This window comes from Ornithorhynchus anatinus, chromosome X1, assembly GCF_004115215.2.
Source record: "Ornithorhynchus anatinus isolate Pmale09 chromosome X1, mOrnAna1.pri.v4, whole genome shotgun sequence".
NCBI classification, from domain to species: Eukaryota; Metazoa; Chordata; class Mammalia; order Monotremata; family Ornithorhynchidae; genus Ornithorhynchus; species Ornithorhynchus anatinus.
The window spans coordinates 11,546,740-11,688,685 of NC_041749.1; the positions used below are offsets into that span (position 1 = coordinate 11,546,740).

The 141,946-nt window shown below is 48.6% G+C and overlaps 4 protein-coding genes and 3 long non-coding RNA genes across 10 annotated transcripts; 3 read left to right on the forward strand and 4 right to left on the reverse strand.

Moving 5' to 3' along the window:
- Window positions 1–8,702: 8,702 nt before the first annotated feature.
- On the reverse strand, window positions 8,703–11,213 carry LOC114806633. The gene is made up of 2 exons (XR_005659526.1): window positions 11,119–11,213; window positions 8,703–8,934 (listed from the first exon to the last, which is right to left on the reverse strand). It is a non-coding gene; the product is annotated as an uncharacterized LOC114806633 (long non-coding RNA).
- Window positions 11,214–12,550: 1,337 nt separating this feature from the next.
- On the forward strand, window positions 12,551–26,621 carry TMEM14A (transmembrane protein 14A). 4 transcript variants are annotated; one of them, XM_029052203.1, is made up of 5 exons: window positions 12,551–12,618; window positions 18,401–18,486; window positions 23,134–23,235; window positions 25,253–25,340; window positions 26,044–26,621. In XM_029052203.1, the coding sequence occupies exons 2-5, from the start codon at window positions 18,411–18,413 to the stop codon at window positions 26,081–26,083; spliced, it is 306 nt and encodes a 101-aa protein (XP_028908036.1). In that variant the 5' UTR covers window positions 12,551–12,618; window positions 18,401–18,410; the 3' UTR covers window positions 26,084–26,621. The 4 variants fall into 4 exon arrangements, with proteins under 4 accessions (XP_028908036.1, XP_028908037.1, XP_007661762.2 ...); XM_029052204.2 differs by having other exon boundaries at window positions 12,556–12,614; XM_007663572.2 differs by lacking the exon at window positions 12,551–12,618 and adding an exon at window positions 15,686–15,780.
- Window positions 26,622–35,402: 8,781 nt separating this feature from the next.
- LOC100084721 (glutathione S-transferase-like) lies at window positions 35,403–55,354 on the reverse strand. The gene is made up of 7 exons (XM_029049767.2): window positions 55,214–55,354; window positions 48,353–48,449; window positions 47,953–48,004; window positions 44,263–44,395; window positions 39,038–39,179; window positions 37,821–37,952; window positions 35,403–35,797 (listed from the first exon to the last, which is right to left on the reverse strand). The coding sequence occupies exons 2-7, from the start codon at window positions 48,437–48,439 to the stop codon at window positions 35,627–35,629; spliced, it is 717 nt and encodes a 238-aa protein (XP_028905600.1). The 5' UTR covers window positions 48,440–48,449; window positions 55,214–55,354; the 3' UTR covers window positions 35,403–35,626.
- A 5,532-nt stretch (window positions 55,355–60,886) lies between these two features.
- On the reverse strand, window positions 60,887–80,127 carry LOC100084704 (glutathione S-transferase A2-like). The gene is made up of 7 exons (XM_001514924.5): window positions 80,041–80,127; window positions 73,523–73,682; window positions 70,943–70,994; window positions 68,943–69,075; window positions 65,530–65,671; window positions 62,282–62,413; window positions 60,887–61,199 (listed from the first exon to the last, which is right to left on the reverse strand). Exons 2-7 carry the CDS (start codon window positions 73,607–73,609, stop codon window positions 61,074–61,076), a joined length of 672 nt encoding a protein of 223 aa, XP_001514974.2. The 5' UTR covers window positions 73,610–73,682; window positions 80,041–80,127; the 3' UTR covers window positions 60,887–61,073.
- A 20,039-nt stretch (window positions 80,128–100,166) lies between these two features.
- On the forward strand, window positions 100,167–103,311 carry LOC114806457. Its single transcript, XR_003754494.2, has 2 exons — window positions 100,167–100,283; window positions 102,782–103,311. It is a non-coding gene; the product is annotated as an uncharacterized LOC114806457 (long non-coding RNA).
- FAM98A (family with sequence similarity 98 member A) lies at window positions 103,164–122,459 on the reverse strand. Its single transcript, XM_029050799.2, has 8 exons — window positions 122,323–122,459; window positions 118,770–118,918; window positions 115,405–115,539; window positions 111,563–111,747; window positions 110,434–110,514; window positions 109,302–109,418; window positions 106,153–106,320; window positions 103,164–104,954 (listed from the first exon to the last, which is right to left on the reverse strand). Exons 1-8 carry the CDS (start codon window positions 122,445–122,447, stop codon window positions 104,292–104,294), a joined length of 1,623 nt encoding a protein of 540 aa, XP_028906632.1. The 5' UTR covers window positions 122,448–122,459; the 3' UTR covers window positions 103,164–104,291.
- Window positions 122,460–132,268: 9,809 nt separating this feature from the next.
- On the forward strand, window positions 132,269–132,858 carry LOC120638075. Its single transcript, XR_005659550.1, has 2 exons — window positions 132,269–132,384; window positions 132,502–132,858. It is a non-coding gene; the product is annotated as an uncharacterized LOC120638075 (long non-coding RNA).
- Window positions 132,859–141,946: the final 9,088 nt, after the last annotated feature.

Below are 141,946 nucleotides of genomic sequence, written 5' to 3' on the forward strand. Positions count from 1 at the left end.
GCGGACATCTTGAGGTTGACCTTTGGCTTTCTTCACACCGGGCTTTAATTAATGAGAGGTGCTTTAAACAAATCCTACTTAAGGACTCTGGTAGGAGATTGCTATAGGGTAAGCATTTTTTTAATGGTGTTTGTTAAGCGCTTACTATGTGCAGAGCACCGTTCTAAGCGCTGGGGTAGACACAGGGGAATCAGGTCGTCCCACGTGGGGCTCACAGTCTTCATCCCCATTTTACAGATGAGGTAACTGAGGCACAGGGAAGCGAAGTGACTTGCCCACAGTCACACAGCTGACAAGTGGCAGAGCTGGGATTCGAACTCGTGACCTCCGACTCCAAAGCCCGTGCTCTTTCCACTGAGCCAGACGTTCTTTCCCCTGTTCTAAACGCTAGGGTAGATATGAGTTAATCGGGTCAGACACAGTCCCTGACTCACATGGAGCTCACAAGCTAAGTAGGAGGGAGAACAACGGGCATCGAATCCCCATTTTGCAGCTGAGAAAACTGAGGCACGGAGACGTTAAATGACGCGCCCGAGGTCACACGGCAGGAAGTGGCGAAGCCGGAATTAGAACCGACATCCTCTGGCTCCCAGGCCTGTGCTTTATCCATTAGGCCACGCGGCTTCCCTAGCTAAAACAACATAATCAGATCAGACGGAGTCTTCATCCCATCTCAGGTTCAGAGAAGCAGCGGGGCTCAGTGGAAAGAGCCCGGGCTCGGGAGTCAGAGGCCACGGGTTCTAGTCCCGGCTCGGCCACCTGTCAGCTGTGTGACTTTGGGCGAGTCACCTCACCTCTCGGGGCCTCAGTTGCCTCAACTGTAAAATGGGGATTAAGACCCTGGGACAACCTGATTACTCTCTATCTACCCCAGCGCTCAGAACGGTGCTTGGCACATAGTAAGCGCTTAACAAATACCAACATTATCATCATTATTATTACCCCCGAAGCTCTTAGTAAAGTGCGCTGCATATAGTTAGCACTTAATAAACACCGCTGATTGATTGATTGATGGGGTGGGAATATCTCTTCTCATACATAAAAGACTCGATTCACATTTCGAAAGTTTTGAGTTCTGATCTTGTGGGGTTTGCATATTAATTAAAAGGTTAATATCCCTTTTCTCCCTCAGAAGAATAGGGATCAGTTCATTTGAACATCTAATTATCTGTATAATCCGAAAATACTCTGCACTTAATGCACACATTTCAACAGATTTCCCCACTGGAAAATAAAAAACTGGTGTGAATTTTAACCCTCAGGATGCCAACTGGTTCCAAGCGCCATTGTAAGATCCATGATATTAGTGGACAGTCAATAAATGTTCCTTGATCAGTCGTATTCAGTGAGTGCTTACTATGTGCCGAGCACTGTAATAATAATAATAACGTTGGTATCTGTTAAGCGCTTACTGTGTGCAGAGCGCACTGTTCTAAGCGCTGGGGGAGTTACAGGGTCATCAGGTCGTCCCACGTGAGGCTCACAGTTAATCCCCATTTTCCAGACGAGGTAACTGAGGCCCGGAGAAGCGAAGCGACTTGCCCACGGTCACACAGCTGACAAGTGGCAGGGCAGGGATTCGAACCCATGACCTCTGGCTCCCAGGCCCGGGCTCTTTTCACTGAGCCACGCTGCTTCTCAAGTACTAAGGGCTCGGGAGAGTACAATACAACAGAATGAGTGGACGGGTTCCCTCCCTATAAAGAGTTTATAGTCTAGCAGCATGGTCTTATGGCAAGCGCCCGGGCCTGGGAGTCAGAGGACGTGGGTTCTAATCCCTCCTCCGTCACTTGTCTGCCGTGTGACCTCGAGTGAATCACTTCACTTCTCTGTGCCTCAGTTCCCTCGTCTGTCCGATAGGGATTAAGACTGTGAGCCCCACGTGGCACAACCTTTTCATTCATTCAGTCGTATTGATCGAGCACATACTGTGCGCAGAGCACTGTACTAAGCGCTTGGAATGTACATTTAGGCAAAAGGGACAATCCCTACCCAGCACCGGGCTCGTAGTCTAGAAGGGGGACACAGACAATGAAACAAAACAAGTAGACAGACATCAGTACCATCAAAATAAATAGAATCACAGATATAGACACATCATTAATAAATGAACAGAGTAATAAATATGTACAAATATGCACAAATGCTGTGGGGAGGGGAAGGGGATAGAGCAGAGGGAGGGAGTAGGGGGAATGGGGAGGGGAGGAGGGGCGGAGGGAGAGGGAGGCCTCAGTCTGGGAAGGCCTCCTGGAGGAGGGGAGCTCTCGGTAGTAATAGCGTTGGTATCTGTTAAGCGCTTACGATGTGCCGAGCGCCGTTCTAAGCGCTGGGGTAGATACGGGGTCATCGGGTCGTCCCACGTGAGGCTCGCAGTTAATCCCCATTTTCCAGATGAGGTAACTGAGGCACAGAGAAGTGAAGCGACTCGCCCACAGTCACCCAGCTGACGAGCGGCAGAGCCGGGAATCGAACCCATGACCCCTGACTCCGAAGCCCAGGCTCTTTCCACTGAGCCACGCCGCTTCCCAAGGGCCACGCTGCTTCCCAAGGGTAGGGCTTTAAAGAGGGGAAGAGAGGGAGTTTGGTGGAGGTGAAGAAGGAGGGCATTCCAGGTCGGTGAAAAAATGTGAAATGCTTCACGGATTTGCGTGTCATTATCTGGTTACCTTGCATCTATCCCAGCGCTGAGAACAATGCTTGGCACATAGTACGTGCTTAGCTAGTAGTATTATTATTATTGGAGGGACAGACGTTAATCTGAATAAACAATTCGGAATACATAATTTAAAGGTATGTACATAAGTGCTGTGGGGTTGGGGGTGAGGTGACTATCAAAAGTGATCTTTGTCTTCTAGACTGCGAGTCCGTGGTTGGGTAGGGCTTGTCTCTATTCGTCGCCGAACTGTACTTTCAAGCACGTTGTTCAGAGGCAAGAGCCCGGGCTTGGGAGTCAGAGGTCACGGGTTCGCATCCCGGCTCTGCCACTTGTCAGCTGGGTGACTGTGGGCGAGTCACTCCACTTCTCCGGGCCCCGGTTCCCTCATCTGTCAAATGGGGATGAAGACTGTGAGCCTCACGTGGGACAACCCGATGGCCCTGTAATAATAATGATAATGTCGGTATCTGTTAAGCGCTTACTACGTGCAGAGCACCGTTACGTTAAGTTGGTATTTGTTAAGCGCTTACTACGTGCCGAGCACTGTTCTAAGCGCTGGGGTAGACACAGGGGAATCGGGTCGTCCCACGTGGGGCTCACAGTCTTCATCCCCATTTGACAGATGAGGGAACTGAGGCACCGAGAAGTGACTTGCCCACGGTCACACAGCCGACGAGTGGCAGAGCAGGGATTCGAACCCCTGACCCGTGACTCCCAAGCCCGGGCTCTTGCCACTGAGCCACGCTGCTTCTTAATCTGCTGCTCCCTGTATCTCCCCCAGCGCTTAGAACGGTGCCCTGCACCCGGGGAGCGCTTAACGAAAGCCAACATTATCACCGTGCCCCGCACCCAAGTAAGCGCTCAGTGAATACGATCGAATGAGTGAAATGTGCAGAGATCACAGAGCCGAGTGCCTCGACCCTTGAAGCTGGTGGATTGACTGCTGGACAGATGGATCGGTCTTAGAGAGGCGACGTACGAAAGGACTAATTTCAGAGGATCAAACCCAAACCCATCCAGGGCCTCCATCCCTTCAGTGACGGGACGGAGGATGGGGACCGATGGAGTGGGAACAGCACCATCTACTGAACAGATGGCTTTCTTTTAGGCTAAAAAATAAACGAGACCTATCTCGAGATCCCAATTTGTACCCCAAAACGATGGCTTTGCAATCTTCTCTTTCGGCAGCGGCGACGTAAATCCTACCGCCCCCAGAAAGGGGGAAAAATATAGATACAGGCGCGTTGGCTCGTCAGGCAAAAATCGGTGGGAGCTAATCATTTCTATGAAGAGAAAAGTCACGACGGAATGCGTTCGTTATGGCGGCAAACAACACCTATAGCCCCTTAACCCATTAAAACGTCAGTATATCGCTGATCTCCGCAAAGAACAGCCTCCTCAGCGCTCGGAATTACGGCAAGTTACCGCCCTGAATTAAATAAAGCAGGAAGGCAGCCGGCCGTTCATTTCCGACCTGAGCCAAGCCTGACCGGATTAAATCCACGGCTGACAGGCGTTCCAAATCGATGACCCAAATCCGATACCCTTTCCGTGTACGTAAGCCAAATTCAACTTGAACCGTCGTTCACTTATCTCCGCTTTCTGGGTGAGATCTCATCACTCTCTGACTCCCGGAGAAAAAAAATCGATCGACCCCCATATCCTTAACGGCGTTAGCGGATGAAAACTTGGGATCCGGACTTCTAAGTGCGGTCTGCTCCTCACCGGCGAGAAAAGCGTCGACCCCCGAAGGGTTCCTGCGGAGGGTTTCGGAAGATTTGACGTGTCTTTCTTCGTACTGCCCGTCAGATAAGGATACGCAGAGCAGACTCTCGTCCTCCGCTTGCCAAATAACAGGGCTTTCTGTTACGCCATTTAGGAGAGGGAGAGGGACTTAATGGTTTGAGCATGGCTAGCAACCGGGGCAGACAGCTGTCCTCTGTACTAGAAGAAGATGGTCACTGACTGTGAAATTCACCTCCGAATACGTGACCGAGAAGGGCAATTTGGGACTCACGGTTCCGGGAGTATTGTGCGCGCACCAGAGCTGTGTCTTGCGCTGCTTTGTTTGTGTCTGCAGCGGCCAGGGTTGCTCTCTCCTTTGCCTTCCGCCTCTGTATCCTTTCAAAACTTGGGCTCAAAAAGCGACCCTTCTCCCTCGATCGCACTTTGCCACCTTGACCTATCCAGGGCGATTCACGGCGGTTTTCAGCCGGGAGGCGGCGCCGGCCGACGCTTTCGTTTTACCGAGTCCTCGGCAAGTTTCCGTAGCCCTCCTCTCTTTTGATTTCCCAGTTGCGGCTCACCCAGTCGCAGCTCACCGTAAAACAACTCTTTGGGTATCCCGCTCTCTTTATTTTCCTCGCCCGTCCTTCCCAGGGTAACAAACTCACCCCGCCCCCTTCTACCTCGCCTCGCTCCTCTCCTACCACGACCCACCCGGCACGCCTCACTCCTCTAATGCCAACCTCCTCGCTTCACCTCGACCTCATCTACCTCTCCCCTACGTCCTGCCTCTGTCCTGGAGCGGTCTCCCCCCCCCTCATATCCGACAATCCCCTCTCCCTTTCTTCAAGGCCTTATTTAAGGCCCATCTCCTCCGAGAGGCTTTCCCTGATTAAACCCTTATTTCTCATCTCCCACTCCCCTCTGCGTCGCCCCGACTCCTCCCTTTTATTCATCCCCCCTCCCGGCCCCAAGACACGTGTGCACGTATCTGCGATATATTTCTTTATAAGTGATAATTACGGTTTTTGTCAGGCAATTACTATGTGCCACACACCGTTCAAAGCCCTGGGGTAGATTCAGGGTAATCTGGTTGGCCCACGTGGGGTTCACAGTCTGAATCGCCATTTTCCAGATGAGGTAACCGAGGCCCAGAGAAGTGAAGTGACTTGCCCAGAGTCACAGAGCCGACGAGCGGCGGAGCGGGGATTAGAACCCACGACTCGTAAACCCGTTATATTAATGTCTGTCTCCCCCTCTAGAATGTAAGCTCGATGTGGGCAGGAAATGTGTCTGTTTATTGTTAGTAGCAATCAGGTTGGCGTTTGTTGAGCGCCTACTATGTGCCGAGCACTGTTCTAAGCGCCGGGGTAGTTACGAGGTGATCGGGTCCCATTCGGGGCTCACGGTTTTAATCCCCATTTTCCAGATGAGGTAACTGAGGCATAGAGAAGTGAAGTGACTTGCCCAAAGTCACACAGCTGACAAGTGGCGGCGCTGGGATTAGAACCCACGACCTCTGACTCCTAAGCCCGTGCTCTTTCTTGTACTCTCCCAAACAGTACAGTGCTCTGCACACAGTAAGCGCTCAATAAATAGGATGGACTGACTATGGTTGGGTTCAATCAATCATGTTCATTGAGTGCTTACTGTGTGCAGAGCACTGTATTAGACGTCTGGAAGAGTACAATACAGTCGAAAGACACATTCCCCCTGCTCCTCCCCCTCTCCCTTCCCCTCCCCTCAGCCCTGGGCTCGTCTGCTCAGTTGTATATATTTTTATTACCCTATTTATTTTGTTAATGAGATGTACATCCCCTTGGTTCTATTTACCGTTATTGTTTTATAATAGATGAACATCCCCTTGATTCTATCTATCGCTATTGTCCCCGTCCGCCCGTCTCCCCCGATTAGACCGTGAGCCCGTCACTGGGCCGGGACCGTCTCTATCTGTTGCCGACCTGTCCATTCCAAGCGCTTAGTACGGTGCTCTGCACACAGTAAGCGCTCAGTAAATACTATTGAATGAATACATGAAATCAAGAAGCTCAGCGTACTGTTCGGGATGCTTCCTAGGTAACAGATTGATTTTTTGCGTGAGTGCTTCGGTTTTCTTTAGTTTGATTATCAGCCAGTCGCACGTGGCTGATTCAACCAAGTGGCTTGCTATCATCTGCGTTTCCTTCCTGAGAGCAGCGGCGCGGCTCAGTGGAAAGAGCCCGGGCTTGGGAGCCGGAGGTCATGGGTTCGAATCTCGGCTCCGCCACTTCTCAGCTGTGTGACTTTGGGCAAGTCGCTTCTCTGGGCCTCAGTTACCTCACCTGGAAAATGGGGATGGAGACCGTGAGCCCCACGTGGGACAGCCTGATTACCTTATATCTACCCTAGTGCTTGGAACAGTGCTTGGCACATGGTAAGCACTTAAATGCCATTATTAGTGTTATTATTCCTGTTACGTGTCTGTAGCGTGCAGTCATCTGGGCACAGATTTGGAATAATAATAATAATAATAATAATAATGATGTTGGTATTTGTTAAGCGCTTACTATGTGCAGAGCACTGTTCTAAGCACTGGGGTTTACAGGGTAATCGGGTTGTCCCACATGAGACTCACAGTCTTAATAATAATAATAATAATAATAATAATGTTGGTATTTGTTAAGCGCTTACTATGTGCCAAGCACTGTTCTAAGCGCCGGGAGGGATGCGAGGTAGTCAGATTGTCCCACGTAGGGCTCGCAGTGTTCATCCCCATTTTACAGATGAGGTCACTGAGACACAGAGAAGTTAAGTGACTCGCCCGAGGTCACACAGCTGACAAGTGGCAGAGGCGGGGTTAGAACCCATGACCTCTGACTTCCAAGCCCGCCCGGGCTCCTTCCGCTAAGCCATGCTGCTTACTGAAACACAGAGGAGTGAAGTGACTTGCCCACCATCACCCAGCTGACAGAGCCGGCATTCGCACCCATGATCTCTGACTCCCAAGCCCGGGCTCTTCCCACTGAGCCACGCCGCTTCCCATGATGTTTGAAGTCGGTCCCTTTGGAAGAGTTTCCCCAAAGCGTAAAAACGCCTTCTAACCTCTGCATCGGATCTCTTGTTGCATCATCTAACGTGGCTGCCCGGAATTAAAATCGAGCTTTTTCGGGATAATGACCCCTCCCCACTTTGCTCCACTGGCGATGGGGCGTTCCCGGCTCTGACTCAGCCAGCCCTGCTGCCATGAGGTATTCGCAGAACCCGGCTGAGCTTTTCAAAACAGCCAGATTTAGGCAGAGGATCCAACAGTCGAAATGGAAGATTCGGTCGTTCGGTCATATTTATCGAGCCCTCACTGCGTGCGGAGCGCTGTACTAAGCACTCGGAGCCTACAGTTCGGCAACGGATAGAGACGATCCCCGCCCTGTGACGGGCTCACGGTCTGAACGGGGGAGACGGACGGCAGAGCGAAACAGAACAAACCGAAACAATCACGAGGGGCCCAGAAGCAGCACGGCTTGGGAGTCAGAGAACCCGAATTCTAATCCCGCCCTGCCACTTGTCTGCCGTGTGATCGTGGGAAAGTCACTTTCGTAATAATGATGATGATAATGTTGGTATCTGTTAAGCGCTTACTATGCGCAGAGCACTGTTCTAAGCGCTGCGGTAGATTTAACCTCTCTGCGCCTCGGTCACCTCATCTGTAAAATGGGGATTAAGACGGTGCACGCTGCGTGGGACGGGGACTACGTCCGGGCTTGATTAACTTGTGTGTACCCCACTTCCGTGTGCCCGTTTTTTTTTTTTTTTGAGCTAATTTCAAGTGCCGGAAAACAAATAACGTCACAGTACGCGCCCCACACCCTTACGGGGCCGGTCTGACGAGGGTAAGTAGTTTTTCTTTCCTTTTAACTGAAAGAGCAAGCGGAATTTAAAAAATGATCATTGGGCACACCCTCTCTGCACTCCAGCCCGTTGGGCTGAAAACCTTTCTGTGGCCTTTTACATCCGGAGAGTTTAAAACCTCATATCCCCATCTGTAATGGAAACCCCGACGAGCCATTATTTGCACCGTTTAAGCGACGTTGTGATTACAGTCTCACTGTGACGAACGTATCCTTGTGGTCAAAATGATGAATTTGCCATGGTATTTTTCCACGGGATAATTCCTCCTTTAACAGATATTGAAATGGAAATCTGGGTTTCCGGCTGTAATTGTATTTGGCATCTTTGCCCCGGCATGGGAAGGCTTTTTGACTCTGGAAACCTCTGCTTTTAGAACCCACCCTGGTGATATACATTTTTTTTTTTTTTAAATTAAATTCCGGGAAGAAGGATCGCGTGGATTTGAATACGTTTAATAGAACGATGACGCTCCGAGGCCTTTGCTTTCAGGACGCTCAATCGCCGTCCTCGCTCCTCTTCCGCCGAAGCTCATCTCGCACGCTTTGCTCCTCTGAAGGCTGTTCATTCGCTGGGCCTCAAATCTCATTTCTTTTCGTCCGCCGACCTCTTGCGCACGCCTTGCCTTCCGCCTGGAACGGAGCAGTAGTCTCTGTCGCAAATGGGGCTCTCTAAGAAGGAATGAGAAGGGGGCTTGATTCACATTTTACAGATCAGGAAACTGAGGCGCAGAGAGAAACAGCAAGGAGTAGCGGATGGAGCATGGGCCTGGGAAGGGGGACTGAAGGGTCGCGATGCGGTGGGTGAGGTTAATAATAATAATGATGATGACGTTGGTATTTAAGCGCTTACTATGTGCAGAGCGCTGTTCTGAGCGCCGGGGTAGATACCTTCTCTCTTTCCACCGCCCACCCCGCAGGCTCCGCTCCTCCGCCGCCCACCTCCTCACCGTCCCCCGGTCTCGCCCGTCCCGCCGTCGACCCCCGGGCCGCGTCCTCCCGCGGTCCCGGAACGCCCTCCCTCCTCACCTCCGCCAGACTGACTCTCTCCCCCTCTTCAAAGCCCTGCTGAGAGCTCACCTCCTCCGAGAGGCCTTCCCGGACTGAGCTGCCCCTTTTCCCTCTGCTCCCTCTGCTGCCCCTCTTCCCCCCCTTCACCTCCCCTCAGCTAAGCCCCCTTTTCCCTCCTTTCCCTCCGCTCCTCCCCTCTCCCTTCCCCTCCCCCTCGGCACTGTGCTCATTTGCTCATTTGTATATATATTTTACTACCCTATTTATTTTGTTAATGAGACGTTCATCCCCTTGATTCTATTTATTGCTACTGTTTTTGTCCGTCCGCCTCCCCCGATTAGACCGTGAGCCCGTCAGTGGGCAGGACCTGTCTCTATCTGTTGCTGATTTGTCCATTCCAAGCGCTTAGTACAGCGCTCAATAAATACTATTGAATGAATGAATGAATACAGGGTCATCGGGTTGCCCCACGTGAGGCTCACCGTCTTCATCCCCATTTACCAGATGAGGTAAGTGTTACCTCGGTTCCCTCATCTGGAAAATGGGGATTAACTGTGAGCCTCACGTGGGGCAACCCGATGACCCTGCATCTCCCCCAGCGCTTAGAACGGTGCTCGGCATATAGTAACCGCTTAACGGATACCATCATCATCATCGTGAGTTTAAATCCCAGCTCCGCCGTGGCTGTGTGACTCTGGGCACGTCGCTTCACTTCTCTGGGCCTCTGTTCCCTCATCCGTAAAATGGGGATGAAGACTGCGAGCCCCACGTGGGACACAGGGATCACCTTGTATCCTCCCCAGCGCTTAGAACGGTGCTTTGCGCATCATAGTAAACGCTTAGCAAATGCCAACGTTATTATTATTATTCTATTTATCTATTTTGATGGTATTGCTGCCTTAGTACCCGTTTGGTTTTGCGGTCTCCCCCTCGTTTGGTTTGGCTGTCTCGCACGGACCGCGAGCCCGTCGTTGGGCAGGGATGGTCTGTCTCCGTTGCCGAATTGTCCGTTCCAGACGCTTGGTCCAGTGTTCTGCACACAGCAAGCGCTCAAGAAATAAGATTGAATGAATGAATACGGGGTTCTCGGGTTGTCCTACGTGGGGCTCACGCTTTTAATCTCCCTTTGACAGACGAGGGAACCGAGGCACAGAGAAGTGAAGGGACTTGCCCACGGTCACACAGCAGACAAGTGGCGGAGTCGGGATTAGAACCCACGGCCTCGTGACTCCCAGGCCCGGGCTCTTTCCACTAAGGAACCGAGGATGACGGGGGAGGTCGGGGACCCGGGACACCGGGTGACGGTCTCTGCAGGCTGAGCCGTCCCTCCGGGTGGGGACAGTTGACCCCTCTTCCCCGAGGACGAGGAGGAGGAGGAGGAGGAAGAAGAGGAGGAGGAGGAGCGGGCCCGGGCCCGGAGCGCACTTGTGGACACACGTACCTATCTCTCATTAATAAGGAGCAGCGTGGCTCAGTGGCAAGAGCCCGGGCTCGGGAGTCCGAGGTCGTGGGTTCTAATCCCGGCTCTGCCGTATGTCAGCTGGGTGACTCCGGGTAAGTCACCTCGCTTCTCTGGGCCTCAGCGACCTCATCTGTCAAATGGGATGAAGACTGGGAGCCCCACGTGGGACCACCTGATGACCCCGTATCTCCCCCGGCGCTTAGAACAGTGCTCTGCACATAGTGAGCGCTTAACAGATACCAACATTATTATCGGTACAACCGGGCAGTAGAGACAATCCCTGCCCACCGTGGGCTCGCAATCTAGAAGCGGGGGAGACAGACAGACAACAAAACAAGGCGCTAGGCATCGACGACAGATTCCCTGCACTTTTATCCCACTACCTCCTTTTGTCCTGGTCTCTGACTTGGACCCTTTCACTCTCTGGATTTTTCAGGCCTATGGCTTCCATCACAGATTAGAGAACCAGTAATAACGTTGGTATTCGTTAAGCACTTGCTCTGTGCCGAGCACCGTCCTAAGCGCCGGGGTAGACACCGAGAAGCAGCGTGGCTCAGGGGAAAGAGCTCGGGCTTGGGGGTCAGAGGTCGTGAGTTCGAATCCCCGTTCTGCCACTTGTCAGCCGTGTGACTGGGGGCAAGTCCCTTCACTTCTCTGTGCCTCGGTTGCCTCGTCTGTAAAATGGGGATTGACTGCGAGCCTCACGTGGGACAACCCGACGACCCTGTATCCACCCCAGCGTTTAGAACAGGGCTCTGCACGTACTAAGCGCTTGACAAATACCAACATCATTTATTTATTTATTTATTCATTCACTGGGTAATCAGATCGTCCCACATGAGGCTCACGGTCTTCACCCCCATCTTACAGACGAGGGAACCGAGGCACCGAGAAGTGAAGTGACTTGTCCGAAGTCACGCAGCTGACAGGCGGCGGAGGCGGGATTAGAACCCGGGACCCCTGACTCCTAAGCCCGGGCTCTTTCCACTGAGCCACGCTGCTCGCCCAGTGAAGATCAACATGAAGTTCCTCACTTTCGCACCCATTCTTCCAGGTCGACTGATCGACATTTCGGAAGAGTTTCCGGCTCTGTCGGAAGACCGCACTCGGACCTGTGCAACGGCAGCCTCTTTGAGGCCTCGCGGCGATGCCCGTTTACTTGTTTTGATGCCTTTCTCCTCCTCCTCCTCCAGACCGGGAGCTCACTGTGGGCAGGGATAATGATGACGATGGCATCTGTTAAGCGCTTCCTATGTGCAGAGCCCTGTTCTAAGCGCCGGGGGGGAGATACGGGGTCATCAGGTCGTCCCACGTGGGGCTCCCAGTCTTCATCCCCATTTTCCAGATGAGGTGACTGAGGCCCAGAGAAGCAGAGTGACCTGCCCCCAGTCACCCAGCTGACAGGGGGCGGAGCCGGGATTCGAACCCGTGACCTCCGGACTCTCAAGCCCGGGCTCTTTCCACTGGGTTGCCTCTCTTGAATGCTGCATTGTCCATTCCTAAGCGCTTAGTTCAGTGCTCTGCACATTGTAAGCGCTCCATAAATACGAATGAATGAATGAATGAATGAATGAATGAATGAATGAATGAATGAATGAATGAATGAATGAATGAATGAATGAATGAATGAATGAAACCCGCCCGGGCGGGGCCGGGGCGGGGGCGGAGCCTCATTGGAGGAGGGGGGCGGGGCTTGGTTGAGGGCGGAGGCTCATTGGAGGAGAGGGCGGGGGGCGGGGCTTGGCTTGGTTGAGAGCGGAGGCTCATTGGAGGAGGAGGAGGAGGGGGCGGGGCTGGGTGGAGTCCGGCCGGGGCGTTGCGGGGGGCGCGCGTGCGGGTGTCCGTGCGCTTGCGCGGCTGCGGGGCGAAGAGGCGGAAGGCAGGTAGGGGGGCGGAGGGGGGGGGGGGAGGAGGGTCTCCCAGCCGCCGCCGCCCCCGCGCGCCCCCGCGCTGCCCCCCGCCCGGGGCTCCCCACGGGGACGCGCACGGCCGCCCGCCGCCTCCCGTCCCCCTCCCCTCTCCTCTCCCCTCTCCTCTCCTTCTCCCCTCCTCTCCTTCTCCTCTCCTCCTCCTCTTTCTCCTCCTCCTCTTCTTTTCCTCCCCTTCTCCCTCGTCCTCTCTTTTCCTTCTCCTCCTCCCCTTCCTCTGTCTTCCACCTCTTCCTCTCCTCCTCCTCCTCCTCCTCCTCCTCCTCTCCCCCCTTTCTCTTCCTCCTCCTCTCCTCCCCCTTCTCTTCTCCTCCTCCTCTTCCTCTCCACCTTCCTTTCTCATTCTCTTCCTCCTCCTCCTTCTCTTCCTCCTCCTCCTCCTTTCCCCCTCCTCCTTCTTTTCCTCTTCCTCCTCCTCTTCCTCCTCTCCTTCTTTTCCTCCTCCTTTTCCTCCTCCTCCTTCTTTTCCTCCTCCTTCTCTTCCTCTTCCTCCTCCTCCTCCTCCTCCCCACCTTCCTCTTTCTCCTCCTCTCCTCCCCCTTCTCCTCTTCTCCTCTTCCTCCTCTCCCCCCTTCCTCCTCCTCCCCCTCCTCCTCCTCCAGTAGCTGGGCCGTCCATCCCTATCCCTCCTCTCCCCTCCCCAATGGCTCAGCTCCGGGCAGCCCCCTCTCTTCCCCAGCAGAGAGGGGTAGACACAGGGGAATCAGGGGGCTCACAGTCTTCATCCCCATTTTACAGATGAGGGGACCGAGGCACCGACAAGTGAAGCGACTTGCCCAGAGCCACACAGCTGCCAAGTGGCCGAGCCGGGATTTGAACCCGTGACCTCTGACTCCAGAGCCTGTGCTCTTTCCGCTGAGCCACGCCGCTTCTCTTGTGCGCGGACGTCATTAGAGTAATAATATTGCGATATCCGTAAAGAGCTTACAGGCACCGGACGGTGCGCCAGGCCCTCCCCCAAGCGCCACGGTGGATACGAGCCAGTCGGGTCGGACGGGCCCCCCTGCTCCACGTGGGGCTCGCCGTCTCAGTCCCCCATTTTACGGGTGAGGGAACCGAGGCAGAGAGAAGCGAAGCCCCTTGCCCAAGGTGGCACGGCGGACGTGCGGCGGAGCCGGGGTCGGAACCCACGACCTCCGAGTCCCGGGCCGGCGCTTTATCTCCTGGGCCGCGCCGCTTCCCCAGTGATTTCTAAGTGCTTGGGGAAGTAAAGTGGACCGGTATTCGTTCGATCGTATTTAGCGAGCGTTTACTGTGTGCGGAGCACTGGACTCAGCGCTTGGAATGGACGATTCGTCCACGGGGACCATCCCTGCCCCAACAGCGGGCTCACGGTCTAAAAGGGGGAGAAAGCAAATCAAAACACATTCCTTGCCCACAGTGGGCTTGCAGTCTAGAGGGGGAGACAGATATTCATATAAATAAATAAATGACAGATATGGACGCAAGTGCCGGCGGGGTGGGAGGGGAGACGAATAAAGGGAGCAAGTCAGGGCGGCGCGGGAAAGGGGTGAAGAAAAGGAAGAGAGGTGAAGAGAAGGAAAAGAGGGCCCACTCAGAGAAGGCCTCCTGGAGGAGATGTGCCTTCAAAGCCTTATTGGACAGGGAGACCCTGTCTACCGTCTCATCGTACCCTCGACAACCTGATGACCCTGTATCTCCCCCAGCGCTTAGAACAGTGCTCGGCGCATAGTAAGCGCTTAACGGACACCAACATTATTATTATCATCTCTATTTTACTCTCCCAATCGCTCTGCACAGAGTGACCACTCAATAGATAGGATCGATTCTAAATACGCACCTGGTTTTTTAATACCGTTGTCCTCTGTGGGTTTAACGGCGGAGGTGCGGGCGTGGAAGGGCCCCGTCGAGTCGGGGGAAATCGGGAAGCAATTTTAAAAGCCGCAGTTGGCGAGAGAGGAAGGTTTAAGGAAGATAGGGGAGAAGAGGATCAGTTAACCCCATCACTAGGAGGAATCAGCGGGGAAGGTGGTTGTGTGCGTTTTACTCTCCGTGAAGTCGAAGCGGGCTCCCTTGCCGCGGAGTTCCGCTGATTTACCGTATCTGCGTTCGGGAACCAGTGCCCCATTTAGAACATTACCCATCAGAGAAAATCGCTCCCGTTATACAATATTCTGACTTAAAGTGCGATTTTCATGACCCACTTGGGTGTTCGGACCAAGGGCTGCCCTTGTTTCTCGAGTCTGGCCCGAACAGGTGGATGTTCGCTCTACTGGTTATCGGAGGATCTTGAGGCTTGAATTCCCGAGTGGCTAGGGGATTTTGAGGACAGACATCATGCCACCGCCCTGCCCCGTGGCTTTTGGGATTGAAGGATGCATTCCTCACAGACATTTTTGCTTTCTTTCTGAAATGAAGGAAACGGTAAGGTGAAGGATCCATCTTCCGCCGTAAAATTGCCGTTCTCTGCCCCTCCAGGGAGGTGTTCTGTCCTGGCCAGCCTTTTTTTTTTATGGTATTTGTTAATCGCTTACTACGTGAGAAGCAGCGTGGCTCAGTGGAAAGAGCACGGGCTTTGGAGTCAGAGCTCGTGAGTTCGAATCCCAGCTCTGCCACTTGTCGGCTGTGTGACCGTGGGCGAGTCACTTAACTTCTCTGAGCCTCGGTTCCCTCATCTGTAAAATGGGGATTAAGACTGTGAGCCCCATGTGGGACAACCTGATTCCCCTATGTCTACCCCAGCGCTTAGAACAGTGTTCGACACATAGTAAGCGCTTAACAAATACCAACATTATCATCATTATTATTACGTGTCGTGTCCCGAACTCAGCGCCGCGGTAGTTACGAGGCGATCAGATCGAAGACCGTCCGTCCGCCACCGAGGGGCTCACGGCGTCGATCGCCGTTTTGCAGATGAGGGAACTGAGGCCCGGAGAAGGGACTGGCCCGGGGTCTCTCAGCGGACGGGCGGCAGGGCCGGATTAGAGCCCAGCTCCTTTTCTCTCCCGGGCCCGGGCGCTATCCGTCGGGCCACGCTGCTTCTCCGTGCCTCAGTTCCCTCCTCCGTAAAAGGGGGATGGAGGCAGTGAGCCCCATGTGGGACGCGGGCTCTCTCCGACTTCTGTTAGCGTGTCGCGGAGCGGTGACCGGCCCACAGTAAGTGCTTAACAGATACCGTTTACATAATACATTTATTATTAAAAGCGACTTATTGGCCCCGGGTGGGCAGACCTTACGTGACATCACGACCTAAAATCCTAGTAAGCCGCTGCTCGTACTCCGCCGAGCTATTAGGCGATAACGGTTCTCGGTGGGGTTAGTTTGGGTCTGCAGTGGGGGCATCTGGCGAGAGACTTCTCCCATCTTGTGAACTGTAGCCCTTCGGCGTTTTTTTTCTGTTGCTCTTTGACCACGTTGAAGGTTGCTTGGTTAATATCCCGGAAGTTCGTTATCTCGTTATCTCCCTCTGCCTTTCAAGCCCCCGGTGACCGGCCGATCGCCCTGGGAGTTGGGCTGGTTGGGAGTGAGCGGTGATGATGATGTTGGTATTTGTGAAGCGCTTACTATGTGCAGAGCACTGTTCTAAGCGCTGGGATAGATACAGGGTCATCAGGTTGTCCCCCGTGAGGCTCGCAGTTAATCCCCCATTTTCCAGACGAGGGAACTGAGGCACAGAGAAGCGAAGTGACTCGCCCGCAGTCACACAGCCGACGAGTGGCAGAGCCGGGAGTCGAACCCATGACCTCTGACTCCCAAATCCGGGCTCTTTCCACTGAGCCGCACAGTCCCAGGGAAGGTGTTATGTTCACGGCAGAGGAGCTATGCCCTATTAATACCGGAGCCCGATGGCGAGGGGGTGGCGGGGGAGGGAGCTCGGCCGGGAAGATTGGACCGGGGAATGATGCCCCGAGGACTCGGCCCGCAGCTTGCTTTTTTTAAAAAAAAATGGTATTTGTTAAGCGCCTATTATGTGTCGAACACCTTTCTGAGTACCGGGATAGTTCGAGATCACAAATCGATCCGGTCGGATGCGGTCCCCGTCCCACAAGGGGCCCGGTACAAGTAGGTGGGAGGACAGGTGTTGAATCCCCGTTTCACAGATGAGCCATCTGAGGCCCCGAGAAGAGTTCGGGGGCATCTGGGAGGGTGGAGGGGGGCGGTGCTCCGGTTCCAATGTTGGAGGGTAAACGTTTCTGGATGGGGCGAACCCGGGGCAGCGTGGACAACTAGGGTCACTCAGTGGATAGAGGCTGGGTCTGCGAGTTAGAAAGACCTGGGTTTTAAGCCCAACTCTGCCACTCGTCCGCTGTGTGACCTTGGGCACCTCGCTTCACTTCTCTAGGCCTCACTAGCAGCGGCGGCTCAGTGGAAAGAGCCCGGGCTTAGGAGTCGGGGGTCGTGGGTTCGAATCCCGGCTCCGCCACCGGCCAGCTGTGTGACTTGGGACAAGTCCACTTTTCGGTGCCTTCAGTGACCTCCTCTGTAAAATGGGGATGAAGACCGTGAGCCTCGCGGGGGACAGCCCCATGAGCCTGTATCTACGAGATGTTCTTCCCCTTGACGCTGGTTAGTGCCATTGTTCTTGTCTGTCCGTCTCCCCCGATTAGACTGTAAGCCCGTCAAACGGCAGGGACTGTCTCTATCTGTTGCCGACTTGTTCATCCCAAGCGCTTAGTACAGTGCTCTGCACATAGTAAGTGCTCAATAAATACTATTGAATGAATCTACCCCGGCGCTTAGACGGTGCTCGGCACATAGTAAGAGCTTAACGAACACCGGCGTATCATCTGTAAAATGGGGATCGAGACTGTGAGCCCCACGTGGGACGGGACCTGCGACCAACCCGATCACCTTGTACCCGCCCCAGCGCTTAGAACAGGGCTTGACACAGAGTAAGCACGTAACCGATGCCAGCATTATTATTACTGAGAGGTTAAGAGATTTGCCCAAAGTCACACAGCAGGCAATTGGGGTTAGAACCCAAGTCCTCCAACTCCTAATCCCAGGCTCTTTCCCCTGGGCGATGCTTCTCCGCTACACCGTAAGCTCACTGTGGGCGAGGAATGTGTCTGTTAATATCGTACGCTCATTCATTCCATTCATCCGGTCGTATTTATTGAGCGCTTACTGTGCGCAGAGCACCGGAGTAAGCGCCTGGAGTGTACAGTTCGGCTCCCGACCGCGTACTGCGGTGTTGTGCATTCAGTAAGCTCTCAGTAAATGATAATGTTGGTATTTGTTAAGCGCTTACTATGTGCAGAGCACTGTCCTAAGCGCCGGGGTCACCAGGTTGTCCCCCGTGAGGCTCACAGTTAATCCCCATTTTCCAGATGAGGTAACTGAGGCCCAGAGAAGCGAAGTGACTCGCCCACAGTCACCCGGCTGACAGGTGGCAGAGCCGGGAGTCGAACCCATCACCTCTGACTCCGAAGCCCGGGCTCTTTACATGCGGCTAAGAGGAACGCGTCTTCTGTAAGCAACCCCGATGGCCCCTGGGTGATTCGGCAGCCGTGGGAACTACTCTCAACTGTTCTTACTGAAAGAAAAATATCCCGAACGTGAAGAAGATGGCAGGACACCTGAAGCTCTTAGCTGAAGGTTTAAGTGATGAACCGACCACTCCGTAGAAGTGATAAGAAATAGCGTTATTTTTCTGAAAACAATACCGTAGCCACTCTTTCCCCATCCTGTTTTGTAAAATTCAGAGAACTGGAAAGGCAGGCGAGGGGTGCCGTATCTGATGTTGTCTACCACTTCGCTCTCTCTCCCTTTCCAGAAGTGCAGACATGGCCATCGACTGGATTGGTTTTGGATACGCTGGGATGGTGGCTTTCGGAGGCGTCTTGGGTTACAATCGCAAAGGTAAATCATCAATCTGAAATGACAGCAGGAACAGGATTGGGAGACTTTACACGCGAAAGCCGGAAGCCTGCTGATTTTACCTGAGAGCAACTGTGCCGTCAAGTAACGGTTCCGAATTCCTCAGTTTACCGATTAGAAGCTTCGATCGTGTCTCTGTGAGAGTTGATGCCCGAACTAACCTTGGAAAATGAAAAGAGCCCTCAGCGTAAGCAAGCCGAACAGGACGGCGTTCCGGCACCGTTATGTACATTAGACAGATTACAAGGAACATCCGAGAATAGCCGATGTTGAAATTTTAATACTGCTATGTTTACTATATTGTCAGCGAGTAAAATTGACAAGAGGCCATCTGCCCAAGTCACCTGAAGTGGAAATATTTAGGGACAGAAAGTAACTTCTAGCTGGCCATCGTATTTCTGGGAAACGAAACTCTCGGTAAAGTGACTTTCTTTTCTAGAAATTTCCATCTGTGGCAATATCGTGTGTAAGGAACTGTAGTCTGAGGATGAGGAGGTTGTCTGGGGAAGTAGAAAATTTCATTGTCAGTCTGGAATAGAGTAGATCCATCTATCTGGAATGCCTGAAGACCCTAAAGGGAAGTCCCTAACACAGTATTTTCTTATTTCATAAGTGGAAATCAGTAATAATAATAATTACGCTGATGGTATTTGTTAAGTACGTGCCAGGCACTGTACTAGACGCTGGGGTGGATACAAGCTGATCAAGTTGGACACGGTCCCTGGCCCACACGGGGCTCCCAGTCTCAATCCCCATTTCACAGATGAGGTGACCGAGGCCCAGTGAAGTGTCTCGCCCAAGGCCGTGGAGCAGACAAGTGGCCGAGCCGGGATTAGAACCTATGACCTTCTGAATCCCAGGCCCAAGCTCTCTCCCCTACACCGTGCCGCCTCTCTAGTAGGATTCAAAGTAGTTCATTCATGATGTTCGACAGATAGGTCTGCTTTAAAATTCAGAGGAATCAAATTCACTTCCTGATGTTACTTATAACCCATGTTTCCCTCAGTCAGCAAAATCGCCAAGACATTTCTCTGAAGCGGAAGGAAGTGAAACTGACATGTCCCCTTAGAAGAAATAAGACGTAAAATTATGATACTGATTCTGAAAACATAAAGATGTTTTTATTGCTTCCGTGGAGTCAAGATGGTTGTGACCCTGAGGATCGGCTTCTTTTAGGTTATGGGTTCGAATGCCGGCTCCGCCACTTGTCAGCTGTGTGACTGTTGGCAGGTCACTTAACTGCTCTGGGCCTCAGTTACCTCGTCCGTAAAATGGGGATGAAGACTGTGAGCCTCACGTGGGACAACCAGCTTACCCTGTATCCACCCCAGCGCTTAGAACAGTGCTCTGCACATAGTAAGCGCTTAACAAATACCAACATTATTATTTTCGGAGAAGGGCAGTGAATGGAAGTCAGTAGAAGCTAAACTAGGTTGAACAGATATCTGGCTTAATCAGATGAGTATATTAATATCTGGCCAGTAAACCTGGGTATTAAGGTGGTTTTTTTCCTACAAAGTGTACTTTCCTGGGATTAGGTATAATCTTAATGTAACTTGTCACAGAACAGAGTTGGTAGGTTTCATAGCCAGAAGATTATTTTGACTTTATCAAAATTCTGCAGCTACATCACATCAGATCACATTAATGGAGGTTACTGGAGCGTGGTCAAAATTCAGTGAAAATGGACTCTGGTGGAGTCTTGGCCTGATGACCCCTCCATTCATTCAGTCGTATTTATTGAGCTCTTACTGTGTGCAAAGCGCTGTACTAAGCACTTGGGAGAGCACGTCGCAACAACGGACACTTTCCCCGCTCACAGCGAGCTCACAGTTTGCCGGGTGAACCTTAGATATTTGGCATATTTTTGCTATGCTCTTAGACCCTCCGACACCCTTCCCCCCAAACAGCAGACCCTCCGACAACGAAGGCCACATTTCTGTGGTCCTTCCCCCCAAACAATTAGACTTTCAGATCACCAGTGCTACATTTCCGCGGTACGTACGGGAGCACGGGCACGGTACGGGAGCCCGTCTAACCCACAGGTAGAGGATTAAAGCATTTGATAATTAAAGCATCATTAAAGCATGACAAATGGGAGCCTCTCCCCATCTGCTGAGGTGCTGTCGGGATAGGTTTTCGCTCCTACGGAACTCTTCTTTCCCCAGACGAAGATCAGTGGTGAAGATCTCAGAAAACTGTCCCTCAAAACGGTGTGAATAGCCTGTTATAGATGGCCTCCACTAGGACCTGGATTCTCATTCCGGCTCTGCTACGTGTCTGCTGCCTAACCCTGGGCCGGTCACTTGCCTTTTCTGTGCCTCAGTCCCCTCATCTGTAAAATGGGAAGCAGCGTGGCTCAGTGGAAAGAGCCCGGGCTTCGGAGTCAGAGGTGATGGGTTCGACTCCCGGCTCTGCCACTTGTCAGCTGTGTGACTGGGGTCAAGTCACTTCACTTCTCTGTGCCTCAGTTCCCTCATCTGTAAAATGGGGATTAACTGTGAGCCTCACGTGGGACAACCTGATGACCCTGGATCTACCCCAGCGCTTAGAACAGTGCTCTGCACGTAGTAAGCGCTTAAATACCAACATTATTATTGTTGTTATTATTAAAATGGGGATTAAGAATGGGAGCCCCGTGCGGTTCAGGGACTGGGTCCAACCCGATCAACTTGCTTAGAACAAGGGCCTCGTTCATTCATTCAGTCGTATTTAGTAAGCGCTTACTTTGTGCAGAGCACTGTACTAAATGCTTGGGTAAGTCCAATTCAACAATAAAGAGCGACCATCCCTGCTCACAGTCCTAGAGGAGGGGGAGGCGGACAGCAATACAAATAGACATCAGCCCATCACTGGGCAGGGACTGTGTCTGTTGCCGATTCGTCCATTCCGAGCGCTTAGTACGGTGCTCTGCACATAGAGCTCAATGAATACTATTGAATGAATGAATGAATGAATATAAATAAATAAAATGACAGATTCATACATGAGTGCTGTGCATCTGGGAGGGGGGAAGAGCAAAGGGAGCGAGTCGGGGCGACGCAAAAGGGAGTGGGAGATGAGGAAAAGTGGGGCTTAGTCTGGGGAGGCTTCTTGGAGGAGATGGGCCTTCAGGAAAGCTTTGAAGGGGCCGGCGAGGAATTGTCTGGCAGACTTGAGGAAGGAAGGCGTTCCGGGCCAGAGGTAGGACGGTGCTTGGCACATAGTAAGAGCTTAACAAATACCACAGTTATCATCACTATATGATAGAGTGGCAGGAAATGGCCAGGTGGTTCCAGAGGTCTTGAAGAATACTTTTCAGAGACGCTTCCGTTGATTTAAACTCTAGGTAGTGAACGATTTGAGAGAAGGGAGCAGCACGTACGAGTTTGGAGAGAGCTCCCGCCTGCAATTTCTAATGGTTTTCCGACCCTTGAGGCGACAGGGCTAGCGGAGAGAGCACGGGTCAGGGAGCCGGAGGCCCTGTGTTCTAATCCTGGCTCTGCCACGTGTCTGCTGGGTGATCTTAAGCAAATCACCTAACTTTGCGCCTCAGCGTCTTCATCTGCTCCCTCCACCTAGATTATGAACACCAGGTGGGGCAGGGAATGTGTCCAATCTGATTATCCCAATGCTCAGTACAGGGTTTGGCATGTATTAAGGACTTAACAAGTACAACTTTAATATTAATAATAGCTATCATTGTTGTTATCTTTATGCCTCTGGCCAGGACCAATCTGGCATCTAGTAGAAGCCTAAGCCGATCCAAGTCTTAAGGCCTGATGTCTGTGCCTGGCTACGCTGCTGCCCACGTCTACTCTTTGCCTCTCCTCGATTGCCTCTCAAGCATTTGCATTTATATCTAATCCTTGCCCAGGTGAATTCAACAGTTCAATTTATTAAGTTTGTTGAAATTTTGCCTTCTAAGAGAAGCCAACTCTTTATTTGCCATGCAGGGAGGCAGTAGGGATAACAGGTATCAATTCCTATATATATAAATGTGTGTATATATATGTATATGTATAGTATTTGTTAATCGCTTATTATATGCCAAGCCCTAGTAAGTGCTGGGGTAGATGCAAGATAATTGGGTTGGATACAGTTCCTGTCCCACATGGGACTCACAGTTTTAATTCCACTTTCCAGATGAGGTGACCAAGGCACAGAGAATTGAAGTGATTTGCCCAAGGTCACACAGCAGACAAATGGAGGAGCTGGGATTAGAACCCCGGTGCTCTGACTCCCAGGCCCAGGCTCCCATATTTGCTTTCCAGGTAGTGCCGTTCCCGAGGATGTTCGTGACGGAGGCCCAGATCCTCAGTTGGAAAGCTAAAACCTGGCACCCCGGAGGTGCTTCGTGAGATCTCCTAAACTGAGCCCCGAGTGCTAACTGGGGGGGCTCGTTTCCCCTCAATTTACTTCTCTTCGGAGAGGTTTCTAGGAATCTCAGAAAGTTGGGTTTTCAAATAGGCCTATGCTGTGCTCATTCTAAAATTTTTCCCGAAAGACCAAAGTATTCTCTCGGGTGGGTAAATTATCAACCTGTTTTCTGATACGTCTTTTAGACCTGAGTTTTATAACATACATTTGATGCCTTCGATGCTAGAATGTTCTCCTTGTTGAGCTCTGTAACCTGATTTATTGTTTCAGGTAGTATAATATCTCTGATCGCTGGACTTTTCTTTGGCTCGATGGCTACCTATGGAGCTTTCTGCGTCTCTCGTGACACCCGGGATGTAAAGATATCATTGCGTAAGTCATGTATTTTATAGACTATTTCTGAATTAGGTATATGTGTTATATGGGCGGGGGAGCGAGAAGCAAAATATAAATTATTCGCAGCTGAATCCAAGCCACTTGGCCAAACAGTTCTCGTCTACTCTCAGTGGAAAGAGTCCGGGCTTGGGAGTCAGAGGTCATGGGTTCGAATCCCCACTCCGCCACTTGTCAGCTGTGTGATTGTGGGCAAGTCACTTCACCTCTCTGGGTCTCGGTGACCTCATCTGGAAAATGAGGATGAAGACTGTGAGCCTCATGTGGGACAACCTGATTACCCTGTATCCACCCCAGCGCTTAGAACAGTGCTCTGCACATGGTAAGCGCTTAACAAATACCGACATGATTAGTACCCGGATAAACAGGATTAAAAGACAAAATATGTGCCCCCCTCCCCAGCGCTTAGAACCATGCCTGGCTAACAGTAAATGCTTAACCAATACCGTAATTTTTATTATTAGAATTAGTAAAACAAATGCAACGGTGCAGCCAGGGGCAGTTTTTTCTGTCCGACAGTGTGGAAGGGTTGGTTTTATCAGCTGGGATAAGGAAAAAAAAAAAAGCCCCCATTGTATCATCTTTGAACCCAAGAGCAGCTAAGAAAGAATTACTAAGTATGAGATTCACTAAGATGATCCTGAACCTGACTAGCTTAGTTTTCCAAGGTTTCATTTATGAGTTTTTAATAGATTGGGGCGTTCTGAGCTTTCATTCATTCTAGTAAGTGTGCTTTGATTCCGAGGGTAAATAATAAATAAGTACGGGAGAGACAGTGAGGAATTGAGAAAATAGGTTGTTTCTGGAGCAAAGGAAGATTTCGAACAAACATTCCCCAAGTACAGGTTGAGGTAGAAAGTGAACGGTGATAATTTTGTTTGAGGAACTAAACCAGTATTGAGTGTGTCTTGTTACTGTGAAAACCTGAACAGATCGGTGCTTTTTGTCTTCAGATATTTTTCATTATGAATGAAAAGACAGTCAGTGATAGTAAAATGCCACTTGTCAGCTGTGTGACTGTGGGCAAGTCACTTAACTTCTCTGGGCCTCAGTTACCTCACCTGTAAAATGGGGATTAAGACTGTGAGCCTCACGTGGGACGGACCTGATGACCCTGTATCTCCCCCAGCGCTTAGAACAGTGCTCTGCACGTTATTATTAAAATTGCCTCTGTTGTCTTTACTTTCCTACTTGTTGTGCCTTCCTTAGGGTTCTGCAGTCAATCGTTATCAAAGTAATCCAATCCCAAACTTGCAGTCATTATGGAAATAGACGTATTTGTTTTATTTTCTTTCCTAACGGCCCCTGTATTTGGGGCTGTAGAGAAGAGTGAGTACCTATTGGCTATACATAATAATAATAATTAGATGTATTTGTTAAGCGCTTCCTATGTGCAGAGCACTGTTCTGAGCGCTGGGGGAGATACAGGAGAATCACGTTGTCCCACATGGGGCTCACATTTTTTAATCCCCGTTTTTGCAGATGAGGTAACTGAGGGCTGGAGAAGTGAAGTGACTTGCCCAAGGTCACCCAGCAGACAAGCGGCGGAGCCGGGATTAGAACCCACGCCCTCTGCCTCCCAAGCCCGGGCTCCTTCCACTGAGCCACGCTGCTTCTCTAATGCATAATGTATGGTTTTTAATCAGTAATTTCCCCCAAATTATTTATCGGAGTTCATCTGCTTACTATCCAGTGACTTTTCAGCTATTACTCCCCAGATACGTTCACGTATGACCGGAACCTTTTCTCAAGAGCTAATGAGCTTCTCAGGGTAAGATTTCTACCCACAATTATACTCGGAACAGTGTTACCGACTAATTATAACGCACGAGACCTTCTCACCGCTCTAGTGAGTTTAAAGTAGCCGAACATCAGGACAGAAACAGAAGTTGACCCCGCAAGAGGTTTCGACCGGGAGGATTCGGGTGCCGACCGTTCGGTGAAAGAGACGGGACCTCTGATGGAAATCTCTTCCCCGGATTGTCTTGTTTTACAGTTACGGCTTTCGTTCTGGCCACGATAATGGGTGTGCGGTTCAAGAGATCCAAGAAACTTATGCCAGCAGGAATCGTCTCTGGGCTAAGGTAAGACCCATTTCCTCATTCTTGCCCAGTCCAGAGGGCGTCGGGGAATTCTCGTTCAAAAGGGCGCCGTATCTGCTTCATTTCCCTTGTATAATACTGCACTATGCCCTTTTTATCTGATAACGATTACTAGGTCATCAGTCTGTACCCTCCTTTCGGATTATTAAACTTCTTTTGGGCAGGGATAGCGTCTACCCCCTCTGTAGAACCCTCCCAAATGCTCAGCACAGTTCTCCGCACACAGGTGCTCCATAAATGCTATCGCACTATTCTATGTCAGCTGTGTGACTGTGGGCGAGTCACTTCACTTCTCTGGGCCTCAGTTCCCTCATCCGTAAAAATGGGGATTAACTGTGAGCCTCACGGGGGACAACCCGATGACCCTGTATCTCCCCCAGCGCTTAGAACAGTGCTCTGCACATAGCGCTTAACAAATACGAAAATTATCATTCTTATTATTCTCCTTTGACAATCCATTTCAGGGCCTTCTTACTTGATTTTGTCCTCTCCCAGGCGCGTAGTGCAGTGTTCTGCACACAGTGAGAGCCTAACGGATACGGTGGATTGAGGGATTGATAGAAAGTTAGTCCACAGTGTCTTCACTTGGAAAATAGAGTTGGCGCATTTTGACGAAAAGTGAAATTTCAAAAACCCTCTTGTTTCTCTCACATCTCTATTGTCTTGACTCTGTGTTTTGATACAGCCTCTTGATGATTTTGAGACTCGTTTTGATGCTGCTGTAAGAATCCAAAGCAACTGAGAACTGAGTTCGTATCATTCCATTGCAACAGGCAAACCCGGATTAGTACTTGAAAGATAAGTTTTACCAATAAAGGCTGCTTGTCTCTTTTTGGGTAAAAATGAACATTCACATATGTATCTAAAAAGTAACTAGAACTAGCCCAAGCATTTTTTTTTTTTTTTACAGAACTGTTTTTAAAAAAGTTTTTAATTGTCAATCACTGCTTTCATCATCAAAAGAACTAAATCATGAAATCTGTTTCACTGAAAGCTTATAAAGAAAATAATTATAAACTACAGGTTTTTCTAATCGAATACCATAAAGACTCAGGACAGCAGATAGGTTTGTAATAAAATGAAAAGTGTCAAATAATTTAAAACCCCATCTCCAATGGAACTGAACTAGTAACGGTCATTGATATTTGTTTGTAATACGTTTCAATGGAAATTATTTTTCTCTTGAAAATTTTATCCCAGTCACAGCAAAGTGCACTGTTCAAATAGAGCCATATTTGAATAAATAAAAATATACTCTTTTTACATCCGTTTCTGTACTTTTGTTGGCTTCATAGCAGATGCTTACAACTTTTATCCAGAAATTAAGGACTTTCTGATTTGGTGAAGAAGTTTAGGTAGACAGGATTAGGTATTCAAGCCAAAAGTCTCCCCATCTCTTTGGAAACCGTTTGTCAGTGAATTAAGGATTTCAAAACTGGAAGTAAATACGAAGCCAAGCGGAGACTCTCTTGGATATTCTTCCGACAGAACAGAGTCAAGCGCAAAGATCAGATCGATCCTTCCGAGTCACAGCGGAAAGCTCCGAAGAATTTCACATTTGAATGGCTTCTAGGTATTTTGAATTTTATCATTAGAATGAATATGAATTTGCCTCATGTTTTTTTACAAGAACAAGGGAAGATTCTGCTTAATTTTCCCGTCAGTTATGAAGTGCCTCCTTAGGTTGGTGGTAACGGGACATGGTTCCTAAAGAGATTCGCCAGGAGATGAGGAAAAAATGGATGACGAGGTTGGGGACGGTTTTGGCTCTGTGGGACAGCGTTTAGGGGTTAAGGTGAGGGCCTGGGGTATGACGGCCTAGCAGAAGTTCCAGTTTTTCTTTTTCAGTAGGATATGACCAATTTGGGAAAGTCTTTAAGGCCTGCCGTGGCTAGTGGAAAGAGCGCAGGCCCGGGAATCAGGAGACCTGAGTCCTAATCTTGGCTCTCGCCTGCTGAGTGACCTTGGTCAAGTCACTTCATTTTTCTGTACCTCAGTTTCCTCACGTATAAAATGAGAATGAAATATATGGGCAGGAAACAGGTCTACCAATTCTGTTATGTTATATTCTGCCAAGTGTTTAGTACAGTGCTCTGAACACAGTAGGTGCTCAACAAATATGATCGATTGATTCTTCTCCCTCCCCAGAGCTTAACAAATATTGCAAGCATTAGTATTACTGTTATCATTATTCATATTGTTATTTGGTGGGCCTCGTGTTTCTAAGGGGAGCAGAAGCCCCTCTCCGTCTTTTCTGATCCTCTCTTTTCGTCGTCACTGGGGAAAGTAAGACCGTTTCCAGTTATGAAAGCGGCGTGGCCTAGCGGAAGGAGCACGGGCCTGGGATTCAGAGGACCTGAGACCTAATCCCGGATCCGCCATGTGCCTGCAGTGTGTCCTCGGACAAGTCACAACTTCTCTGTGCCTCGGTAACCTCATGTAGGGTTATAATGGGCATTAAATCTTACTTCTTCCTACTTAGACCGTGATCCCCATAGGGGACAGAAATTGTCTCCAACCTTATTAACTTGTCTCTATCCCAGCGCTTAGAATAGTGCACGGCATAGAGTAAGTGCTTAACAGATCCTGGTATTATCATCGTCGTCGTGTCATTTCAAATTTATTTTTGCAGCCGTGCTGAAAGATGAAACAGAGGACCCAAACTCTGTTGTTTGAATGCATTTGGAGTATAATCCTCGGAGAAACAGAGTGTGGACATCGTTAGAAGTCTGAGCAGATGATGGCACCTTACACCCCTCCGCCCCCAAGAAGATACGAAGATAATGGTGAAATAATTTGCAGAACTAGCCTGGTGCCCAGGGGCAGTGTAGAGAGTATCTGCCTGTTCTAGGAAATCTTAAACACACAACCAAAGAGCTCTGCCTTCAGAGGGACGAATGCTACCCAGGAATTCTTTTACCTGTAGAGCGGTTTCCAGCCACACCCGTAAGTGAACTAAAGACCGCAAGAAACACCATGATGTAGCAGAGCAGTGACCCACCCGGCCCAGTTTTCCTTCTCTGAATGGCAAAAGGATGGACGGAGCTCGGCCCTGTAGTCAGAGGACCTGGGTTCTAATGCCGGCTCCGCCTCTGGTCTGCTGTATGACCTCGTTCAAGTCACTTCACATCTCTATGCCTCAGTTACTTCATCTGTAAAATGAGGATTAAGACTGTAAGCCTTGTGTGGGACAGGAACTGTGTCCAAAATGATTAACTTGTGTCTACCCCGATGCTTAGTACAAGGCCTGGCACAAAGTAAACGCTTAAAAAGTACCATTAAAAACAAAATCAAAGATGGGTTGTTTTTTCGCATATTATTTTAAGAGTTCCCAGGGCCCAGATTGACTGAAGGTGTAAGGCCTATTCACCTCATAGGGAGGACTTGATGTTTTCCCCTAAATTTCTTCTGTTTCCACTGTTCAGTAAAGATCAGAGAAACAGCGTGATTTAGTGGAAAGAACCCGGGCTTGGAGTCGGATGTCGTGGGTTCTAACTCTGGCTCCGCCACTTGTCAACTGTGTGACTTTGGGTAAGGCACTTCACTTCTCTGTGCCTCAGTTACCTCATCTGTAAAATGGGGATTAAAACTGGGAGCCCCATGTGGGACAACCTGATTACCTTGTATCTACCCCAGCACTTAGAACAGTGCTTGGAACAAAGTAAACACTTAAATACCATTATTATTATTATCATGTCTGCTGTGGTATACAGCCTCATTGGGGGAAAATGGTGACTAAACAGAGTCTAGGGATCCTCAGCGTGGCGCAGTGGAAAGAGCACGGCCTTTGGTGTCAGGGCTCATGAGTTCGAATCCCAGCTCTGCCACTTGTCAGCTGTGTGACTGTGGGCAAGTCACTTAACTTCTCTGTGCCTCAGTTCCCTCATCTGTAAAATGGGGATTAAGACTGTGAGCCCTACGTGGGACAACCTGATTCCCCTGTGTCTACCCCAGCGCTTAGAACAGTGCTCTGCACACAGTAAGCGCTTAACAAATACCAACATCAATGCGGTGCTGCGTGGCTCAGTGGAAAGAGCCCGGGCTTCGGAGTCAGAGGTCCTGGGTTCGACTCCCGGCTCTGCCACTTGTCAGCTGTGTGACTGTGGGCAAGTCACTTCACTTCTCTGTGCCTCAGTGACCTCATCTGTAAAATGGGGATGAACACTGTGAGCCTCACGTGGGACGACCCGATTACCCTGTATCTACCCCAGCGCTTAGAACAGTGCTCTGCACATAGTAAGCGCTTAACAAATACCAACATTATTATCTCTGCCACTTGTCGGCTGTGTGACTGTGGGCAAGTCACTTAACTTCTCGGTGCCTCAGTTCCCTCATCTGTAAAATGGGGATTAAGACTGTGAGCCCCACGTGGGACAACCTGATTCCCCTATGTCTACCCCAGTGCTTAGAACAGTGCTCGGCACATAGTAAGCGCTTAACAAATACCAACATTATTATTATCATTCCTTTGCTGCAGAGGGAAGGGGTAGAGACAGTGAGGAATAGAAGAGAATTAGGCTTTAGATTAAATAATAATGATGGTATTTCTTAAGCACTCACTATTTGCCAGATACCGTACTAAGCGCTGGGCTAGTTGCAAGGTAATTAGGATAGACACAGTCCGGGTCCCACATGGGGCTCACAATCCCCATTTTCCAGGTGAGGTGACTGAGTCCCAGAGAAGTGAAGTGACTTGCCCAAGGTCACACAGCAGACAAGTGGTAGAGCCGGAATTAGGATCCATCGCCTTCCGACTCCCAGGCCAGTGCTCTGGCCACTATGCTGTGCTGCTGGTGATGGAAGAAAGGAGGAAACTGTCGAGGGGAAGAAACTATAGAGGCCAGGAGAGATTTAAAAAAGCGTGAATTGGGGAAAAGGGACTATGAATCTGTATTTGTGAAATCTGTTCATGCTGATTGGTGATTTTTGGCAAATGAGGACTGGTCCTGTTGAGTCAAATATTCCACCAAGTAGCTACCTGTTCCCCATAGTGAGGGTTTTTTTTGTTTTTGTTGGGGTTTTTTTTTTCATTTTTTTAATGCTATTTGTTAAGTGTTTACTGTGCCCGACCCTGTACTAAGCACTGGGGTAGATACAAGTTAATCAAATTCCACATGGGACTCATAGTCTTAGTCCCCACTCTACAGATGAGGTAAGTGAGGCCCAGAGAAGTGAAATGCCTTGCCCGAGGTCACATGGCATATTAGTGGCGGAGCCAGGATTAGAACCTTGGTCCTCTGATTCCCAGGCCCGTGCTCCTTAGCGCTTAGAACAGTGCTTGGCACATAGTAAGCGCTTAACAAATACCATCATCATTATTATTATTATCTCTCAGGCCACACTGCCTCTCTAGCCACAGTGGGAACGACTGAGCCATCCTAAGCACAGAGGGCAAGTCTGACACCCAGAGAGCCGGGCCGGAGGAGACCAGGCTGGATTGGGAGCAGTGGGCCGCTGAACGAGACAGGCAAGCGGTCTTAATCCCCTAGGTGACCCAGGGAAGCTGGGGTTCACGGCCTTCGTTGCCCAGAGAATTTCTCCACCCCGGAGACAACTACCAGGGAATGCTGAGGAAGGGGTGTGTTGGAGAGCGGAGGTTCAATGGAAAGAGCTCGGGGCAGGGAACCCGGAGTCCCAGGTCCTAGTCCGGCTCTGCCGCGCGTCTGCCTCGTGACCTTAGGTAAGTCACTTCACTTGCCCGAGTCTCAGCTTCCTTATCTGTAAAGTAGGGGTAAAATACAGGTCCGTCCCAGACTTTTAGGCCGTGAGCCCCGTGTGGGGGACGGGGACTGTGTTCGACTGATTTTCTAGAATCTATTCCACAGCTTAATGCAATGTTTAGTACATAGTCAGCACTTAAATACCCAAATGATCATTATCGTTACTATGATCATTATCCGTGAACGGTCTGATTGTCTCGCATCTACCTCAGCCCATAGTAAACACCTAAAATACCATCATCATCATCATCATCCAAATGTATTTTCCGCACCGATTCTGCAGATTTTCCCGGAGAGTGTATGGCTGATGGATTCCGGGGTAAGGAGCCCAGAGTGCTTTTTTGGGCAAATCGAAAATCATCGCAAAGCAGTTATTCGGGTGACGTCCTGCTCTGTATCTTTAAAATGAAAATAGTAGTAAAATGTGCCAGAACAAATTCCTTTTTAAACCATACTTGAGAGGAAAAACAAGGCGTGGATGTTGGCAAACAAGAGCTAAAGAAGGAATTTTCCACTGCGGAGTGAAAATGAGAGACAATTTTTCCTGACTCTCTTGGAATGAATCAAATTCAACTGCTACCTAACATATTTGCTCACCACCAGGATTAATAGGAGAAATACATCCGATCCTTGGTAAATGTAACTCTTAGAATTCAATCCCAGAAGAAGTGAGTTTGGCCTTGTAGAGAGGATAAATGCCGTTGAGCCGGAAGAGTATATTCATAAATATGCAAAGTCGGTGAGGTTATTAACTGCGATTACTGTGGACTGTCAGAACACAGTGTACTTAAGGTTGCCGAGTGAATTCAGGCATGAGGACTGTTAGTGAAAGAATATGGCTCGGGATAACAACTGGGAGCAGCTATTGCTTTCTTTGGATGGCGAGACTGGATTTGAACTTGGAGAGATTCCCGGAGGACACAGCTCAAATATTAAACCTGATGTAATCAGACAAAAGGAAGGAGATTTTCTTCTGGCCGTCCTCGTGCACACCCAGTAATCCTATTGGTTTTAGGCCGTCTTCTTCCTCTCACTTGGCACTGTTGAAAATATCATTATTATTTTATGTGCCATGAATTTTGTGGTAGGAAATGAAGGCAGCATGTATCTTCTGACAAAAATAATCTCTGTTTTACGTGTTATGTGAGGGTGAGGTAGGATGGGAAAAAGGGGAAGGGAAAAAAGTTGCCAGCCCTTTGTATTTTATTTTGCAAGATATTAAATGTCTAAGGGGAGGTCATGGACTTGAGACACGACTGGTTCCAAAATACTGAAGCAACGTCGCCTACTGGAAAGAGCGCGGGCCTGGGAATCAGAGGACCTGAGTTCTAAACCGAGCTCCACCACTTGTCCGCTGCCTGACCTGGCACCAGTCTTTCTCTGTGTCTCAGTTCCCTCATCTGAAAAATGAGGATTAAGGAAAATGTGGGACATGGATTGGGTCCAACCTGGTTAGTAGATACAAGCTAATCAGTTAATAACTAATATGAGCGAATACAAGCTAATAGTTAAGCTAATACAAGCTAGTTGCAAAGTAAAGTTAGAACATAAGAGCAGCCATGAGATGTTCTTCCCCTTGACTCTATTTATTGCCCTTGTTCTCGTCTGCCCGTCTCCCCGATTAGACCGTAAGCCCGTCAAAGGGCAGGGACTGTCTCTATCTGTTGCCAATTTGTCCATTCCAAGCGCTTAGTACAGTGCTCTGTACATAGTAAGCGCTCAATAAATACTATTGAATGAATGAATGAACAAAGTGCCTGACACATAGTAAGTGCTTAACAAATATCAGGATTTTTTAAAAAAAGGTGGACTGAATGGTTTTGTGTAAGCACCGCGGGCGTGGGAATGTGTGTTAGTGCAGGTATGAAAGTGTGAAGGCAGAAATGATTAAGTGTCTATCTGCAAGCAAGAAGTGTGCTGCCCATACGTTAAAGGAGGGCAATTCTCTGGGGCGTCTAAGACGACCAGAATAATCACTTACTACAGTGCTCCGGACACAGTGGACTCTAAACTCCTCGAGGGTGGAGTTCGCATGTAATTCTACCGGCCTCTCCCAAGGACTTAGTACAGTGCTCTTCATTCATTAGACTCTAAGGTCCTTGAGGGTAGAAGTGGCATTTAGTACAGTGCTCAGTAAATACGACTGAATGAATGTTACTACCCCTGTCGTCCCCTTGCCCTGTGGTGGGCTTCCAACTCTGTTGTGTTGTACTCTCCCAAAAGCTCAGTTCAATCCTGTGCACACAGTAAGCGCTCAATAAATGCCATCGATTGATGGATTAACTGGAAGTGTTAATCGGAAGTACCGCTTTATTCATTCATTGATTCCATTGTATTCGTTCAATAGTATTCGCTGAGCGCTCACTGTGTGCAGAGCACTGTGCTAAGCGCTCGGAAGGTACGATTCGGCAAGAGATAGAGACAGTCCCTGCCCACCGACAGACAGCAGAACAAAACAGGTGGTCAGGCAATGAACATCATTTGGTGGTCCTTTTATAAAGGGGAGTGACATTTATCTCTGGTATCTTTGTATATCGGCTGCCTCTTTAGGCAACGTGATGCATTTAAAGTCTCCGTCTTTCTCAGATTGGATGGCTGCATAGCTGACTCACAACTAATTCTCTTCCCCTCTTCAAAGCCCTACTGAGAGCTCACCTCCTCCGAGAGGCCTTCCCACACTGAGCTTCCCCCTTTCCCTCTGCTCCCTCTGCTGCCCCTCTACCCCCCTCTTCACCTCCCCTCAGCTAAGCCCCCTTTTCCCCCCCTTCCCTCCGCTCCTCCCCCTCTCCCTTCCCCTCCCCTCACCACTGTGCTCGTCCGCTCAATTGTATATATTTTTTATTACCCTATTTATTTTGTAAATGAGATGTACATCCCCTTGATTCTATTTATTGCTATTGTTTTTGTCCGTCCGTCTCCCCCGATTAGCCCGTGAGCCCGTCAATGGGCAGGGACTGTCTCTATCTGAGAAGCAGCGTGGCTCAGGAGAAGCAGCGTGGCTCAGTGGAAAGAGCATGGGCTTTGGAGTCAGGGCTCATGAGTTCGAATCCCAGCTCTGCCACTTGTCGGCTGTGTGACTTTGGGCAAGTCACTTAACTTCTCTGTGCCTCAGTTCCCTCATCTGTAAAATGGGGATTAAGACTGTGAGCCCCACGTGGGACAACCTGATTCCCCTATGTCTACCCCAGCGCTTAGAACAGTGCTCGGCACATAGTAAGCGCTTAACAAATACCAACATTATTATTATTATTATCTGTTACCGATTTGTACATTCCAAGCGCTTAGTACAGTGGTCTGCACATAGTAAGCGCTCAAGAAATACTATTGACTGAATGAATGAAGATCGATTGTTGGAGGCCGCCAGGTTTCTCATAAACACTGACTGTCCCTCATTTCGCTGCCTCACCCTCTTTTTTTTTGGAGAAAATTCTGCCGGAGGAGCTGGGGATCCCTCCTAGGTTGGAGCGAGATCACCTCGACTTTTCTCCCCGGGAGGGGAAGGCCGGCCGGTCCAGCCTGGAGCCGACGGGCCCGTTGTCACGACCGAAATCCGGCCTCTCGAGACGATGCCAGCTCGTAGTCCGATGACACCTGGCCTTTCATCCGAGAACCCACGCTCTCTGAAGAAAATCGTTGCGACCCAATTTGCCCGTGAGGAGACCGAGGCTTAGCGAGGCTCCGGGGACGTCCTGAAGGCTTCCCGGCAGTGAGACGGTAAGAAATCAAATGAGCTCTCCTACCTCCTGGGCATCTGAAAGTCTTATCTCTGTCAGTCTGCCCATCCATCCGTAATAATAATAATGATGGCGTTTGTTAAGCGCTTACTATGTGCCAAGCACCGTTCTAAGCGCTGGGAGGATAGAAGGCGATCAGGTCGTCCCACGTGGGGCTCACGGTCTTCACGCCCATTTTACGGTTGAGGTAACTGAGGCGCAGAGAAGTTAAGCGCCTTGCCCGAAGTTGCACAGCTGACACGCGGCGGAGCCGGGATTTGAACCCGTGACCTCTGACTCCCCAGCCCGTGCTCTTTCCACCGAGCCTCACTGCTTCTGTCATCCACCCATCTATCCATCCTACCTCATTGTTTACTCGTCTGCCATTCTTGGCAACTGGAAAAGAAAACTGAAAGAAAAAAATAGATGCGTGCTTGTGCTCATGAGAGCAGGAACTCTGTCAGGGACAGTGGGATCCGGAGCAGGGATAGGCAGATACAGCTGAGGAATCTGTGCTAGAATAATTCCAAGAAGGACCAGGCAGAAACCCGACATCCGAGGCGGGATCAGAAATCAGAGCCTATTAATAATTTAATAGGATCCCGAAAGAGCAAGAAAAAGGAGATTTCTTTTATTTGGCTTTATTCTCTACCTCTCAGCAAATAATTAGAATGGAATTTCAGCTTTATCAAATGCAGATGGTTGCGTACATATCAATCTTCTAGACATCGTATCCTGGAAATACTACACCGGCCTACTCTGGCCTTCCTGATGATGATGCTGTGATCTAAAATTGCGATATCTATTACCGTGTCTCTTCTCGGGAGCCTACTCGCTAGTACTCAGCTAATATGGAGCCCATATTTTTAAGCAACAAGCCCTTTTCCAGTTTGAAAATGCTTTTTAAGACCTCGAGAGACTTTTCATCCAATGCTGGTTTCCTCAAGCTTCCGGGTTGCAGGAATTTCTTAATTGTTGGGATGTTGCTGATTCTGGTCTGGAATCCCTAAATGTGAAAGAGCACAACCGAAATAAATCATGGAATTAACACCTTAGCTTTCAACAAAAATTTACCTCGAAGTAGGACTCAAAAATGGTGGGTGAAGGTGGAAAAGGGGGAAAGGCTGGCGAATGTCTCTTTCACCTCTCTTATATTGTATTCCTCCAAGCACTTAGTATGGTGCTCTGAACATAGTATTCACTCAATAAATACCATTTTTAAAAAATGCTATTTGTTAAATGCTTACTATGCCAGCTGCTGTAATAATAATAATGATGATGGTATTGGTTAATCGCTTACTATGTGCAGAGCACCGTTCTCAGCTCTGGGGGAGATACAGGGTGATCAGGTCGTCCCACGTGAGGCTCCCGGTCTTCATCCCCATTTTCCAGATGAGGTCACTGAGGCACAGAGAAGTGAAGTGACTCGCCCCCAGTCACACAGCTGACAAATGGCAGAACAGGGATTCGAATCCATGACCTCTGACTCCCAAACCCAGACTCTTGCCACTGAGCCACTCTGCTTACTAAGTGCTGGGGCACTAAACAGATTGGACACATGGACTCACGGTCTTAATCCCCATTTTGCAGAGGAGGTAACTGAGGCCCAGAGAAGTTACCTGGGCCAAGGTCACACAGCGGACAAAGGGCGGAGCGGGGATTAGAACCCAGGTCCTTCCTACTCCAAGGCCTGTGTTCTATCCACTCGATTACATCTCCATTTTTTAGGCCAGTTCCTCCCTTGTGAGTATTTTGTATTAGCATTTGCAGCCAGCCAAATTTGATTTTCAAGCCTTTGGGACTGCAGTGACTTAGTAGTGGGTTACTCGCTGTTGTCTGAGGGACAGCTGAAGCAATCAGAATCCAGGCCCAAGGGATAGTGTTGGTGGGGGACGCGATAAAGGAGACGTGACATCCACTGAAACCGGGAGCGATTTTTCAGCTGGGAACACCCTTTTGAAAGGCGAGAGCCGTCATGGCCCTTAATTCGCAGTCCCGGGCGATATTTTATAGGTCGAATGCCTGGACGGGGAGGGGAGGGTGCTTCAGAGGGACCTAACATTTAGGGTGATAGAGGCACATTGCCGATATTACAATGGATTTAGCGTCATAGAATTACAGTAACTGGGGAATAACTCAACGGTGTCATTGAGGAATAGTAGTTGAGGACTAAATTCAAGAAATGAGGATGGGCGATACTAACGAGGTGCAGTGTAATGAAACTTTATCAGTACCCCACGTCATCTGTTATCCAGCTCAACTAGTGCCTTGGGTGGACCGGAGCTCCGAGAAGCACAGATGAGAGAACGCCCGCGGCTCGCGACCCCCCTTCGCAGGGAGCGAACCCGGCAGTCGTACGGCTAATCGGGAGGGGAGAATCCCGCCTCAAGTTGGACGTGTGTAAGCGCTTAGGACAGAGCTTTGCACGCTCAATAAATACGATTGAATGAATTAATGAACGTACGTGTGCTTGGACCAAAATCCTCCAACTTTCAACGTGACAGCTACCATTTGCTAAGCATTCAATAATCTGCCCCACATCACAGCTCTTGCCGCCATGACCGAAATCATCTGGACACGCCACCCCTTCCCTCTCTCGTGAGAGCGAGGGCACGAGAGAAGTACTCTCCCAAGCACTCAGCACAGTGCTTTGCGCAAGGTAAAACGATCGGTAAATACGACCGAAAGAGTGAACTGCAGCTGGACGGAGAGCGTGTGAGCCCCGAGTGGGATAATGGACTGTGTCTGACCTGATCGTCTCGTATCCGCCCCAGTGCTTAGTACAGTGCTTGGCACACAGCAGGCACTCCGCGGATATCACGATGGCTATTACTCTCTCTGGGAACTCCGTCGAAACACGGGCCCTCGGGACTCCGACCGGTCACTCGCTCCACGATTTACTCTTTCCTTTGGATCTACTACTAACCAAGTCCGCTTCCTTAATTGTTTAAACCAAACGGGATGTTAAAAATCGGAACAACTCATGGGTTTTGCGGTGCCATCACTTGATATGCTCTTCTGATAATTACCCGAAGCAGGGGGAATTCAGAAAGGATGTTAGGCTTCAATTCTTCCGTCATTAAAATGACTTCAAGGAGTTGTACGTCTGCCCAGCTGAGTTGGTTACCGACCAGAAAATCTTGCCGGTGGGTTCTTAAAGCCTGTCGGACAGAAGATGAGGAGGAAAAGGAAAACTTGATCTGTCCACCTTTTTGCTTGCCTGAATTAAGTCCCGCGGTCTTACGCTATTTTCTTTCAATCTAAGAACAAATGAAAAGTAGAACACGCCGCCGATCAAGAAAATATTTATCGGAAGAGGTAGCCTAACGGGAATTGCACTGGGCATTTTGAGGCGTGCTGCTCTCAGATCAGTCGATAGACTTTATTGAGTACCTCCCGGGTGTACTAAGTGCTCCAGAGTGTAAAAGCGCTTAGCACGGTGCCTGGCACACAGCAAGCACTTAACAAATACCACGATTATTAATCAGTAGGCATGTTGCCAATCCCCAAGGAGTTTACGGTCTAGCAGGGGGAGATTGACACAGATAAATTAGAGGTAGGAGGAAGAAAGAAAAGGGGACACGTTCACAAATTAGTGCATGAGAAATAGGGTTTGTCCAGTTTCCTAAGGATAAGGCCACAGTCGTGGGCTTTGGAAGCAGAAAGGATGGTGGTGGTGTCTACTGTGATCGGCAGAGTCGGTGGAGGAGCAGACTTGGAAGGAAAGACGAGGAGTTCAGCTCCTGACAGAAATCGCATTACGGGTAGGGAATGTGTCTGCTAATTCTGCTGTGTTGTACTCTCCCAAGCGCTTAGTACAGTGCTCTCCACATAGTAAGTGCTCAATAAGTACCATCGTTGGCTTGACGGATTGACGACTGGGGATTGGCAAAGAAATAATAGAGGGCTACTGGATTGGACCAGTTTGCTGGGGGTTTTTTTCCCCTGGAATGTTTTCTTTTGTTATTGGGTAACTTTAGTGCTGTATGGGTTGCTGAAATAGTGGCAAGAGAAGGATTTAAGCCCTCTAAAGGCTTAATTTTGAGTCCCACTTTATCTTTCAATTCTGCCTTGCCCAAGGCAAGCAGCTAAGAGGTAAAAGAAGCTTTTAGCAAGTTGGAGAAAACTTTAACCACCGGGGCCGATTGGAGGTCCAGGGCCCGATAGACGGGGGCCCCGGTACTCGCCCCGCTCGGGCATCGCCGGAGACCGGCAGTGCCGGGGAATGAAAGTCCACCGCACGAACCTTCTCGTAGGCCGGAAAGAACCTGGTGGTGGCTCTCTCAAGGATGTAGGCAAGATTCATCTCCTTCTCCGCGGGCAGCGAGAGGGGAAAGAACATAATCATGTCGCTCAGATCCCTCATCCCTTCCACGTACATGTCGATCCTGGAAAATAAAGCACCTCATGTCAGAATTCACCAAATGGAGGAAAAATTGCCCTTCTGAGCGAACAGATTGGGCTCAATAGCTCGTGTTTATCCCGCTCCAGGAAGCTAAATGTCTCTCCACCAATGCGAGAGGTTTTATCTGAAAATGTTTCATTGTAATACTAATAATGTCAATAATTGTGTTATTTGTTACATGCCTACTGCATGCTAAGCACTGGGTTAGACGCAAGATGATCCCTGACCCACGTGAGGCTCACAGTGTTGAATGGGATTGTTAATCCCCATTTTACAGATGAGGCAACTGAGGTACAGAGAAGAATAATAATAATAATGATAATGGCATTTGTTAAGCGCTTACTGTGTGCAAAGCACCCTTCTAAGCACTGGGGAGGATACAAGGTGATCAGGTTGTCCCACGTGGGGCTCACAGTCTTCATCCCCATTTTACAGATGAGGGAACTGAGGCACAGAGAGGTTAAATGACTTTCCAGAGTCGCACAGCTGACAAGTGGCCGAGCTGGGATTAGAACTTGCGACCTCTGACTCCCAAGCCCGGGCTTTGCCTGTGGTCACAGAGAAGGCAAGTGGCAGAGCCGGGATTAGAACCCAGGTCTCCTGATTTCCAGGCCCAGGCTCTTTAGCGTGGCTCAGTGGCAAGAGCCAGGGCTTGGGAATCAGAGGTCATGGGTTCGAATCCCAGCTCTGTCACTTGTCAGCTGGGTGACTGTGGGCAAGTCACTTCATTTCTCTGTGCCTCAGTGACCCCATCTGTAAAATGGGGATGAAGACCGGGAGCCTCACGTGGGACAACCTGATGACCCTGTATCTCCCCCAAGCACTTAGAACAGTGCTCTGCACCTAGTAAGTGCTTAAATACCAACGTTATTAGAGAAGCAGCGTGGCTCAGCCCGGGCTTGGCAGTCAGAGGTCATGGGTTTGAATCCTGGCTCTGCCACTTGTCAGCTGGGTGACTGTGGGCAAGCCACTTAACTTCTCTGTGCCTCAGTTCCCCCATCTGGAAAATGGGGATGAAGACTGTGAACCTCACGTGGGACAACCTGATGACCCTGTATCTCCCCCAGCGCTTAGAACAGTGCTCTGCACATAGTAAGCGCTTAAAAAATGCCAACGTAATTATTATCATCATTATTTCCACTAGGTAGAGGTGATTTCAGATGCTAAGAGAGTGAGTGAGGCAGCCGGCTCAACGTGTTTGCTAAGGGAAAGATCGCCGGATGGCGATGGTTGGAAGTTCGAAGGGGCCCGTCTATAGTAGCTCCTGTGTTGGCAAGGACCCAGAAAGGGGGTTTCATGCTGCCGGGGAGATGGGCTCAGAGGTCGGGCACCCTCAGTGTGCAGGGATTTGGGCAAACTCCTGCATGATGGCATCACATCAGGCTTCCTGCCCAGTACAATATCACATTTAGAAGTAGCTGGAAAAGGTGTCCTCTAGACTGTAAACTCATTTCTGGGCAACGGATGTGTCGGCTAATTCTGTTGTACTTTCCCAAGCGTGCAGTGCTCTGCACAGAGTGTAAGCACCCGATATATGATTGATTGCTGACTTGCTAGTCCCGACTATTTTCTTCATCCTCTTAAGGTACTCAACGCTAATTGGTGGAGCGGTGGGAGGGTTCAGGAATCTAGGTTAAGCAACAGCACGGTCTAGTGGATAGTGCCCGGACCTGGGAGCCAGAAGGGCCTGGGTTCTAATCCTAGATCTGCCAGTTGTCAGCTGTGTGACCTTGGGCAAGTCACTTATCTGTGCCTCCATTCCCTCATCTCTAAAATGGGAATTGAGACTGCGAGCGCCATGTAGGGCATGGAATATGTACAACCTGATTGCTTTTATCTACCCCAGAATTTAAAGTGCGCTCATTCCAATTACAGGGCCTCGAAAGAGTCCCGGATTGTTATTTTCCGTACAGTTCCTGGCACAGAAAGTGCACAACAAATGCCATTTAAAAAAAAAAAAGGCTTCAAGAACCCCCACTTGGGGAAAATGTCGAGAGGAAAGGGTCAAAAGATAACAAGCGATGTCATCCTGAGCTAGATCCCGGTCCATCCGACCTAGAGCCCTGCTTCCACCAGGAAGATGAAGGATGCTTGACATGACGGTCGAGAACTTCCCTTTTTTATGGAATTTGTTAAACACGTATTATATGCCAGGTACAAGTACTGGGATAGGTGCACAGGAATCAGGTTGGACACAGTCCCTGTGCCACATGGGGCTCGCAGTCTTAATCCCCGTTTTACAGACGAGGGAGCTGAGGCCCAGAGAAGTTGTGACTTGGCCAAGGTCACACAGAAGACAATTGGCAGAGGCAGGACTAGAACCCAGGTCTTTCTGACTCCAGGCTCGTGCTCTATCCTCTAGACCATGCTGGCTCTTCTTAAAGTCCTTTACTTGTAACTCCTCTAGAGTAAATGTCAGTGGAGTAGATGTCAGTCACTCCATCAGCTTAGCTACCTCTCTGAAACAAATGGAGGCAAATGATTTCTTTCTCGTTCAAAGTTAGCCTTGAACCTTACCTTCGGGTGGATGGGCAAGTCCTCTGCCTTGTTTATTTCAGCAGGCAAATATTGTCTCTCGGGTTGGCGTGCTCACAGATTTGCCTGTCAGTGACCTCCATCGTTGACTATGGCCCCAGAAATTTTTTATTTTTTTTGGCAGGAGATTGTAACCTAGCGTAAACTCCTTGAGGCCAAGGATTACGTCTACTAATTCTATGGGGCTGGCTCAACCGTTTTTTACTGTGGTCTAAGCACAGTTGGAGTTGGATAAATAATATCCATTTTGAGAGAGAGAGGCAGAGAGGGTATGGAACGGTTAAATTTGCTCTTGAGGCTTGCCATTTCTCCACTCCTTCCATCCGGGGGAGACAAACACTGAAGAGTCCCAGATCGGTAGGTCTTTGTAAAGCGGGGAAAGAAAGCTGCCATTTTCACAGGTTGTTGCAGATTGTACAGCAGACAACAGATTATAGGATATTTTTAGAATCGCCCCGGGATTTGAAAACTTGGGACTCTGTTTCGGGTGCCTAAAATCTGCAAGGACAAATTACAAACCAAGCAGGCAGCAGCTTGTAACGGTCGAGGCTTCCGAAGGCGCTCGAACACAGGGCTCAGAGTCAACAAGCGTGGTCCGTGTGTGTGCCGGGAGTCAGGGGATTCTCGTTGGGGATGGGAGGGAGGAGAGGAAAGAGGTGGGGGGATTGGGGAATGAGGGTACATATGTGTATGTGTGCACGCGTGCATATGCATGTCTGTCTAGGGAAGGTACCGACTGGGAGAAAGAAAGAGAGTCTGGTCTTTGTGAACGTGTGGCTGTGTGTTTGTGTGGACATGCGTTTGTATGATATATTAAGATGGAAATACGGTGATTTTTCCTTACAGTTTTGATGGCGTTCGAAATCTAGGCCAAATAATGAAGGGCTATCATGCTGATAGCTGATGGAAGAAAAAAATCCCCTTTTTATAGCCATTATTTAAGGGGGAAAAAAATCACCACCAGAACTTGATATTAGTTGAAAACTGGAGAAATATAGTGGAGGTCACAGCTCTTCTAACTAATTCTAAAGCAGAGTTCTACCCTCCTTAATTTCACTGTAAGTAGTATTGTATTTTTAAAAATATGGGGGGGTTCATTCATTCAATAGTATTTATTGAGCGCTTACTATGTGCAGAGCACTGTACTAAGCGCTTGGAATGAACAAGTCGGCAACAGATACAGTCCCTGCCGATTGACGGGCTTAAGGTCTAATCGGGGGAGACGGACAGACGAGAACGTTGGCGATAAATAGAGTCGAGGGGAAGAACATCTCGTAAAAACAATGGCGACTAAATAGAATCGGGGCGATGTACATCTCATTAACAAAATAAATAGGGTAATGAAAATATATACAGTCGAGCGGACGAGTACGGTGCCGAGGGGATGGGAAGGGAGAGGTGGAGGAGCAGAGGGAGATGTGGGGAAAAGAGGGTTAAGCTGTGGAGAGGTGAAGTGGGGGCGGTAGAGGGAGTAGAGGGAGAAGGGGAGCTCAGTCTGGGAAGGCCTCTCGGAGGAGGTGAGTTTTAAGTAGGGTTTTGAAGAGGGGAAGAGAACTAATTTGGCGGAGGTGAGGAGGGAGGCCGTTCCGGGACCGCGGGAGGACGTGGCCCAGGGGTCGACGGCGGGATGGGCGAGACTGAGGGACGGTGAGGAGGTGGGCGGCGGAGGAGCAGAGCGTGCGGGGTGGGCAGGAGAAAGAGAGAAGGGAGGAGAGGTAGGAAGGGGCGAGGTGATAGCCTTGAAGCCTAGAGTGAGGAGTTTTTGTTTGGAGCGGAGGTCGATAGGCAACCCCCGGAGGTGTTTAAGAAGGGGAGCGACAGGCCCAGATCGTTTCTGCAGGAAGATGAGCCGGGCAGCCGAGTGAAGAATAGACCGGAGCGGGGCGAGAGAGGAGGAAGGGAGATCGGAGAGAAGGCCGACGCAGTAGTCTAGCCGGGATGTAACGAGAGCCCGTAGCGGTAAGGTAGCCGTTCGGGTGGAGAGGAGAGGGCGGATCTTGGCGATATCGTAAAGGTGAGACCGGCAGGTCTCGGTAACGGATCGGATGTGTGGGGTGAACGAGAGAGACGAGTCAAAGATGACACCGAGATAGCGGGCCCGAGAGACGGGAAGGATGGTCGGGCCATCCGCGGTGATAGGGAAGTCCGGGAGAGGACCGGGCTCGGGAGGGAAGATGAGGAGCTCGGTCTCGCTCACGTTGAGTTTTAGGTGGCGGGCCGACATCCGGGTGGAGTCGTCCCGGAGGCGGGAGGAGACGCGAGCCCGACGGGAGGGGGAGAGGACAGGGGCGGAGATGTAGATCCGCGTGTCATCTGCGTAGAGACGGTAAGTCGAAGCCGTGAGAGCGGATGAGTTCGCCGAGGGAGTGAGTGTAAATGGAGAACGGAAGAGGGCCGAGAACTGACCCTTGAGGGACTCCGACCGTTAAAGGATGGGAGGGGGAGGAGGCGCCCGCGAAGGAGACCGAGAATGACCGGCCAGAGAGATGAGAGGAGAATAGGGTGATGGGGATGGGGCGAGATTACTGTACAGGGCTCTCTCCTTCAGGTCCTTCCCATACAGCTTATATTTTGCAGCGATGTAGCTTAGAATGGCTCTGGTCTGGACCAATTTCATCCCATCGATCTCAACCATCGGCACTTGTTGATACATCAAGGTTCCGCCTTGAAAAGGAGAGAGAAAAGTCAAACGACTCAGTCTTTTACACAAGCAGAAGTAATGGATTCGGCCGTTCGCTAAATGGAGCTGTGATGTTCTGTGCTGTTAAATAATATTACACGTCTCTGAAAGATATGCCAAAATGCCTCTCGCTATACTGCTTTTCCTCAGTAAGTTCACCTAGAAAGCCTGAGAGGCAGCGTGGCCTAGTAGGTGGAGCAAAGGCCTGGAAGTCAGAGGGCCTGGGTTTTGATCCCAGCTCTGCCACTTGTCTGCTGCGGGACCTCGGGCAAGTCACTTAATTTCTCTCTGCCTCAGTTACCTCATCTGTAAAATGGGGAAGCCCCATGTGGGGCAGGGACTGTGTCCAACCTGATTAGCTTGTATCTACCTTAATGCCTAGTACAGTTCCTGGCACAAGATAAGAGCTTAGCAAGTATCGTAAAAAAAACAAACGACGATACAAAAGAGCCTCTGAAATTGATGCTGGGTGACCTGGGAGGAGGGAGACTATTGTACTCTCCAGCTCACCTCCTCCAAGAGGCCTTCGCAGACTGACCTTCCCCTTTTCCCTCTGCTCCCTCTGCTCCCCCTCTACTCCCCCTTCACCTCCCCTCAGCTAAGCCCCCTTTTCCCCCCATTTACCTCTGCTCCTCCCCACTCCCTTCCCCTCCCCTCAGCACCGTGCTCGTCCGCTCATTTGTATATACTTTTTATTACCCTATTTATTTTGTTAATGAGGCGTACATCACCTTGATTCTATTTATTGCTATTTTTTAATGAGATGTACATCCCCTTGATTCTATTTATTGCTATTGTTTTTGCCCGTCCGTCTCCCCCGATTAGACCCTAAGCCCGTCACTGGGCGGGGACTGTCTCTGTCTGTTGCCGATTTGTACATTCCAAGCGCTTAGTACGGTGCTCTGCACATAGTAAGCGCTCAATGAATACTATTGAATGAGTGAATGAATACAGTGATCGACACACAGCAACGGCTCAAAAAATACCATCGATCGATCGACCCGGGCTCTAGTTCCAACAGGGTGTAGTCTGCCGTGTGACTTTGGCAAGTCGCTTAACATCTCTGGTCCTCCGGTTCCTCATCTTTAAAATGGGAATGACACCCGTTCTTCCCACACTTTGGATTGTGAATTGTATATGGGACAGAGGCTGTAGCTGGGTTAATTATTCTGTTTTTATCCTGGCACTTAGTACAGTGAATGGCCCAGAGAAAATACTTCATAAATACAGTATTCAATGTAAGAGGGCCATGCTCATTAAGAAGTAGTGTGGTCTAGTGGATAGAGCACAAGCCTGGGAGTCAGAAAGACCTGGGTTCTGATTCCGGCTCTGCCGCTTGTCTGCTGTGTGACCTAGGGCGCGTCACTTAATTTCTCTACGCCTCAGTCACCTCATCTGTAAAATGGGGATTGAGACTGTGAGCCCCGTGTGGGACCTGGTCCGTGTCCAACCTGATTAACTCGTAGCCACCCTGGTGCTTAGTTCAGAACCGGACACATAGTAAGTGTTTAACAAATCCCATTGAAAAAAAGATTATAAATGCTGACTCGAGAGGGTACGAGCGTGAATGCGTGTATGATTGCACGTATCTTCTGATTCCCCCGGGGGCTTTCCTTCAAACAGTCCAAGGCTTTGCACTCTTCAAATTCTTCACCTTAAAGCAAGGAAAAGTAAGAGAGAGGAACTGAAAAGGAAAGTTTTACGAAGGAGGGGAAGGCAAGGAAGGAGAGAAACCAGGGTCTTTAATGGCAAAACCAAACCATTAGCAACCTACCGTGAACCCGGCCCTTTGGTGAATCTTTCTGTCCTGGCGTATCTTCCCCACAATTGAACGGGGCCATATTTTCGCAAACTCCAAGTGGGATAGTGACAGAGTCTCCGGGAGCGGAGCAGAACGTGCGAGAAAGGAAGACAGCCAGGCGGAGGTGGATGGGACCAGGGTGGAATTGATCTGAGGGACTGTGTTGGGGGGTGACTGATAAATGTAGACAAGCCTCCTCAGAAGACTTGGTCTAGGAGATTTCTACTGCGGCTAGAACTGCCCAAAGCAGAGCTTCAAGCCATTCCCTGGAGACTTACTTGCCTCTGGAAGCTTGGGAAGCGATGTGGCCTAGTGGAGAGATCTCGAGCCTGGGAGTCGAGGGACCTGGGTTCTAATCCGAGCTCTACCGCTTGCCTGCCGTGTGACCTTGAGCAAATCACTTAACTTGTCTGTGACTCGGTTTTCACTTAACTTTTCTGCGCTTTAGTTTCTCATCCGTAAAATGGGGATTCAACCCCGGTTCTCCTGTCTACTTAGACTTTGAGCGCCACGTTGGACGGGAGCTACGTCCGACCTGATTATCTTGTCTCTACCTCAACTCTCAGGAAGTGCTTGGTGCATGGAAAGCACTCAACAAACACCAAAGTGATATTATTATTAGGTGACGGGATGAAAGCACAAAATGTTTAATGCCCCACTTAACTCAGGAGGCTTGGATTGTTTTAACTCGTCTTTTACCGTTCCTACTGTGCATTTTAGCCTCTCACCACATAAACCCTTCCTGGTGCCATGGGGCCACCGTGAAAACCGTACCCTCTTACACATTTGATCATATCCCTGACCTCCTGATGTCTTCAACTTTATTCACCTACTTTCCGGGTTCTAGCTGCAGGATTAAAAATTCTATGCCTATGCCCTATGCCCTAACTTCTGAGGACCATTTCAGTCAGTGTGCTATTTATTGAACACTTACCGTGTGCAGAGCACTATACTTAGTGCTTGGGAGAGTGCATTTGATTTAGAAAACGTGTTCACTGTTTCTCAGCTTATTGGGTTTAGTCGCTTATTCTTTCTTCTCACATTTCACCAGTGTTTTTTTTTGCCACCACCCTTGGGTGGCCATGAGAAGCTTAGCTCGCAGAGTATATCTCAAACATCTAAATCAGCATTCAGGAGTAGCCCAGGGATTGGAGAACGGAATCACTTATCTTTTCTTCGGAATGGGTTTAGGTCCTATAGTGCGTTAAAATGTTTATTATACCCTGTGTGGTCTGGGGGACCATTCGTTTCTTCCGAACACCTGAAACATCATTTCAGGGGAACATGACCTTCTTTTATTTTTAAAATCTGTGCCTTTCTCTTGCTGCAGGTCCCTCTCCAACACTGCCTCCTTGACTTTTGCCCTTAGCTGTCATTTCTCAAAGACTGTTGCCCAAAAAGTTGTTTATCCCATTCTACTCCCTGCTGCTTTTCACTTGCTTGTGAAGCGGACGCCTGCTTCTGAATGTCATTCCTCCCCTGGTTCAGTCCCCGTGTCCGTCAGTGGGGAAATCCTCCCTGAGCTAGGTCTTGGGACACTTTTCCTTCAGGGGAAGAAATCTAGTTTCCCCCTATCTTGCTCACTGCAGAGGCCCCTTAGAGCGGACCTCACTCAGACTGTCCATCTGACTGATGCTATTATCACACCTCGTTTCACAGCTGAGCTGTTTACACACTTCACACCGAGCCAGCTAATCTTTCTCTCCCCACCCAACATGACAAAGAAAGCTAGGGTCTCACCTTTCACTAAATTTTCAAACTCCTCACGGGTTTCGAACAATTTTTCTTCATACTAGAAAGGAAAACACGATGAGGGGTTAGTCATCGACCACAGGCCAGGAGGCTCAGAATCTACGGTCACGGGGTCAGAAGGGCTCGGATTCTAATTCCGTTCTGCCTCATGTCTTCTGGGTGACGGTGGGCGAGTTGCCTCTCTGGACCCCAGGTGCCTCTTCTGTAAAATGGGGATTAAGATGGGGCCCGATGTGATTAGCCTTTATCTTTACCCCATTGCTAAGAACAGTGCTTGACACACAGTAAGCGCGCTTAGTACAGTGCTCTGCACACAGTGCTCAATAAATACGATTGAATGAATGTACAAGTACCATTGCTATGATGGCTTGGGGAGATCCCCACCTACCTCCACCCCGGCAGCCGCCAGCAGCCACCGGATGGTCTCCATCCTGCCTCTCCCGTTGAAGTAGTAAAGCTTGGGTTTCGCAGCCATGGCCGTTACCCTGAAACAGTGAGAAAATTCAGAACCGGCACCCAACTCTTTCCTTGCATAAGTCTTGGACTTTCCGTTGCTTTAAATGGAAATAGGCCAGAGTTAATATTATTCTTCTTATTACTACTACTACTAACGATGATAATCATAATGGTGTTATTTAAGTGCACAGTGTGTGTCAAGCACTGTTCTAAGCACTGGGGTAGATAAAAGATAATCGGTTCAGACGCAGTCCTGGTCCTACACGCCCTCACAGTCGAAGAAGGAGGGAGAACAGATGTTGAACCTCCGTTTTACAGATGAGGAAACTGAGGCACGGAGAAGCAAAGTGACTGCCCCAGGGCACACAGCAGGCAAGTGGTAGGTTCAGGATTAATAACAATGTTGGTATTTGTTAAGCGCTTACTGTGTGCAAAGCACTGTTCTAAGCACTGGGGGGGGATACAAGGCGATCAGGTTGTCCCACGTGGGGCTCACAGTCTTCATCCCCATTTTACAGGTGAGGTCACTGAGGCGCAGAGAAGTGAAGTGACCTGCCCAAAGTCACACGGCTGACAAGCGGCAGAGCCGGGATTAGAACCCAGGTCCTCTGGCTCCCAAGCCCCTACTTGGGCCACGTTGCCTCTTAGAGTAACTCATATTTATTCAGATCGATCAAGCAGTGGTATTTATCGAACATCGACTGAATAGCGCTTCCCAGTGTACTAAGCCTTCGGAAGCGTACAAGACAGCAAGAGTTGGTGGACACGTTCCCCGCGCCCAAGGAACTCTTAGTTTCGAGGGGATCACGAACGATGTAAGCGTATAAATTTTGGATATCTAAGTGCGCGGAGCTGAGCGTGGGGTGAATAGAGGGTGCGTATCCAGGTTCGAGGGCCATGCAGGAGAGAGTGAGAGAGGAGGAAATAAAGGGGTTAGTTGGAGAGCATGTGGGAGATGAGTATAGATATAAGAGGAAAGAGGTCTGCCCAATAGGGGCTTGCAATTCACTGGCTCTAGACTGTAAGTTAGAGAAGCAGCGTGGCTCAGTGGAAAAGAGCCCGGGCTTGGGAGTCCGAGGTCATGGGTTCGAATCCCGGCTCTGCTACCTGTCAGCTGTGTGACGGTGGGCAAGTCACTTCACTGCTCTGTGCCTCAGTGACCTCATCTGGAAAACGGGGATTAACTGTGAGCCTCACGCGGGACCACCCGATTACCCTGTATCTACCCAGCGCTTAGAACAGTGCTCTGCAACATAGTAAGCGCTTAACAAATACCAACGTTATTATTATGTGCAGAGCGGTGTTGGGAGAGTAGACTATAACAGAACTGGTAGACACGTTCCTTGCCCACAGCGAACTTAGAGGCTAGAGAATGCAGCCCGGACCCAATATTAAAAATGGGGCCAGAAGCTATCAAGTCTAATAGTAAAGAGCTTTCTTTCATTACTGAGAATTCTGCACTCCCTTTTTCCAAGTGGTGGTCACCTTCTAATTCATATTATCTGCCAGTCTTTAGGCCCTGGGCACTCTAAGAATTTTTCTACTGTTGACTAGCTGACAGTCCAACTCCGGTTGGCTTAGTGGCGAGAGCCTGGGCTCGGGAGTCAGAGGTCATGGGTTCTAATCCAGCCCCCGCCACTTGTCTGCTGTGTGACTTTGGGCTAGCCGCTTAACTTCTCTGTGTCTGTTACCTCCTCTGGAAAACGGGGTTAAGTAAGCGCTTAACAAATACCATAATTATTATTATTATTATTCTTCCACAGGACACAGGATGTCTTTACCATTTATGCCTAAGATCCTCTCCGCATCTCCTACTTAGAACCATCTGTAGCTGACCGGTTAAGGGACTTCGGGAGGAGTTGCAGAGCTGTTTACCTGTTAGATTTGGAGTTCTTTAAGATCTCTCAAATCATGGTTCCCCACCACAGAATGGCAAATAAAAGACACAAGTTAGCCTTTGGTGTAAATTGGACACCTCAGGTACTGGGGAAGGGATTTGGGGATAACTTCGTAGTTACTTCAGCTATTCTCAAACCACCACAGTTTTAGAGAAATTTAGTTTTAAGTGAAAAGATAGCAAAGCCAGGAAGAGACAAGCTAAAGCCAAATTATTTCTGTGGTGAACACCGGGAGAGGGAAAGAAGAGGGAGAGATTAAGACTCCCCTGAATTTAACAGCTCAGTCTGACTTGCTGATTGTTTGACTTCCTACTATTTCCTGTGAAGAAGCACTAGTTTATTCTCTTCATCCCTTTTCTTCTTTTTCTTTCTTTCTTCCCACCACCTCTTTTTCTCCCCCTCCTTCCTAACTCCCAGTCTCTGAAGTCCAAGCCAAGTTCGCTATCAGTTCAAATATTTGGAGTGGGGAAAATTTAGTCAGTGGTGATTTTTATTTCTGGGATGTGTCTTATTTCGTATTTCAGATTATTTTCTACTGGATTCAGATCTTGAAAAGGCCTAATGATTGGAGGCAAAGCAGATAATATGGACAAATGCAGTAGACACTGAAAAGTTGAGCAGTTGAGAATCTTTCAGAATTCCTGATCTGAAAGAGGGAGAGCAAATATTTCAGGAGACAGTGGTCAGAAAAGTCAAAGCAGAGGTCAGCTAGTTGCCCCATGACAAGTGATTCTTAGCCACACTATTGGTGTCTTAGGAAGGCGCAGGAATATGGCATGCCCCTATTTGTATTTCTAGTTACTGACGAGCATCAAAATTTTAAAAAGACTCAAACAAACCCTGAAGTTCAAAACAAGGAAATGAAATAAAATTAAATATGTGATTTTGTCTTTATGAATCAAGGAAAAGGAAAAGTACAGATGATAAGGTAACAAAGAGATTTATCTAATCACTTCCCACCCATTTCCAGAAAATAAATATAGATTCACTGTGGGCAGGGAACATGTCGACTCGGTTATATTGTACTCTCCCAAGCGCTTGAAATAGTGCTCTGCACACACTAAGTGCTCAAATACAATTGATCGATTGCTACTGTATATTTAACAAATTGCCTCTAGAAAACTGTGAAAGTTGTACCACCAGAGATCACTGCTTGATACAGTGAGTAGCTACGGATTCAATCCCGATATGTATTATTGAATTCGTGGCAATCATCTTAAAATTGTTGATTCCATGATACAATTTGAAGGAAATGGAAGAATCAATAAAAGGGAATTTCTGGAGGAGCAGTCGAATCCTTATCTGCCACTTGCCTACTGTCTGGCCCTGGGCAAGCCACTTGACTTCCCTGTGCCTCAGTTTTCTCATCTGTAAAATGACGATTCCATAGCTGTTCTTTCCAACGAGACTATGGCCCATGGGGGCCAGGGATTGTGTCTGGTCTGATTGTCTTGTTTCTACCCCAGTGCTTAGTACAGTGCTTGGTACGGAGAAAGGGCTTAACAAATACAAGTATTCCTAGTACTTACTTGTACCTCTCTTTCCTTAAAGTGGTCCTAGAAGAATATAACTGATCAAAATGCAGATCTTTAATCTGAATTATTTTAATTACATTGTATTATGACTACATTTAGTAGCAATAAATCATAGGTTGGAGCGGAGGAAAAGGACTTCTTCAGTAGTTAGCCAGAGAAAGCATTTTCGTCCTGAGTGTCACCCCATCGTCTGTTTTCAAGACATATTTTAGAAGATTATCACATTAACTCTGTGTGACTCGAATGACCTTACAAAGTCTGGCAGAATTTACTATCCCAAGACACACATTTGTCTTCTTCGTACCGAGTCTCTCATGGTTGAAGACCTAGTACGTGGAGTTTTGCAAGGCAAAGGTATTGGAAATTTAATGACGATTTTGTGTGTATTTGCTGACTTTTGCAATCCCGCAGAGCAAATTTTCATATCTTTTGAAATGTGGATCTGCCAACCTTTCATTCTAACAGACTCATTCGTAAAAAGTAAGATATTGCAAAGTACAGTGTGAAATGCATTTGTTTGAAAAATAAACACTGATCGCTGTCAAGGCAAGATCATTTGAACACAAAAGGAGTAGGCTAAGGATATTCCTTGAAAGACTAAGTTTTGCTTAAATCAAATAGTCTCTCAAAGGTTTTGAAGTGGTTATCTAGACATATATCGAGGCAGTTTAGCTAAGTATTTAGAGGTTATTCTCTTCAGGAAGGAGAAGCGACATGGTCTAGAGGAAAGAGCATGGGCCTAGAAATCAGAGGACCTTGGTTCTAATCCTGTTCTACCACTTGTCTGCTGCCTGACCTCGGGTAAGTCACTCAACTTCTCTGTGCCTCAGTTCACAGATTCATTCAATTGTATTTATTGAGCACTTCCTGTGTGTAAAACACCCTACTAAGTGCTTGGGAGAGCACAATTTAACAATAAACACATTCTCCCCATCCTTCAAAGCCTTACTGAAGGCCCATCTCCTCCAAGAGGACTTCCCAGACTAAGCCCCCCTCTCCCCGCCCCACAGCACTTAGGCATATATCTGTCATTTTATTTATTTATATTGATGTCTGCTTATTTGTTTTGATGTCTGTCTCCCCCCACCCCCAGACTGTGAGTTCACTGTGGGCAGGGATCGTCTCTCTTTATTGCTGTACTGCACTTTCCCAAGCACTTAGTACAGTGCTCTGCACACAGTAAGTGCTCCTCAATAAATGTAATGGAATGAATGAATATATAATAATAATAATAATAATGTTGGTATTTGTTAAGCGCTTACTATGTGCCGAGCACTGTTCTAAGCGCTGGGGTAGACATAGGGGAATCAGGTTGTCCCACGTGGGGCTCACGGTCTTAATCCCCATTTTACAGATGAGGGAACTGAGGCCCAGAGAAGTTAAGTGACTTGCCCACAGTCACACAGCCGACAAGTGGCAGAGCTGGGATTCGAACTCATGAGCCCTGACTCCAAAGCCCATGCTCTTTCCACTGAGCCACGCTGCTTCTCCGTGAATATATAAGCTAATCAGGTTGGTCACAGTCCATGTCCCACATGGCGTTCACAATCTTAATCCCCATTTTACAGCTGAGATAATGGAAGTATGGAGAAGCAAAGTGATTTGCCCAAGGTCACAAAGCAGACAAGTGGCAGAGTCGGGATTAGAACCCAGGTCCTTTTGACTCTCGGTCCTGTGCTCTATCCGCTAGGCCGTGCCGCTTCGCTCTGTGTCTCCCTAGAGCCTCTATATTTGTGTTTTAGGTCTAGATTCCGACGATTTGGATATTTCCTGGAACTACTTGGACTTGCCTTATCAGTTAAATATTAATGGCAAGCTAGATGTTCCTTCTTATCTCCCAAGACAAAACAACATGTAATCCCATTCTCTAATAACCCTAAAGTGAGTTGAGGAGCAATAAGAGAAAAAAAATGGGAGAGACAGATACTTTTCACTCTTTCAGCTGTATTTATTGAGCTCTGACTGTGTGCAGAGCACTGCTCTAAGCACTTGGGAAAGTACAATACGACGATATACAGTGACATTCCCTTCCCACAACAAGCTTTTCTCCCCCCCCCGGAGGCACAAGCAGGTTTTTGTTTTGACCATGGGACAGAAATTCCAGCATCTCTGCTCTTTTCTGGGTTCAGAATGTATAGACTGAGATCTTTTGTGAATTTATCAATCGGTCCCAGCAGGAAGGACGAAAGGAGGCAGAGAAGCAGTATGGTCTGGGAGTCAGAGAACCTGCGTTCTAAATTTAGTTCTTCCACCTGCTTATAGTGCGACCTTGGACTAGTCACTTAACTTCTCTTTGCCTCAGTTTTCCCATCTGTCAAATGGGAATTAAATACCAGCACTTAGTCCAGTGTTCTGCCCCTAGTAAGTGCTAGGTAAATACCATAGATTGAGTGATTGTTTTCCCTACCCTTTAGATTGCCAGCTCCATGTAGGACTGCGTCTGACCTTATTACCTTGTAGCGTATAGTAAATGCTTAACAATAGCACAGTTATTATAGTTAGAGCATCAGAATGCATTAGATGATTTTCAGTATTCTGTCACATCATCCTTGTTCCCTGGCAAATCACTTATTTTCCACAACTGCCTGGGGAAAGGAAGAAAATACATGCCTAAGGAAGATGCATGGATCCATTCAAGAAAAGCTATAAGCACAAGAAAATCTCTAGCTGACATTTAGATAAAAATTACGTGGATAACCGTGGATAACTAACACGAGCTACTTCGGTCTACCATTTAGATGATAACAACATCAACAGTAATAATAATTATACTTGTTCAACTCTTTATTATTCACCAAGCACTGTGTTAAGCGAAGAGTAGATAGAAGCCAGTGCTTAGAACAGTGCTTGGCACATAGTAAGCGCTTAACAAATACCATAATAATAATTAGGTGGACCCAATTCCTCTCTCCCACTTGAGACTCACTGTCTAAGGTAGAGGAGAGGAGTCGTTTCACCCCCAATTTACAGATGAGGAAACTGAGAAGTCAAATGTCTTGGCCAAGGTCACACAGCAGGCAAATGGAAGAGTCAGGAGTAGAACCCCCGTCCTCAGATTCCCGTACCCAATCTCTTTCCACAGGGCCACCGTCCTTTCATGATACAACGTTCCTACCGTTTGACTGGCTTTCACGAAAAGACAATGCTAATCTCGTCTTTCATTCCAAACTCTTATGATTCACGCTATAGTTCTGCATCCCTATTTTCTTGTCACCTCCCCCCCACCTTTTTTTTTTTTTTTTTTTTTTACAAAGCTTGTACTACAATAATATAAACCATCCCACTCGTGTTACCTACTCTTAGTTACAAGGTAAAGCCCAGTTAATCTTAGAGAATCCATCTATAAAAATCTATATTTACCTGGTGTACTCTTGAGTTGGTGTCCTCTCTACTTCTGGAATTCGAAATATGCTTTCCAATAATAAGCTTGGAGCTATTTTCTCGGAAGATTTTAGGTGAGATATATAAGGAAGAGACCTCCCCTCTTCTGCCAAGTGAAATGAATCTGCTCTTTTTTATCTCTTGGGAAGTTTGAGCTGTAGTTCAGTACTTTTATTTACCACATTGAATTTCTTGCCAAAATGCCCACTTTAAAATTGTTTGCATTCTTTTTCTGCCAGTCCACTAATCCCTGTTAATAACGACCTTGAATCTGTCTAGGACTTTTATTTTTCCAAAGTGCTTTCACCTTTCTCATCCCATTTTTTTCTCCGAAAATCTTTTTGCGGGGGAATCACTATCCCCGTTTTACAGATGAGGAAGCTGAGGCACTGGAAAGTTTTGACACCCCCAAATCACTAAAGATTCCCAGTAGCAGAGCCAGGACTAGAATGAAGGTCTCCCCCAGCTGTGGCTTTCAGTCAGTTGTATTTTTTAAGCGCCGACTGAAGAGCTTTCTACTAAGAACTTGGGAGAGTCCTTTGGAGGTAAAGATATGATCTCTGTCTCAAAGATTACAATCTAGTGGAAAGCTCAGAGGTTAAGATAAATTACCAGCATTAAAAAAGAGAGACTTAAAAGGTGGTAATTGCTTAATAGTACGGTAGGCAAATTGACATGCTATGAGTGTTGGTGAGGGCGTAAACCCTGAGGCAGTAGTTCCGTAAATGTGGCCTGGAGTAATAATAATAATGATGATGATGATGATGGCATGTGTTAAGCGCTTACTGTGCGCAAAGCACTGTTCTAAGCGCTGGGAAGGGTACAAGGTGATCAGGTTGTCCCACGTGGGGGTCACTGTTTTAATGCCCATTTTCCAGTTGAGGTCACTGAGGCACAGAGAAGTGAAGTGACTTGCCCACAGTCACACAGCGGACAAGCGGCAGAGCCGGGATTGGAGCCCGTGACCTCTGACTCTCAAGCCCGCGCTCTTTCCACTAAGCTAAGCTGCTGTCAAGAAGCTGTGTGGCCTAGGGTAAAGAACACGCGTAGAGATGGGTAGAGGAAAAACTCCTGGAAGAGGAGAGATTTGGAGAATCGGTCAGTCCATTGTATTTATTGAGAGCTTACCGTGTGCAGAGCACTGTATTAAGCCCTTGGGAGTTTAATAATGTTGGTATTTGTTAAGCGCTTACTATGTGCAGACCACTGTTCTGAGCGCTGGGAGAGATTTGCAGGATGATCAGGTTGTCCCACGTGGGGCTCACCGTCTCACTGCCCATTTTCCAGATGAGGTAACTGAGGCACAGAGTAGCGAAGTGACTTGCCCACAGTCACACGGCTGACAGGGGGCGGACCCGGGATTAGAACCCATGACCTCTGACTCCCAAGCCCGGGCTCTTTCCACTGAGCCACGCTGCTCAGCGATACAGGGACACATTCCCTGCCCACGTTGAGCTTCCAGTCTAGAGGGAGGACCTCGAAGATGAGGAGAGGTGAAGCGGTGTGGCCCAGTGGAAAGAGCACGGGCCTGGGAGTCCGAAAACCTGGGTTCTAACCCCAGCTCCGCCGCTTGTCTGCTGTGTGACCTAGGGCAAGTCACTTAACTCCTCAATGCCTCAGTTGCCTTCTCTGATCTGGAAAATGGGGATTAAGACCGTGAGCCCCGCATGGGACCCGATGACCCCGTATCTCCCCCAGCGCTTAGGACAGTGCTCGGCACATAGTAAGCGCTTAACGAATACCAACATTATTAAAATAGGGATCATCGCTGGGAGCCCCATGTGGACCAAAGACCGTGTCCAATCTGATTATCAGCATTTACCCCAGAGTACAGCGCCTGGAACATTTTAAGTGCCTAAGAAATACCGTTTTAAAAAAAAAGTTGGGGTAGATTTTCCAGGCAGAGAGAAGGGGACATAACACTGACTTTCCTAACTTGGTCCAGAGTGGACACGAAGACCTGCACAGTGAGATTAAATTGACACCCAACTGGAGCAGAAGAGGTGGACGTTGAAGAGAAGACCCCAGGTGGACAAACGGAACCGGAAAGGACCAGTGAGGTCGCAGAGGTGGGTGGCGAATAGGTCACCGTCAAGAAGCTGTGTGGCCTAGGGTAAAGAACACGCGTCTGTGAGTCAGAGGATCTGGGTTCTAATCCCGGCTCTGCCACTTGTCTGCCGCGTGACCTCCGGCGAGTCACTTAATTTCTCTGTGCCTCGGTTGCCTCCTCTGTTAAAATGGCGATTAAATCCTACTCCCTCCTATTTAGACCGAGAGTCCCACGTAGGATACGGACTGTGTCCAACCCGATTACCTTCTATTTACCCCAGTATTTAGGGCAGTCCTTGGCACATAGTAGGTGCATAACAGATGGCCTCATTATAATTATCGTTATTATAAAGAAGGGAAAATAGTAAAGTCCGGGGCCAAGCCGTGAATGAATAAAGATCCTTCCCACGGCTGAAATCGCCGATGCAGGTATCAACGCCCCGTCCCACATGACACGCGTTTAAAAATATCCCTTCTGGAGAACGCCGCAGGGACAGTCATAAATGTGAATAAGCACAAAGTATCCGGGAAACGTTTGGGAAGGGGAAGGTAGAAGCGATTGGCCTGACTGACCCACCTTTCTTCCCCGAAAAGTCTTCCCGGAGGAGACTGGGGTTTTCATGGTGGGAAAAAATGTGTTTGGGGTGGTTAGGAAGGGAGTGACTAGGATTACTTAACCGGGTAAAGGAATGAGAGGGAGGAGTGTGTGCTTGTGTGCGGGTGCGTGCTTGTTCGCTCCCACGCACGCCAATGCTGGGAAAGAAACCAGAGCCGAGGGTTAGGTCCAGCAAAAAAAATAACCCGATCAGACCAGAGACTGTTTTAAGCGCTGAGGGAGATACAGGGTCATCAGGTTGTCCCACGTGAGGCTCACAGTTAATCCCCATTTTACAGATGAGGGAACTGAGGCACAGAGAAGTTAAGTAAATACGACTGACTGCCTGACAAGGATATGTACTTAAATGCCGTGGGGCTGAGGGGATTATCAAAGTGCTTTGGATAGATTGATGGAGCGTTCTATCTCCCAGCTTGATTTATTCCTGGAACCTTGTTGGACTGTTGACGTCGGCGTTGTCTGAGGACCGCTCCGATATTTATTCCAAGGGGTGGGACTAGCTGGGGAAAATCTGCTCGGTGAGAATGACACAGCTCTTTTTGATATTTCTGAACCGTGTTTCCAGTTGGCTTCGTCTCTCGTCAGCGGTTCAGCTTTCACTTTGGAGATAGCCCGCAGAAGTGAAAATCGCGATAAAACCTTGGATCGCTTTTAATACGGCCACTGACGTACATTCATTTTCTGGGATTCTCCGTCCATAGACGCCGGACTCTGATGGCCCTTACGATCGCCAGCGATGAACATAGTTACTCTCCCCGGGTCGCCTGTAAGAATGATTTTCTCAGTTTCAGCTTAGACAGACTAGAGTCCTGATTGTTAGTAGGATTGCTGGAAGATTCTCCAAGGACAGAGTGTATTTCCATCTAAATCAAACTGATTTTCTTACTGGGCCCCCCAAATAAAGCTAATTTAAAAAAAGAGAGTGCACGTATAATCAAACGGAAATGTTTGCCCTTGTGGAGCTTGTCTACCAACTTTGTAGTATTGAATTATCATCATGTTGGTATTTGTTATTTTCCATTTTCCAGATGAGGTAGCCGAGGCCCAGAGAAGTGAAGTGACCTGTCCGCAGTCACCCAGCTGACAAGTGGCAGAGCCGAGATTCGAACCCATGACCTCTGACTCCCAAGCCCGGGCTCTTTCCACTGAGCCTCGCTGCTTCTCAAGTACGCTGCTTATCCAGCGCAGTGCTCCGATCAGAGTAAGGGCTCAATTAATACCTTTGATGAAGTGATTAACTGTATCTACCCCAGTGCTCCGAATAGCGCTTGGCACAGAGTGAGTGCTCAGCAAACAGCACAATTATCCTTGCAATTCATTTTCATAAAAATCTGAACGCTATCCGCCCATATATGGGCTGACCATCAAGTGCTTAAAGGGTAGCGATCCAGGTGCAGGGGTGAAACAGAAGGAAGACGGAGTCGGGGAAATGAGGGCTTGTGGTGGGCAGGGAATGTGTCTGTTAAGTTGTCATATTCTTCCCCCCCGAGAGCTTAGTACAGTGGTCTGCACACAGTAAGCGCTCAGTAAATGTGATTGACTGGAAGGCCCCTTGGGAGAAACCTGATTTTATTAAGGCTTTGAAGGTGGGGACCGTGACGGTCCCAAGGGGGAGGGAGTTTAGGAGAGGGGCAGGAGGTGGGTGAGGTCGGCCGCGAGATAGACGAACGATGAGCAGGTTGGCTTTAGAGGAGCAAAGTGAGCACTGGATCGTACTAGGAAATCGGTGAGGTACGATAGGTGACGACAGAGCGATTGTGTGCTTTGAAGGGCTGGTTTCCCTGGGAGTGAGGAGGCGGCTTTTTCGAAGGGGGAAAACCAGTGGGATTTTTGACAGAGAAAGTTTCAGAAAACCGATCTACAAGACCAACCCTTTCCCATTATTTACGGCGCAATATGATGACTCTTCTAAACCCTATCCCGTGTAACTCCATTCTCCAGGAGCTCTGCCGGGTAACCTTGGCTTGGAACGACCCCACTCCATCAAGTAGTGGCCAACGTACACTGAGTTCGTGCCCTGAATCGAGGACTCGGGCTAATATGATTTGTCACCATGGCACATCCCATCGTGGTTCCGGTGGTTTTCGGTTGTGTTGCCGTTGAGGCTAATGATCCAAGGAAACATATTTGCTTTTGGAGAATGGACTTGGGAAGACCATTTTTCAGCTTTGAGGGAGTGGTGTGAGCGCGTTGAGGACCTTGGCGGGCAATCTGTCTCATGATTGGCTTTGGTTCAGAAAGGAGGGAGGGAGGAGACGGTGGTGTCAAGTGCCCGCTTACTTGTTCTGACGTGTATAGATCTATAATTCTATTTATTTATATTGCTGCCACTGATGCCCGATAACTTGTTTCGATGTCCGTCTCCCCCCTTCTAGACCGTAAGCCCGTTGTGGGCAGGGATTGCCTCTCTTTATTGCTGAATTGTACTTCCCAAGTGCTTAGTGGAGTGCTCTGCACACAGTAAGCTCTCAGTAAATACGATTGAATGGACGAATGAATCGAGAGGCAGAATCTGAGGAAAATGCTTCGGCCAATCTCTAGGATCTAGTTAGCGTGAGGATTTCTTCCTCCTTGCCCAACGCAAAACAGTAAGCACATAGAGCCAGCAATCTCCGCAAAGGGTGTATTGAAAATCATTTCCTTCTTGCTTATTCAGAGAACTGATTGTATTAGAGAGGTTACACATAATGGACTGAAACTTATCTGCTATGGAGACAAGTTAGACACAGAGGACTTAAAGTCCCAGGTAAGACAAGAAGCAAGTGCTGAGAAACATTGACATCTGTTTTTGAATTTAACCTACGTCAACTGGGCTGCCCGCTTTCAACCTTCTACGTATCGCGGCTCACCGACTCACTGAACCGACTGAGGAAGGCACTGTATATAACTCCAGAAAAAGAAAGACCCAGAAGTGATTCGAATTTTAAATTCCCCAAAGCTCACACTGAATAAATGACCATTCTACCGAAGAGGGGGGAGATGAAACGGAGAGCGTCATTCAAATTTTATTTCAATTTATTCTCCGAAATGATTTATTACTTGTCGGTGAAGTTATCTAACGGGTTCCCTTAGGTCGAGGAAAACCCTTTACACTGATGCTTTTCTGAATATTTGAATTCTCTGATGTTCCTGGGGGTTTCCGTCCATGTCGAGCCTCTCGGTGTAATTCTACCATTATTTAATTTTGAAAATTTTCTTGGCAGCCTCAAAATCTTCTTCGGTCATTGGGGGTTTCTTTTGGCTGCCAGGCTCCAGGAATTTCTTAATTGTGGGGATGTTGCTGATCCTTGCCTTAAAACCCTGCAACGAGAAACAATTTGAACCAACGGGATTAACTGAACCGGCCAACGGCTCGAGAGATACGTCAATCAGCCTCTCCAGCCAAGAGATGCCCCGAGCCAAGGTATCATCTAAAACCATCTCTATAACCTTATCGATCAACCAATGGTATTTATCGTGTGCTCCCTGTGGGCAGAGCACTGTACGAAGCAGTCGGGCGAGATCGTAAGCTCGTTATGGGCAGGGAAGGGATCTGCTAATTCTGTTGCGTTGTACTCTCCCAACTGCTTCGTACAGTGCTCTGCCCATGGTAAGCGCTCAATAAATACAATGGATTGATCGATTGATCGATACGACAGAGTTGACAGACACGTTCCCCGCCCAAAATGAGCTTCCAGACTAGAGGGGAACCACGACAGTCTGGTACTGATCCCTTTAGAGGACCAGTCCAACCTTTCTGAGGAAGAGTGGAGGGGGGGTTATGGTGTAGTGAAGATGTTTCGAGGTCGGTCACCGCTCGTGTTTCTGCTTTCTCACCCCAATCCCACCCGCCTTTCCCCGCCTGCCCCTTTGTAATGCAGTGGGCTCGTCTCCAGTCACAGTGGGCAGGAAATCCGTGGACCCTTGAAGCCCCAGCCCCCTACCAGCACCAATAACCCCTAGACCTCTGGACAGAGCTTCCCTGCCTACAGCTCCTCGGGATTCTGAGGCCAAGTTCAAGTGAGCTTAGAGAATAACAATAATAACTGTGGCATTTGTTCAGCGCTTATTATGTAACAGGCACCGTTCTAAGCGCTGGGGTTAATACAAGGTAATCGGGTTGGTCACTGTCCCGGTCCCCCTTAGGGCTCACAGTCCACATCCCCACTTTACAGATGAGGCTACTGAGGCACAGAGGAGTGAAGCGACTTGGCTAAGGTCACACAACAAACAAGTGGCAGAGCCGGGACTAGAATTCAGGTCCTTCTGAGTCCCGGGCCCGTGCCCTACACCCGGAGCCTGGGATCCCATTTTGACCGTCAAAGATCCCAGAATCTTATCTTGGGACGGGAAGCGGAATGGCCCGGCTTTATTTTTCTTTTCTGCAATTTTCCTTGTATTACCTGGAGCAGGGGGAACTTGGAGAGACCGCCGGGGTACAGCTCTTCTACATATAGAATGACTTCAAGCAGCTGGACATCCGCCCGGCTGAACGTGTTACCCACTAGGAAGTCCTGCCCGTGGTTCTTCAATATCTAGAAAACAGAAAAGAAAGCCCCTGCTGATGAATGATAATGAACAACTGTGCTATTTGCTAAGCACTTATTACGTGCCCAGCACCACTGTAAGTGCAGGGGAAGACATGTGCAATACGATACAGATAATAATGCTGGTATTTGTTAAGCGCTTACTATGTGCAGACACTGTTCTAAGCGCTGGGGGAGATACGGGGTCAGCAGGTGGTCCCACGTGAGGTTCACAGTTAATCCCCATTTTACAGATGAGGGAACTGAGGCCCAGAGAAGTGAAGTGACTCGCCCACAGTCACACAGCTGAAAAGTGGCAGAGCCGGGATTCGAACCCATGACCTCTGACTCCCAAGCCAGATGAGACCTTCTGCACACGGTAAGCACTCAATAAATACGATAATGAATTAGACCCAGTCCCGGCCCCACACGAGGCTCTCAGGGGAGGGAGAAAAGATACCGAATCCTCATTTTACGAGCAGGCACGTGGTGGGCCGGGATGAGACGTGGGGTGGGTCATGCTGCTATGGCTAGAAGGGTCGGCAGGCTCCCAATCGATCTTCTGCTACTGGACCCGTGGGTGACGTGCAAATACCCCATTCCCGGATCCAGGTTTACGTTTGAAGCTTGGCATAACGATCCTGATCCAAATGGGTCTAGCGATGGAATCGAGGTGTGCTGTTGGAAAGGCCCGTGTCCACTCAATAAACTCAATTAATACCAGTGTTTGACGGATTGATATTAGGTTGCCTGTCAGCCTGGGTGTCTCTTCAATCAATCACGGTATTCATTTAGCGCTTCCTGTCCGCAGAGCACCGCGAGAGAAGCAGCGTGGCTTAGTGGAAAGAGCGAGGATGTGGGTTCTAATCCCGGCTCCGCCACTTGTCTGCTGTGTGACTCTGGGCAAGTCACTTTACTTCTCTATGCCTCGATTACCTCGTCTGTAAAATGGGGATTAAAACGGTGAGCCCCACATAATAATAATGATGTCGGTATTTGTTAAGCGCTTACTGTGTGCGGAGCACTGTTCTAAGCGCTGGGGTAGATACAGGGTCATCAAGTTGTCCCACGTGAGGCTCACAGTTAATCCCCATTTTACAGATGAGGTCACTGAGGCCCAGAGAAGTGAAGTGACTCGCCCACAGTCACACAGCTGACGAGTGGCAGAGCCGGGAGTCGAACCGATGACCTCTGACTCCGAAGCCCAGGCTCTTTCCACTGAACCACGCTGTCTGATCACCTTGTATCCCCCAGCGCTCAGAACAGCGCTTTGCACATCATCAGTGCTTAACAAATGCCATCACGATTATTATTATTAAAGGCATAAGAGGGTACAATACAATAGAGTGGGTAGATACGTTCTCAGCCCGCAAGGAGTTTACAGTCTAGAGGGCGAGACCGGCATTAAAATGAATTATGGGTACGAGCATAAGTCCGTGGGGCTGAAGGTGGGGTGATAATCGAGTAAGGGGACAGAACCAAGTGCACAGGTGACACAGAAGGGAGGACTTAGTTGGGGAAGGCCTCTTCAGAGAGATGTGATTTTCGTAAGGATCCGAAGGCCAGGAGAGTGGTGGTCTGCCGTACGTGAAAGGGGAGAGAGCTCTAGGCCAGAGGAAGGCTACTGGCATAAGGGCTCGGTGGTGAGATACGATGATTCTGAGATTTAGTGAGTAAGCTGGCCTTGGAGGAGCCAACTGTGCCGGCTGGCTTGTAGTGATACTAATGATATTGATGGCATTTGTTAAGCGCTTATTATATGCCAAGAATTGTTCCTGAGCACTGGGATAGATACAAGGTTGTCAGGTTGTCCCCCGTGGGACTTACAGTCTTCATCCCCATTTTCCAGATGAGGTCCCCGAGGCCCAGAGAAGTGAAGTGACTCGCCCACAGTCACACAGCCGACGAGCGGCGGAGCCGGGATCCGAACCCATGATCTCTGACTCCCAAGCCCGGGCTCTTTCCACTGAGCCACACCGCTTCTCTACTCTCCCGAATACTTAATACAGTGCTCCGCGCACAGTAAGTGCTCAATAAATGTGAGTGATGGATGAATTGATCGATCTGCCTCAACGTACAGCCTCCCCAGAGACCAGAACCCCCAGGCAGGCTGTGGCGGCTGCCGCTCGACCGTCTGAGTTACGATCTTTCTGATCTTTCTTTTCAGTCTGCGAATCTTGGTCTTTTATGTCGTTTTAGCGCTTTACCGTCTAACCACCCCTTCGGTGTCCGTTGCCAATCTCCTCTCGCCACCTTCCGTTCTTAGACTGGGAACCCTTTGAGGGCCAGGGACCCTAAGCTCGCCCTGGGCAGGGAATGTGTCTGCTATAACGTACTCTCCCAAGCGCTCAACACAGTGCTCTGCACACAGTGAGAGCTCGGCAAATACGGTTGACTGATCCCCGCCCGCGGATTCTTTCCGAGGGTTTATCCGCCCAGGTAAAATGGTGAATAAATACTGCTGCCGTGACTTTTCCGGCATTCGCCCGACTGCTGTGTCATCTCGGGGTCGAGGTATTGTGGGGAAGGGTGGGGAGGCCTGTCAGGCGACTCCTCTTGTCAATCGGGGCCGGGACTGAAGCGGTCTCTCAGTTTACCACCGGCAACGCGAGTTGTCTCCAGGGGAGCTACCTAGTGGGTGTTGGCAGGGATTCTTTCCCTGTACCGGGCAACGCCTGGTTTCGGAGGAGCTCCCGGGCCTGCCCGGGGACGACCCTGTCCTCGACTCCCTTCTTTTCGCGCGACCCACGAAAAGAGGTCGGCGGTGAGACGGATGAGATCGAGGCACAGCGAGGAGATCGGCATTAGAGGAGCGAGGCGTGCGGGCCGGGTTGCGGTAGCAGGGTAAGCGAGGTGAGATAGAAGGGGCAAGGTGATTGACTGCTTTAAAGCAATGGGCGTGGTAGATTGCAATAATAATAATAATAATCACGGTACTTGTTAAGCAAAACACTGTTCTAAGCGCCGGGGGTGGATATAAAGTGATCAGGTTGTCCCACGTGGAGCTCACGGTCTTCATCCCCATTTTCCAGATGAGGTAACTGAGGCTCAGAGAAGTGAAGTGACTTGCCCAGAGCCACACAGCTGACAAGCAGCGGCACCCACCCGCCCAGCTTCCACCCTACCTTTTCAAAGGCAGGAAAGTACCGGTTTGTAGTTCGGTCCTTGATAACGGCAAGCTTTGCTTCTTTTTCCGCCGATGGAGATATCGAGTGCGTCATGATTAGCTCATTCAGGTCAGCCATCCCCTCCGTGTACATATCGATCCTGTAAACGACACATTCCAATTATCCTTTAGGCGGCTGGGCTTCTCCGACAGGCACAGCCGGGGGGGGGTTTTAAGGACGGCAGGGACGTCCGCTTCATCGTTCGCTTCGGGTCCGATTTATGAGGTGCCGGCTCAGGCGGGGTCGTCTCTTCACCTCGTGGAGCCCTCGACCAATTATTATTTTTCTAGAGCAATCCCGAGCAGCTCCGCCTTTCATCTCTCAACCAAAATAGCTGTTTTTCTCCGCAGTCCTTCCTCGAGAATAGCATTGCTTCCACCTGCTGGATGTCTCGGACGTGGAATTCGGAAGCAGCCGTGGCCTAGTGGAAGGAGCCCGGGCTTGGGAGTCAGGAATGCTGGGTTCTAATCCCCGCCCCATCACCTGTCTGCCGTGTGACCTTAGGCAAGTCGCTTAACTTTTCTGTGCCTCAGTTCTCTCCCCTGTAAAATGCTGATTAAATCCCCCTCCCTCTCCCTTATTTATGGTATTTACTGAGCGCTTACTATGTGCAGAGCACTGTACCAAGCGCTTGGAATGGACAAATCGGTAACAGATAGAGACAGTCCCTGCCCTCTGACGGGCTCACGGTCTAATCGGGGGAGACGGAGAGACAAGAACAACGGCAATAAACAGAATCGAGGGGATGAACATCTCATTAAAACAATAGCAAATAAATGGAATCAAGGCGATGTATATTTCATTAACAAATAAATAGGGTAATGAAAATATATACAGTTGAGACTTAGAGGGGACGGGGATTGTGTCCCAACCTGATTAACTGGTATCTACCCCAGCGCTTGGAACAGAGCTCGACACGTAGCGAGCCCTTAACGAATACCATAAAAAAATTACTTAAGGCTCGGTTCACGTGAATGCAAGCGGACATTCCCAAGATTTCCCTTCAGGTTTTCAAACAGTTCCAGTCTCCACATCCACCCCAAACCTAAGTCTTCCTTCAATAATAATAACCGTCGCATTTGTTCAGCACTTACGGTGTGCCGGGCACCGCAGCGAATACAAGGCAATCGGGTTGGACACGGTCCCCGTCCCACATGGGGCTCACAGGCTCAAACCCCGTTTTCCAAATGAGTAACTGAGGTACAGAGAAGGGAAGTGACTTACCCAGGGTCACTCGGCAGACAGGTGGCAGAGTGGGGATTAGAACCCACAAGCTTCCCGGTCCCATGCTCCGTGTACCACACCATGCCGCTTCTCTTCAATTACCACCACCCTCACTGTTGACCTTGACAGATCTTCTGACTAGTTCAATCGATTAGAATCCTCCTCTAAGCATCATCTTTGGAGCTCCTTGAGCGCAGAGACTGTGCGTACCTACTCTACCGTAGTCTCCCGGGTACTCAGCACAGTGCTCCGTGCTCGGGAAGGACCCAGTGAATACCGCCGATCGATTGACTGATCAGGATTTAGGCTCAGACGAGTGAGCAGGCCCAGGCTGGTGGGAATCTTTCCAGGAGAGCCCTGGCATGCAGCCCGGAAAGCGGCGGGTGGGAGAGGGGGACCGTAGAGAGGAAATCTCGTGATTCCGTCTGCTGCTCTCTTAACATCCGGCTCTGACTGCTCCTTGCTTACACTGAATCCTCAACCCGCTGGACTGTGAGCTTTTTGGAGTCAGGGAACGTAATGATCAACGGCAGCGTAGGAAACAGGGTGGCCTAGTGGAAGGATCCCAAGCCTGGGCGTCAGAGGACCTGGGTTCTAATCCCGGCTCCGCCACCTAGCAGCCGTGGGATCTTGGGCGAATCACTTCAATTCTCTGTGCTTCAGTTCCCTCATCTGTAAAATGGGTATTGAATCCTCCTCCTTTCTACTTAGACCGTGAGCCCCATGTGGGACAGGGACTGTGTCCATCCTGATCATCACCCTGGGTGTTTAGTACCGTGCCGGGCCTATAGGAAGAGCTTAACCAGTACCATCTCTCTCTCTAGACTGTAAGCTCCTTGAGGACGGGGACCGGGCCTACCGATTCTGTGCTACTGTACCCTCCTAGGTGCTTAACACAGTGCTCCGCGCACCGGAAGAGCTCAGTAAATACCGCTGATGGATCGACTCGTCAGGAGTTAGGCTCGGGTCAGCTTTGCTTACTTTAAGGGTGACCGCAAAGTTGTCCATCCTCTTGCCCAAGCCAATTCCAGTAGTGATTGATTGACAGCTCAGAGCCAGTCGTGGTCCTGATGGATTCTCCCTGGAAACGTGGCAGCCGATCTGGCCCGGCCAATGACGGTACAACCGTACGTGGGGTTTTATTTGTGATTTATGTCATTTTAGCGTTTTATTCTTTCACTGCTCCTATGAGTCTGCTACACTTCCCCCTCACCACCTTGTTTACTTAGATTACAAGCCCCTTGAAAGCCAGGGACCATGTCAGATTTTCAACTGGGTATTCTTTCTCAGAGCCTAGTAGAATGCCCTGTATCACCATCATCATCATCAGTGGTATTGATTGAATGCCTACCGTATGCAGAACACTGTACTAAGCGCTTGGAAGGATATGATACTTGACAGGAGACACGTTCTCGCCCACAGTGAGCTTACCCAGGAAGTCCTTAATAAGTATTATTACTATTACTATATGCGGTAGGTAACATAAACATAATTTTATAGTAATGAAATGGTTGAGAAAGTAGTGACAAGCCTGGGGCTTAGAACTCACGAGCAACATACCTCAGCTAATTGGTATTCAGGGATCAGGTGAGAGGTTTTTTTTCCTCTTTTAACCCATTTTTTTTTAATGGTATCCGTTAAATGCTTACTATGGGTCAGACACTCTTTTAAGCGCTGGGGTAGGTGCAAGTTAACTGCTGGGCCCAATTCCCGTCCCACACGAGTCTAAGCAGGAGAGAGAGCAGGTATTTCATCCCCATTTTACAGTCGAGGAAACTGAGGCACAGAGAAGTTAAATGACTTGCCAGAGGTCACTCAGCAAGCAACTGGCAGAGCCAGGGAGAGGACCCAGGCGCTCTGACTCCCAGGCCCGTGCTCTTTCCACTAGGCCAGGCCGCTTCCCCGGCAAATAGCAAGTGCTTAATAGGTACCGTCGCCCCCTCTCTATTTTGCCGAACCGAGATATTAGATGACTATTTTCCTGAATTGCATAATTTGCTATTTTGAGGTTTATCTCTGTTAATCATCACCGCAGACCCGAGTCCCCCTGACCAACAGTCAAAGAGACGTAGTGATTCGTAACACAGCAACAACAAAAAAACCCACCACATTTGGAAGAAATGGGAAATACCGAAAAGATACCGTACAAGGTTCTCTCCTTCAGGTCCTTCCCATACAAGTTGTATTTTGTGGAGATGTAGTTGAGAATGGCTCTGGACTGGACCAGCTTCATCCCATCAATTTCAACCATCGGTACTTGTTGGAATAGCAGAGTTCCATCTATGGAAGTAGGGGGGGAAAAAAGGATCTTAACTTCCACCCAAGCTCCTCTGTCAGGTTCAGAGGCCTGAAATGCTCCCGAGGGGTGTCAGTGCTGTTCCCGCTGCCCATTCTGAGGCGGAGGTTGGGGGGGACGAAGGAAGAACCTGCCGGTCGTCCAGAGGAGGTATGTGGACTGGTGGAAGTTCATTCATTCAATAGTATTTATTGAGAGCTTACTATGTGTAGAGCACTGTACTAAGCGCTTGGAATGGACAATTCGCAACAGAGACCATCCCTGCCCAATGACGGGCTCACGGTCTAATCGGGGGAGACGGACGGACAGAAACGAGACAACACCATCACGATAAATGGAATCAAGGGGATGGACCCCTTATTAACAAAATAAATAGGGTGGTGAAAATATATACAAACGAGCCCAGTGCTGAGGGGAGGGGAAGGGGGGTAGGGGGAGGGAGCAGAGGGCGGAGGGGGAGCAGAGAGGGAGCAGAGGGAAAAGGGGCAGCTCAGTCCGGGAAGGCCTCTCGGAGGAGGTGAGCTCTCAGTAGGGCTTTGAAGAGGGGGAGAGAGTCAGTTTGGCGGAGGTGAGGAGGGAGGGCGTTCCGGGACCGCGGGAGGACGCGGTCCGGAGGTCGACGGCGGGATTAGGTGCGAGCGGGGCACGGTGAGGAGGTGGACGGGTGACTCCCTCGGAACAGTAGGGGATTATCCCCAGCCTTGAGATGCCACGTCCTGGCTCTCCGGTGGTCATGGTCTATGGATGACTGAGGAGCAGTGCGGCCTAGTGGATAGAGCACGGGCCTGGGAGTCAAAAGGACCTGGGCCCTAATCCCGGCTCTGCCACTTGAGAAGCAGAGAGTAGCTTCTATAGAGTAGCAGCGTGGCTCAGTGGCAAGAGCCCGGGCTCGGGAGTCAGAGGTCATGGATTCGAATTCCGGCTCTGCCACATCAGCTGTGTGACTGTGGGCAAGTCACTTCACTTCTCTGTGCCTCAGTTCCCTCATCTGCAAAATGAGGATTAAGACTGTGAGCCTCACGTGGGGCAATCTGATTATCCTGTCTCTCCCCCAGCGCTTAGAACAGTGCTCTGCACCTAGTAAGCGCTTAACAAATACCAACATTATTATTGTCTGCGGTGTGACTTTGGGCAAGTCACTTCACTTCTCTGGGCCTCAGCTACCTTATCTGTAAAAGGGGAATTAAGACCGTGAACCCCATGTGGGACGGGGACTGGGTCTGACCTGATTACCTTGTATCTACCCCAGTGCTTAGACTAGTGTTTGGCACAGAGTAAGCGCTTAACAAATACCATAATTATTATTATTATTTATTATTATTACTAGACCCGCCAGGTTCTCTCAGATGTATGACCCTCTGTCATCCTTGACCCTCTCCTTTTCTTAAATCTGGAATCTTTTTCCAGCCACCCAAGGAGAACCAGGGGACGAGAGGGACCGAGTTAAATGTTCTCTCCTTCCTTATTAGCGAAGCACAGTCCTTTCTTTCCCTGAACCTTCGGGGCTGTTACAGAACGGTCCAGGGGCAGGGAAGAGCTGCAGTTGGAGGGGGGCTTCCGGAGGGTACGGGGGAAGCTCTGAAAGCTGAGAGCCCTGGGAGTATGTCTGGTTTTCCTCAACATTAAGTGGCTCTGGGTGCCACGAGAAAGAGATAAAAAACGTGTGAGGCAGCGAGTTCAGGCTGGTGGAGGGAGCGAGTTTGGATCGGTGGAAGGTGCAAGTTCGAGTTGGTGGAGGAAGCCGGAACCCACAGGTGGAGAGAGCCGGCTCATTTATCCTCTTTCACTGTTGGCCCCCCTAGCCTTTCTGTGATAGATCGCGGGCCGGACTTGTTGGGCATTCAGTCCTACCTTTCTGCATGCTTTCCAAGTCTTCGAACTTTTCGATAAATTTTTCTTCAAACTGCAAGGAGCAGAAAATGAAGGACTTTCTGGTTATTTCTGAAGTCGGAAACTGAAGTCTGCCACCCTGCAGATTTCCCAGGGCACAGTCGTCTAGAAAAATCCTTCCCAACCCACCGAGAGTTTCTGTTTTGAGTGTCTGAGGGTATTTGGGCAGGTTGCTTTTGTTTCCTCCCGTGCCCCCAGTCTTAAAAACCATTAGACACTTTTGGCCCAGCTTCCCAGCTTTGTTTACTTTTAGGGTGACCGCAAAGTTGTCCATCCTCTTGCCCAAGCCAATTCCAGGATTGACCGTGGCATCGTTGCCAAGCGGCTTAAAGGAGATCCAATTGGGTTTCAGTATTTTCCTTCCCACACGCCCCCAGGCCCGGGAGGGGTCTCATAATTGTTACCTGACAGACTAGGTGAAGAATGATCGACATATAGCTGAGAGAGAGAACTTACTGGAAAAGGAGAGTTTCTCATGGGTAACTGACTGGGAACTTGGCAAACAGAGAACGGGTTAGGCTCAGTACTATACTTAAATTGCAGGAATATAATCATCGAGGGGGTGACAGTTTCAATTTCTACATTATTTCCAGAATTATGAAGGGAGCTGAATTAGAGTTGAGCTCAAAGGGCCTACCATTGCGTCGAGGAAAAGATTCCACACGGAAACGCAATCGAAACGGAGATCTACCGGGTATCTCGGCTGAACGTGCCTACCAACTCTGTTCTAGCGTACTCTCCCAAGTGCTCAGTACAGCGCTCTCCACACGGGAAGCACTCAATAAATACGACTGATGGATTGACTGGTAGGGGCCTATGGTGACTGTAGCTCAGGGTCTGAAGAATGCCAGCCACCGTCCTCACAGAGTGAGGGCAGCTCGGGGAAGGGAGCGTTTGAGGGAGAATGATTCCCCGGGGAATCTACATCCATCTCCCGTTCGGGCTGCGAGCAACCGGGAAGGAGCCTCCTCCTAATATTGGAAAGGCCACTGTCAGTGGGATGGCAGGAGTCGTCCAATATTCTCAGACATTTAGCCACCGGGGACCACAGGCAGGTTGGACGTTCAAGTACCTAGTAGTGATAGGGTCCTAGAGCTGGGGTGCCTCGACCTTACCAAATAATAATAATTATGGTGTTTGTCGAATCCTTACTTTGTTCCAGGCTAAGCGCTGGAATAGACACAAACAAATCGGGTTGGACGCAGTCCCTGTCCCCCCTGGGGCTCACAGTCTCAATCCCCATTTTACAGATGAGGTAACTGAGGCCCAGAGAAGTGAAGCGACTTACCCAGGGTCACAGAGCAGATAAACGGCAGAGTAAGGGTTAGAACCGGTTAGAAGACCGGTGCTCCATCCATCGGGCAACGCTGTTTCCCAGTTCATTTTTATTAACGTCTGTCTCTCCTCTAGACCGTGGGCTGGTTGTGGGCAGGGAATGCGTCTACGAACTCTGTTACACTGAACTCTCCCAAGTGCTTAGGACAGTGCTCTGCATACAGTAAGCACTCAGTAAATACGACTGATTGATTGACTGATTGACTGAGTGGCCTATGGACACTCGACTATCCCCGGACACTGCACTACTGAATCCTGGCTCTGCTGCTGTCTCCATCAATCAGTGATGTTTATCGAGCACTTATTGAGCAGAGCACGGTATTAGGAGCTTGGAGAGTACAGGACAACAGAGTTGGTAAGTTAGCTCCCAGGCGTGGCTCAGGGGAAAGAGCCCGGGCTGGGGAGTCGGAGGTCATGGGTTCTAATCCCGGCTCTGCCACTTGTCAGCTGTGTGACTGTGGGCAAGTCGCTTCACTTCTCTGGGCCTCAGTGACCGCCTCTGTAAAATGGGGATGAAGACTGTGAGCCCCACGTGAGACAACCTGATTACCCCGTATCTCCCCCAGCGCTTAGAACAGTGCTCTGCACATAGTAAGGGCTTAACAGATACCAACATTATCATTATTATTGTGAGCATTTACTCCACCCGGGATTTGAACAACACATCCAACATTGCGATTCCATCCGTTTTCATCACAGGTTGGAACGCCGTCAATCTGCTCTCTTTGCTCCCTCCGTTGAGAGGCTCAATGTGCCATTCGCAAAAAAAGTTCCCTATTAATTATTCGGCAATCTAGCCAAGGAGGGTATGTGTGCTTCAGATAATTAGGTAACCAGGCACTCCTGAGAAATACAATAACTTGGCTTCCTGAAGAAAAATCTGGCAGAGAGAGCCAGTATCCTCCCTCGATGGGGGAGGGGATCATTAGGGATAAATTGCTCCGTCAAGTCCCCTGACCAAATTGTGCAAATGGAGAGTCCATCATCCAGCCCCCTGTTCCCTAATCCTTCTGAGGCAGGAGGACTCTATCAAGTGGGAACAGGGCTGAGATTCTGTGAGATCCTTCTCGACTTATGCTCCGTAGTCGCCCCCGAAAGGGAGTGGGAGATCCCTGACGATGGACCATCGGCTGCGCTGCCCGAAGAGTGGGGCCATTTCAGACAACGTGGCGGCCCCGGACAAACGGACGGAAGCCGAGCACCCACCTCCACCCCGGCAGCCGCCAGCAGCCACCGGATGGTTTCCATCCTGCCTCGCCCGTTGAAGTAGTGAAGCTTGGGTTTCGCAGCCATGACGGTGCCCTGGTCCCGTTTCCCAGCAGCCCGTCAACTGAGCACCGAGCAGGAGGACGAAAAGCCAACTTTCCTAAGCGAAGAACGAGAGGGGAAGAGTTGAGTAGGTAAGACAATCAGAAGGAAATTCGTATTTGCCCGGATAAAGAGTCCCTGGCACAGAATACAAATAAGTTTTCTCAAGGACCGAAACGGGGGAGGCCGTAAGGAAACGTGGACTTTGATGCCTTTCGTAATCCTGCGGTAAATTGGTGTTAAAGGCTGCTAACTGTGAACGGGGTAAACGTGACCAGTTGCTTTACTGAATTGATGGTTCACATTGGATTACAGGTTCTGAGGTGAAAGCGCCCGAGGCCAACTGTCAACTGGGATAAAGCAGAAAGATAAACAGGTTTTATATTGACTTATTACATTATTATCACCGCATGCTTTGCTTTCCTTGGATGCGGCCAGCGGGGACGCAGGCAATCCTGTCAGGAGTCATGTCCAAAATGTCAATTTCCATCACCCGGGACGGACACCTCCCCGGGAGAGGTAGGACGGCTGAGGAGTTTCGCAGAGCAGCCTCATAGAAGGTACAGTGCCTGGCACATAGTAGGCACTTAACAAACACCACAATTATTATTATCATTATGGAGGGAGAGGCACGAGAAGCAGCATAGTCTAGTGGACAGAGTACGGGCCTGGGAGTCAGAAGGACCAGGGTTCTAATCCCGGCTCTGCCCATTGCTTGCTGTGTGACCTGGGGCAAGTCACTTAACTTCCCCGTGCCTCAGATTCCCTGACTGGAAAATGGGGATACCTATTCTCCCTCCTACTTAGACTGTGAACCCCATGTGGGACAGGGACTGTGTATGACCTACGTAATTTGTGCCTACCCTAGTGCTTGGAACAGTGTTCGGCACATAGTAAGCGCTTCACAGATACCATTTCAAAAATAGGCACATAGAGAAAACCCTCTGGGAAAAAAAAGACTGGGAGAAAAAAAGGAAGGGGAAGGAAAAGATTGGGATGGAAAAGGAGGAAATATGGAAGGAAAAAGATTAAGGCAGAAAAAAGCCAAAGGAAAACAAAAGGGGGGAAAGAAGGAACAGAAAAGCAGAGGCAGAAATGAAAATGGGAACTCACAAAGGGGAAAAAAAGAAACCGATAAAATATACATGAATAGAACAAGGACAAGAATGAGTGACACCAGTTAAAATGGAAGGAGGAAAGGAAGAGAAAGGAGAAACATGTCAAAGGCAGGAGGAGTGGCACAAGAAATAGGAAAGAACTGAATGGTTTGAGAGACAATGTTTCCCCTGATGATTGAGAGTGGACAGTTGGGAGGGATGGGAAATTGAGTAGGAGGATGGGGAACAGTGGGTGGGAAAGAGGTCCGAGGGGTGGGTGGACACAGGAGGAAAGATGATTGGCCAATATCAAAGACGAACGCTCATATCAGGGAATTAGCAGAAAGCAGAGATGCTGAAACTGGAGATACTGGGGGATTTGGTGGGTATGTGTCCACCTTTATATGGGAATCGAGCGGTTAAAAATCCCAAGCCCTTGGCAAACTCCTCGAATATTCATTCCTTATGGGCAGGGTTGGTGTCTACCAACTCTACTGTACTGTGCTCCCTCAAGAGTTTAGTATGTTGCCCTGCACCCAGTAAGGGTTCAATAAATATCACTGATTGATCGATCGATTGATTCATGAAAGGGGCCTGCCTCTATACACTGGAGTTGAGATCACTTCTCTCCCGTCTTCATTCCTCCTATAAAGACCAACTAAACCAAATCTAAAATAACAACCAAACGGCTAAAAACTCCCTTCGCCGCTTTGCTCTCTAATGGGCTTCTTTATCTTTCTCAAGGCCAAACTTCTCATTGGCCCCTCGCTACGAGATGGCGTGCATTTCCTCCTGTGATTACGTAGAGAATGAGACCGAACCCCTTAGCTTGGGGGGGGGGGTCCTCTCCCCTGCAGAGATCCTGGCTTAAGAATAATGGTACTTAAGTTCTTACTCCGTGCCAAACGCTGTTCTAAGCACTGGGGTAGCTTCCCTTCACTGCTTAACTTGATTGTTTCCCAGTCCTCTGAAATAGAAGGGTTTTTGCTTAGTTTACAGGGTCCTCATAGGAAACAGCATAACCGAGTAGAAAGAGCAGAGGCCTGGGAGTCAGAAGGACCTGGGTTCTAATCTCCCCCCTGGCTCCGCCACTTGTCTGCTGTGTGACCTTGGGCAAGTCACTGCGCTTTTCTGTGCCTCAGTTACCTCATCTGTAAAAGGGGAATTAAGATCGTGGTCCCCACGTGGGACGTGGACTGGGTCCAAAATGATTAGCTTGTATCTGCCCCAGTGGTTAGTGCAACTGAAATACGGTTAAATGCCGCGCCTGGAGTGTGGGCACTTAATAAATAACATTTTTAAAAAAGCCCATTACAAATTCAAGTTCTCTGTGAATCAGTCGATCAATTTAGCGCTTATGTGTGCAGAGCACTGTACTAAGCCCTTGGGAGAGTACAATAAAGTAGGTAGAGAGGTTCCCTCCACCCAAGGAATTTACCTCCCACTTAACTAAAGATCTGACATCCTTCTCTGGGTGAGAGTCTGAAGGGATGAGAAGGAAATAAGGAGAATTTAATTGAAGATATAGCTGCAGGAGTTACCTGGATAACACTATAGAATAATAATAATTATGGTATTTGTTAAGCGCTTGCTATATACCAAGCACTGTTCTAAGCGCTAGGGTAGATCCAAGGTCATCAGGTTGTCCCAGCTGGGGCTCACAATCTAAACCCCCCTTTTACAGATGAGGTAACTGAGGCAGGGAGAAGTTAAGTGGCTTGCCCAAGGTCAAACAGAAGACAAGAGGCAGAGCCGGGATTAGAACCCACGTCCTCTGACTCCCAAACCCGGGCTCTTTCCACTAAGCCACGCTGCTTCTCTACATCAGATTCATCTATTTCTCCAGGAATCTGGCGTAAATAGAAACAATAGGATCTGTACATGACAGCCCTATGTACAACCACAACAACAACTGTAATAAAAATAGTACTAGAATGATAATTTTGGAATCGTTAAGCACTCACTATGTGCCAAGGACTGTGCTAAACTCGGGGGTAGATATAACAATAATAATTATGGTATTTGTTAAGCACTTACTATGTGCAGAGCGCTGTTCGAAGCGCTGGGATAGAGACAGGATAATCAGATTGCCCCACGTGGAGCTCACATTTTTTAATCCCCATGTTTGCAGATGAGGAAACTGAGGCAGAGAGAAGTTAAGTGACTTGTCCAAGGTCACACAGCAGACAAGTAGAGGAGCCGGGATTAGAACCCACGACCCCCGACTGCCAAGCCCAGGCTCTTTCCACTGAGCCACGCTGCTTCTCCAGATATGAGACCAGCAGATCGGACACAACCCCTGCCCGCCATGGGGCTGACAGACTAAAGGCCTAGGAGAAGCAGCATGAAAAGAACACTGTGCTGGGAGTCAGAGGACCCGGGTTCTAAACCCTGCTCGGCCACTTGCCTGCTGTGAGACCTTGGGCAAGTCATAACTTCTCTGTACTTTAGTTTCCTCATTTAACTGACTGTTCTCCCTCCCTCTTCGACGGTGAGCCCCACACAGGACAGGCACTGTGTCCAACAGAGAAGCAGCGTGGCTCAGTGGAAAGAGACCGGGCTTGGGAGTCAGAGGTCATGGGTTCGAATTCCGGCTCTGCCACTTGTCAGCTGTATGACTGTGGGCAAGTCACTTCACTTCTCTGGGCCTCAGTTCCCTCATCTGGAAAATGGGGATTAAGACTGTGAGCCTCACGTGGGCCAACCTGATGACCCTGTATCTATCCTAGCGCTTAGAACAGTGCTCTGCACATAGTAAGCGCTTAACAAATACCAACATTGTTATCATTATTATTATTATCCTATATCTATACCCATTCTTATCCCCCATGTTCAAATACCACAGTTATAATTATTAACAAATAGGGAGAACAAGCTAAATTAATCCCAAGAGACTGATAGTAGACAGGGAGTTCTTCCTTTTTGTACAATATTCTGTTCTAGTACAACGCATTTATTTCAGGGCCATCTCCTTAATGTGATTTTAATAGCAGTTGCATAATCTGAAAATACGTCCAGCGTGTCAAACAATTTTTGGAATCAATATCTGTTGCTTCCCGGCATTGGACAAGGTCAAAGTGTTCAGGCTTTCATAGTGCACCCAGATATCCCGCAGTAACAGGTTTATCCAGTTTGGGGAAATTTCACCAAAATCCAAAGAATGCCCTTAGGCCACCCGATTTTCCCACAGTCCCTTAGATCAAGTTCAGAGGCAGGGATGGACTCTAGCTGCAATGAAAGAGCCCGGGCTTGGGAGTCAGAGGTCATGGGTTCGAATCCCGGCTCTGCCACTTAGCTGTGTGACTGTGGGCAAGCTACTTAACTTCTCTGTGCCTCAGTTACCTCATCTGTAAAATGGGGATGAAGACGGTGAGCCTTACGTGGGACAACCCGATTACCCTGTATCTCCCCCAGCGCTTAGAACAGTGCTCTGCACATAGTAAGTGCTTAACAAATACTAATGTTATTAGTATGTCGAAAGGAGACTAAACCCTGGAAGCAGTGCTTTGACCAGTTTTCAAGCATAAACAATTGACTTTCAGGGTCAGCTCTAGCTGTGAGGTTATGAGTGTGTGGAGAAAAATACTCGATAATGATGGGAGTGGAGCTGGGAGCTGGCAACTCTTAAACAGCTGTTTAGTGGGGACAGGGAAAGGGCAGCTATTAAAAACCTCCCATACTCCACTCCTTTTTCCCTATCCTAGGGCCTGGCTTTCCTGTATCTCTCCCTTTAAGGGGTTAATGATCATTTAAGTGCTTACTATGTGCCAAGCACTGTACGAAGCCCTGGAATAGATACCACTAGGAAATCAGGTCAGGCTCACAATAGAAAGAGGGCGAACAGGTATTCCGTTCCCACTTAGCAGACGAAGAGAGTGAGGTCCTGTGATTTGTTTGAGTCCACACAGTAGGCAAGTGTCAGAGCTGGGGTTTGAATCCAGATCCTCTGATTCCAAGGCCCACGGTTTTGAGTATTTATCCCATTAACAGAGCGGCAGAAAACGAGCCCTCCCCTTTCTGGAGAGGCCACACTCTGAGAGAGGAAATGCCCATCTCTGAGGGTCAGATCTCCGTACACTCTCCCTGTTCCCGGATTCAGCATTTCCCGCTCTTTAAATAGCTCTCACTCCTTTTGCCAGTCACTGAATTACTGGGCTTCTTGTTCTCGCAAACCCCTTTCCACAAGAGAAGAGATACTTTCTCTTGCTTTCTTTTCCAGCTCCCAGAAGCCATTATTCTCCCTTCTCTGAAAAATCAGTGTTCTGCTGATTCTTTCCCGTGGGATGAGATACGCGGGGCCTACGTCTCCTTCAGAATCGAATCTTCCCAACTTGTGGCCATCGTATGCCTGCTTCTGGACTCATCAGTCCCAAGCATTTCTGCTCATTTGTAACTTAAAAGAAAAATGCACTCTGTTCCTATCCCTCGAGACTACTCTTTTCCGACTGTATCATGTGTCGGGCTCGATCCTAGTAAGAAAATGATAGCCAACAACTTGCCGACACTTAAGACAAAGAATCAGAAGTACATTCGTTCAACCAAATCCCCTGTTTTTTCACAGGAGAGGATGGAAGGAAGCAAAATCAGAAGTATGGGAAGGCAGAAAGGCCTGCTTGCCCCCGTCCTGTGGCAGATACAGGATTAGGGAGCTGCAGGAAAAGGGGATTGTGTGAATGTAAATCTCCAACTCTGCTTTAAGCCTCCATACGTAGTTGGCTTCCACTTGCCTCCGGGCTACAGTGGTACTGAATTATCTTTTCTTGAACACTAGCCCTTTCTCCCGGGAGAACCGGCCCAGTTTAAATTTTCTGTTGCTACAAATTTGTGGCCGGATTAGATATGAAGCCCATCCACCAATCTCGCTGCCCTTGTGAGATTTTGTGCTGAGAAAGCCATGCCGATGGAATGCGTGTCAGTCCTTCCTGTGTTTCACTTGATGTGGTGCCACTTTTGTGAAGTGGTGTGAAGCAAAGCTCAAGTAGCCAATAACGCTTTGGTACCCCACAAGCACCCTTCAAAATAGGGAGGGATTTCATACCTCCTGGGTTGATTTTTTTTCCAAACACAATTGGTCAGGAAACTTAAAGCGCTCTTTTCTCCCAAATATGTATCATGCTTTAATTCCCCCATTTCTAACTTTGCCGTCTATGTGCTTTTTCTTTTTCACACGAAGCCATAATCAGACCGCCCTTTGAGAGCAATCAAAGAGCCAAACAAAAAACGCCTCAAAGAACAATAGAAATGCCATCTTTCCCGTGCTCGGTTAAACCACTTTTCAAGGAGAAAATTCACTGAGGATTTAAAAGGTTTGGTACTCACCTGTTTCACCTCCTGCTTCAAGTTCAGCTCAGTTCTTTAAGGGACAGAGTGGCCTTTTAAAAGATATTTGTGAAGTATGCAGCCCCTCCCACTGAAGGGGCGTGTTCTGTGGTGCTATGGTTGGTTCTGACTTGTTCTGTGCTCTGCTCAGTTTCCACCCGGGGTCAGGAAGGCCGCCGAGGCGGAAAAAGCAAACAAAGCAAAAAGCCAAACGATTCATTTTTCCCAACTTTTTCTCAGCAAACTTGAACATTGGAGTTCCAATTTCAGGGTATGTGATACCCGGGCAAAGCAAATGGCTGTCTGTTAAGTATTAACCTGTTCCTGACGAGTCAGAGCTAGATTGAATATTTAACTGGGGGATTTGGCTCTGGATGGTCTTAGGACTTTTGACCAATCACATCAGCGGGAGGAGACTCTGTTGGGGGGGATTTTCCCCATTCCTTCAAACGTTTTCAAGCCCCCTCCGTACTGTTCTGAATCAACCGATAATGCATTCATTAACGGTCCTCGTGGGCAGGGATCACTTCGGCCAATTCTAATAGACTGAACTCTCCCAAGTGCCTGGTACGCACCCAATTAATACCATCGGACCAATCCGTCTGCTTCCGGAAGTGCACGGAGGTCAAGAATCAGGGTCATTGCGATGTGGACTCGGGAACACGAAGGAGCGCGTCCAGGGATGACGATGATAATGATGACGGATGTGGGAATGAGGACCCTCCTGTTGACAATCAACCATTGAGAAGCGCACGGTTTAGTCAGAAGGACCTGGGTTCTAATCCCCGCCCCGCCACTTGTTTGCCGAGTGACCGTGGGCAATCCGCTCCACTCTGTGCCGCGGCTCCCTCGTCCGTAAAATCGGGATCGAGACCGGGAGCCCCTTTTGGGACAGGGACTGTATCCAGCCCGATTTGCTTATACCCAACCCAGCGCTTTGTACGATGTCCGGCACGTAGTAAGCGCCGAACAAATACCACAATTAATCAGTTGAGGTAGGAGGGGGCTCACGTAGCCGGCTACTTAATCGGACCGCCTCCCGGGCCTGTCCTCCTCACAGGATGACCTAGATTGTTCTTCAGATCGAGGCCTTCACCGCTGACGGCAGAGTCCCTGCAGGCAGTGGGGATTAGAGCACGGTGTACCTTTCATTCATTCAAACAATAGTATTTATTGAGCGCTTACTATGTGCAGAGCACTGGACTCAGCGCTTGGAATGAACAAGTCGGCAACAGATACAGTCCCTGCCGATTGACGGGCTTACGGTCTAATCGGGGGAGACGGACAGACAAGTACCTCCCGCCGAACCATTGGCAAAACTCAGCGATTCAAGAGATTGACACGGCCTTACTGGGTCATTGCTTAAATCCTTACATTTGACCGTTCGGCTTAATAATAATGATATCAATTACTGGATTATCATGAATTAGCTTTGCCTAACTCTGAGGAGAATGAAGAGGGGAAATTTTTAAAAAATTCTGATGACCAGAGTTTATCAATCAATCAGTCAGTGATATTTATTGAGCGCTCTCTGTGGGCGGAGCTCTATGTTAAGCGCTTGGGAAAGTGCAGGATAACAGAGTTGGTAGACCCATTCCCTGCCCACAGTGAGCTGACAGTCTAAAGGTGGGATGAAAGTCATAGAGTATAAATAATAATAAATGACGGTGGTATTTGTTAGGCGCTTACTATGTGCAAAGCACTGTTCTAAGCGCTGGGGGGGATCCAAGGTGATCAGGCTGTCCCACGTGGGGCTGATAGTTTTAACCCCCATTTTACAGATCGGGTAACTGAGGCACAGAGAATTTAAGTGACTTGCCCAAAGTCAAACAGCTGACAAGCGGCAGAGCCGGGATTAGAACCCAAGCCCGGACTCTTTCCACCGAGCCACGCTGCTCCAACCCTCCGAATTAAGATAGGACAGTTCCCTATACCGTTCTTATATAATAGGCAAGCCTTAAAAACAGCTCAGAAATTTTCCCCACCATCATTAATGACTCCATTGTAATAAATGTGTATTTGTTAAGCGCTTACTACGCGCCGAGCACTGTTCTAGTCACTGGGGTAGATACAAGGTAATCAGGTTAGACACAGCTGCTGTCCTGGATGGGGCTCACAATCTTAATCCCCATTTTACCGATGAGATAACCGAGGCACAGGTAAGTAAAGTGACTTGCCTAAGGTCACACAGCCAAACCGTGGCAGAGCCGGGATTAGATCCCATTTTCTGTGACTCCCAGGCCTGGGCTCTTTCCACCAGACCATACTGCTTCTTAGTGTTCAAGAAGCTGACTAGGAGACCGTGGTTTAGTACTGCTCCATATTACTATGTTCAAAATAATGTGTTCCGGATGACTAAACTGAGGAACAGAGTGGCCTAACCGAAAGAACATGGGCCTGGGAGTCAGAGGAGCTGGGTTCTAACCCTGGCCCTACCACTCACCTTTGCGTCACTTAACTTGGGCTCGGTTTCCTCATCGATGATATAGGGATCCGATGCCTATTCTCCCTGCTACTTAGACTGTGATGCCATGGAGCGGCGGATACAGCAGGGGCCCGGGAGTCAGAAGGTTCTAATCCTGGCGCTGCCCCGGGTCGGCTGTGTGACCTTGGACGAGTCACTTCACTTCTCTGTACCTCAGTGACCTCAACTGCGAAATGGGGATTGAGACCGTGAGCCCCAGGTGGAACAGGGACTGCGTTCAACCCGATTTGCCAGTGCGCAGTACGGTGCCTGGAACATAGCAAGCGCTTAACAAATATCATTATCGATATTACGCGGGACAGGGACTGTGTCCGATCTGATTAACTCGCATCTACCCCGGCACCTAGAACGGTGCTTGATTTATGGTAAGCGCGTAACAAATGCCACATAATAATAATTGCACTGTTTTTAAAGAGACCTAGATGACGCAAAGATGGCACCGAGCTGATAATTAGATTTCCTGATGTCAAATTCAGTTCGGCTCCTAAAGTTAATGCCGCAAACCAGAAAAGAGCAGGAGCCGGGAGCACGGCTGAAGTCGTATCAACTCCAGAGTGGGCTCCGATTTAATCAGAACACAGGCCCGGGAGATAACGAGCGTGCCAAGGTTCTATAACCTCACTGCATTCCTGGAAAAAAACACCCAGAAGAATAGGTCTTGAGGGTCTTCTGGGTGGAGCAATTATTATCTAGGCCTTGTCCTGGAGATTTGTGCTGACACAAACATACCCTTTCCCCTGGAGCGGGTTTTTGATTTGTTGTTCCCCCCCATGTAGACTACTTACTACCTCAGCTGCTTCTCTCAAAATCTTTGAAAACAAAAATCTGAATCAGTTTTCATTGTAATATTTCAACTTGGTCATGAAACGCGAAACTGTCGATTGAACCAGAAGTTGGCGTAAAGATCAAAGGGTGGAGGTTTTTTATTCTGGCCTCTGCCAGTTATTTTTTTCCAAGGTTGCAGCGAATGGATGACTTTTCAGAATGTTTTGTAATTAGACACACGCTTAAAACCCTGGGTTCTCATCCCGGCTCCACCTTGTCCTCCGGGAACCTTGGGCAAATCATTTAACTCTTCTGTGCCTCCATTAACTCGTCTGTAAAAGGGAGATTAAAACTGTGAGCCCCATGTAGACTGTTTCCAACCTGCAGAGCTTGTATCCCAGTGCTTAGTACAGTGCCTGGCACATACCAAGCGCTTAACACATACCATCGAAACCCCCCCAAACTGAAAACAAAGCATCAAAACATTTTACCCAACTTTACTAGGATGAATTCCCACCGTGTAAACCACATCTGAATTTAGCCCATTTTTCTAATTCCTCTCTATCGGCGTTTATCGAAAAGCAAATAAGGAAGCTGAAGGAATGCACTTTATAACTCGACGAGAGTCACAGAATTATTTGATACAGCCGAGGGGTTTTGGTTAAGCAATCGGCCTCTCGTGGTCTTGAAATAGTTCTGTGACTGAACGGGGCCAAGGCAACGAGGATGGGCAGATAGTTGTGCAATCGATTAATCAAGCTCTGGTATCGTGTGCGGGACAGCTCAGCAGATAAAGTAGACAGGACCCTTGCCCTCTAAGAACTGAATTCCCACTACGGCTCCTCTCCATTCTTCAAATCCCATCCGCGTCCTGTTTCCCTGATTCATTCTTGCGTTATCGATCGCTCAGTGGTGTTTAATGAACACCCGCTGTAGACAGAACCCTGAAATAACCTTTTGTCCCATACTCATTTTCCCTCCTTTCAAGGAGTTTGGAGTCTATCGGGGGAGACGGGAAGGAGACTGTTTATGTTTTTAAAATAGTGGGAGCCGGTGGAAGTAGTGATATTTATTAAGCACTTCCTGTGGGCAAAGCCCCAAGCCTTATCAAAGTCACAGTTCCTCCAGGAGGCCTTCCCTGATTTAGCTCTTTTTGCCCCAGCTCCCTTTCCCTTCTGGATTATCTCCGCACTTTGATCAGTGACCTTTGGATAGTTGATATTTACCCCACCCTCGACCCCACAACACTTGTGCACATATCATAATAATAATAATGTTGGTATTTGCTTACTATGTGCAGAGCACTGTTCTAAGCGCTAGGGTAGACACAGGGGAATCAGGTTGGCCCACGTGGGGCTCACAGTCTTAATCCCCGTTTTGCAGATGAGGTAACTGAGGCACAGAGAAATTAAGTGACTTGCCCACAGTCACACAGCTGACAAGTGGCAGAGCCGGGATTCGAATTCATGACCTCTGACTCCAAAGCCCGGGCTGTTTCCACTGAGCCACGCTGCTTCTCTTTAAAAATGATCTATTATAAATGATTTGTTTATATTAATGTCTGTCTCCCCCTCTAGGCTGTAAACTCATCGTGCACGGGGAACATGCCTGTCACCTCTGTTGTATTATGCTCTCCCAAGCGCTTAGTACAGTTCTCTGTACTAAGTACTCAATAAATACCACTGGCGACGATGATGAGGGGTTGAATAAAATAGCGTGCCCGTTGGAAAGAACACAGGCCTGAGAGTCAGAGGACCTGGGTTCTAATTTATTCATTCAATCGCATTTACCGAGCGCTTACTGTGTGCAGAGTGCTGTACTAAGCGCTTGATATAGAAGTGGGATACGAACCCACGCCTCTATTCGAAGACCAGAAACCCCAACTAGGGGAAGTGACAACTCGAGTCTGGCGCCTCAGACCACTCGGCCATCCTGACAGCTATAATAATGAATAATTACAGTATTTGTTAAGCGCGTTCTATGTTCCAAGCACTGTTCTAAGCGCTGGGGTAGATACAAGGTAATCAGTTTGTCCCAGGTGGGGCTCACAGTCTTAATCCTCATTTTCCAGATGAGGTAACCGAGGCACAGAGAAGTTAAATGGCTTGCCCGAGGTCACACGGCAGAGCCAGGATTAGAACTCACATCCTTTGACTCCTAAGCCCGCGCTCTTTCCACTAAACCATGCTCCTTCTAATCGCAGGGCTGCCACATATTTGCTGGGAGACGTTGGGCAAGTCACAATTTCTGGGTGCCTCCGTTCCCTCATCTGCGTGGTGGGGATTCAGTAGAGAAGCAGTGTGGCTCAGTGGAAAGAGCCTGGGCTTTGGAGTCAGAGGTCATGGGTTCGACTCCCGGCTCTGCCACTTGACAGCTGTGTGACTGTGGGCAAGTCACTTAACTTCTCTGTGCCTCAGTGACCTCATCTGTGAAATGGGGATTAACTGTGAGCCTCACGTGGGACAACCTGATTACTCTGGATCTCCCCCAGCGCTTAGAACAGTGCTCTGCACATAGTAAGCGCTTAACAAATACCAACATTATTGCCTGCTTTCCCTCCTTCTTGGACTTTGAGTCCCATGTGGGACCTGATTATCTTCTATCTACCCCAGCACTTAGTAAAGAGGTTGGCATATAGTAAGTGTTTAATGGATATCCCTATTATAATTATAATTGTTATTAATGATGCCATAGGGTTGTCCTTTGGATATGAAGATGTCACTGCTCACAGAGACACCGCATCCATGAACGGGAGTGTCTTTGTGAGTGGCCCTCTTAATAATAATAATGTTAGTATTTGGTAAGTGCTTACTATGTGCAGAGCACTGTTCTAAGCGCTGGGATAGATACAGGGTCATCAGGTTGTCCCACGTGAGGCTCACAGTTAATCCCCATTTTACAGATGAGGTAACTGAGGCACAGAGAAGTGAAGTGACCTGCCCACAGTCACTCCGCTAACAAGGGGCGGAGTTGGGGTTCGAACCCATGACCTCCGACTCCCAAGCCCGGGCTCTTTCGAGTGAGCCACGCTGCTTCCGGGTTCAAGATGGGCATCTTTTCCGGCCTCTCACCATCTGGGTGAATATCGCACAGACATCGATGGCTAATGAGGGGGAAAAGCACGTCGCTCAGCTAGCCGACCACGGTCTTGAATTGTTTTTACGATAGTGGTGATGGTTTTCAGAGCCATCCCCATCTTGTCACTCGGCCGCCCCACAGATTGTGATAATGATAAAAAATAATAATAATAATAATAATTGTGGCATTTATTAAGAACTCACTCTGTACTAGGGACCGTACTAAGCACTAGGGTGGATACAAACAAATCAGGTTGGAAAGACCCCCCCCCCCCCCCCCCCCGTTCCATCTGGGACTCATTAACCAAACCCGTTTCACCGATGAGGTAACCGAGGCACAGAGAAGTTAAGTGATTTGCCCAAGGACACGTAGGTCCAAGGTCTCTGTAGCCCAGAGAGGAATGGATTTTGAAGTCTCGGTCACTAAACCGGGACAGGGAGCCGCATCGAAGCCTAGGCCCGGGGAGTCCAATCTTTGAGGACAAATCCACGAGTGACATAAACCCCCCGGGGACTCCGGGACTCACCCCAGCTGCGTGGGACTGTCTTGGGCTATTCCGAGGAGCCCTGGTGTTTGCCACTTCACTAATAAGCAGACAAGTCCCTGCATGCTTTAGGAAACAACAAATCATTTATTTATTTATAGCCTGAAACTGCAACTCTGCCCGGCTGTATTTCAAGCTATGGTATGTATTGAGCACTTAATGTGGGCAGAACACTGTACCGAGTGGTCGGGCGAGTCCGGAGTATGAGAGTTCGTAGATATTATTATTATATTTCCCTTCCCGCTAGGAGCTTGCAGTTTAGAGTGGGGACAGCGGAATTTTTAAAAAAGTAGGGATTTGTACCTACGTGCCGTGGGGTTGAGGAAAGAGGAAACGAAGGGTACAAATTCAACTGCGAGGATGACACAGGAGGGAAAAGGAGTAGGGGAAATGCGGACTAAATTAAGGAAGGTCATTTTGGAGGAGATGTGATTTTAATAAGGTTTTGAAGGTGGGGAGAGTGATTTATTGTTTGTGTATTTATTTATTTATTTTAAAATATTTTAATAGTATTTGTTAAGCACTTTCTATGTGCCAAGCACTGTACTAAGCACGGGGGTGGGTCCAAATCATATGCTGTGTGATCTTGGGCAAGTCATTTAACTTCTCTACAATTTATTAATTTGTATTCGGGTATTTTTTTTTATTTGATTTCTGATGAAAGCATTTCATTGAACTGGAAATTGGCTCTTAGTTGCTGATTTTCTTAGGTTGTTCGGGGACCGGTGAGGGATTAAAAACTTGGTTGGGTCATGATTCCTTTAAGTGATAAAGAAGTAGCATGGCCTCGTGGCTAGAGCCCGGGCCTGGGAGTCACAAGGTCATGAGTTCTAATTCCGGCTCTGCCACTCATCTGCTCTGTGACCTTGGGCAAGTCACTTAATTTCTCTGTGCCGCGGTCACCTCATCTTTCAGATGAGGATTCAGACTCCGAGACCCTATGTGGGACAGGGACCGTGTCCAACCCGATTATCTTGTATCTACCCCAGCGCTTAGAACGGTGCCTGGCACACGGTAAGAGCTTAACCAATGCCATCATTATTTATTATTATTTCTGGAGTGGATGAAGAGGTTGCCTTTTGGAGTTGAGCAAGTAGGTAGAACACGGGGTGAAAGGGAAATGAAGCGCTTGTTTACTCATGTCAGTCCCTCAAGGGCAGAGACCACATCGCTGGCAGCATGGTCAAGTGGAAAGAGCACCAGACTGGGAATCGGGACAACTGGCTTAGAGGCCTTCCCTGACTCAGTGCTCCTTTCCTCCTCCCCCACTCCCTTCTGCGTTTCCCTGACTTGTTCCCTTTATTCAGAGGTCATGGGTTCGAATCCCAGCTCTGCCACTTGTCAGCTGTGTGACTGTGGGCAAGTCACTTCACTTCTCTGGGCCTCAGCGACCTCATCTGGAAAATGGGGATGAAGACCGTGAGCCTCACGTGGGACAACCTGATGACCCTGTATCTACCCCAGCGCATAGAACAGTGCTCTGCGCATTGTAAGCGCTTAACAAATACCAACAATATTATTATTATTCGTTCCCCCTCCCAGCCCCACGGCCCTTATGTCCATATCTGTCATGTAATATTTATATTAACGCTCATCTCCCCCTCAAGACTATAAGGTCATTATGGGCAGGGAGTGTGTCTATTATATTGTCGTACTGTACTCTTCCAAGCATTTAGAACAGCGTACTGCGCACAGTAAAAGCTCGATAAATACGATTGACCGACTCCTCCCGGCTAAGCCACTTGCCTGCCGTGTGGCCTTGGGAAAGTCACTTGACTTCTCTGTATCTCAGTTTCCTCATCTGTTCTCCCTCTCCCTTAGACTGAGTTCCGTTACTTTGTTCTGATTACACTGTATCTGCCCCCGTGCTTAGCACAGGGCTAGAAAAATGCCTTTATTATCTTGTCGGCGCGTCTTCCTAAACACTGAATCTATTGTGCTTAGCACGCCGGAAGTTTTACGAAAATGTTATCGCCGCTATTCCTCGGGCTGAGTTTTGTTTCGTGAAGTCACTTTCCTTAGTAAGTTGCTTGGGGAAGCAGCATGGCTTAATGGAAGTCAATCAGTCAATCAGTCATTTATTCAGAGAGGCAGCGTGGCTCAGTGGAAAGAGCCCGGGTTAGGGAGTCAGAGGTCATGGGTTCGAATCCCGGCTCCTCCGCTTGTCAGCTGTGTGACTGTGGGCAAGTCATTTCACTTCTCTGTGCCTCAGTTCCCTCGTCTGTAAAATGGGGATGAAGACCGTGAGCCTCACGTGGGGCAACCTGATGACCCTGTAACTCCCCCAGCGCTTAGAACAGTGCTCTGCACATAGTAAGTGCTTAACAAATACCAACATGATTCATTCATTCAACAGTGCTCTGCACTAAGTGCTTGGAATGGATAAATTTGGCAACAGATAGAGACAATCCCTGTCCAGTGCCTTCTAGGTGCAGTGCTCTGTACTAAGCCCATGGGGGAGTATAATATAACAGAGTAGGTAATACTAATAATAATAATAATAATGTTGGTATTTGTTAAGCGCTTACTATGTGCAGAGCACTGTTCTAAGCGCTGGGTTAGATACAGGGTAGACATGTTCCCTGGCAACAAGAAGCTTACGGTCTAGAGGGGGAGAGAGACAGTAAAATAAATAAATGCTTATATATACATAAGTGCTGAGGGGCTGAGGGAAGGGTGAATGAAGGATGGAAATCCAAGGGTAAGAGCGATGCAGAAGGAGGTGGGAGAAGAGGTCAGTGCTTAGCACAGTGCCCGGCGCCTAATGAGTGCTTAACGTATACCGTAATACTAATGTTGGTATTTGTTAAGCGCTTACTATGTGCAGAGCACTGTTCTAAGCGCTGGGGTAGACACAGGGGAATCAGGTTGTCCCACGTGGGGCTCACCGTCTTAATCCCCATTTTACAGATGAGGTAACTGAGGCACAGAGAAGTGAAGTGACTTGCCCACAGTCGCACAGCTGACAAGTGGCAGAGCGTAAAAGAAAGAGGAAATGAAGGCTTAGTTGAGGGAGGCCTCTGGGAGGACGGAGGCTTTAAATAGAGTTTCGAAGGAGGGGAGAGTGATCGAGTGTCGGATATGAAGAGGGAGAGTGTTCCAGGCCAGCGGCGGGAAGGGGGAGAAAGGTCGGCAGTGATAGAGGCCAGATCGAGGTACGGGGAGCAGGTTGGCATTAGAGGAATGGAGTGTGCAGTCTGGGTTGTTAGAGGAAATCAGGGAGGTAAGGTACAAGGGGTACCTTATCATCAATCAATCGATCAATCGGTGGTATTTACTGAGCACTTACTCTCTGCAAATCACTGTACTAAGTGCTTGGGAGAGTACCATATAACAGAGTCGGTAGATAAGAATAGACTGCAAGCCCGTCATTGGGCAGAGATTGTCTCTATCTGTCGCCAGATTGTATATTCCAAGCTCTTAGTACAGTGCTCTGCACATAGTAAGCGCCAATAAATACTACTGAATGAATGAATAAGATCCCTGACCGCGGTGAGCTTACAGTCTAGAGGAAACAGCACGGCTCTGAGAGTCAGAGGACTTGGGTTCTAATCTCGGGTCCGCCACTCGTCCGCCGGGTGACCTTGGGCCGGTCACTTAATTTCTCTGGGCCTCAGTTTCCTCATCTGTAAAATGGGGATGCAATACCTGGTCTCCCAATACTCCCACTACTAAGTCAATACTTAGACTGTGAAAGAGGGACCGTGTCCCCCTTCATTATCTTGTATCTCCCTCGGCGCTTAGTGCAATGATCGGCACGTCGCAGATACCTTATTTAATCGATCGATTAACTGACAATCATAACAAATAGCAGCCAAAGAGACCTGGAGTGATCGTATTTTCTGGTTTCCTGCCTCCAGGACAAAGGGAGCCCTCAAAAATATGCCGAGGGTAACCATTATCTTTGATAGTTAAATTCGTTAGTTCCAGATATTCTTTTTGGGAGGGAGACTGGGACGAGACTCACTACACAGACGTTCATTTTGAACAGGAGGCTTTCCTGCCGAGGGATGTGTCTGTACTCACTTCACTATCCACAACAAAGTGTGGTTCATTGCTTGCTCGTACGGATTTTAGAGTGTATCTGCATCTCGGTTACTTCATTCGCTAGTATTTTTTGAGCGCTTACTATGTGCAGAGCACTGTACTAAGCGTTTGGAATGTACAATTCGACAACAGATAGAGACAATTCCTGCCCGTCGACGGGCTTACAGTCTATGGCCTTTCACCTCAATCGTCATTTCCTACCGAAGAAAGGCCCATTTGAATTTGTTTTATTTGGGAAGCAAAATGCGAGTTCTGCTTAGTGTTGACCTGGGGTCTGTAGATCTGGAAGGCAGGTGACTTTAAATGAGTCTTACCCCATGGTCTAGAACGGTGCTCGCCACATAGTAAGCGCTTAACAAATACCATCTTCATTATTATTATTACTTTGCAGCTCGTGTAGGAGATAAAGAGAAGACAGGGGATAAATGACTCAGGGTTCATTAGGTGCTTGGGAACTGAAAAAAGCTCGCCGTCAAAATCAGTGTCTGTTTAAGATTCCTGATTGAAATTGGGGAGTGCTCAGGTAGCACCCATATAAAAGCACTCACTCACCTTGTCTCCTCCTACCTCACGGCGATACTCTCCTACAACAACTCAGCTCGCGCACGTCGCTCCTCTAATGCTAACCTTCTCACTGGGCCTCCATCTCGTCTATCTCACTACCGACCTCTCGCTCACACCTGCTTCTGGACTGCAGTGCCCTCCCTCCTCATATCTAACTGAGATTACCCTCCCCTCCTTCAAAGCCTTATTGAAGAAGCTACCTTTCCTCCAAAATACTTCCCTGACTAAGCCCTCCTTTCCTCTCCTCCCACTCCCTTCTGTGTCACCCCGAGTTGCTCCCTTTATTCATCGCCCCTCCCAACCCCACAGCGTACATATCTGCAATTTTTTTGTTTGTATTAATGTCTGTCTCCCCCTCTAGACTCTAAGCTCGATGAAAGCAGAGAATACGTCTGTTTTTTGTTGTATTTTACTCGCCCCAGTGCTTAGTACAGTGCTCTGCACGCAGTACAAGCTCAGTAACGATGACTGATTGATAAGATGAAAAGTAAGAATCTGGTGGGGGCTGGGGGTAGCATAGGATGAGAAGAAGTTTTGGGTTTTTTTGCTACATTGGAATTTGTTTTCTTTGCAAAGACAGTTTTGGGGACATGAAGTGATTCCTAGGATTTGAGTGTGGAAAACACTTATCGAGCAGAATAGTTTCTGGTCTGTTTGGATTTTTGTGCCTCCCAAATCGGTCTCCCTCAAGATGTCTTTCTCTAGGAGTTTTACTTTCTATTAAATAATTTCTACCCCTCTCCAAAGCTCTCTTATTCATCCGGGGCTTCCTCTGGCTGCCGTGCTGAAGGAATTTCTTAATGTGGAGACGTTGCATATTCTAATTTCAAAAGCCAGCTGTCAGAAACAGTATAACCCATTCATGGTTGGGAAAATTTCAATACTGTTCTAATCCAAATCAGAGATGTTTGAGACGCAAAAAAAAAAAAACATTTTTAAGGAATGTGATGGTCTCGGGACTGTGTTGACACGAGGGGGTCAGTTTTGTGAGGTGGAATAAGATTTTATACACCAAATAGCTAAGCCATTAGCTTGCCTCTGTTTTCTGTAACCTAAGGCCAAGTTGGTTCTGTCCAAAACTTTTGGGTGAGGAACGGGGCCAGCCTGCTCACAGACCTCAGATGGGGAGCCTGGATTTATCGTCAGTGGACATGTGACTTTAGCAGGACTCTGGAGGCCGAGGAGTGACGAGCGGGAGGGAATTCCGGGTAGGTGGGAGGACATGAACAGGAGTTCAAGAAAGACAGCAGTGAGGCACAGTGAGGTAGGCTGATGGTAGAATGAAGTGGGCAGGTGGGGGTATAGCGGGAGAGGCGTGAGGATGACTAAGGGGGAGAGAGTGGATTGAGTGCCTTAAAGATGGTCATTTACTAGAAGTTTACTCCACCTCCTCCTTCTCCCCTTCCTTCTCTTCCTACTCCTCCCCTCCTCCTTCACCTCCTGTCGTTCTCCTTCTTCCCCTCTTAGTCTTCCTCTCCATCCTGCTCCTCCTCTCCATCCTGCTCCTCCTCCCCTCCTCCTCTTTCTCTTCCCCCACCTTCTCCTTTTCCTTTTACCTCCTCCTTTACCTCCTCCTTTACCTCCTCCTTTTCCTCCTCCTCTTTCCTCTCTCCCTCCTCCTCTTCCTCAGTTTTCCTTCTCTCCTCCCTCTTTCTCCCCCTACCCCTTCTCCTCCTCCTCGGCCAGTACTACTATCTATTGGTTCCCTGCTCCATCACCTAATGTCCAGAATACTACTCTCCATTTTCCCACATAATTTCAGTTTAGTGCCCAGCACACAGTAAGCACTCAATAAATGTGATTTACTGATGAATTGGTTGATAATTTCCTTTCCCCTCTCTAGGCCCTCTTCCTTTGCCACACACCTAATGACCACCTCAGTTCTGTTCTCTTGCCACCCAGCCCTCCTCCAGTTCCTGAACTAGGGGACGGTGAATGAGTCTGACATTCACAGTTCCATCATCCTAGATTACAGCAATCAGACAGCGCGAAGGAGAGCCACCTAGCCACACCACTGTGGCCTCATCATTACCAAGACCTGCCTCACTTTCAAGAAGGCAGGATGAACTTGAGAACACAGAGATCTAAAGTTCCCAACTGCCACTTCTTGTTCAGTTGCTATGTACCATGTCAAGACCACAGAAACTGTATTTACTTTTAGCTGAAAACATTTTCTGACTCCTGGAGGCCCAATCTTAGCTACAGAAATTATCTAGAGTATTTAGCAATTATGTAATTATTCAGCTGCATCTGCCGTCTTCCTCTGTAGCTATAGTAAAGAGTGACTAGGGAGTTCATTGGGGTTGGACTGGGGACACATTTTTGGGAACCGCTGAAGCTAATGAGGGAGAGCCACAGAGAGATTCTCTGGAGTCTTGGGTTCAATATGGCGCCTTTATGTCCATTTCTGAATATCTTCAAGTTTTGGGCTTCCATATCCATTTATAATAATGTTGGTATTTGTTAAGTGCTTACTACATGCAGAGCACTATTCTAAGCGCTGGGGTAGATTCAGGGGAATGAGGTTGTCCCACATGAGGCTCATGGTCTTCATCCCCATTTTACGGATGAGGGAACTGAGGCACAGAGAAGTGAAGTGACTTGCCCACAGTCACACAGCTGACAAGGGGGTTATCAGATTGGGCCATCTGCGGTAAATTTTCCAAGCACATCTTGTTCTTCTAAAATGAATGTTTTTATTGCACGATTTGGATAGTACACACTGGAAGAATAGTGGAATGTTCTTCCCACAGTGTGAATCTGTTCCGGTCTGACATGATCCATAAGTTAGTGTGAGTAAATTTGGTTTAGGAAGACTCGTCTGTGCAAATGTGGCTGGCACTGTGAAGATGTGATGCTGCTGAACTTCTCAGCCTCCACCGCAGCCTTTCTGAAATGTATCGTACATACTTTGGATACTTGGTAGTGGAGAGAACGTGACGCTGAGAGCCGAGATACCCGAGTTCCAATCTCACGTCTAGTACCGGCCTGCTCCGTGATCTTGGGGCAGTCCCTTAATCTTGACGTGTCGCTCTGCTCTCATTTGTAAAATGGGGATTAAATACCTTCCCTCGCCTCCTCTTAGACCGTGAGCCCTACTCAATTGTATTTATCGATGACGATGATGGTATTCGTTAAATACCAAACACTGTTCTAAGCGCTATATCTATTGAGCGCTTACCGAGTGCAGAGCACTGTGCTAAGACCTTGGGAGAGTGCAATACAAGGGGCTATTGACTCCATGGTTTATCACATAGTAAATGCTTAATGAACAGCATTATTATTAATGGCAATGGGTTGCCAATAATAATAATTGTTGCCATCACTAAGGGTATAAAGGGTATAAAGCATTCTGCTAACGGTGGGCCTAATCGTCTGGAAATGTTGATGAAAAATATTAGTTATCACTCCTCGCACCCATTCATCCCCGTCGAACCAGTGGTCGCTATAACGTGATTCTCTTGTACGGCCAGTTCTTCGAGAATGCAATCGCTGCATTGTATAGAAGAACAACCCAGACCGATAAAATTCCAAGAGAATAAAGTAGAGAGTGAGAAGTAATCCGGTTATTCAGTAGTTCAGCTCTACACTCGTACTGCAGGCCAACCTAGGGGCAGGACTAGTCAGTGAGTGTTGAGCCAAGAGTATCATACAAAGCAGTCGATCACCAAGATCTGCCCTTTCCTCTCCTTCCAAACCACCACCACGTTAGCACAGTCACTCATCCTCTCCCGACTGGATGACCGCATCAGCATTCTTTCTGACCTCCCAACCTCCTGTCTCTCCCCGCTTCGGTCTATACTTCACTCTGCTGTCCGGATTATCTCTCTACAGAAACGCTCCGGGCAAGTCACCTCCCTCCTCAAAAATCCCCAGCGGTTGCCTATCAACCTCCGTATCAAGCAAAAACTCCTCACTGTTGGCTTCAAAGATCTTCCTCACCTTGACCCCTCCTATCTCACCTACCTTCCCTCTTTCTCCATCCCAGCCCGCACGCTCCGCTCCCCCGCCGCTCGCCTCCTCGCCGTGCCTCGCTCTCGCCTGTCCCGCCGTCGACCCCTGGCCCAGGTCCTACCTCTGGCCTGGAATGGCCTCCCTCCCTCCTAAATCCGCCAAACAGTCACACTTCCCCCCTTCAAAGCCCTCCTGAAGGTTCACCTCCTCCAAGAGGCCTTCCCAGACTAACCCTCCCTTTTCTCAGCTCCCTCTCTCCTCGCCATTGCCCCGACTTGCTCCCTTTGCTCTACTCCACCTCCCCGCCCCACAGGGCTTGCGCATATATGTACACATCTATCATTCTCTTTATTTACATTAATGCCTGATTACTTGTTTGAGGTATATAGCTATAATTCTATACATTTATAGTGATGCTATTGATTCCCGTTTACTCGTTTTGAAGTCCGGGTCTAGTGCGATCTTGGTCAAGTCATTTCAATTCTCTGGGCCTCAGGTACCTCACCTATAAAATAGGGATTAAGACTAAGAGTCCGGATTAAGACCATGAGCCCAACGTGGGACCGGGGCTCGACCTATGTGAGTTTCTTGTATCTACCCCAGTGCTTAGAATGGTGCTTGGCACATGGTAAGGGTTTAGCAAACACCACAGTTATGGCTCAGTGGAAAGAGCCCCGGCTTGGGAGTCAGAGGTCATGGGTTCGAATCCCGCCTCTGCCACTTGTCAGCTGTGTGACTGTGGGCAAGTCACTTCACTGGGCCTCAGTGACCTCATCTGTAAAATGGGGATTAACCGTGAGCCTCACGTGGAACAACCTGATGACCCTGTATCTACCCCAACACTTAGAACAGTGCCCTGCACACAGTAAGCGCTTAACAAATACCAACGTTATTATTATTATTGTTATTATAAAAGGAAGAGTCGTGTGGTTCAGACTGGTTCCGAGACCTCTGTCCTCTTCACGGTCCGTTCCTGAGGGAAGCAGCTATTCTGAGGCCGAGGTGTAGGCTAATTCCTCCCTCTTCTCTCACATGCCTGTGTTGCTTTCCTTGTGCATGCTGGTTAATAATAATAATAATAATGATGTTGGCGTTTGTTAAGTGCTTACTATGTGCAGAGCACTGTTCTAAGGACTGGGGTAGATACAGGGCAATCAGATTGTCCCACGTGAGGCTCACAGTCTTAATCCCCATTTTGCAGATGAGGGAAGTGAGGCCCAGAGAAGCGAAATGACTTGCCCCCAGTCACACAGCTGACAAGTGGCGGAGCTGGGATTCGAACCCATGACCTCCGACTCCCAAGCCCGGGCTCTTTCCACTGTGCCACGCTGCTTCCTATAAAATGATGGCACCATACTGGGGAGCGAGGGAGGGGGCGATGTCAGAGTGGTACAGTGGAAAGAGCCCGGGCTTGGGAGTCAGAGTTCATGGGTTCCAATCCCGACTCCGCCGCTTGCCAGCTGTGTGACTTTGGGCAAGTCACTTCACTTCTCTGTGCCTCAGTGACCTCATCTGTAAAATGGGGATTAAAACTGTGAGCCCCACGTGGGACAACCTGTTCACCTTGTATTCCCCCAGAGCTTAGAACAATGCTTTGCACATAGTAAGCGCTTAACAAATGCCAACATTTTTTTTATGTCCCACAGACGCCCCCCTCCTCCCCGCCCCCCCCCCCAACCAGTGTAGAAAAGACCTCCGTCCTTCAGTTAGAGCTTTTCCACTGTCGGTACCCGGTCAAGGACCGCTCCGCCACCGTGACGCCTCAGACTGAAAATGTTTCAGTGCAAATGAAAAGGTTATTGTCGTCTCATTATGGGGCTACTGACGTCTGGATTGGTATTAACAGATAAAGGGAAAAACGGCACGTCCTGGGTGGAGATCGCTCCTCAGGGCATGTGGGGCAAATCCCAGAAGCCTCAGTCTTGGGCCGGAGAAAGGGACGAAGGTCAGCATTGTCGCTGTTTCTCCCCCTCCCCACTCCAACCCCATCTTGGGAGACTTGGCCCCTCTAGCGATCCGCTGGATCCATTGAGCCAATCTAAATGGAAATCTCAGGGTTAATACATTTTTAAAATTGCTTTTATTTCTTTAAAAAAATTAACCCCTCCTCTGAGGAAAATTCTTTTAAGGTTCGTGTTCATCGTACGCGTATTATAATAGAAATCTGCATTTGCAAGTAACCTGTTAATGTTTTCGTTAAATGTTTGCCTGCTCCTTTTGGAGAATTACTAGTAAGCAGCGTAGCGCAGTCCAAAGAGCACGGGCTTGGGGGGGTCAGAGGTCGTGGGTTCGACTCCCGGCTCTGCCACTTGTCAGCTGTGTGACTGTGGGCGAGTCACTTCACTTCTCTGTGCCTCAGTGACCTCATCTGTAAAATGGGGATTAACTGTGAGCCTCACGTGGGACAACCTGATGACTCTGTATCTTCCCCAGTGCTTAGAACAGTGCTCTGCACCTAGTAAGTGCGTAGCAAATACCAACACTATTACTATTCATTCAATAGCATTTATTGAGCGCTTACTAGGTGCAGAGCACTGTACTAAGCGTTTGGAATGGACAATTCGGCAACAGATAGAGACAATCCCTGCCCATTGACGGGCTTAGGGACTGATCGATTATTAGATTATTACTACTATTCCTTTCAGAGGCAAATTTAACTCAGAATTTACAACGGAGGATTAGATCCATCTTCCCATTCAATAGAGAGTTATGTGGCCCAGGGAAGGCACGGGGCCTAGTTGAGGAGTTTAGGGGAATTGTTCCTCCCTCACCCCCCCTCCTCCCCCACCCCCCACCCCTTCCAGCAGCAGGGGCCCATCCGGTCCCGTGACCTACCGCCTGGCTCTCTGCTGGTCAGGTTCTGCGACTGGGAGGACACACTGGGCCATTGTCTGAGCCGGGGCTGACCCTCTATCAGCGGACGGATTGCGGGAAGGGGGTTCCCGGCTGTTTGACTTTAAGCCTTTAATCAGGAGAGGCCGGGCTCATGGGATCTGAGATTCCCGATGTGCTGTTTCTCTCGGTTTGGAAAGTCTTTCTCAGGGACCATAAGGAATGATGACTGGGAAACGTTCCTTCGGTAATCATGGCTCAGTGGAAAGAGCCCAGGCTTGGGAGTCAGAGGTCATGGGTTCGACTCCCGGCTCTGCCACTTTCATTCATTCAATAGTATTTATTGAGCGCTTACTATGTGCAGAGCACTGTACTAAGCGCTTGGGATGAACAAGTCGGCAACAGATAGAGACGGTCCCTGCCGTTTGACGGGCTTACGGTCTAATCGGGGGAGACGGACAGACAAGAACAATGGCACTAAACAGCGTCAAGGGGAAGAACATCTCGTAAAAACCGATGGCAACTAAATAGAATCGAGGCGATGTACAATTCATTAACAAAATAAATAGGGTAACGAAAATATATACAGTTGAGCGGACGGGTACGGTGCTGTGGGGATGGGAAGGGAGAGGTGGAGGAGCAGAGGGAAAAGGGGAAAATGAGGCTTTAGCTGCGGAGAGGTAAAGGGGGGATGGCAGAGGGAGTAGAGGGGGAAGAGGAGCTCAGTCTGGGAAGGCCTCTTGGAGGAGGTGATTTTTAAGTAAGGTTTTGAAGAGGGAAAGAGAATCAGTTCGGCGGAGGTGAGGAGGGAGGGCGTTCCGGGACCGCGGGAGGACGTGACCCGGGGGTCGACGGCGGGATAGGCGAGACCGAGGGACGGCGAGGAGGTGGGCGGCAGAGGAGCGGAGCGTGCGGGGTGGGCGGTAGAAAGAGAGAAGGGAGGAGAGGTAGGAAGGGGCGAGGTGATGGAGAGCCTCGAAGCCTAGAGTGAGGAGTTTTTGTTTGGAGCGGAGGTCGATAGGCAACCACTGGAGTTGTTTAAGAAGGGGAGTGACACGCCCAGATCATTTCTGCAGGAAGATGAGCCGGGCAGCGGAGTGAAGAATAGACCGGAGCGGGGCGAGAGAGGAGGAAGGGAGGTCAGAGAGAAGGCCGACACAGTAGTCTAGCCGGGATATAACGAGAGCCCGTAATAGTAAGGTAGCCGTTTGGGTGGAGAGGAAAGGGCGGATCTTGGCGATATTGTAGAGGTGAAACCGGCAGGTCTTGGTAACGGATAGGATGTGTGGGGTGAACGAGAGGGACGAGTCAATGCCACTTGTCAGCTGTGTGACTGTGGGCAAGTCACTTCACTTCTCTGTGCCTCAGTGACCTCATCTGTAAAATGGGGATTAACTGTGAGCCTCACGTGGGACAACCTGATGACTCTTTATCTTCCCCAGTGCTTAGAACAGTGCTCTGCACATAGTAAGCGCTTAACAAATACCAACATTATTAACATTATTAATCATCGCGGGGCGAAAGGAGGAGCCCATTCATCTCCACTTTGAACCCCACCCTTGTCCATCCCGCACACTTTCCGTAGCCCCAAATCTTCTGCCCTCGCCCCAGACGGCTCTTCAAATTGCCAATAGACTTATTATCATCTCCAGGGTCAGGACTAAATTGCTAAGAATCTACTCCATATTTGAATCGAGCAATGGTATTTATTGAGCGCTTACTGTGCGCAGAGCACGTCACTAACCACTTGGGAGAATATAACAGAAACGCATTCCCCGTCCTTAAGGCGCTTACACCGATGCAGCGACTTTGAAAGTGTTTTCCCTAAATAACCAAGAGTTTTTGGTTTCAGGTTCCTATACTGTGCCAGGAGATGTCTCTGGCAGGAACTCGCAGTCTCTGTATTAAGTTGGGATGTGCTTCTTCCATGTCCCCCGTGCACTTCTAAGCACCCGGTACAGTGCTCTGCACACGGTAAGCGCTCGATAAATACGATTGAATGAACTTCTGTGGTCTGGTGAAACGATCATCTGTCTCGTTTCCCGCTTCTCCATTCCCTACGTCTTTCCGCTACCCAGATCGTTTCTCTAAAATGTTGCGATGTATATTTCTCTTCCCTTCACAGCAGCTTTCAATGGTTCCCCGTTCCTTTCTGTATCAAACGGCTGAGCCCCGGCTTTAAGGCGCTCCGTCTGCTCTCTTCCCCTATTGCGCCCCAGTCGGCACTCTTCGTTCTTCCAAGCTCATCTTTGAACTTTGCTTATTTAACTTGCCTCCTTCCCGGTTCTTGCTCACATCCTGGCTCTTGTCTGAAACTCCCTAAATGATGGCGATGGCACTTGTTAAGCGTTTACTATGTGCAAAGCACTGTTCTAAGCGCTGGGGAGGATACAAGGTGATCAGATTGTCCCACGTGGGGCTCACGGTCTTCATCCCCATTTTCCAGATGAAGTAACTGAGGCCCAGAGAAGTGGTCACTTGCCCACAGTCACACAGCTGACAAGTGGCAGAGTCGGGATTGAAACCCATGACCTCTGACTCCCAAGCCCGGGCTCTTTCCACTGAGCCACGTTGAGTGCCTACCGTGTACTGAGTGAGCATTGTGCTGAGTGCTCTGCTGGACCTCAACTCGTCCCATTTTTCAAGACTCTCCTGAAATCTCATCTCCTCCAGAAGTTATCTGCAAGGTGGTGTCTAGCTCACTGCCAACCCCTTGCCCACATCCTCCCTCTGCTCTGCAACTCCTTCTCCCTCCATATAATAATAATAATGTTGGTATTCGTTAAGCGCTTACTCTGTGCAGAGCACTGTTCTAAGCGCTGGGGGAGATACGGGATCATCAGGTTGTCCCACGTGAGGCTCACAATCTTAACCCCCATTTTACAGATGAGAGAACTGAAGCCCAGAGAAGTGAAGTGACTTGCCCACAGTCACACAGCTGACAAGTTTATATGCCGGACCGTCATTCTCCTTGCCTTCAAAGCCTTAGCCTCCAAGAGGCCTTCCCTGATTAATCCCTTTTTTCTCCAACTCCCTTTCTCTTCTCCGTCACCTATCTGAATCTGTATCCTTTGCGCACTTGATATTCACCTCACATCTCCTCCAACTCCCTTCTGTCACCCTTTCTCCCTCTATTCACCCCCCCCACCTCACTTATGGACATATTCATAATTCAGTTATATTAATGTCTGTCAGCTCGTTGTGGATGGGGAATAGCTGCTCTATTGTTGATTTGTACTCTCCCGAGCCCTTAGCCTAGCGTTCTGCACATGGCAAGTGCTCGATATGATTGAGTGTGGAGCTGGGGTGAATATCAGAAGTACTTAGAGAAGCAGCGTGGCTCCGTGGCCAGAGCCCGGGCTTGAGAGTCAAAGGTAATGGGTTTGAATCCCGGCTTGTCAGCTGTGTGACGTTGGGCAGGTCCCTCCACTTCTCTGGGCCTCGGTTTCCTCATCTGTAAAACGGGGAGGAAGAATGTGAGCCTCACGTGTGAGAACCTGATTAACCTGTATCTACCTCAGCGCTTAGAACAGTGCTCTGCACAGAGTAAGCGCTTAACAAATACCACCATTATTATTGAGGGGTACAGATCCAAGCGCAGAAGGGAAAAAGGGGGTTTAATCAGGAAAGACCTGGTTGAGATGTACTTCTTAGAGGGCTCTGAAGGTGTGGAGGGTGACGGTCTCTCAGACACGAAGGCGAGTTAACGGCGGAGAGACAGCGGAGATTGGGGGACAGGCAGAGGATCGAGAAGTGCTGGCCGGGTGGCAACACGGCGGCCAGGTCGGTCAGGAAGGGGAGAGCCGATCGTGAGCGCCTTAAAGCCGACGGTAAGGAGTTCCCACTGGACGCAAGTGGATGGCCATCAGATATCTGAATGCGTATGGAACTGTGGATTTGCATATTCGGGGTTAGAAAATTGCAATACCACGCCGGGTACATATTTGGTTCTCTATTCTTTTTCTACATTTGAAAAGGACCATCATCTGTTCACAGATGAATCATCTGAGCTTTCGATTTATAGCGACTAATGGTAAAGGTTTAAATTTCTGGCAAGGACTCGGTTCTATTCTTGGACTAACTCCCAAACCACCGCTACACCAATCAAACCGTTCGGGATGAAATAGGATGGAGGAATTAGGGAGCGTTCTTCTTCCAGCCCATTTTGGTTCTGGTCTGACGCCAACCCACGGATTAGGGGAAGGCAACCGCGTCCGTTGTGCGCAGGTTTCTGCTACTGTGACATTCCCAGCCTCGTCCTCCTCGACCTTACCCTTCGACGACGTGTTGGTGTTTTTCGTAACTTCACGGTATTTTGAACGCAGCGAAAGTGCGAGTGGCAAGAGCGAAATGTGTTTTGACAAGGGTGGGCCTAACCACAGTAAAAAAGGAGTTTGTATGGGGAAAACGTGCGTCACGACGGAGTCTTCAGCCCACCTCCCCCTCACCTATTAATTCTCATCGAACCACAGGTAACTCTGACCTGATCTTCCCCTAGACTGAGGTTCTCCGAGAAGATAAGCCCGGCCTTCCCGCCTTCCGGGAGGACTCTCTGCCCTGCCGACTACTTTTCTTCGTACGTGCGATACTAGCTACATCTAGTGGCTGGCAGAGTGTTCGCGTTTTCCGGCTTTAAGACTGCTGAAAATCAAAGTCAGGAAAAGCACCCGTTCCAAGACGTTTTCCACTAAAGAACTGGACTTAAATGTGCTCACCCACGCATAAAAACCACTGACGCAAAAGGTCGCTTTTCGAGCTACCTAAAGTAAGGGCCCGGAACTCTCGGGTTTTCCGGCCCCACCGAAAGGGCCTTCCGGGTCTAACGAACGATGACGATGAACCATAACGGAGAGAGAACGTACATATACTTTATTGCTCACCTTTCATACAAAGCACACCTTCGGGCATTTTCTTTCACAGCTTGACAATGTTTATGTACACAAAAACCCAGCAAGAAGCGTCGTGTGGATTTCAGTAAAGTAAAGGTAAAACATCAAACTCAGCCAGGCTTTTGTTTTCTGCAGCAGTAATAAAGGGCCGCCCCCTCCACACCCCAAAATCATCTCCCTACACGGTAGTGCATTTCTTGTTAAAAAAAAAAACAAAACACCCTAAAGAACACTTCCCCCCCCGTCCCCAAACAAACCGTCTTGTATTCGCTGAGCCGGGGGGGGGATTAACGTGCGCGATTTAAACGCGTTTCGGTTTGCTGTTTCTTCTAGCTGATTTCAAGTAAAAATAAGTTGTCGTAGGAGGAATAACTAGTTTCAGATGGATGCAGGCCAGGTTGAATTGCCATACTTTTTAACTATATGCCTAGACACACTATAAGTTCACAACTTAGCTCGTTTTAAATGATCTTTACCGATTTTGGCGGTGTTCAAGGTCTTCGGAGTTGAGCGTATGATACAATTTTTTTCCGTTAGCGGAGGATAAGGCTACCGAACGTGACATCTGCAGGAGAGCTCATATAATAGAAAAACACCGACCCGTTCTACGGAGAGGTGGGTCTGACCTCCGTCTGGATAAAAATACAAGCCGATACGGAGCAGAAATCGAAACTGTACTTCAAAAATGTCAACCAGGATGTTTAAGAAAATCTCAAAACTGTTACCTAGAGATATCAGGTTCAAGTAATCTTTTTGCTCCCCCCCAAAACATCAGAAATGTTCTGACTGAGTAATTAGTCTAACGGTCACGCAAACGTAGCTACCGGATATAGGGACTTCTTTGTGAATATCGGTGAAAAGTATTAATATAATACACTTTTTAACAAGAAACGTCATGAATTAAGCCCGTTAAAATTAAACCACCCCGAACGCGAGAACTGCAGACCCACCTACGACTGTTTGCCGTAAAGGAGTCGGTCTGCCCCGTGTGGATTCTAAAGATACCTTAAAGTAAGTGGGAAAGATTTCTGCCAGGTCTCTGAAGGTAGCTTCCTATTATTTGAGCTCTGCTGAAACGTAAGCTTTAGTGGCCTCAACTAGTGAAGTGTCTTCCTTGTCCAAATCCAGAATGATTATACTGATAGCCTCCATGCTGGAAATGCTGTTCAAACTGCCCCCCCTGATTATAGTTCTGGCCCCCTCTGCCTCCCCAGCCTCCTCCTTGGCCGCCGCGGCCACCTCGGCCTCCGCGGCCACCCCTCCCTCCTCCCCGACCCCCTCGATCACCGTGGTGCCCGCCGTCTTGGTATCTGTTGTCCTGTTGGTAACCGCCACCCTGGTATCCGCTTCCCGTATACGAAGACGACTGGAAACCACCGTAACCGCCTCCTTGGTAGCCGCCACCGCCGCCTCCGTGGTAGCCACCGGTTTGGAAGCCCGAATCTCGATAACCGCCGTCTTGATAGCCACCTCCTCCTCCTCCTCCTCCTCCGCTCCCTCCATCCGTCCAGCCTCCTTGGTGTTTATTTCCTCTCCCTCGTCCTCCGTGATCGTAGCCGCCGCGGCCACCCCTTCCTCCCGGTTCGTGGCCGCCTCGACCTCCGTACGACTGTTCGTAACCACCTCTTCCTCCTCCTCTGCCTCCAGTTTGCTGCTGAGGACCATCTTGCCTCTTCTGCCACGGTGGCATCTCCGGAGGGGGAGGCTCGATTTCGTTGGGCCTACCTCCTCTGTCGGGAACCCTGCCCATCAATACCTGAAGGAAAGGAGAGAGAGGCGTGCTTATTTTGGGGTCAAAAGGGCAAATAAAAAAAGCCGGCAGTCGATTCAGAATTCCAGAAACGCTTAACTTGAATACGGTCTCCTCGAGTTCCTGACGGAGAAAGTTACCGCTAGCTTTCCGAACAAGACGTGCTTGGTGCCGCAACGTTATATCTGGCCATTTTTAGGGGAGGTGATCTCGAATGAGCCTCCAAGTGGGAGGATCGGTTTCCCTCGGGGAAGGGGAGTTGAGACGATTTTTCTCGTAGCATTACATAGGATGGACATTTCCCAATACTTTCACCGGTAGAAAATACTCCAGCCGCAACTTCCCCGTCTCAACGGACGCGGGACAACTTTTGCCTCAGTTTTCACGCAGGTTCTCACGCAACGATCGCCACCCAATCTGACCACTCTGTTTAATCTGCTCCCTTTGGCAATCGGCACAGTGCCTGGCACACAGTAAGCGTTTACTCACAAATATAACTAACTCGGGCACAGCGTGGACTAGTGGCTGGAGCAAGGACTGGGAGTCAGGAGACAGGGGTTCCATTCCCAACTCTGCCTCCACACCGTAGGCTCGTCGTGTGCCGACTCTGTTGCGCTGTACTCTCCGAAGCGTTCAGTACAGTGCTCTGCACTTAGTAAGCTCTCAATAAGTACCATTGGTGACGACGATGATTTGCTTTGTGATCTTGGGCAAGTCATTTCTTTAACCGCTCATCTCTCAGACCCTATGCATGGGACTGGGACCGATCTGATTACGTGCCGGTGTTTGAGCACGAACGAAGCACTCAAATACTTTCATTATTATTATTATTGCTGTTGTTCTTCACTATCCTCCGAAACAACTATGAGAACTGACCTGCAGTAACGCAGATTATCGGTCCTGGGATCCATCACACCGAACCCTTGAACTTGTTGGCTACAGTACTAAGTGTCGAAGAGCTCCTTGTGGGCAAGGAACACGTCTACCTGTTATACTGTACTCTCAAGTGCTCGGCACACAGTAAGTACTCGATAAATATGGATTGGAAGATTCTTAGCAAATAATCGCCGACGAAACCAATGAAAATGGGTAACAATTCCGTAGTTGACCCACTTCATTGAACCTAAGGCATTACAGAAAGTAGCTTGATGCTTACGACCAAGCTCCAAAGCAAAGCTTTTGGCCTAATCGCTAAATGACTGACCTTGTTGATGGCACAGGCAGTCTTTTCTCTGATGGATCCGCTGCTCGTCCTTAAAATCTTTGACAAATCCAGTCGAGCTGCCAAAAGGTGAGCAACGGAAATCGTACTCTTAGTCGATAAGAGGGAGCGTTTCGGCTGGTAGACTTTGGCTAACTTTTCCGTTTGGCTCTGCGGGACAAAACATAATGGGAAGAGAAGCCTTAATATTCGGATGCGATTGTGTCGTAGAGGATCCCAGGTTAGAGAGGAGATTGACGATGACGATGAGGTTGGTGGGGGAGCTCCCTGTGGAAATGGCAGGCGAGCGAGCCCCGGTTCAGACGTAGAAACTCAGTGACTGAGAACCTGCGCACGGGAATTGGAATTAATGCGGGGTTTGAGCTGTGTCAATTATACATAGAGAGAAGCAGCGTGGCTCAGTGGAAAGAGCCCGGGCTTGGGAGTCAGAGGTGATGGGTTCAAATTCCAGCTCTGCCACTTGTCAACTGTGTGACGGTGGGCAAATCACAACTTCTCTGTGCCTCAGTTCCCTCATCTGTAAAATGGGGAGGAAGACTGTGAACCTCACGTGGGACAACCTGATGACCCTCTATCTCCCCCAGCGCTTAGAACAGTGCTCTGCACATAGTAAGCGCTTAACAAATACCAACATTATTATACACAGCTCTTGTTCCTAGCAGCCATGTTCCCGCTGGGGCCATGGGTGCAACAAGCGGGAAGGAGGGCAGGGAGGCATCACATCCGGCAGGGCACACAAAATAAGAAATTACAGACTTTTAGATGCTCCAAGTTGATAGACTAAGCATGCAATTGAAAATGTATTCATTGGACAGTGAGTTTATCCCTCCTAAGAGCTTCCTAATGGGTTGGACTACCGGACCGAGGGGCGACGGGGGGCGGTGTCCTGGATGGGAAGCCAGGCATGGTGTTGGCCTCTCGCCCCCCCTGGCATTCGTATGCTGATGTTCTACAGCACCGGTTTGGCAGCTACCACAGCAACTCCCTTTTCGTCGTCAAGATTTCTCTTAGTGCTTTAGAAAGCTGGTCCAATTGAGAGCAAAGGGTCCTCACCGCCCCGACAGGACTGACATCCATTCGCTCTGCTTCATTTTCTCTCTGAAGGGCCTACCGGAGGGTCACACAAAGAGCCCCGTTCCCTGTCTAAGCTGAGCTGCTTTGTGAGTCGGTGACATTTAAATCCAGAAATCCATTTGTTTTACAAATGCTCAGGTTTGGAGGAGAAAACATTAATGCGCTTAAATTCTCCAAGAGCATGTCAAGACACCAGGTTATTTCGATCCTGACTCCGTGAGCGTCTCTGGCAAATGAGGGCAGTACGTACCGTAAGTACGGTACATGCATACTGGGCTCAAATTATTCATCGGGATGAGACCATTTAATAGCTGAAGACTAACTACAGCAGCTCTAAAGACTTCGAAAGATGGAGCGATAATACATTTTTCAAACACAAAGTGTCATTGCAGCTCAATACAGGTTCTAGAATGGAGGACCTGGAGGAAGTGGAGGAGCCTGTAAGCTCCTTTGTGGGGAGGGACCACATTTTCCAGCTCGGTTGTATTGTACTTTCCCAAGTACTTAGTACAGTGCTCTCCACGTGGTAAGTGCTCAATACCATTGATTGATTGATTAAATTAAGTGCAGAGGTAATCAAAAATAAGAAATAAGTTGAGAAAATTAATACGGAGCACATAATTGGCCTTTTCTCTTTTCACCTTATAACAGAGGCACCAGTGAAATGACATTTCACTGGTAATGAAGATTTCTACGCTCTGCTCCAAACTTTTCACGGCAGCAAAAGCAGCAGAGTGGGGTGGGACAATATGAGGAGGTGTCCCAGAGGCCCAGGGTCACCACCTGCCTTAGCTCCCAGTATGGGACCGGGACTAGGGAACTGGAAGGACCGATCTCTGGTACCATCTCCACAACCATTTTGGGTCAAGTTAGGTGAATCACATCCTAGATTTTCTAGTGCTTTCTCCACCTAGATACCTCACAGGACAGTGGGGTAGAATACTCTTTCAGCTCTCATTTGCGGTCTTTCACTCTCCCTCAAGAGCTAATTTAAATACCATCAGTTGCAAAGAACGGCCTCAAAAAAAAAATATCCCCCAAAACTCCACAGAAATCAACTACATAATCTTGTTGCTTGTCTAATTTGGACTCCGAGAAGCCCATTTTACAGTAATCGTTCCCAATGATACTGGCTACTCAGTAGAGTTTTGTGCTATATTGTGAACATATTACAAGTGATTATAGACCTGTACAAATTTTGGAAATGTTGATGGCATGAACACTGTTTCCATATTGGCCTAAAGGATAACATTAATGATGCATTCGACTAACGTGCCTTTTCCCTATAAAATCTGTAGGACATTAGGGTCTTTCTAAATGAGAAAAAAACGTAGCTTGCCTTCGAACCAAAATGACTCGCACCGAGAACGGTATAATCACCTTGGTTGAGTCTAATTAAATACTCCTTAGAAAGGGTTTGAAAATCAAACAAGAAAAACAGCTTGAGTCAAAGTAAATACCTATCAAAACATCAGGCAGACAGAAAGACAAAATATAACTACGCAAACTGTTCAAATATTTTAAAAGAACCCAATAACAAGACCACTGGGAAACAGGATGACTAATGCCATTTCTGAGTTTGGGGCAAATCTGGCTTAGCTTCAGAGAAGAAAACAGATTTTAATCCTCCGGACAAAGAAACAACAGCCAAAAAGCACTTACACTGGAACGTTCATAACAGGGCCCGGGTGAAAATTAAGACAAAATTCCCAATTTAGGGTTCGTTAAACTACCGGGATCTCTCTCGATGGTACATATACAGTCAAATTGAGTTCTCCAGCCTTCTCGGCCTCAGATTTAATAGCAACGTTTTGAACACCTCCTATTTCTCCTCCGCTGCTGATCAAACCCTACGTTTAAAATTTAGATAGCTGGCTTTAAGGCACCCATTTCCATTTCTGGAAGCTTTGTAAAACAACATTAAGGCTTCTGTGAATTAATGGGTATTTCCATTATGAAAACCAGCTTTGGAGAGAGATTTTTAAAAAACGTAGCCAATACGCTTATCGCTAGAGCCTGTTGATAAACCACGCTTACGTACAGAATCAAAAATGTACCTTGGCTCTGTCCGACCAACCGAATGATTGCACGGTGACATCCAAACGTTTCACTAACAGCTTCCTCCGGACTTCATATTCATTGGCTATGGCTTGATTAATTGCTTCTATTTTCTCCTGAAACAAAAAGGTATAAGTACGATAAATATAAACATGCTCAGGTAGCAGTAAAATGTCTCCAATCGAGCACGCGGCATTAAATAACGGCCGACGGCAGTGGCCGTAACCGAGTCTCCCGTTGGGAACGACGGTTGAGGTTGGGTCCTACAACTTCAGGGTGGAGAACCTGCCGAGAGGAAGGAGGACTAGTGGCATATGGAGTGCGATTTATACTCTCTCGTCTCTGCTCGGTGCAAAAAGTTGGTGTGGGCAGGCGGGAGCAGCACACGGCAAAGTGCGTGCCAGGCTTTATTTACCCCTAAAGTGACCGCAGCACAGTGCCGACGCCGCCCCCCTGTGCCACGGCCTTCCCTGGGTTCCTGACCTCACCGTTTTCCAGAATCTTCCACCTCACCGAAAGCCCTTGGTGGTTTATTGCTGAGAAACCTTCTCTCCCGGTAGCATAACCCCAGGAGGGAGAGGTGGAATTACAATTCAGGCCTCCTGATTCCCAAAGTCAGGCTCTCTCTACTTGGTCAACAGCAGGTTTACAACAGCAGCAGAGTGACGTTAAACCACAAAAAGACAGAAGAACAAGGCAAGTCCAGTGACTTGGAATAATCTTAAATTTTCAATAATTTACCACACTCCACTTAGCTTGGTTCAGTTCTACTATGTCTGTTTAACTTGTACTTAGCTGGGAAACAAAGCAAAAAATACTCACGCCCCAATCATGTTTTGGGCATTTTCCATTTGACCTCAAAATATTTCCCAATTGTAAGATGACTGCTAATTTGCAGTAGGTGAACTTGCTATTTAAGAACCGAAAAAACATTTTCCAAATGTAGTTAACAGGAACACTTTTTATACTTGGGGAGGGGGAAATCCCCCATCTTCCTGAATAATGTTAAGAATATTACAAATTCAGGTTCTCATACGGACAGAGTTCTAAAGCCCTAGTGAGCAATGCAGTTATAAAGCAGTAGATTTACGACATCCCTTTCAGAAGCTTGTCACGATGATAACTACTTACCCAGTGAACGGGTCCCATCGGTTTCTTCAGTAAAGGCTTCCCTACATGATTAGGTGGAACTTTTGCTAATGTTTCTTTTAACTAAAAAAAAAACAAAAAAACCCCCCGAATAAACAGAGGCTTGAGTAGCATGCGGTAGGTGTGCAATTTTTAAATAACATACAAAGATTATCAATGTTTCCCCCTCACTCCCTGATAAAACATCCCCGTCTAGGACTCCTTGAACACGAAAGTTGCTATCACGGTCACGGGGCATCCAGGCGGGCTAATCGTGATTTGTTATTTTCTGGAAGTTGACTGTTGCCTTGGGGAGGCACCGGCTCCTCCGTCTCCATTCAGGGGCAGAGAAAGAAGGGTAATGGAGACTACACGTCCAGAGGGCCTTTCAATTTCCAGAGAAGGCAGGGGACCCCAAGACAGAATTCTGGAAACCTAACAGGCTGAAACCTGGAAACACCACTAATGGATTTCTCTGTTAGGTACACGAAGATGTATCTTGGGGGTAAACGTTTAGAATAGTACCAAAAACCCCCACCCAAATTGATAAGGTGTAAAGAGGATACTCTATCACTAATTCATTCAATAGTATTTAGTGAGCGCTTGCTGTGTGCAGAGCACCGTACTAAGCGCTTGAGCTGTCTGAGCCTTTTTGCATTTCCATTCAGACTTGCTTTGTCTTTAGACCTAAAGGTTTTAAAACTGGGTGTCATAAGACTTGCAAGGGAGCTGCTTCTTTCGATAACAAAACGGCAGACGTTCTATTAAAAAGATGATGGCAAAAATCCAATAAGTCTTTCCGTTTCAGACCCATCCATGCTCTTACTCTGGGTCTCTCAAATCATGAGAAGCATTAAAAGCAAAGAATCCTGCACTGAGAGCAGTGATAAATTTCCCTTTTCTACAAGAAACTGAACCGTTAACACCAGGTTTAGCAGACTCAAAAGTACACAGAAGTCCATTTATCTTTAACCTTAAACACTGGAAGACTGACCAGGACTAGCTAGGAAGTAAATCATTTCACAGAAAAACGTCAGTCTCCTTCTCAGCTTCGTTCAACTAATTTTCATTTCGGATAAATGGAGGAATACTCCTCATTTATGACACTTCAATCTGATTCCAAAAGCCTTACTTTTTTTTCAATACCACTGAAGAACTGGAACATAGTTATGCTAGCTGGAGGTTTGGACATTCCTAGAGCAATACATATGCCTTTCAATTCTTGAAAGACCTCGCTACCTCCTCCTTCTTGTGCTTTTTTTGGAGGGGTATTCACACACAGCATCCTGGCAGCTTCTAGTTCAGAGATGAGGTATGCTGTAGTGAAAAAATGAAATTTCAAAGTGAGACACCGCACTCCGCAATAGCGAATGAGCCCGAGACAATGAAAATCACTTTCACTCCACAGTTTCTTCAAAATACACAGAGTTTCGTTCACTTTTTACAGATTTAATTTCACTACTCGAAAAGTTTAAATTTAAAGATTTTTCTACAAAAGCATGAATTTAAGAAACCAACGAGTGCCCCAAAGGCATATAAACTATATTTACAAGCGAATGAGCAGCAGCTTAAAAAGGGGATGGTGGTTAGAACAAGTCTACTCAGAAGTACAGTAATTCGGGTGAAACAGGCACTTGTTTGAAAAGTCTGAGGCGCAGGAAAAATGGCTGTAAGCAACTCTGATGAGTAGCTAGAATCCCAGAACATCTGAATGGGACGACTGCAGTTTTCTGAACGCTGAAGCAAGCGGTAATCTTCCGAAAAGATCTGCACTAATATAGTTCTTCTGGATCACCGGAATTCAGGTGTAACCTAACCTCCACATATCAAGTCTAGACTAGAAATGAAAACCTCATGTTAAGAGGAATAAAGTCTGTGGAACAATTTGATGGACTTCTATATAGAACTATTATAAATTATGGTTCTCCAAATCATTCACTTCCAGTTAGATTTCAGTGCACCGCACCCACAGTGTCAGCAGATAAAACGTATATCCGAACTTAGGCAAGTGCTTGGTTTCTCTTGTAAAAATGTATGGTTTAATTTGTAAAGTGCTATCTAAATTTATTTCAGTTATAGACTTTGGAATCTACCGAAAACCCTAATCTTTTACATTGGTCATATGTCTCGACCTTCCTTTCCAATGACACTTTAAAAGCGATGAAGTTTCATCTCCCCTTTCCGCCACCCGGAAGGCCTGCCGATGGGGAAGGAGAGTGGCCTCCAAAACAACCACAGGAGGAGAGAGTACAGGCATCCCCTCTTCTTAAACCAGAGATGAGTAAATAAAATAAAAAATGAGGTTGATTGCGTTCTCGCTGAGTCTTTTCAACTTTTTGTAGATTTTTTTTTTAAAAAGGACACCTTGAAAACACCAAGTAATATTTACTCTGCATTTGATTAAAGAATAAAATCCTCATCACCAGGTCCTATCTGTCATGGTGAGGGCTGACATCAATCACTAACTTGATCTTCTTTAGACTGAGCAAGCTAATTATAGAATAATACTGATTTTCAGGTTTTAAAATTCTTGCTTCTTGTCCCCGGAGATATGAAATACTGGTTTAATTTATGAGTTTAATTTACTGTCTACCAATGCAGTGACTCGGATAGTATGTTCAGTCATTCCATCGTATTTATTGAGCGCTTACTGTGTGCCGAGCACTGTCCTAAGCACTTGTACAATTCGGCAACAAATAGAGACAATCCCTACCCAACAGTGGGCTCACAGTCCATGTCTAATCTATGTACTTTGAATGGCTTTGTCAGTTGAAAAAGTAAATATTTATAATGTTCGTATACTCAGAGCATTCTGTTACGTACCAAAGTACTATAGGCAAGTTTTGGAATTAAAACATAATACACTAGCCAATTTTTGAGTTGGAAATCCCGATCGGCCTTCTGAAGGTGTTTATTTTAGATGGATGAGAATGACATTATCCCTATTTATTATATTAATGCCGACTGCTTAGAACCCTGGAGGGTGACGTCCCCGAACTCCAATATCATCTGGTTTGAAACGCCCTCCCTCCTCAAATTCGACAAAGACTCTCCCCGACTTCAAAGTCTTTTTGAAGGCACATCTCCTCCAAGAGGCCTTCCCAGACTAAGCCCAAGTTTTCCTCACCTCCAGCGCCCTTCTGCATCACCCCGACTTGCTCCCTTCGCCCTTCTTCCCCACCCCCACAGCCACCTAGGTAGATATCTGTCATTTTATTTCTTTGTATTGATGTCTCTCTCCCCGCACCGGCCTGTGAGCTCTTTGTGGGCAGAGAATGTCGCCGTTTATGGCTGCATTAATCTCTGTTGTATTATACTCTCCCAAGCGCTGAGCACAGTGCTCTGCACCCAGTAAGCGCTTTATAAATACGATCGAATGAATGAAAGTTGAAGTGATTATGGTGGGTGAAGTTGAACTCCAAGCAAATGCTACCTACCATAATTTGAAGTCAAATGAGTAGAAAAGTAACACAGAGTCCCCCCTCAACTGTAAACTCGTGGGCAGGGAACTTGTTTGCCAACTCTGCTACAGTGTACTCTCCCAAGTGTTTAGTACAATACTCTACACAGAGTAGGTTGCACAATAAATATAAGTGATTGAACACACATCTGCCTGCATCCCAGTCTCGGCTTTTAGAGTGGGGCCAGAGGGGCGGCTGTCCACTTTCCAGGTGTTCATAGCGGCTCCCCAGAATTCCAGCGTTCTTGTTCTCTTGTTCATTCGCGTGCACTCTCTCTCTCTGTGAGTATGTATGAGGGAGAATATACACACCTATAAGAAGTGTGTGTGTGTAGAGAAGATCTGTGTGCATTTAAAGAGAGTGCTCACCCATGCGTGCAGGTATACACAGTGTCCACACCCATACGTGTGGGAGTGATGGGAGAGAACATGCCGCTATGAACGTGGGTGGGAGTGGGTACGTGGCTGAATGGGGACGGTGGTATAAGAGTGAATACCCGTCAGTGTGTATTTGGAATCTGTGTGCATGCGGAGTTTTGAAGTGAGAGTGTATTTGCAGGTGAGGGAGCCTGAGCAGATGGGTGGCAGGAATGTGAATGAAAATGAGTCTCTGCACCTCTCCCTATTCTTGAACTGTTCCTTCCAGCCCCCCACTAACAATACATCAGAATTGAACCACAGTAATCCATTTCCCTTTGTCCTATTTAATGATAATGAATACGGCTGCCATTACATTTTTCAAAGAAATCTGTGGTAACTGGCAGCTCTTTAAAATTGTGGCACATAACCCCTATCTATAGGTATAGCTCAAGACATTCTATAATATGAATTATTTATGCTAATGTCTGCCTCCCCCTCTAGACTGTAAGCTCGTGGGCAGGGGGCATGTCTGCCAACTCTCTTGCATTGTTCTCTCCCAGGCGCATAATACACTGCTCTGCACAGGGTAAGCGCTAAATAAATACCACTGATGAAAAACCAGGAGAGCGCACCTCCTCCAGGAGGCTTTCCCAGACTGAGCCCTCCTTCTCCTCTGCTCCTCCTCCCCTCCCCATCGCCCCATTCCCCCTCCCTCTGCTCTACCCCCTCTTCCCCACCCATAGCACTTGTCTATCTTTGTACATATTTATTATTCTATTAATGATGTGCATATATCTGTAATTCTATTTATCCATTTTGATGCTGTTGATGCCTGTCTACTTGTTTTGTTTGGTTGCCTGTCTCCCCCTTCTAGACAGTGAGTCCGTTGTTGGGTGGGGATTGTCTCCATCTGCTGCCGAATTGCACTTTCCAAGCACTTAGTACAGTGCTCTGCACGCAGTAAGCGCTCAATAAATACGATCGAATGAATGAACCACGCAAGTGATCCAATCACAAAAATGAGTTTGCTATGCCTTGCTTACATTCAGCAACTAAGAACGCTGTTTTTCGAGGCTCTGGCACTTGGCAGGATCATATAAAAGACACCAAGAGAGGATTTGGAAGCCATTTCTTCAGGCCCATCCTGAACTTACTGAGCAGGAGGAGGCAGTTCTTCTGGATGAGAAGGCGTTTTGTCACATCCCCAGACGTTAGTGAAACGTACGGACAGTTCATTTCTCCTAGAAGCCCGCTCACTTCAAGCTGGAACTCGTCGGCTTCGTTTGGGCCTTGTAAGAAAAAAAGAAAATAAGACCTATTGCATTTCTGCCACCGGGCAATACGCAGAGTGGATTTTTTTCTTGGCAGGGGCTTGCTAATAATAATGACGATAACTGTGGTATTTGTTAAGCATTTACTATGTGCCAGGCACTGTACTAAGTGCTGGGGTGGATCCAAGGAAATAGGATTGGACAAAGCCCCTGTCCCACCTGGGGTTCCCAGTCTTAATCCCCATTTTACAGATGAGGTAACTGAGGCCCAGAGAAGTCAAGTGACCTGCCCAAGGTCACCCAGCAAACAAGTGACAGAGCCGGGATTAGAACCCAGATCCTTCTAACTCCCAGGTCCGTGCTCTCTCCCCACAGGATCACATTGCTTCTCGGAAGCTTTACGGCATAGGCTTTTACTGGGAACATATCCTTGAAGAGCTCATTTAAAATACAACCTCACCCCCCCCCTCCCAAAAACCACAAAAAATAAATTTAGGTGTCTGTCTCTGCCACTAGATTGTAACCCCTTGCGGGAAGGGATCGCGTATAATCATTTTATCGTCTAACTCCTAAGCGTTCGTCTAGTATCTGCTCTGCACACAGTCGGCGGTCAGTAATTCCGTCAACCGTGTGATGATCGTCTCTCATTTCCGCACCCCTCTTCACACCGGGAAATGAGAAAGGAAAACAGTCCCGTGAACTCATTAGGTAACTCGGGCCAAGAGTACCCTGCTGTTGCATGTAGCTTTACTGCCTATGCGGGCAACCGCTTAAGGTTTTCCGGTGGGAGGACTGAATGATGATCTGCCGGTGGGCAGGACAGGCTCCCCCTTTGTCTGACTTGCAGAGAAGGTGCAGAAACGGTCGCAGAAATCCAACTTCTTGCCGAGGGCTGCAATCAGGAGAAGAACGGGAGATGCGGTCATTTCCGCCGACCCAGAAGTTCCGGGGACTCAGGCGGTCTGCCGGAGATGGCTAAAGGGCCACGTGCCGTTTAAAGTAGGGGAGGGCGACGGTCCGTGGATCACCACTCGCATTACGCCACAATCTGTGGGCTGGCCAACAGTCGAGACTGTGGAGTGGGAGAAGGCGGGTACGGAAGGCAGGAGAAGCTGCACCTCCGGCCTCGGCGGCCTCCCCGGCAGGAGGGAGCATTTCCCCGTGACTCACGACCTCGCCGGGGCCTAAATTTCACCAAGCACCGGTGATGAAGTCAAGAAGGCAGTGGAGTAGGAAGTTCACCCCTTCCAGAATGAGTGGTCTGGGAGAAATTCTCTCCACATTTGGTCTTATGGGTTTGTGGTGCAAGGAAGGAGGATTGAATGGTATGTCCACAGTCGGGTTATCCTGTACACGCTGGTCCCTGGTGTGGTCACATATCCCCGAGACAAACCTTAGAGACAAACCAGAGGCCGGAGCCGGTGTAGTAAAATGGTCGGCTCGGAATCTGTCAAACTTCATCTTTTCAATAAAACACCTCTACCGTGCAATTTCAAGTTCTGTGGGACTCTCGATTTTAGAAACGGCTAACCGGTCTCCTAATATACACAGAAATCTTTAAAATGATTTTGCAGTTGTAGTGCAGGCCCTCCAAACTACTGAGTGACAATGATCTTACGGACACGTGGAGAAACCAGAGAGAGAGAAGGAGCTAACTCTTTTAGAAATACTTGTTTGACCTTCACAATAAACTGAGCATGCAGGGTCAACTTGAACTCAGCTTGTGTTAACATCCCAAAGCAACTGCAATGAAAACATGTGGTTCAACAACTGGAAATGCCAATTCTTTACAAGAGTATATACTTCAGGCACTAAAAAGCCAACACCTGGGCCTGGGGTTGGGTGGGAGGGTGTGGAATGCCAACCCCGTTCATTTCAGAGAATAGGAAACCATCCCAACGCCCAGGCACGTAACTGACCCATCCTATTTTCACCGTTACCCCCAAATGGATTCCTCTAGATTTGAGTTTCCCACCAGCACTGTGGCCACTAAGAGGGTCCCTCTTTAGCCACATTATTACGCATAGTGGGGTAAGGGTTTAGGCTATCCACCACCCCGAGGTCCAGAGATTCGGTTCGCACCAGCAAAGGGTCGGGTTTAAGACACGCAAACTTCTAACGTGGGAGTGGTGGTTTGGTTGCGGCATCCATTCATTCAATAGTATTTACTGAGCGCTCACGATGTGCAGAACACTGTACTAAGCGCTTGGAATGTACAATTCAAGCAGTCGCCGGCCGTACTTGTTTGTGGTATGGACCAGGCTAAGAGAGTAAGGTAAGCTAGCTAAGAGAGGATGGCTGCTACATGACCCCCAGTATCGAGAGGGCCCGGAATTAAAGTCAACCCAGTCCTTTGAAATGTGACGCTTCTGTAGGGAAAAATCTATTTTCCCTCAAGCAAAACATACCCCCAATTTTAAGGCTACTATCTGTTCAATCCTGGATAGTGTTTTATGAGCAAATACTATTAATATATGATTTCTTAAATTTTACCCAATCACTTAAAGGCATCTTCAACAATTTATCATGATAATGTTGTCTTGTTTTTGTTTCGTTCTGGTTTGCTCTGCCGTCTGTCTCCCCCGATTAGACTGCGAGCCCGTCACTGGGCAGGGATCGTCTCTATCTGTTGCAGAATTGTCCATTCCAAGCGCTTAGAACAGTGTTCTGCACATAGTAGGTGCTCAATAAATACTACTGAATGAATGAATAATTCTACAACCGTACTGTCATTTTCATCACTGTCTCTCCTATGCCTTGTCCCCTTCAGAGACATTATATCCAGATGTTCACACGTGACCATAAGCATACAAGCACATCTGAATACTTGAATACTCAGGGAAAATAAGCAGGAATACTTAAACCTCTTTTTTAAGAGTAAAGGGAACTTAATTTGGTATCACTGAGGCACCTGGAAAAAAAAAAAGCCCATTGGATGGCTATCCCGAGCAGTTGAAATGGATCTCTTTCCCAGCAGGGGCCTGAATGGCTCCAAAACACAGGATCCACTCCCAGACCTACGGAGCAATGTTTTTCTTCCGGTAGACGTGAAAGGCGCAGAACAGCACTTTGCTGTATATTAGCTTAGGTCATTACCGTTTGCTTTCTAGAGCTAAAAACAGGGGAAAATCCTTGTCTCCGTTTCAGATTAATAGTCAAGTTTGTGTCCGTGAATAAGTTTCTTTGCTTTTCCTCCTTCTAGTCGTGACAGATAATAATTGTTTTAAAGCAGATTGGTGGATACTTACTGTTTGTTGCTTGCACATTTTCTTCCAATTTACAGAACAGTCTTAATTCCGATACCAGCCAAGCGCAGAGTTTGGTAAATTCAGGCGAACTGGCTCCACCAGAGACAGCCTGGGACAGAGCTCCATCTTCTAACAATGGACCTTTGTAACTGGGGAGGAGAAAAAATAAAAGAACGATTTAGAAGAGGGAAAGAAAACTGTCTTGCATAAGTCATGAAGCGCAGCTTCCTAAAATTAAAACGTAAGCACGTTAAAACCCGTGTGCTAGGAGGTGCTGTACGCGTCTGGGGGAAATGTCCACGTAAAGAACCGTCTAAGTATCGATATAAAATTAATTAATGGCAGTCATATTGTTTTCAACAGAACAAGCTATATTTTCTTATTTACTGTATACGTACTGTATCTGTAGGTGAGAGTTACTACTAGTATGGCTTCCTACTTTAAGATTACCAAGAGCCACATTTTATTAATTAGCAATAAACTCCTCCCTAGACTGAAAGCCCCTTGTGGGCAGGGCACACGCCTACCGACTCTGTTGCACTTTACTCTCCGAAGCGTTCAGTACAGTGCTCAGCACCCAGTGAGCGTTCAATAAATGCCATTTATCGATTGAAAGTGGCCAACTTCCTGTTTGCTTTCCTATTTGAGAGTTGATCGCCATAACCAGGGGCAGATTAAAGAGATCTGTCAGAACCATTTAATCGATCTATGTGTTTTTAGCGATTTGACACACAGAACCTTAGAAAAGGATTCTGTCACGTTGAACCAAATGCCCCTCCCAGCATAGGGTCACATTCCTTTTCTCCCTCTGTCTCGATTAAGGGTGGAGGGGAAAATATTTTAAAAGGAGATAAAACATTAACAGACGGGCTGTGACAGACAGCGAAAAAAGCTCTTGACCAGTAAGAGTGAATAATGACCCATTCGGGGATGCAGACGACGCAGATTCACCTGTAAAAAGAGCCTGACAAAGGCAGAGATTCAATCTGACAGAAAAATCTCCCTCAGAGTGAAGTTGGTTACGGTACAGATCTATCGACGGAACAGCAAAATTTTATTCGACGGCAAGTGCCAAATCAACTCCGGACTGCTTTCCTCTGGAAATTACATTCGGTGTCTATAGCCATTTTTCCCTGCCATCATTTCAGAAGCGAACGCTGATGACATATTCCTGAAAAACCCTGAAGGGTCATGCAAATATCTCATCCGATGCCAGCAACGACCACAGAATTTGGAGGAAAAGACACCCAACTTTGTGATTTAAAAAAAAAACTTATTTGAAGGAATCCCGTTAAGACCGACCATCGTTGCTCCGAAGAAGGAACAACCCAGACAATGTCTCCTTCGAACAATTCGCTGTCCTGTTTACATATCCTTCCCGGCCCCGAACAACTTAGAATGACCGCACGGATTAAAAGCAGTTATAGATGGAGCAACGTAATACAAACGACAGGGAGAAACTTTTCGCCCGGCAAAATCTTTAGTGGCAATTAACGAAACACCATTCCCCAGAATAGAACAAAATAAAAGGATAGTTGGGGCGGGGGGCGGGGGGGGACGACCCAAAAAACTCTAGCTCAGAGGTTCTACAATCATCTAAAATAGTGGCCAGGCCCTCTTTAAGCGATATTAGATAAGTAGCCCTGTTATTTTGCAAATAATTCCAATCAGGACATCATTTCGAATCAGATCAGATTCCTCTAAGAAATATTAGAAAAGTAGCCCCGTTATTTTGCAAATAATTCCAATCGGGACACCATTTCAAATCCGATCAGCTCCCTCTTTAAGCAATATTAGAAAAGTAGCCCCGTTATTTTGCAAATAATTCCAATCGGGACACCCTTCCGAATCCGATCAGCTCCCTCTTTAAGCAATACGAGAAAAGTAGCCCCGTTATTTGCAAAATAACTCCAACGGGGACACCCTTCCGAATCCGATCGGATCCGGTAAAGGCGTCGCAGCCCTTCTTTCAACGCGACCCCTTGGGGCACCCGCTGCAAAAAATCGAAAAAGCGACTCCGGAAAGGCCACGGACGGAGGGCTTTCACGCCAGGTCCGCGACCGGACGGGCGGGCTACTCTCCGACGGTTTCTACTCCCGAGCCGGCGTCTGGAGAGAAGCGGGGTGGAAAGACGGCGGGTTAGGGGGGTCCGGGCCGGGGCGGCCGGTGGATTCGGTGGCCGGAGCGGAGCGTCTACGGGAAAGCGAAGACGAGTCGGTTAGTGAGATGGGGCCGAGGGGCAGGCGGGGGCCGGAGGAAGGGGGTCCATCAAGCTAGGGCAGGGGAAGGAGGAGGCCGGGGGGCGAGGAGGGCCTCGAGCAAGTGGGCGAGGGCACCCTATATGGCCGAGAGAACAGGTGGGTGACTGGGCAAACGTGGCAGGGAGGAGGGGAGGAGGAGGAAGCCATTTAACTGGGGCCAATGACAGGGCTGAAATCCTCTCCTGGACTCTACGGTCCTTGCGGGCAGGGTCCTCGCCCACTGGCTCTACCGCGCTGTCACCGGCGCTTAGCACAGTGTGAGAGCTCGACAGACGTCCTGGCTCCTTGGGGAGCTGGTTGGTGGGGGGGGGGGGGGGAGTGAAACGCTGGGGGGGGATGGATTTTCCCCGCTGGGGCAGGAGGGAGGGCGGGCCCATCTCCCCAACACTGGGGCCCGGGAGGGACACAAGGCGGGGGGGGCAGTCATCATCATCATCATCATCATGATGATCATGATGGTATTTGTTAAGCGCTTACTATGCGCCGAGCACTGTTCTAGGCGCTGAATCTGGCCAAGGCCTTTCCCGATTCGGGGGGTGGGGAGGCAGAGTGGGGGAGGGACGGGGGGGAGAGAAGGGAAAGTGGGGGGCACAGCGGGGAGGGGGAGGGAGGGGGAGATGGAGGGAGGGAAGGGGGGACGGGGATGGAAAAAGGGGAGGGAGGAGGGAACGGGGAGGGAAGGAGGGGGAGAAGGGAAGGAAAGTGGGGGGAAGAAATGGGGGGAGGGGGAGAAGAAATGGGGGGGAAGAAATGGGGGGAGGGGGAGAAGTGAGGGGGGAAGAAACGGGAGAGGGGGAGAAGTGGGGGAAGGGCAGGAAAGTGGGGGGGGGAGAAATGGGGGGAGGGGGAGAAGAAATGGGGGGAGGGAGAGAAGAAATGGGGGGAGGGGGAGAAGAAATGGGGGGAGGGGGGAAGTGGGGGGGGAAGAAAGGGGGGAGGGGGAGAAGTGGGGGAAGGGCAGGAAAGTGGGGGGGGAGAAATGGGGGGGAAGAAATGGGGGGAGGGGGAGAAGTGGGGGGGGGAAGAAACGGGGGAGGGGGAGAAGTGGGGGAAGGGCAGGAAAGTGGGGGGGGGAAGAAATGGGGGGAGGGGGAGAGGTGGGGGGAAGAGGTGGGGGGGAGGGTGGGAAGAAGTGTGCGGAGGGGGAGGAGGCAGCAGAAGTGGGGGGAGGGAGAGGGGGGGGAGCGGGGGGGAGGGGAGAGGGGGAAGGGGGTGGGGCGGGGCGGGGAGGCCGAGGTGTCCGGGTCGGGTCGGGCCGGGGGGGCGGGGGGGGGGGTCCCCGAGGTCTCACCCCAGGTCCTCCAGCGCCTCCAAGATGTCAGGCTCCATGAGGTCACAGTCCATCCCGACGCCCCCGCCAACGCCACCGACACCGCTCCCCGACGCCGCTCGCCGCCCTCCCCCCCACACGCGCATGCGCCGCCCAACGGGAGGGGACGCCAGGGGAGGGGACGCCACGGGGGAAGGGGGGGGGAGAGGAGGAGGAGGAGGAGGAGGAGGAGACACGGGGCGCGCGCGCTCCCCCACGCCCGCCGTCCCACGCCCGCCGTCCCACGCGGGCGCGAGCGCGTACGGGCCCGGGCACGCGACGACGCACGCGCGCGCCCCCCCCGCGCGCGCCTCTCGCCGCGGCGCGCGCCGCCCCCCCCCTCCCCGCGCGCCACGCCGCGCGCCGCCCCTCCCCCGCGCGCCGCGCCGCGCCGCGCGCCTCCCCCCCCCCCCGCGCGCGCCTCCCCGCCGCGCGCCCCGCCTCGTAAAATAAGCTGGTAAAAACAATGGCAACTAAATAGAATCGAGGCGATGTACATCTCATCGACAAAATGAATAGGGTGATGAAAATAGATACAGTTGAGCGGACGAGTTACCGTGCCCCCTCCCCCGTAGGGCTCCCGGTCCTCATCCCCATTTTCCAGAGGAGGTCACTGAGGCCCGGAGAAGCGAAGGGGCTGGCCCAAGGTCACCCAGCTCACCGGGGGCGGAGCGGGGATTCGAACCCAGGACCTGTGGCTCCCAAGCCCCGGGTTCCCGCCACGTGGCACAGGCCCGCGGCCTCGGACGGGCTCCCAGGCCTCGCCCCAGCAATGAGCTGCGCGCGAAGAATAAAGAATAAACAATTCCATCCTTCACCGAATGTATTCATGCATTCATTTATTTATTCACTCGTTCGTATTTATTGAGCGCTGACTGTGTGCAGAGCAGTCATTCAGTTCATTCGATGCGAAGCAGCGTGGCTCAGTGGAAAGAGCAGGGGCTCGGGAGTCCGAGGTCGTGGGTTCGAATCCCGGCTCGATCACTCGTCGGCTGTGTGACTTGGGGCAAGTCACTTCAGCAGCGGCGTGGCTCAGTGGAAAGAGCTCGGGTTTGGGAGTCCGAGGTCGTGGGTTCGAATCCCGGCTCGGTCACTCATCAGCTGTGTGACTGTGGGCAAGTCACTTAACTTCTCTGGGCCTCAGTTCCCTCAGCTGGAAAATGGGGATTAAGACTGTGAGCCCCACGTGGCACAACCTGATTACCTTGTATCTACCCCAGCGCTTAGAACAGTGCTTGGCACATAGTAAGCGCTTAACAAATACCAAAAAAAAAAACCAATTCTCGGTACCTCAGTTCCCTCTTCTGGAAAATGGGGATTAAGACTGTGAGCCCCACGTGGCACAACCTGATTACCTTGTATCTACCCCAGCGCTTAGAACAGTGCTTGGCACATAGTAAGCGCTTAACAAATACCAAAAAAAAAAAATTCTCGGTACCTCAGTTCCCTCATCTGGAAAATGGGGATTAAGACTGTGAGCCCCACGTGGGACAATCTGATTGCCTTATATCTCCCCCAGCGCTTAGAACAGTGCTCGGCACATAGTAAGCGCTTAACAAGTACCAACGTTATTATTCTTATCATTAGTATTTATTGAGTGCTTACTATGTGCAGAGCACTGGGGGAAGCAGCGTGGCTCAGTGGAAAGAGCCCGGGCTTCAAAGTCGGAGGTCATGGGTTCGACTCCCGGCTCTGCCCCTTGTCAGCCGTGTGACTGTGGGCAAGTCACTTCGCTGGGCCTCAGTGACCCCATCTGGAAAATGGGGATTAACTGTGAGCCTCACGGGGGGCGACCTGATGACCCTGTATCTCCCCCAGCGCTTAGAACAGTGCTCTGCACATAGTAAGCGCTTAACAAATACCAACGTTATTATTACTAAGCACTGGACTAAGCACTTGGAATGGACAGCTGGGCCACAGAGAGGGACCGTCCCTGCCCCACGACGGGCTCACGGTCTAAAAGGAGGAGACACACGACAGAACAAAACCAGTAGACCGACATCGATACCATCAAAATACATAAATAGAATTCCTTCATTCATTCAATAGCATTTAGTTCTATTGTTGGTATTTGTTAAGTGCTTACTATGTGCAGAGCACTGTTCATTCATTCAACGGTATTTCTTGAGCGCTTACTATGTGCAGAGCACTGTACTAAGCGCTTGGAATGGACAAATGGGCAACAGGTATTCATTCAATAGTATTTATTGAGCGCTTATTATGTGCAGAGCACTGTACTGAGCACTTGGAATGGACAAGACAAGGATCATAGATAGAGACACAAAATAAATAATAATAGTAATGATGATGGTATTTATTAAGCGCTTACTATGTGCAAAGCGCCGTTCTAAGCGCTGCGGGGGATACAAGGTGATCAGCTTGTCCCATGTAGGGCTCACAGTCTTCATCCCCATTTTCCAGATGAGGGAACTGAGGCCCAGAGAAGCGAAGTGACTTGCCCAAAGTCACACAGCTGACAAGCGGGGGAGGCGGGATTTGAACCCACGACCTCTGACTCCCAAGTCCGGGCTCTGTCCGCTGAGCCACGTAAATCGAGTAACAAATATATACAAATATGCCCAAGTGCTGTGGGGAGGGGAAGGCGGAAGAACAGAGGGTGAGAGACGGGGGAATAGGGAGGTGAGGAGAGGGAGAGGGAGGGCTCAGTCTGGGAAGGCCTCCTGGAGGAGGTGAGCCCTCAGCAGGGCTTGGAAGAGGGGAAGAGAGGGAGTTTGGCGGATGTGAGGAGGGAGGGAAATAACTCCCCACAGACTGTGCACTCTGTCCTATCTACTGGGGGCTGATCGTGTGCAGAGCACTGTACTAAACGCTAGGGAGAGTACAACACAACCGTAAAGACAAAGCCTGTCGCGTACGCTTTCATCCACTCATTCGATCAAACGTATTTACTGAGGGCTGACTGTGCGCAGGGCATTGTACTAAGCACTGAGAAAGTACAATAGAGCCTTAAAAACAGTCCCTGACCACAAGGGGCTTACAGTCTAGGGGGGGGGGGGGGAGACAGACATCCAAACAAGTAACCAGGCATCAATATAAATGAATAGAATTACAGATATATACATATATGAGTACATTTATATACACATGTATGTATATATCTATGCCACGGGGCTGGGGGTGGGGGACGAAGAGCGAAGGGAGCGAGTCGAGGTGACGCAGAAGAGGGGGGAACTGAGGAAAAGGGGGCTTAGGAGAACGCGGGCCTGGGAGTCACGGGGTCACGGGTTTGAATTCCGGCTGCGGCACTTGTCCGCAGCGTGACCTTGGGCAAATCACGACACTTTTCTGTTACTTCAGTTACCTAATCTGTAAAATGGGGATTGAGACTGTGAGCCCTACTGTGTGTCCCATCCAATTTGCTCATAACCACCCCAGGGCTTAATACAGTGCCTGGCATATAGTAAGCATTTAAAAAAATCCTTATTATCATTATCGTTATTATTATAACTGACACATTCCCTGCCCACAAGGAGCTTCCAGGCAGAGTGGCCTAACGGATAGAGCATGGGCCCGGGAGTCAGAACTACCCGCTTCTGCCACTTATCTGCTGTGTGACCATGGGCAAGCCACTTTACTTCTCTGTGCCTCAGTTCCCTCATCTGTAAGCTAGGGATTAAGACCGTTTACGCCATGAGGGACACGGACTGTGTCCAACCCGATTACCTTGTATCTACCCCAGAGCTTAGTACGCTGCCTGACACACAGTAAGTGCTTAACACATACCAGCAGTTATTATTAGTCGTCTCACTGACCCGACAACCACCGTCACCATTTACTTTTTCTTGTAAAAGTAACATTTATTGAGCTCCTACTGAATCCTACCAAAAGGGCTTACGGTACAGCCGAGAGTGTGTATGTAGAGTGAGAAATACTTGGCAATTTATTTCTATTATTATTAATAATAATAATAACAGTGATATTTGTTAAGCACTTATTATGTGCCAAACACTATTCTAAGCACGTTTATGTGGATATGTATATTTTTATCTCTATTTAATTTGAATATTCAATTATCTATTCACTTTTCATCCTGATCTAGTTAATAATAATATGAATAGCGGTATCTGCTAGCCCTTACTATTCAATAGTACTTTTTGAGCGCTTACTATGTGCTAAGCACTGTGTTAGGCTGTGCAGAATAATTCATTCATTCATTCAATAGTATTTATTGAGCGCTTACTATGTGCAGAGCACCGTACTAAGCGCTTGGAATGGACAAATCGGCAACAGATAGAGACGGTCCCTGCCCACTGATGGGCTTACGGTCTAATCGGGGGAGACGGACAGACAAAACAATAGCAATAAATAGAATCGAGGAGATGTACATCTCATTAAAACAATAGCAATAAATAGAATCAAGGTGATGTACATCTCATTAACAAACTAAATAGGGTAATAAAAAATATATACAATTGAGCGGACGAGCACAGTACTGAGGGGAGGGGAAGGGAGGGGGGAGGAGCAGAGGGAAAGGGGGTGAAAAGGGGGCTTAGCTGAGGGGAGGTGAAGGGGGGAATAATCAGATGGGATGCTGTCCCTGTCCCATATGGGGTCTTAAGTCTAAGAGAAAAAATATTTAATCTCTATTTTCCAGTGGAGAGAACTGAGGCACGGGGAAGTTAAAGGACTTGTCCCACAACGGGCAAAGCGACAGGGCTGGGATGAGAACCAGGTATCCTGACTCCCAATCTCATGCTCTTTCCACTTCTTCTCCTTCCTCTTATATCCTCGTTCCTCCAGCTGCTCACATTATTTTGTCCATCTCTTTATTGAGAGATAGACAAGTCTTCCTTCAAGACCTTATTATCTTATATTTGCCCCAGTGTTAGTACAGCGCTTGGCACATAGAGAAGCAGCGTGGCTCAGTGGAAAGAGTGGAAAGGCTTTGGAGTCAGAGGTCATGGGTTCGAATCCCAGCTCGGCCACTTGTCAGCTGTGTGACTTTGGGCAAGTCACTTCACTTCTCTGTGCCTCAGTTACCTCATCTGGAAAATGGGGATTAAGACTGTGAGCCCCACGTGGGACAACCTGATTCCCCTGTGTCTACTCCAGTGCTTAGAACAGTGCTCGGCACATAGTAAGCGCTTAACAAATACCAACATAGCAAGTGCTTCTACTTACTACTTAATATCCCAGTGATGGTAATTATTATTCCCGTTCCCCCCAACACTGTACAGTTTTCCTATCCCTTTCCCAACCCCAAACTTGATTCCCTGGCTCTCTGCTTCCCTCCAGCTTCCCTCACGCCCCTCAAATCATGGCTCATACACTAAACATGATCATCGGTTTGGGGAGAGGAGAGGAAAGGAGAAGTGTGTAATGAATAATTGAGAGAAAAATCCTTGGAGAAAAAATGCTGGGAAGGCACTAGAATAGGTGACTCTAGAGCCAATGTATTGGGGTGAAGTGAATGAAAAAAAGAAAGAGCTTTTTTCCCAAGCGCTTGTGGCTTCCATGAGGAGGGAACTCTGACCCCAAAGCCCGTTGAGTAAAAGGGGCAACCGAGAAGTTGCTCGTCCTTTCCTCCCTTTGAGCTGGAAATTGTGAGCTCTCGGAGACTATATTTTCTCCTAAGCCAGGAGGTTCCAGCCCCCGAGGATTCCTGTCATTCTCACTGAGTCATGAGGCAGTGCCAGAAGTTTCTCTAGCCCCAGTTCTTGAATCCACCAAGGACAAGTCATACCTCTGCCGAGGTGACAGGAGTTCCGATCTCGTTTGACCTACACGATGCTGTCTGTCAGGTTGGAGGATGCTACTAGTGATGGCAAGCTGGATTTCTAGGACACTTCCAACCCACTGGGAAACTCTTTCAGCTCACTGGGCTACACGTTTCTTCAAAAATCTGTAAGGCAAGGGTCTAGGAACTGCAGACAACTCTGTTCTGGGGGCACAAGAGCAAATCATCATGAATTTCTTTGCAGGTATAGCGGTAGACTACGGACCGACGTGGGGCTCACAGTCAAAGTAGGAGGGAGTAGGGTTTAATCTCCATTTTACAGTTGTGGCAATTGAGACACAGAGAACTTAAGTGCCTTCCCCAAGGTCACACAGCAGACATGTGGCAAAACCAAGATTGGAACCCAGGTCACCTGATACCCAGGCCTGAGCTCTTTCCCCTAGGCCATGCGGCTTTTTGGAGTTAAAAACCAGTGATCACCCATTCTGGATTGACCTGATTTTGCTTTCTTTTAGAAATTCCAGGCCCGGAATTTTAGGAGAGCCTGTAACCATGACCCAGTGTTGTCAAATCAAAACATTACGTGTATCTCCCGGGAATTTAGTAGAGGAAAACCTCATTAAAAATAATCCACACTCTTGGCTGGCTGGGATTCATTTTGAAACACTCAAACCTATAAACCAACTTCAGGGAGTGCCGAACGGATTCATTTGCTCTGGTAAGCAGTGGCCTCAAAGGTTTGAAAAAGAGTAGACTGCTGTGAAGAAGATGCAACAGAATCCTGTCACGGAGCCCGGTAGTAGCCCTGGGAGATCCATTCCATTAAGGTTAAGGGATTCAGAAATCTGGTGGTTACACACCATTTTGAGAAGGTTATCGTCGTCGGCCGGGAATGTGTCTGGGATATCACTGTGCCGGACTCTTCCAAGCACTTAGAATAGTGCCCTGCACGTAACAAGTGCTCAATAGATAAGATCGATTGATTGATTGAGCGATAGCAGCGTGGCTCAGTGGCAAGAGCCCGGGCTCGGGAGTCAGAGGTCATGGCTTCGAATCCCGGCTCTGCCTCTTGTCAGCTGTGTGACTGTGGGCAAGTCACTTCACTTCTCTGGGCCTCAGTTACTTCATCTGTAAAATGGGGATGAAGACCGTGAGCCTCATGTGGGTCAACTTGATGACCCTGTATCTCCCCCAGCGCTGAGAACAGTGCTGTGCACATAGTAAGCGCTTAACAAATACCAACAGTATTATTATTATTATTATTAGAACAGCTTGTTTTCTAGCACCGGGGAGAGCAGTTCTAATGACTACGGTCTTGGGGCTTCTGCTCTCTTAATGATAATTAATCAATCAATCAATGGTATTTATTGATTACTTTGTGCAGAGCACTTTGCTAAGCACTTGGTAAAGTAGAATACAACAGAGTTGGCAGATACGTTCCTGCTCACAAAGAGATTAGTTCATTCGAGTAACCCTTAGACCGTCAACTCCTTGTGGCCAGGGATCTTGTCTATGACAACTCTGTTGTACTGTCTCTTCCCAAGCGCTCAGTACTTCGCCTGGCACACAGGCAGCACTGAATAAATACCACTGATTGATTGAGGGATTGATCGATGACTTGCACGGGCCGACAAAGCCGGCCGAGTTCCAGATGGGAGGTAATGCTGAAAAAAGAAATCCTAAATTGTAGTTATAAAACCTTAATAGATAAATGAGACGAGCAAGGGACACTCTTTCTAAAACTCAGATCATGAGAATAATCAACAGGGTAATTGTAAGTTCCTCGAAAATAAGGGTCATGGCTATTGGAGTACTCTCCCAGTAGCTCAGAACGGTGCTTTGCACGGAGGAAGAGCTTTTTTATGGTATTTGTTAAGCACTTACTATGTGCCAGGCACTGTTCTAAGCGCTGGGGTAGATACAAGATGATCGGGCCAGACACGGTCTCTGTCCCACATCACTGATCAATCAATCGATAGTATTTATTCAGCACTGATTCTGTGCAGGGCACTGTACTAAGCAGTTGGGAGAGTAAACACAACAATATAACCGACATATCCCTGCCCACAACGAGCTTACGGTCTAGAAGGGGAGACAGACATGGATTAAATAAATGAATTCTGGCTATGTACATAAGTGTCGTGGGGTGAAGAAAGGGAGAAAGTCAGGGTGAAGCAGAAGGAGGATGGAGAAAAGGACATAATAATGTTGGTATTTGTTAAGCGCTTACTATGTGCCGAGCACTGTTCTAAGCGCTGGGGGAGACACAGGGTAATCAGGTTGTCCCACGTGGCGCTCAAAGTCTTCATCCCCATTTTACAGATGAGGTAACTGAGGCACCGAGAAGTTAAGTGACTTGCCCAAAGTCACACAGCTGACAAGTGGCCGAGCCGGGATTCAAACCCATGACCTCTGACTCCAAAGCCCGTGCTCCTTCCACTGAGCCACGCTGCTTCTCAGGGAAGGCCCCCCTGGAGGAGATGTACCTTCAAAAAGGCTTCCAAGGTGGGGAAAGTAATTGTCTTTTGGACGTGAAGAGGGAGGGAACCTTTACAATTTAGGATTTATTTTTCAGTATTACCTTTCATTTGGAACTTGGCCAGCTTTTCTTGGGCTTTTCCAGGCCAGAGACAGGAAGTGGGCGACAGGTCAGCGGGGAGATAGATGAGATCGAGATACAGTGAGTAGGTTGGCACTGGAGGAGCAAAGTGCGTGGGCTGGGTTTTAGTAGGAGAGCAGTGAGGTGAGAGAGGAAGGGGTAAGGTGAACGAGAGTTTTAAAGCCGACGGTAAGGAGTTTCTGTTTGACGCGGAAGTGGATGGGCAACCACTGAGGTTCTTGAGGAGTGGGGAAACATGGACTGAACATTTTAGTAGAAAAATGAAGAGTGAAGTACGGACTGAGAGCGGGGAGACAGGAGGTAGAGAGGTCAGCACAGAGGTCGATCCAGTAATAAAAGCGGAATAGGATAGGTGCGCGGATTAACGTGGTGGCGGATAACGTTTGGATGGAGATCCAAGGACAGATTTTAGTGATGTTGTGAAGGTTGAACTGACGGGACTTAGTGATAGATTGAATACGTGGGTTGAAAGAGAGAGAGGAGTTAAGGATCACGCCAGAGTTATGGGTTTGTGAGACAGGAAGGGTGGCGGTGCTGTCTACAGCGAGGGGAAAATCACGGGGAGGACAGGGTTTGGGCAGGAAGATGAGGAGTTCTGCTTTGGGCATGTGAGGTTTGAGCTGACAGAAGGACATTCAGGTAGATGTGTCTTGAAGGCAGGAGGAAATGTGAGACTGCAGAGTGGGTGAGAGATCAGGGGTGGAGATGTAGGGTTTTTTTATGGTATTTAAGCGCTTACTATGTGTCAGGCACCGTACTGAGCGCTGGGGTGGATACAAAGAAGACCATTGATTTGGGAATCATCTGCATAGAGGGAGCGGTAGTTGAATAATAATAATAATATTGTTGGTATTTGTTAAGCGCTTACTCTGTGCCGAGCACTGTTCTAAGCGCTGGGGTAGGTACAGGGTAATCAGGTTGTCCCACGTGAGGCTCAAAGTCTTCATCCCCATTTTACAGATGAGGTAACTGAGGCACCGAGAAGTGAAGTGATTGGCCCAAAGTCACACAGCTGACAGGTGGCGGAGCTGGGATTAGAACCCATGACCTCTGACTCCTAAACCCGTGCGCTTTCCACTGAGCCACGCTGCTTCTCTAACCTGAGACTGTGAACCCTCCCATGTCTTCAACATGGGAGGGTTCACAGTCTTAATTTCTATTTTACAGATGAGGTAACTGAGGCAGAGAGAAGTTAAGCCATTTGCCCAAGGTCATACAACAGATAAATGGTAGAGCCAGGATTAGAATCCAGGTCCTCGTGACTCCCAGGCCCGGGCGCTATCCACTAGACCAGGAGGCTTCATCTCACGTCACGAGCGCTTAACCAACGCCATTTGTTGGATGATAGTAGTATTCACTAAGCACTCACTTCATGCCACTCTGCTATGCTAAATAACGTGGTAGAAACAAGCTAATTAATAAGGGAAATTGGTAGTTTGCTTTCTCAGTTTAGAGGCTTGACTAATAATTCGGGATGACGTTAGCTTAGCTAGCCGTGCATGGTGGCACGGGCTGAGAATTCAGAGACGGCGTTCTATTTCTGACTTCCTGTTCGGCTTAATGGTAACAGAATTAACAGAATTAACGGTTCCGGATCCTGACGGAGATGAAAGCGATCTACGTCAAGTGCTTTCGATTCATCGAAGGGGCGTGCTATGGAAGTTTCAGCTTTTATCACCCTTTAGGGCCCCAGTGCCTGCTTGGGATTTGTGAGACGAATAAACTGGTACTAAGTCAATTTGCCCGCTGGAGCATTTCAAGCTCTCCTTAACTGGAAAAGCAACGGGACTGTTCCCCTGTTTGTGAAATGACTCAAAATTGGCTTCATCTTTGTTTTCACTAGGCAGCTTTCTGACGTTGCCGGGCTAGAGGGGAATGAAAGAGATTCATCCCTGGAAGAGGTGGCTCTAATTCTCGTTTTGAAGTTAAAGATATCCACAGATTGAGAAAACCTGCTCCTCCCATTGTAATAATGTTAACGCTTCCCTATATTTATGTCACAGCTTTCTTCAATGTACTTCAGATATGTTCTCATTCATCTTCAAAATGTCTGAGTACTGTCAAATTTGGGTTGACTAGCTTATTGAATTTATGAATCTTCCATGGTTACTCTGAGGTTTCTTTAAAAACAAAGAGTTGTCTAGAGCGACTCTGAGGAAAAAGACGATGTAGAAAAATACACCAGAAACATTGGACCATATGTTGCCTCGTCACGTCTCAGAGAAGCAGCATGGTGTAGTAGATAGAGCACGGGCATGGGAGTCAGAAGGTCGTGGGTTCCAGTCCCGGCTCCACCACTTGTCGCCTCTGTGACCTTGGGCAAGTCACTTTACTTCTCCGGGCCTCAGTTTGCTCATCTGTAAAATGGACATTAAGACTGTGAGCCCCACGGGGGACAAGGACTGTGTCTGACCCGATTTGCTTGTATCCACCCCAGCGCTTAGTACTGTGCCTGGCACATAGTAAACACTTAACAGATGCCACAGTTATTATTATTATTATTATTTTTGTTGCAACTTATTGCTCTGATAACCCTTCCACTATGCTACAAGTTTCCAACTATATGACCGTACTTGACTATTCATTTATTCATTCAATCGTAGTTACTGAGCCCTTACTGTGTGCAAAGCACTGTACTAAGCACTTGGGAGAGTACAATATAACAATTAATAGACGCAACGAGCTCACAGTCTTGAGGGGGAGACAGGCATTAATAGAAATAAATAAGTCAATAAAACATACATATATACACATATATGCATGCATATATATGTTCTGTGGAGCTGGGAATGAGGATGAATGAAGGGAGTAAATCAGGGTGACGTAGAAAGGAGTGGGAGAAGAGAAGAGGGCTTAGTTGGGGAAGGCTTCTTGGAAGAGAAGGCTTCAATAAGGCTTTGAAGGTAGGGAGAGAAATTATCTGTCTGTTATGAGGAGGGAGGGCGTTCCAGACCATAGGCAGAATGTGGACAAGAGGCTATTGGGGAGATAGATGAGATAGAGGTACTAAGGTAGGAAATTAACAGCTTCACGTTTTCTAGTTTGGGGTATCTGACCTGATTTCCAAGATGCTCTACATTCTCTGGGTTTCTTCTCCCTGACCTCTAACTATGAACTTTCTGTTCTTGAATCACTTTCCTTTTCATAGGCAGGTTGCTTTAATGCACATTACCATTATGACCCTCTCTCAATCTGGGCCAGACCACCAGAAGTGAACTCCTTCCCATCGGGGGGCTGGACACATTGTCAAGATGCTAAATCACAGAGTGGACAAGCCTTGGGATCAGGAATTCTGCAGCTTAGGAGATGGAGCGAAGGTGAAGTAGGGGCAGAGCCTGGGGTTGACTCCATCTTGTTCTTCTCCCTGCCACTTGGAAATTCTAGATTAATAGATGGTTGAATGTGCATCGCCAGTTAACCCAGAAATTCTTTATGCAGGAGAGTGTTCTAGAAATGCAGTATCTTGCAAATGATTGAAAGATGCAAGCAGGCCTCATAATAATTATAACAATAATAATAACAACAACAATAATTCCTCCGAGAGGCCTTCCCTTAGGAAGCCCTCTTTTCCCCAGTGCCCTCTCCCTTCTGTGTTGCCTGTGCACTTGGATCTGTGACCTCTGGACATTTGATTTTTGCCTCACCCTCAACCCCACGGCACTTATGTACATATCTTTAAATGTTATATTAACTATCTATACTATTATTCATTATTTACATTAATATCTGCCTTCCCTTCTATATGTAAGCTCATTGTGGGCAGGGAACATGTTTGCGAACTCTGCTGTATTATACTCTCGCAAGCACTTAGTATAGTGCTCTGCATTCATTCATTCATTCGATGGTATTTTCTGATCACTTACTGTGTGCAGAGCACTGTACTCAGCACTTGGAAAGTACAATTCCACAAAAAGAGAGACAATCCCTGCCCACAATGGGCTTACAGTGTAGAAGGGGGGAGACAGACTTCAAAACAAGTAAACAGGCATCAGAAGCATCAATATAAGTAAACAGAATTATAGATATATGCACATCAAAACAAGTAAAAAGGTATTCATGTAAATAAATAGAATGATAGATATGTACTTATATACACAAGTGCTGTGGGGCAGGGCAGGGGAATGGAGCAAAGGGATCAAGTCGGGGAGATGGGGAGAAGAAGGGAGGAGGAGTTGAGAAAAAGGGGGGCTCAGTCTGGGAAGGTCTCTCGGAGGAGGTGAGCCTTCAGTAGGGCTTTGAAGGGAGGAAGTGTGATTGTTTGGTGGATGTGAGGAGGGAGGGCATTCCAGGCCAGAGGTAGAACGTGGGCCAGGGGTCCACGGCGGGACAGGCAAGAACGAGGCAGAGTTGAGGAGGTCAGCCTCATAGGAGCAGAGTGTGCGGGCTGGGATGGAGAAGGAAAGAAGGGAAGTGAGGTAGGAGGGGGCAAGGGGATGGAGAGCTTTGAAGCCAACAGTGAGGAGATTTTGCTTCATACGGAGGTTGATAGGGAACCACTGGAGATTTTTGAGGAGGGGGGTGAGGTGCCCAGGACGTTTCTGTAAAAAGATCATCCGGGCAGCAGAGTGCAGTATAGACTGAAGTGCGGAGAGACCAGAGGATGGGAGATCAGAAAGGAAGCAGATGGAGTCATCCAGTCGGGATGGGAGGACAGAGTCAGTGAAGCCAAGGTTGCATAACGTGTTGAGAAGGCAATGGTCAACAGTGTCAAAGGCAGATGAGAGGTCAAGGAAGACTAAGATGGAGTCGGAGCCGTTGGATTTGCCCGTTACACTCACTCCCTTGGTGAACTCATTCGCTCTCACGGCTTTGACTACCATGACTACCATCTCTACGCAGATGACACGCAGATCTACATCTCCGCCCCGTCCTCTCCCCCTCCCTTCAGGCTCGTATCTCCTCCCGCCTCCGGGACGTCTCCACCTGGATGTCGGCCCGCCACCTAAAACTCAACGTGAGCGAGACCGAGCTCCTCATCTTCCCTCCCGAACCCGGTCCTCTCCCGGACTTCTCTATCACCGTCGATGGCACGACCATCCTTCCCGTCTCTCGGGCCCGCGATCTCGGTGTCGTCCTTGACTCGTCTCTCTCGTTCACCCCACGCATCCTATCCGTTACCGAAACCTGCCTGTTTCACCTCTACAATATCGCCAAGATCCGCCCTTTCCTCTCCACCCAGACGGCTACCTTACCGCTACGGGCTCTTGTTATTTCTCGGCTAGACTACTGCGTCAGCCTTCTCTCTGATCTCCCTTCCTCCTCTCTTGCCCCGCTCCAGTCTATTCTTCCCTCCGCTGCCCGGCTCATCTTCCCGCAGAAACGATCTGGGCATGTCACTCCCCTTCTTAAACACCTCCAGCGGTTGCCTGTCGACCTCCGCTCCAAACAAAAACTCCTCACTCTAGGCTTCGAGGCTCTCCGTCACCTCGCCCCTTCCTACCTCTCCTCCCTTCTCTCTTTCTACCGCCCACCCCGCACGTGCCGCTCCTCCGCCGCCCACCTCCTCACCGTCCCTCGGTCTCGCCCATCTCGCCGTCCACCCCCGGGCCACGTCCTCCCGTGGTCCCGGAACACCCTCCCTCCTCACCTCCGCCAAACTGATTCTCTTCCCCTCTTTGAAACCCTACTTAAAACTCACCTCCTCCGAGAGGCCTTCCCAGACTGAGCTCCCCTTCTCCCTCTACTCCCTCTACCACCCCCCCTTCACCTCTCTGCAGCTTAACCCTCTTTTCCCCCCCATTTCCCTCTGCTCCTCCCCCTCTCCCTTCCCGTCCCCTCGGCACTGTACTCGTCCGCTCGACTGTATATATTTTCATTACCCTATTTATTTTGTTAATGAATTGTACGTCGCCTCGATTCTATTTAGTTGCCATTGTTTTTACGAGATGTTCTTCCCCTCGACTCTATTTATCGCCATCGTCCTCGTCTGTCCGTCTCCCCCGATTAGACCGTAAGCCCGTCAAACGGCAGGGACCGTCTCTATCTGTTGCCGACTTGTTCATTCCAAACGCTTAGTACAGTGCTCTGCACATAGTAAGCGCTCAATAAATACTATTGAATGAATGAATGAATGAATTTGTCAAGAAGGAGGTCACTGGTGATTTTTGAGAGGGTGGTTTCAGTGGAATGGAGGGGACTGAAGCCAGATTGGAGGGGGTCCAGGAGAGAGTCGGAGGAGAGGAATCTGAGGCAGCGAATGTAGATGACTCGCTCCGGGAGTTTGGACAGAAAAGGTAAGAGGGAGATGGGGTGGTAAGTGGAAGGGGCTTGGGATCAAAGGAAGGGTTTTTTAAGATTGGAGAGATGTGGGCATGTTTAAAGTCATTAGAGAGTGAGCAATTGAAGGTGGAAGTTCAGGAGAGGAGGAGAGAAGGAGCGAGAGTTTTTATAAGGGACGACGGAATGGGGTCTGAAGCACAGGTGGAGGGGGTGGCACTTGAAAGGAGGGAGGAGATCTCCTCTGAAGATACTGTTGGGAAGGATGGGAAAGTAAAGAGGGGGTCGGAAGGATGTGGGGTGAAGAGGGGTGATTGGGGGAAACTCAGACCTGATGGTGTTAATTTTCCTCATGAAATAGCTGGCCAGATCATTGTGGGTGAGGGATGGGGGAGGGGTAGGAACAGGGGGCCTGAGGAGGGAGTTGAATTTTTAGGACAGCTGACGAGGGTGATGGGCAAGGGTGTCAATAAGGGAAGAGAAATAGTTTTGCGGGACGGAGGAGAGGGCAAGCTTAAGGCAAGAAAGGGAAACTTAATGTGGACGAAGTTGGCCTGGTGTTTAGATTTCCGCCAGGAGCGTTCAGCGGCTCGAGCATTAGAGCGAAGGAGGCGGACGGTGGAGGTGCATTCCATAAATAACATCGATGATGATAATAATGATAATGGTTTTTGTTAAGCACTTCATATGTGCCAAGCTCTTATACTATGCAATGGGGCAGATACAAGATCATCAGGTCCCACGTGGGGCTCACAGTCCAGGTAGGAGGGAGAACTGGTATCGAATTCCCCATTTCGCAGATGAGAGAAGTGAGGCATGGAGAAGTTAAATGACTTGCCCAAGGTCACACAGCAGGCAAGTGGCAGAGCCTGGATTAGAACATAGGTCCTCAGGGTTAGTCAGAGAGCATTTAAAGGGATGGCATAAGTCATTTTTTGTAGCCGTAAGAGAGGAAAAATCAAGGACATCACTTTGGGAATTTAGAATGATAGCTTTTTATGAGAATTCTATGCCAAATACTTAGGAGTTGGTTTTTTTTTTCAAATTCAAGCAAGGAAATATGTAAATTTCCTCCCCACAGAGTTGCTGATGATGGCAGAGACAACCTTTCTCGAAAGAAACATGCTATGGAAATTCAAGGTTTTATTATCACTTGGGGTCGCAAGCCTCGCTGGGATTTATGAGATGCGGACATCCTCGACAGCCTCAGGTATCTGTCTAATGGTTTATTCAAGTTCACCATTCTGCATGACTTATCGTGGGAGGTGCAGCCCCATTCTACATCTGCTCATACGAGGTCCCTCAAACCTTCTTGTGTAACGGCTATTTGATAGTCACAGTTCCTTGATTCTTTCAGTTGTATTTATTGAGCGCTTACTGTGTGTAGAGTACTGTAGTTGGGGGAATACAACAGTAAACAGTCACATTCCCTGCCCACAACGACCTTACAGTCTAGAACGACGACTTTAACTTGATGACTCTCATGCATCAATTACAGCATTTGTTTACTCCGATTGGTAGGGCATTTATTCATTCATTCAGTCGAATTTGTTGAGCGCTTACTCTGTGCAGAGCACTATACTAAGCCCTTGGAAAGTACAATTCGGCAACAGATAGAGCCAATCCCTACACAACAACAGGTTCACAGTCTAGAAGCAGGATGAACAGTTAAAAGCAAATTGAATTTGAAGCCCATGCTCCCTATTTCTATTTCTGTTTCTACACTTAATGCACTCCATACTGTGGAACTGACAGACGTTTTGGTTGCTTCTGGTCATAAACTCAGAAGAAAATGCATTCACTTTTATGAGATAAACCTTATTTTTACTCAGAATTTTTCCTACTTAAGGAGGGAATTTAGTCGGCAGTCTGGAAAAGTAAAGAATTGGCTCTTCATGCTATTCACTGTGGAATAATTCTTTGAGAGTGATTGAATGTAATTTTATTCATTTTCAGAGAGTAGTAATAGCATTTCTAAAGTCCCTACTGTGAATGGACCGCTGTACTAAGCTCGGGGGAAAAAAATACACAGATGAGAATTAAAACCGGTTGAAAAGCAGCATAGTCTAGTGGAAAGACATTGACTTGGGAGTCAGAAGACCTGGGCTCTAAACCCAGCTCTGCCAATTGCCTGCTGTGTCATCTTGGGCAAGTCGTTTAATGTCTCGGTGCCTCAGTTTCCTCATCTGTAAAATGGAGATTAAATACCTGCGAGCCCTCCCCTCTAGGTGGAGAGCCCCTGGTGGGAGAGGAACTACACCCATTCTATATATATACTATCAACCCCAGGTCTTACCATGTGCCAAACACGGTTCTCGGTTCTCAACCTTTCATTCATTCATTCAATAGTATTTATTGAGCGCTTACTATATGCAGAGCACTGTACTAAGCGCTTGGGATGAACAAGTCGGCAACAGATAGAGACGGTCCCTGCCGTTTGACGGGTTTACAGTCTAATCGGGGAGATGGACAGACAAGAACAGTGGCAATAAATAGAGTCGAGGGGAAGAACATCTCGTAAAAACCGATGGCAACTAAATAGAATCGAGGCGATGTACAATTCATTAACAAAATAAATAGGGTAATGAAAATATATAAGGTAGAGCAGACGAGTACAGTGCTGTGGGGATGGGGAGGGAGAGGTGGAGGAGCAGAGGGAAAAGGGGAAAAAGAGGCTTTAGCTGCGGAGAGGTAAAGGGGGGGTGGCAGAGGGAGTAGAGGGGGAAGAGGAGCTCAGTCTGGGAAGGCCTCTTGGAGGAGGTGAGTTTTAAGTAGGGTTTTGAAGAGGGAAAGAGAATCAGTCTGGCGGAGGTGAGGAGGGAGGGCGTTCCGGGACCGCGGGAGGACGTGACCCGGGGGTTGACGGCGGGACAGGCGAGACCGAGGGACGGTGAGGAGGTGGGCGGCGGAGGAGCGGAGCGTGCGGGGTGGGCGGTAGAAAGAGAGAAGGGAGGAGAGGTAGGAAGGGGCAAGGTGATGGAGAGCCTCGAAGCCTAGAGTGAGGAGTTTTTGTTTGGAGCGGAGGTCGACAGGCAACCACTGGAGTTGTTTAAGAAGGGGAGTGACATGCCCAGATCGTTTCTGCGGGAAGATGAGCCGGGCAGCGGAGTGAAGAATAGACCGGAGCGGGGCGAGAGAGGAGGAAGGGAGGTCGGAGAGAAGGCCGACACGGTAGTCTAGCCGGGATATAACGAGAGCCCGTAACAGTAAGGTAGCCGTCTGGGTGGAGAGGAAAGGGCGGATCTTGGCGATATTGTAGAGGTGAAACCGGCAGGTTTAGGTAACGGGTAGGATGCGTGGGGTGAACGAGAGAGACGAGTCAAGGATGACACCGAGATCGCGGGCCCGGGAGACGGGAAGGATGGTCGTGCCATCGACGGTGATAGAGAAGTCCGGGAGAGGACCGGGTTTGGGAGGGAAGATGAGGAGCTCGGTCTCGCTCACGTTGAGTTTTAGGTGGCGGGCCGACATCCAGGTGGAGACGTCCCGGAGGCGGGAGGAGACGCGAGCCCGAAGGGAGGGGGAGAGGACAGGGGCGGAGATGTAGATCTGCGTGTCATCTGCGTAGAGATGGTAGTCAGAGCCATGAGAGCAAATGAGTTCACCGAGGGAATGAGTGTAAATGGAGAACAGAAGAGGGCCAAGAACTGACCCTTGAGGAACTCCAACAGTTAAAGGATGGGAGGGGGAGGAGGCTCCAGCGAAGGAGACCGAGAATGACCGGCCAGAGAGGTGAGAGGAGAACCGGGAGAGGACCGAGTCCGTGAAGCCAAGGTGAGATAAGGTATGGAGGAGGAGGGGATGGTCGACGGTGTCAAAGGCAGCAGAGAGGTCAAGGAGGATCAGAATGGAGTAGGAGCCATTGGATTTGGCAAGAAGGAGGTCATGGGTGACCTTAGAGATTAACTGTATCTACCCCAGTGCTCCGAATAGCGCTTGGCACAGAGTGAGTGCTCAGCAAACAGCACAATTATCCTTGCAATTCATTTTCATAAAAATCTGAACGCTATCCGCCCATATATGGGCTGACCATCAAGTGCTTAAAGGGTAGCGATCCAGGTGCAGGGGTGAAACAGAAGGAAGACGGAGTTGGGGAAATGAGGGCTTGTGGTGGGCAGGGAATGTGTCTGTTAAGTTGTCATATTCTTCCCCCCACAGAGTTGACCATGGACACCGAAGAAAAAATCAAATAATAACCCTCCCCCCACATAATATGAGTCAATGAAAATGATTAAAACAACATTGTTTTAACTGTTTCAACTGTGTTCAGAAACACAGTGTTCTGTGGCCCTATATTTATGGGGTACTGACTAGATCACCAATTGACTTAGGAAAATATTTCTAGATTATCTAGCAGTGTAAATTCAAGCAAATGTTGTTCTTTGCTCTTATTTTACTTTCTAAGAATCGATGCTTTCTGAAGGTGTCACCCACAACCTTATACTCAATTTTCATTTTCAAAGGAATTTATTTTTCAAAGGACTGAAGGTAGAAAATATAATGAGTAGAGCCTAGTTTCACTTGGGTTTCCATATGCTTTTTTTCCTTCTTCTTTAATCTATCATTTCCTACTTGGCCTAACACCTTCTCTTCATTGTTAATTAATTAATTATGGTATTTGTTAAGTGCTTACTATATGCAGAGCACTGTTCTAAGCGCTAGGGTAGATACAGGGTAATCAGATTGTCCCACGTGGGGCTCATATTTTTTAACCCCCATTTTTACAGATGAGGTAACTGAGGCACAGAGAAGTTGTGACTTGCCCAAGGTCACACAGAAGACAAGTGGCAGAGCCAGGATTAGAACCCATGACCTCTGATTCCCAAATCCGTGCTCTTTCCACTAAGCCACGCTGGGTTCATGCTGCTTGTTGTGCCATAACAGTCTCCAGGAGGCCTTCCCAGACTGAGCCCCCCCTTTCCCTCTGCTCCTCCTCCCCTCCCCATTCCCCCCCCCCCCGCCCTCTGCTCTTTTCCCTCCCCTCCCCTCAGCACTGTGCATATTTGTATATATTATTTATTACCCTATTTATTTTGTTAATGGGGTGTATATCTCTATGATTCTATTTATCT

Excerpts from the sequence above, each read along its gene's own strand:
- TMEM14A (XM_007663572.2), top strand. The coding sequence starts at position 15,701 with ATGGAGGCAGTGAGCCCCATGTGGGACGCGGGCTCTCTCCGACTTCTG. Across the intron at positions 23,236-25,252 it reads GGATGTAAAGATATCATTGC|TTACGGCTTTCGTTCTGGCC; the intron begins GTAAGTCATGTA and ends CTTGTTTTACAG. Across the intron at positions 25,341-26,043 it reads GGAATCGTCTCTGGGCTAAG|CCTCTTGATGATTTTGAGAC; the intron begins GTAAGACCCATT and ends GTTTTGATACAG.
- LOC100084721 (XM_029049767.2), bottom strand. The coding sequence starts at position 48,439 with ATGGCTGCGAAACCCAAGCTTTACTACTTCAACGGGAGAGGCAGGATG. Across the intron at positions 48,005-48,352 it reads TGGCGGCTGCCGGGGTGGAG|TATGAAGAAAAATTGTTCGA; the intron begins GTAGGTGGGGAT and ends TTTCCTTTCTAG. Across the intron at positions 39,180-44,262 it reads GACCTGAAGGAGAGAGCCCT|GATCGACATGTACGTGGAAG; the intron begins GTACAGTAATCT and ends TTTATTTTCCAG.
- LOC100084704 (XM_001514924.5), bottom strand. The coding sequence starts at position 73,609 with ATGGCTGCGAAACCCAAGCTTCACTACTTCAACGGGCGAGGCAGGATG. Across the intron at positions 70,995-73,522 it reads TGGCGGCTGCCGGGGTGGAG|TTTGAAGAAAAATTTATCGA; the intron begins GTGGGTGCTCGG and ends TGCTCCTTGCAG. Across the intron at positions 69,076-70,942 it reads CTTGGAAAGCATGCAGAAAG|ATGGAACTCTGCTATTCCAA; the intron begins GTAGGACTGAAT and ends CTACTTCCATAG.
- FAM98A (XM_029050799.2), bottom strand. The coding sequence starts at position 122,447 with ATGCGCGTGTGGGGGGGAGGGCGGCGAGCGGCGTCGGGGAGCGGTGTC. Across the intron at positions 111,748-115,404 it reads GAACTGCCTCCTCCTGCTCA|CATACCTCATCTCTGAACTA; the intron begins GTAAGTTCAGGA and ends TTTTCACTACAG. Across the intron at positions 109,419-110,433 it reads CGATGGGACCCGTTCACTGG|GAGAAAATAGAAGCAATTAA; the intron begins GTAAGTAGTTAT and ends TTTTTGTTTCAG.